Below are 144,179 nucleotides of genomic sequence, written 5' to 3' on the forward strand. Positions count from 1 at the left end.
TTTTGTTTGTTTTTTTGCTCCTTGAATTATCTGAATAATTGTTCTTAGTTTCTTTTTCAATTGGTTTGTATCACATACAGAAGGGAGCTCAAATGACTCTCTGAGCTGATAGACAAAGGCCAAGTGGCTTTTTTGTTTTATATTTGCGTAGTAGGACAGGAGGCCTCTAAGGAGAACTCGCTTCATGTGAATGAATAAGAACAACCAGAATATAACTTATTTAAAATGCCATAAGAACAACGATGCCTCAGCTAATAAATCTTCTAAACATTAAATCTCTTCCTAAGATTCAGTACTGTTGATCATGCAAGTACTTTATATATCATGTTGAGTAGAATTACAATGAATCATGTAGCTTAATGGCAATATCCCTGCTAAATTATGCAGATGATAATAATAAGAATAATAAAATTAGTAGTAACTATAGAAATGATTACAGCTGAAATTTACTGAGTACTATGTCTATTCCTCATTTTATCCTCACAAAATTGCTGCAAGATAGAAAAAATCATTCTCCCTATTTGGCAGATAGAGGATCAGAGAGGCCAAGTAATTTGCCCAAGGTTGCACAGATAGTAAATTATATAGCCCTGATTAGAACCTAGAGCCATCCGGCTCCAAAGCTTTGTTTTCATAAGCATGTTTTTTCTAGCTTTGTGTACTCAGATAACTTTTTAAATAAGACTTTTCTTCTCTACTTGTATGACCAACACTTTCATCTGCCCAAGTCATCTCTTATCAATCCATTGCAGCCTTTTCTTGCTAAGTCTCAGCTTCCAGCCACACACAGACACTGGAAACTTACTTGAGCTAAAACTCATTAACTTGCCTCTTATAAATATGCTAATTGTAAAGTTTTCTTTCCTTATGATAATGTGTCATTGAGCCTTTCCTTCTTTTTATTTTTTTTTTGAGACCAAGTTTCACTCTTGTTGCCCAGGCTGGAGTGCAGTGGCATGATCTTGGCTCACTGCAACCTCAGCCTCCCAGTTTCCAGCAATTCTCCTGCCTCAGCCTCCCAAGTAGCTGGGATTACAGGCACCAGCCAACACGCCTGACTAATTTTGTATTTTTAGTAGAGGCCAGCATGTTCCCCATGTTGGTAAGGCTGGTCTCAAACTCCCGAGCTCAGATGATCCACCCGCTTGGGCCTCCCAAAGTGCTGGGATTATAGGTGTGAGCCACTGCACCCGGCCTACCTTTAATTCTATTTTATTTGGCTGTAATAGATTAGGAAGGAGAATTCATCTTTCTCTGAGTCTTGAATGTCCTCATTCACGAAGCATACGTGTGTGTTGCTATCATGAAAGGATCAGGCAGCAAAAGGGAGCCACTGGCCAGGATTTACTAGAACCCAGAAGTTACTTAGGCTGGAAGAGCTACCTAGCACAATGATTCAGGAAGTTTCTCTTCTCTTTTGTGTCTGGCTTCCGTTGCTCAGCACTCCACTTTTGAGATTCATCTATGTTGTTTTGTGTGGCTGTGTCGTTTCTACATAGTATTCCATTGTATGAACATTGCACAGTCTATTCATCTACTCTATTACTGGGGGACATTTGGATGTTTTCAGTTAGGGTCAGTATGAATAATGCTGTTTAAAACATTCTAGTGTATGCCTTTCAGGAAATATAGGCATACATTTGTTTAGGTGTCACAACTGGTAGGGCAGACGATCTGCATATAATCAGCTCTTGGCAGTAGACAGTGCCAAAGAGCTTTCAAACATGATTATACAATTTACCTTCCCACCAGCAAAGAGTGTAGGAAAACTCCAATCACTTCACATTTGTGACAACACTTGGTGTTGTCAGTGGTTTTGATTTTAGCCATCCTGGGGGTTTTGGGGTCGTATTGTGGTCATGTGATAACCAATGAGATTGTGTACCTTTTCCTATGTTTCAGTTTCATGTAGATATTTTGTGTGTGTGAAGGGTCTTTTTAAGTATCTTGCCCATTTTTCTATTTGATCATCTGACTTTCCCTTTATTTGTAAAAAAGCGTTGATTTTAAGTGATAAATCAGTGCATTGATACATGATATATATAGGAAATGTTTCATGCTTTTTCTTTCTTTTCCTGTCCAGATTCTTATCTTTTTTTTTTTTATTTCACAGCACTCGAGTATTAGTTAAGAAACAATCTAGTCTGCTATAATAAGAAACTCACAATGCAATGACTTAAATAAGGAAGAAATTCATGTCATTCTCATGTAACAATCTAAGGAGCCCTGGATATCAAGAAGCTCAGCTACGCTGGGACTGAGGCTCCTTCCTTCTTAATATCTGAAATTCTGAAGGCAATACTCTTGTCCTAAAGGTAGGTCATCACCATTTCTGCATTCAGACTCGGGGGTAAGGGGAAAGAAGGGAGGGGCATGCTTTTTTTGTTCATGGATGTGACTTGAAAGTTGTACACTTCTGCTCACTTGCCAGTAGCTAAATCCTAGTCTTACTGCTGAGCCTCTATTAGTGAGGTTCAGGGAAACAGCAAGGGGAGCAAGGACTGGGTTGAAGAGGGAGGCTGGGAAATATGCTGTTAATTTGGTGCCCATTTTACTTAGCTAAGTCTTCTGTTACAGTGGAAGAAGGGAAGAAAAAATTGCCGATGGATTACACTCCACATCCCAATTGTCAGATTTCTACACCCTGAATTTATTTCCCCCCACCACTTATTTATTTATTTGTTTTGAGATGAGGGTCTCACTCTGTCACCCAGGCTGGTGTGCAGTGACTGTAGCTTCAAACTCCTGGGCTTAAGCAACCCTCCCACCTCAGTCTTCCAAGTAGCTGGGATTACAGGCATGCACAGCCACGCCTGACTAAACTCTGAATTTAGAGATTAGAAAGATTTCTCAAGTAGGTACCTCCCATGTATTTCTGTTAGATTACAAAACCGGTGTCTGAAAAATATTTGAAACCCCTTCTACGTAGCAATCTCCAACAGGGATGGCATTTCAAAAGTTTCTTTTTCTCTAATGAATTAAGAAGTTGCAGAAGATTTTCACATGAAAACAAAGGCAGGCATAGTTAAATTGCCAATGAGGGTCATCTTATTTATACACCAGTGACAAGGTTTAGGGATATTGTGTTATTTTTTTTAGAGCTTCTGTAACAAATATCACATACTATGTGGCCTAGACCACAGAAATTTATATTCTCACAATTCTGGAGGTGTCAGGAAGGTTGGTTTCTTCAGAGGTCTCTCTCCCTGATTTCTAAGTGGTTGCTTTCCCCCTGTAAACTTCACATGGTCTTCCCTCTGTGTGTGTCTGTGTCATAATCTCCTGTTCTTATAAGGACACAAGACATATTGGATTGTGGCCCACTCTAGTGACCTCCTTTTAACTTAACTAACACTTTAATGACCCTATCTTCAAATACAGTCACATTATGTGGTACTGGGGATTAGGATTTCAGCATATGAATTTAGGGCAAGGGAGGAGGACATAATTCAGACGTAGAAGGCAGATTAGTTGACTGTACTGGTGTAAGTTTCTACACGAATGAGCCTTGAATGAAGAAAAAGGAAGTTTGGTGAGAAATTTCAGCATAGCAGTTTTCACCTGGGACATTTATTCTTGACAACTTTGAGGGTTTCCCACAGTTGTGAAGGTTTTTCCTTTCCTTGGGAAGTTGAGGTGTGACTGTAAGGGATTATTCTACCTTCCCCCACTCCCACCTATTCATGAAGGGTGTTTCTATGTATGGTACTGCATGTTCCACTCTCCAAGCACAACACGTTCTTGTGGGGAAGTACACCGCCAATGCCAAGGTCAATACCAGGAAGATGCATGCCCGTTGCTGCAGGCCCGTGAGTGAGAGCAGAGTTTTTTTTTTTCTTTCTTTCTTTGAGATGCCAGTCAGCTGGCTCCGTGTTGGTTGTCAGCTTGAAGCTGCTGGCGGGGTTTCCTACGGCTAGACAAAGAAGATCCTGGGCTTGGAATTAGGGCTTTTTATGCTGTGAATATAGAAACCAGGATAGGAACTCTGGAGTGAGGAGTGTCCTATGAGGGCACGTTGAGGCACTGGGACCAGCACAGGGAAACAGCAAGAGAGCAGGCAATGGGATGAGGAGAAGCTGCAGTACTGGGGAGGGAGGGCTGGGATGGAGGGACGGGCTCATGGAAACAGGACAGGCTGTGGCCCTCCCTGGCCTTTGTCATTTGGACTCACCTCTCCAACCGTCACTGACAAATTGATAAGGAGGGTATTTGGTTAGTGGAGGGGATATAAGAACCGGGAAAGAAAGAAGGAAAGAGAATTATGGGGTCTGCAGCAGCTGGCGGAAAAGGAGCTGCTATTGTAGCAGGGAAAACTGTTGAGTTTCTGTGGCCATGTGGCGGGGGCTGCGACCCCAGCTATACCTGAGTGGATGTTTTAGTCCCACCTTGGCCATAGTACACTCACAGAATCTCTTAATTGTTTGTACTTTTGTGTTTTGTTTCGTTTTTCACCAGGAACCATGGTAATATGGCTATTTTTTTCTCCAATTGAAAAATAAATACCTGAATCATAAATAACAGGTGAATTAGTTGAATTACGTTGAAATTTATTTAGAAATTATGAGATAAGAAGCTGTTTCTGGAAATTCTACATCTTATGTTTAAATCTGGAAAAGTACATACTTTCATTTGGTATAAAAATAAAAAGTTACAAAATTGGATGATAAGTTTCCCTGTGAATATTTGGTGCATACTGGATGTTACAAAAAAAGACCATGAAATCACAGAGATATAAAAGTCTTTGAGTTCCTTCTGTGCACACACCTTTCTTTGAATCTGCATCTCTCTGTACACTTATTGCATATGTTGTCAAAACAGGTCCTGTGCACCTGGACCACACCCCTACTAGAGCCATCACCTGTGTTTGATAATGACATAGTTCTAGAAAAATAACTAAGCCATGGCCATATTTCTCTCTTGCTTCCTCATTTCCACTGTGTGTCAATATCTCTGCACTGAACACTTACTGGGAGAAAAACATCATGCTAGCTACTGTGAGGTTTTACTTGGTCTGAAGAAATGCTCTTTTGCCCTTCAGCAATTTAGGAACTAAGTGGGGTGACAGTCATCCTAACTCCCAGCCCATATGTCAGGAGAGAGGACTGTCATATGGCTATATAATGATGATCACTCTGAAGAGGTTCTCTCCTTGGTAATCACAGAGCGCTGTGACTTGTTCAGACTCTACATATATTAGATTTGCTGTCTGGAAGATCTGTGCCATCTGGGACCTAGTGGACACAGGCCAAGAGGACCACCCGTAGTTCAGCTCCTGTGGTTTTTCAGGCAGCTGGACAGCAATGCGGCACGGGCTTCAGGAGTCCATTGTAACAAGGGTCTTAATGCAGATGAAGTTTGAGATGGGAGAAGACTCTATTTAATTAGAAAAGACACAGAGGGAAGGTGAGATGAAGCAGGTGGAACAGGAGGCACAATAGGAGTGGGTGGGGAAGAAGCACCCTTTTATAAACTAGCCTTTATTTGTGCATATTTACAATGTGGAGTCATGAGAAAAAGAAAGTGAGTGATGGTGAGTCTGTTTCTTGCTCATATGTTTTGGAACTCATTCATTCTGGAAATACTCATGGAGTGCTTGATGTGTATCAGTCAGGGACTGACATCCTGGGAAGACAACAATTAAGAAAACAAATTTCCAGCTTTTGTGCAGTTTATACGCTAATGGAGAGAGCTATAATGCAAGAAAAATACATGGGTATGGCATATATTATCTTAGAAGGTGATGTGCTATGGGAAAAGAATAAAGTAAGTTTAAGAGGATGGAGGGTTATGAGGAAGTGCGACATTTGGAATGGACATTTGAGCAGAGGCTTGAAAGAAACAAGCGCCATAGGCCGTGGGTATCACGAGGCAGAAGAAACAGGAAGTGCAAAGGCTCTGAGGCCGCAGAAGGAGGGCAGTGAGAGAGGAGGCCAGCAGGCCTGGAGCACAGGTCAGGCTGTCTCGAACTCCTGAGCTCAGATGATCCGCCCGCCTGGGCCTCCCAAAGTGCTGGGATTATAGGAGACTGGAGACGCAGAGGAGAGAAGGGCAGAGAGGAAATGGAAGCCAGACCGTGTTGGGCCTTTGGGGCCCTAGTGAGAGCTTTGGCTTTTACTCTTAGTTAAGAGAGCAGGTGGGGCATGGTGGCTCACTCCTGTAATCCCAGCACTTTGGGAGGCTGAAGCAGGTATATCGCCTGAGGTCAGGAGTTCAAGACCAGCCTGGCCAACGTGGTGAAACCCTGTCTCTACTGAAAATACAAAAATTAGCCAGGCATGGTGGCAGGCGCCTGTAATCCCAGCTACTCGGGAGGCTGAGGCAGGAGAATCACTTGAACCTGGGAAGCGGAGATTGCAGTGAGCCGAGATTGTGCCATTGCACTCCAGCCTGGGTGACAAGAGTGGGACTTCATCTCAAAAAAGAAAAAAAAAAAAAAAGGCAGCCACTGGGGTATTATGCAAGGTGGAATACGCTCAGGTATTTCAATATTTCACGAGCTTGTGTTTCAGACCTGACGTTGTACTGAATACTGAGGATATAGTGGTGACTGTGGAAGCAGTCTTTGCCCTCAAGGAATTTATTTTACTGGAGGATTTACTTTACTGGACCACCTAAGGAAGGGATGTCTCAGATTGGGAGCAGGCATAGCAGAGAAAGGACATGATTGGCCATCAGGTCTAAGACGTGAGCAGTACTTGGTCAAATGCTTTGACTGGTACCAGGAAGGCAACCCAAGACTCATCCTCAGTGACCCACCCCAACTCTACAGCCTCACCTCTGCAAAACACCATTCCCCAGGGTGGATTTCCCACTCTCGGAAGTCTGAAGTGTGGACAGGTGCATTTGATGTGCCTATCTCCTGAAATAAAATGAAATGCTTGGCCGGGTGCTGTGGCTGATGCCTGTAATCACAGCACTTTGGGAGGCCGAGGTAGGCAGATCACCTGAGGTCAGGAGTTTGAGACCAGCCTGGCCAACATGATGAAACCCCGTCTCTACTAAAAATACAAAAATTAGCTGGGCGTAGTGGCAGGCGCCTGTAATCCCAGCTACTCGGGAGGCTGAGACAGGAGAATCGCTTGAACCTGGGAAGTGGAGTTTGCAGTGAGCCGAGATTGTGTCATTGCACTCTAGCTTGGACAAAAAGAGAGAGACTCAGTCTCAAAAAATTAAAATAATAATAATTAAAAAAAAAAACACCTAATGCTTTTGGAGGAGGGGAGTGTGGCCTCAGGCTTATCAGGCACCACACCACGGGAAAGGAGTCCGAAGCCTCTCCTGCCAGTATGTTTTGAAGTGGAAAAGGCAGGAGCTCCTGAAATGACTAAATGTTTGAGGTGGGAATAGGGGGAGGGAAAAGGTGGAGGAAGTGCCTGAGAATCGTAGGGTTGGTGACACCAAAGGTAAACCCAGCCTGAGGGACAGCGCGGCAGGACATGGACTATGTGAACAAGTGGAGCTCATCCAGTTAAACAGATGTAAAGGAGGTCAGCCAGGTAGTGACAAAAAGCTATGGACATAATTGGCAGAGAAATGAGGGAATCTAGGCAATATGTCAAAGTGAAAGCATTACTGATTGGTAATAAACTGAATTAAAAATGTGAAGACAGGGTCTCTTATTTTTTTATAGTGTTTTCTTCTCTTTTTTTTTTTTTTCTTTTTCTTTTTGAGATGGAGTCTCACTCTGTCACCCAGGCTGGAGTGCAGTGGCACGATCTCGGCTCACTGCAACCTCTGCCTCTCTGGTTCAAGCTATTCTCCTGCCTCAGCCTCCCAAGTAGCTAGGACTATAGGCGCCTGCCACCTTGCCCGGCTAATTTTTGTATTTTTAGTAGAGACGGGGTTTCACCATATTGGCCAGGCTGGTCTCGAACTCCTGACATTGTGATCTGCCCTCCTCAGCCTCCCAAAGTGCTGGGATTATAGGCGTGAGCCACCACACCCAGCCTGTTAATAGTGTTTTCTGAGTATCTGAATAACTGAACACATCAGCAAGTTTATTTCTTCAGGGATGCTCCAAAGTCTCAGTTTTTCTTTAGGTTTTATTTTTTTTTTCTTTTTTCCATTTCTTCTTCTCTTCTTTTTTTTTTTTTCTCTTGAGGCAAGGTTTTGCTCTGTCACCCAGGCTGATGTGCAGTGCCATGATCACGGCCCACTACAACCCCAAACTCGTGGACTCAGTTGATCCTCCTTCCTCAGCCTCCTGAGTAGCTGGGACTACAGGGCACATCATCACCACTCAGCTAATTATTTAACTTTTTGTAGAGACAGGATTTTGCTATGTTGCCAGGCTGGTCTCAAACTCCTGGCTTCAAGTCACCCTTGATCCTCTTGCCTCAGCCTCCCAAAGTGCTAGGATTACAGATGTGAGCCACCTTGCCAAGCCTCCTGTAGGTTTTGATTCTCTTTGGAATGTTCTTTTAGGAAGAATCCATTATCTTAAGTCAGTATTAGGTTCTTGAACATTTGACTAGTTTTTGTGTCCCCTCCCCTTCAAAAAAAGAGCAAAGGAAATTGCATCTTATTTCTGCTTTTTTAAGGGAGAAAATATCTAAATATTTTATGTTTTATACCAGGGATTTGCAAACATTTTCTGTAAACATCTCTAAAATAAACATTTTAGGCTATGCAGGCCATACATTCCCTGCTGCATCCGCTCAGGTCTGCTGCTATAGCGTGAAAACAGCCATAGGCAGTGTGTAAAGGAATGAATGTGTCTGTGTTCCAGTAAAACTTTATTTGTAAAAACAGGCAGTGGGCCAGATTTCGCCCTTGAGCTGGAGTTGGCCAATTTCACTATTACATTATCATCTTCAAAATATGCCTTCGTTGAAGATTATTTTACTTGTGACTATTTTTTTGTTGAGTTGATGTAATTCATTATCATTCCTATTATATATCATGTTTTACACCAAAATCTTGTGGTTTTAACAGCAGTGGTTTTAAAAGGTTAAAACTTTCCACATTTTTACTTTTTTTTCCCCAAATTTCAGTCTTTTGTGGACATTTAGAACGGATCCAAACAGTATTAAAGTTTTTAATTGTCCGCTTTCTTTTCACTGGAGGAAATAACATTTATAATTTCTTGTGTCATTTTAATTCTACACCAGCTATGTCATCAGTAGTTTTCTATTGCAAATGTAATAAAAAGTAAAAATTAATTTTTTATCCTTTGACTCAAAGTGTCCCAATGCCTCAATATGGTGCTAAAGTAAAACTGTAAAGTTAATGGAATATTATAATCTGCAAGATGCTCTTTTGTGGAAGAAGGAAAATTGGCTCATATTCCACGGTATGAAAGGTTTATAGCAACAGGACCAACTAAATCAGCAATTAACAGTAAAAACACCAGATAAAAATGGATCGATCCCATCTTCTTTTACTGAGAGAACAGAAATCCCTATTAGAATACTCAAAGGTTCTTTTCTGTCTCATTTTTAATGCTTAGGCAAACAGATACCCTGGCTTCCAAATCTTGCATTAGGAAAAAAAAAGTAGCAGTATTAAAAAAGAGCAACATTTACTCTTTGCCTGTACAGGAGTGATTAAAATGTTGATGGCGTACTGGCATTCTCGAGCTTTGTGACAGCTGCCATTGCTGTGGCACCTAGCCGTAGAGCCAGGGCAGGCTTTATTAGTAAACTGCTCGCTGGGCCACAGACACTCTGCCTCCAATTCGCACTAGCATCTGTTGCTGTATTTTAAATCTTCATCCCACAAACTTTGACGAAGGCAAAGATTCCATACCATATGCATTTGCTCCTTCAATAGAGCAGGTCGGTTTTCCAGGACCACAACCTACGCTTTTATTTCTGGAAATTAACGCTGCATTTCGCCCCTGATTTTGTTAGTAGCAAAAAGATTTTCACTTTTTTTATACAATCTACGTTTAGAAAATGGAAATTATGTTGAGTTAGATTTTCTTTTCTGGCAGGAGGGAGAATGAAGGCTCTAACAAGCCTCACCAAATAAGACAGGCAGCGTGCATCTTTTAGGCATTTTCAAACTTGTTCCAATTTGTGGGGACGGCGACCACCACGTCATTCTCTGATGGCAACAGCTTCAAATGTGGCCGTACCAATGCTACCAAGACATCCATTTAAAAAGAAAAGCATGTAAAATCCAGATTTGAAATTCAATAAGGAATCCAAAGAAAAGTCTAGCTTTCAGGCCATCTCCTAGCTAAATGAATAAATGAATAGGCAAACTATTGCATAAAAAAAAAATCTAGAGGGTAACTAAAGGAAGCCTTGCTCACTACTGTCTGAAAATAGCCTCGTCTGGAAAGGTATGCTTTTAGACTAAGAAAGCAGAAAAAACTAATTAGACAAGAAGCAACCGTGAACAAACATGTTAGCAGAATCAATAACTGGAACTGATCAGCTATTTCTTTAATTGTGCCAGCTGGACGTCCGTGATGTGCTTAGCAGAGCATAATTACCAGCTTCCATCCCATAGCAAATATCTTTTCTTCTTTCTTCCTTTTACATAAATAGCTGGGCATATGCCATTTAATAATAATGGTAATAATAATAATAATATTTTTTAAAATGTAGAAAGTAGTGGAAAATGAGATATCTCATGTAAGATGATATTTTATGAATAACTATAAGGAGGCCAAGTAAGTATGCCAATTGTGCTAATAAGAATGTGAGCTATCAAGGAAATGTAACTAATTTCTTAATTTAAAGGCCATTATGTGCTCTGTGTGCAAAGCTGCATTATTAAAAGTAGGGGCCATTTGTTTTGCTGTTTTAGTATGGATTGTGTAGCTTGTTCCCATTTGTACAGCTATGATTGATCTGGGCCCAAAGCACTTTGCCTACTGCAACTTGAAGGACCACGCAACACAGTTGTCTGGTACCATTAGGAGGAATTAAGATGGACTTTTTGAGTTGTGTAAGTAAAAGGAATAGAGAAGAGAAAGGTTTCACTAGTTAATTCAAAGGAAAAAAAATTCCTAACCCAATTGATTTGTATACTTTTTTTCCCCCAAGTGACAGCAAAACAAAGGTTTGTAAGCATGTAATAGACTGGAAAGACCAGTGTTTAAAAGGCCAAGTTTAGCTGTGTGTAATCAAAGAAAGCTTATCATTTCTGACATATTGCTGTGGGAAACTGGCCTCTTTAGGGCAGTTGTCACCTGGAAAAGTGACATGTTAAAGGAAATATGTACATAGGGAGTGAAGGGCAAACCAGAGAATACTGGAAGATTCTGATAAAATTGAGGATTTACTAATGCTCATTCAAAACTTACCTAAGATGTTTTTTCCAGAAGGAAAATATTTCTTCAATTTGTTTGGTATGACAAACATTATTATTATGGGGAAGCAGTCATAATAATAAATGTTTTGACACATTTGCTCCTAGATATAGAAAAAACATATGGAAGATGGAGTAAAATAAATTTTCAAGTGACAATGGTCTGCTTTTATTTTTCTGAGTTCATTGTTCCACATTAAATTAGAAAGATGATTGTTTTATTCAGTAGGCATAATTCATCGCAGCTGAAAAGACTGTAACTACATTGAGGTTGTTGATGCCTGGGTTCTACCAGCCCTGGAGAACAGTTTCTGTTTCTTCTGTGATGTTCAGAAAAGACAGTCCCTGCACTAATTCTCTTCATTACCAGCAACTCAGTTCCACTTTATCGAATTTGGTTTGGTTTAGTGCAATTCACCCAACCTTTATTGTGCAATTACAAAGCACCAGTCTACTGTAAGGCACCAGTCCTTAGAGAAGCCCATCACCTTCCAGTCCCAGAGGGAACTGTATATTTCCTTTTATTCAGGCTGTCTGAAGGCAGTCAAACCAAGCTACTTGGCAGTGCAGTGACTCATGCCTGTAATCCGAAAACACTGGGCGGCCAACGCAGGTGCATCATCTGAGGTCAGGAGTTCAAGACCAGTCTGGCCAACATGGCAAAACCCCATCTCTACTAAAAATACAAAACATTAGCTGGGCATGGTGGTACACCCCTGTAGTCCCAGCTACTCAGAAGGCTGAGGCAGAAGAATCTCTTGAACACACGAGGCGGAGGTCGCAGTAAGCCAAGATCGTGCCACTGCACTCCAGCCTGGGCAACAGAGCAAGACTGTCACAAAACAAAACAAAACACAAGGAAGAAGTAAATTGCTGCCTGTAAGAGATTTCTACCTTTAAGTTGCCAGATAGTTCTGTTTGAATGAGGATGGAAGGAGAGCCTGTTTCTCCCATCTGTAATTTGCTTTCTGACTTTGGCTAGGTTATTTGACCTCTCTGGAGCCTTACGAGTTTCATCTATAAAATGGGGAATGCAATATTTATTTGCCTCTTTTGTAGGGGGGATATTAAAAAATTACAGAATAATACTAAAAATAAGACACCTAAGTTCTCAATATCCAGAATTTACAGAAGTTTATATTTTATAATATTTGTTTCTAATAGTGTTTGTTAACACGTTTTTCAAACCTAATGAATGAGTCGTGTGTGTAAACAACAGCTATAAAATGGGAGAACAGCTATTGTTGGCATATTAGGTGCTTTCCGGTTGAAAGTAAGAAATATCTCAGGTTATCAGTTGCTGATACTTTATCCTAAAACACAGGAAGTGAGAAGTTTAGCCACCACACAACCCCTCTGGGTCCCCAGGCTCAGGTCTCTTCATGGAGAAATGGCCTTTGTAATCAAATCATGCGGATGTTGCATAGTTAATTTCATTAGTCTATAGGGTGAAGCACAGAAAGAAGTATGAGGTCCAGAGGAGCATATAAATGTTTGCTGTACAGCACAGAATTTTAGAAAAGAAACGCCTGCCTGTATCCAATCTTTTGCAGGGCAAGGGGAGTATTAACTGAAGTTCAGATTTAATCTTCTCAGTGATGATGTATTATTTAATACTTTAATAACCCATGCCCTCCTTTCCTGATTTTATTCTTGTCCCCATAACACTTACCACTTTTTAGCTTTTTACTGTGTATTTTTTTAAATCTCTGTTTGCCTATAGAATATTAGCTTGCATTGGCCATTACCTATTCCTATAAATTAGCTGGAGTGTGAGGACGAAGGACAAGCTGATTCTAATAATAACAACGCCCCTTCACAAAATCAGGACTGGCCAATATCACCAGCACATGGCACCTAGACTAGGTAGAACACGATTTTCCCCTTTTCTTCCTTTATACAGTACCTTTTAAAAGTAAAATTTAATTTATTAGCAAAATGATTAATTGTAAATCATTTTTCCCCATTGTTTTGTGGTAAAATACACACAACGTAAAACTTACCATCTTCACTGTATGGTTCAGTGGTATTAAGTACATTAGTATTGTTGTACACCCATCACTACCATCCATCTCTAGAACGCTTTTCATCTTGCAAAAGTAAAACTCTGTACCCATTAAACAATAACTCCCCATTCCCTCCTCCCACCAGCACCTAGCAAACACCACTTTACTTTCTCTCTATAATTTGTGCTACTCTAAGTACTTCATATAAATGGAATCATACAGTATTTGTGTTTTTGTGACTAGCTTATTTCATTTAACAAAATGACTTTAAGGTTCATCTATGTTGTGGCATGTGTCAGGATTTCCTCCCTATTCTCTAGCTTGTTTGTCTCAGCTCCAATCTTTGTTATTTCCTTCCTTCTGCTAGCTTTGTGCTTATTCTTATTTTTGGAGTTCCTTAAGTTGTAAAGTTAGGTTTTTAATTGGAGATATATCCCGGTTTTTAATATATGCATTTGTAGCTACAAATTTCTCCCTTAGTACTAATTTCACTACATCCCATACGTTTTGGTATATTGTGTTTGTTTCCATTCATCTCTAAGTATTTTCTAATTTCCTGTGATTTCTTCTTTGGTCATTGGTTATTTACAAGTTGTTTAATATCCATAAATTTGTGAATTTTCCATTTTGATTTCCAATTTTATCCTGTTGTGGTCAGAGAAGATATTTTGTATTATACCTATTTTTTTAAGTTGATTGAGGCTTAACATACGGTCTATCCTGGAAAATGTCCCAAGTATTCTTGAGATGAATGTGTATGCTATTGTTATTGGGTAGAGTTCTATTAGGTTTAATTTGTTTATTGTGTTGTTTCAGTCATCATCCACTTCATAACTTATCTTCTGTCTGTTTGTTTTATTAATTATTGTTATTATTATTTTTGAGACAGAGTTTTGGTCTGTCATCCAGGCTGGTGTGCAGTGGTGTGATCTCAGCTCACTGCAACCTTCACCTCCTGGGTTAAGGCAATTTCCCTGCCTCAGCCCCCCAAATAGCTAGGACTACAGGTGCCTGCCACCATGCTCGGCTAATTTTTATCTTTCTAACAGAGACGAGATTTCACCATATTGGCCAGGCTGGTCTCAAACTCCTAACCTCAGGTGATCTGACCACCTTGGCCTCCCAAAGTGCTGGGTTTACAGGCGTGAACCACTGTGCCTGGCTGGTTGTTCTATTTATTATTAAGAAAGGTATTGAGATCTCCAATCATTATTGTAGAACTTTCAATTTCTCTCTTCAGTTCTGTCAATTTTTGTTTCATATATTTTGATAGTTTGTTATTAAATGTGTAATGTTTATAACTATTATGTTTTCTTGCTGTATTAAATTCTTTATTAATATTTAATGTCCTTTTAATTCAAACTATATATTGTCTGATATTAGTATAATCAACCTACTCTCTTTTAGTAACTGTTTGCATGGAACTCTTTTTTTCATCCTTTCACTTTCTTTTTTTTAAAAAAAATTGTTATATTTTTAAGTTGAATAAAATGATGTCTGATATACATATACATAGTGAAATGGTTACTATAGTCATGCAAATTAACATGTCCATCATCTCACATAGTTACACATTTTGTGTGTGTGTGGTAAGAGTACCTAAAATTTAGTCTTTTAGCAAAACTCCCAAGTACAATAAAATACTATTAAGTATACTCCTAATGTTACACATTAGATCTCTAAATTTGTTCATTCTACATATTTGATAATTTGTATCCTTTGACCTACATCTCTCCATTCTTCCCACAATTCCCACACCTCACCTGGGGTAACCACTGTTTTATTCTCTATCTCTGTGTATTTGACGCTTTTTTTTCTTTTGGATTCCTTATATAAGCAAGATCATGCAGAAGTTTTCTTTCTGTGTCTGGCTTATTTCACTTAACATAATGTCCTCCAGATTCATCCATGTTGTGACAAACAAGAGCTCCCTCTTTTTATAAAGCTGAATAATATATAAATTGTGTATATATATATATGTATATACACACATATACACATATGCTATAGTTTCTTTATCCATTTATTTGTCAACTGACATTTTGGGGCTTCGGTTGTTTCCATATCTTGGTCAGTTTGAATAATGCTGCAATCAACATGGTAGTTCAGATACATTTATGAGGTGGTGATTTTATTTCCTTTGTATATAATATATTCAGAAGAGGAATTACCAGGTCATATGGTAGTTCTATTTTGAATTTCCTTACATTCTTTCATTTTCAGTCCGTTTGTGTCTTTAGATCTAAAGCAAGTCTCTTGTAGAAAGCATACATCTGGATCATGTTTTTGTTTTCCATATGCCTGAGAAATTTTGCCTCTCACTTCCTGCATTACTGTTTGCTTTTGTGTTTAGTTAATTTTTAAATAGTGAAACATTTTAATTATCTTCATATTTCCTTTTGTGTATATTCTATACCTGTTTTCTTTGTGGTTACCATGGGGATTACCTTTAACATCCTAGAATTATGGCACTCTAAGTTGAATTTTTACCATATTAACTTTAATAACACACAAAACTGCTCCTTTACAGCCCCATCCACATCCCTTTTAGTTGTTGATGTCACAAAATTATATCGTTATACATTAAAGTTTATATACATTAATGTAAACATCCACATTTAGGTTAAAGTATAGTGTAAATAAATATGATGCATGCATAAAATTAAGATACATTAATATATCACATTAAAGATATTTAAGTTTATGTCCAACAACATAAACTAACAATTTTTCTTTTTGAGACCCTTATCCAGGCTGGAGTACCGTGGCATGATCATGGCTCACTGCAGCCTCAACCTCCTGGGCTCAAGCAATCCTCTCACCTCAGCCTCCAAAGCAGTTGGGACTACAGGTGCACACTACTACACCTGGCTAACTTTAAAAAAAAAATTATGTAGCGATGAGGGGGTTCTCACTATGTAGCCCACACTGGCCTCTAACTCCTGGCATCAAGTAATCCTCCCACCTTGGCCTCCCAAAGTGCTGAAATTACAGGCATGAGCTAACATACCCAGGCAACTAATAATTTGTTAACTCATTAGTCACTTACATAGAAAACAAAATGTAGAATTACAAACCTGAATTACAATAATGCTAACTTATATAATTGCTTTCCAGATTTTGCCTTTGGCTGGAATTGACCCAAATTAACTGCAATTTACCTTCTAAGCCTTTCCCAGTATTGCTGTCTGAGTAGAGAAAAGGATTTCTGGTGCTCTCTACTCTGTTATATTCCCAGAATTCTCTGGGTTCTTATATTTAAAAAGAACATTATTAATTACAGAGAAACTGAAGTTCTCCTTAACCACCATCCATGATTCCTTTTCTCTCCCTGCAATAGTGGATGTTCTCCCAGCCTATCCTTTGTATTTTTCCATACAAATATATGGAATCATGAACAGCATGTAGTATTGCTTTTTGTGGTTAAAGTACACACAGTGCTGGCTGTGGTGGCTCATGCCTATAATCCCAGTACTTTGGGAGGCAGAGGCAGGTGGATCACCTGAGGTCAGGAGTTCAAGACCAGCCTGGCCAACATGACGAAACCCCTTCTCTACTAAAAATACAAAAACTTAGCCAAGTGTGGTGGCATCTGCCTGTAGTCAGTCCCAGCTACTCAGGAGGCTGAGGCAGGAGAATCGCTTGAAACAGGGAGGTGGATGTTGCAGTGAGCCAAAATCGTGCCACTGCACTCCAGCCTGGGCAACACAGTGAGATCTCCTGGAAAAAAAAAATAAAACACACACACACACACACTCACACTCACACACACACAAACACTTTAGCTATTAACACAGCCATATTTTGCAACTTTTTCACTTAACAATTTATGTTTCTGTTGTACTTTATACATGTTATACATGACATATATGCATAAAGTAATATATGCATACTTTATTCCTTTTAGCATTTAATTTTGTGCATGCATCACATTTATTTACACTATATATTAACCTAAATTTGAATATTTATACGGTTTTTAATTTTTCACCCTTGAAAACAATTCTCCCTATAAAAATACTCAAGTCATCTTACCTGTATAAGAGTTTTTCTAAGAATGACATATCTAGAAGATTTGCTGGACTGGATTGAAGAACTTATTGCTGTTTGTGATCTTGTATTCAAGTTAACTGTTCTCTTGGTATTTGTTTAATACCCTGCACATATCTTTGATTTAAACCCTTAGTACGTGTGGCTCAGTCACTTCTTGGCTGAGGTGAGAACATGCCTGTGGAAGACAAGTCTGTGGCTTGGTGAGCCTGTGTGACCAGCTATCTCTGATCTGTGCAGGGTATTAATGTATCAGAACTGAGTGCTCTGGGAATTCTCTAGAGGCTGGCAAGGGCTCCTGAACCAGTTGTAGTTCCTGTCTTGTCAGTCCAAACCATAAGACCCAGCTTTTTTTCTTACCTGTGTTTTCCTGCCAGAACACCCTGGGCTGTTACTTGCCTTGAGTTGGAAACAGTTTGCATTTACACCTGTAAATTTATTCATCCTTCTAATTTATGTAAGGTTTTTTTTGGTATGCAATTCTTGATTCTTTAAGAGGTGACAACAAATTTTGGTTTTCTACTGTTACGTGAGAACATTAGGCCCAAGCAACAAGTCATTGCCTAAGAAAACATAAAGAGCTACTGCTGTTAAAAAAAAAAAAAAAAAGGTGCTGGGTTGGAGGATACTGCATTTTTTTTTATTATTATTGGAGACAGAGTCTTGTTCTGTTGCCCAGGCTGGAGTGCAGTGCTGTGATCTCAGCTCACTGCAACCTCTGCCACCTGGGTTGAAACGATTCTTCTGCCTCAGTCCCCCAAGTAGCTGGGATTACAGGCACGCACCACCATGCCCAGCTAATTTTTGTATTTTTGGTAGAGATGGGGTTTAACCATGTTGGCCAGGCTGGTCTTGAACTCCTTACCTCAGGTGATCCTCCTGCCTCAGCCTCCCAAAGTACTGGGATTACAGGCGTGAGCCACCATGCGTGGCCACATATTCAATTTAACAAGATTTGCCAAATTTCTCTTCAAAGTGGCTGTACTAATTTACATTTCTAGAGCAGCTTGTGAATATTTCTTTTTCCCCACATTCCTACTATAACTTAAAATGTCATACTTCTTTATTTTTACTAACTTGACAAATAAAAAAAATTTTATTACTTATTCAATTTAAATTTTCTTAATTGTATTTGTCTAACTAAGCCAATAGGATTCTCTCTCAGAACCTTGAATTTTGAGTGGAGTTTTAAAAGCGCAAGGGAAAACAAAAGTTCCTCTAAGAACAGCACCTTGATAAGACTGTGGCATTGCCGACAAGAGCAGAGGCTTTGAGGGCAGCATTGCCACGCAGAACTGCCTACATAATGGAAATGGTCTCTATCTGTGCTTTCCACTATGGTAAAGCACAAGCCACACATGGCCATTGAACACTTGAACAGCGACCAATGTACCAATGTGACTGAGGAACTAAATGTTTCTATTTAATTTAATTTTAATTAATGTAAATGTAAACTTAAATAGTCACATGCAGCTCATGGCTACCATATTAGATAGCACAGCTCTAGGCTAGCCATTCAAATCCCAGCTCTGCTATTTGATATTTGACCCGGGGCAAGTTACTTAATCTCTCCATTCCTCTGTTCCATTTTCCGTAAACTAGTTGTTTTTTTTTTTTGTTTCTGTTTTTTTTCTCAAAATAATTTATGAGTTCAGATGAAATAGAGTGCTAGAGTGGTACCTGGCATATAGTAAATACTGTACAAATGTTTGTTCTTGTTCCCTAGTGGGAGTGAACATTTTTATGTTTATTTGGCTTTTAGATTTCTTCTGTGATTCCTTGCATGTAACCTTTGCCCATTTCACTATCTGGTCATTTGTCTTTATCTGTGATTCAGTCCAAATAAAATTAATTTTAAGGAACTATCTGATAAAGACTTTAAAGTATATTTAAGATACTCAAAGAGAGAAAAAATGACGTCCACTAAAAGTTCAGAATAAAGACATTTTAAATTAAAAATTTCTAGTATGCCTCTAATAAAAGTTCGGAAAGAAGAAAATGTACAAATATAAGAAATAAGAATTTTCCAGAATTTTAAAAAGAAACAAATCTCAGCACAAAAGTATACTTTGAATATTTAAGTAGGAAAAATAAAGATAAAGCCACATCTACAAACATGGTAGTAAAACTGAAGAACAAGGAACAAAACCCCAATCTACAAATCTCCTATTGGTTTTTGCTTCCTACATCTTGCACTGGCTTTATTTTTTTCCTCGAAGAATTGACTTAATAATCTATAGGTGGTAAACTCTCTTAGCCTTTGTATATTAAAAATTCTTACTCCTTTTCTCTCTACTTTTCTTTCTCTTTCTCCCTTGAATTACAGTCTAGCAGGATATTAAACTCTAAGTTGGTCATTTTTTTACCATCAGCACTCTACAGGTATGATTCATTGTCTCCTGGCCTCTATTACGGCTCATGAGAAGTCCTTTGCCGATATAATTGCCATTCATTTAAGGTAAAGTACACAACAGTTATAATTAATTTAAAATGTTATTTTAAATGTCTCATTCACAATGGTAACAAAAACTACAAGCTACAAACCACAAAACACAAAGATGTATAAGACCTTTGTAGAGAAAATTATAAAACATTTACAGAAGACCCGTATAACCTCACAGATGGTCCGTGTTCATGGATATGTAGAACCATACATGTCTTTGGATGTGTATGATAATAATATACATTCTTTGTAAATTCCATTCAATTCTAATACATATTCCAACATTTTTAACCGATATGGCAACCTCATCTTAGGTTTTTAACAGAACGTGGCAGGCTCATCTTAGGTTTATCATGAAATCACCAAAGGCCGAAAATAAGACAATTCTGAAGAAAATTAGTAAGGGAGTGAGAGCTTGTTCTATGTGGTAAAACATATATGGCAAAGCATATAATATAAGTGAGTGTGGTATCAGTAAAGGTATAGACTGAGAAACTCAGAACAGAATAGGAGACTTATGTTAATTTTATTGTCTGCTTTTCTTAGCTTTAGTTTTTTTCTTGTTTGAAAGTTTGCTTTGCACATTCATTTTGAGAGATGTTTCTGATCATGTTTTGTTTTTCTCTTTCTTTGTCTCTAGCAGCTTTGGAATTTTGAGTTTCCCCCACCAAGGCCTTTTGCTTCCAATTTAGAACCAGGTCCTAAAATGCAACTTTAGAATACCTGTTCTGCAGCAATATCGAGAATATCACAGATCCAGGGCAGTGAGCTGCTTGATTCCTGGTCATAAGAACGTCAGGGCATAGCTTCTTTGAAAGCCCCAATTCCACAATTCAGTTGGGCAGCCTTTTCCCTCATTCTTTCTTTACAAGCAAGCAAGCTTTACTCAGCTCCCATCTTCAGGCACTCCATTTTGAAATTTTGAAATTTAGGTCTCATTTTCCTTCAGAAATTGGACTCTCAGCCATCACTATTGGTTTTCAGCAACAGAGTACAGCCGACCAGAGGTTTCAGCTCTATTCTGTTTCTCCAGCCCTCTGTCTGCTTTTCATCAGTCTTTTCAAAAGTGTTTGGAGCAGGGGGTTGGGGAGTATTACAGATCATAAATTTACAGAGCCATCTTGAGTCTATGTCCCTTGGGTTACAATGAATTACATTTGAAATTTATTTCCAATGAAATGAGAGAGCACGAAGTTATGTCTGTGTTATAAAAAATATCTAATTTGAGTAGGAATAAAATAAATGCCTAAGTGGTAGGCCGGGCACAGGGGCTCATGCCTGTAATCCCAGCTATTTCAGAGGCCGAGGTGGGCAGATCACTTGGGCCAGGAGTTCGGGGCCAGCCTGGCCAACATGGCAAAACCCTGTATCTACTAAAAATATTTAAAAAATTAGCTGGGTGTGGTGGCATGCGCCTGTAATCCCAGCTATTCGGGAGGCTGAGGCACGAGAATCATTTGAACCCCAGAGGCAGAGGTTGCAGTGAGCTGAGATGGCACCACAGCACTCCAGCCTGGTGACTGGAGGGTGACTCTGTTTCAAAAAATAAAAATTAAAATAAAATAAAATTAAATCCCTAAGTGGCAATCTAAGGTGCATTCTAAGCAAATTCAACAAATTCTGCTTTTGGCATCTTTGCGTATGAAAATATTCAATGAAAATAAAGGGTACATGCTCATGAAACCATGAAATATGAAGCACGTGCCCACCTCCAGCTACTGCCTGGCCCCTGCCTGACAATATTGAAAACAGGTAGCCCTTCCTGACCTATGGAAGTGGATTTCTGACTGCTCTGTAAGTTCTATAGAGGCCAGATCAAGGAGCCTTAATTTGCTTTATGTTTTGGGGCTTTCTCTAACATTTAATTGTAGAGAAATTCCACCGCTATAAATGTATTTGAACATTCATGATCTATCATAAAATCAATCTATAAGTTGTCAACTATCGTAAAACCTTAATAGTCTCCAGGATTATATCCTGAGACCTTCACAATTCCCCGAAGTAGCATTTGCAAATAACCACTACACAGTTAGTTTTCTTAGTTTTCTCATCTGGGAAGTGGACATAATAATGTTTGTATCATAGGGTGCTGGGGGTGTTACATGAGACCGGATGTTGAATAAAGAGACCAATGAAGCTGCATCAAGAGGAAAGTTGGATGATGAGCACGTCTTTCTCTAGTTAACTGACTTTCACTCATGTATCAGCCTTGGAACACATGGGACTCTACTTCATGCTATGGGAAAATAAATTATGAACTGTGGAATACGGTTCATCAATAGATAATCAGAACCACAAATGCCCACTTAAATATAGCAGGGCGTCCTAAAGTTAGAGGTCCCAAAGCCCTCAAAATACCTTGGCCTGTGGTCTGTTCACCTTTCCAGGGGATGCCTGTGATGCTGCACCAGCAAATTGCCCCAGGCAAAACACATCTCAAGAAGACACTTTTATTTTTAGTAAATAAAATATTCAGAGTCGAGCTCCAAGAACGATAAGGATCAATGTAGAAGTCAGTACCTAGGTACTTACCACAGTGTTGAGCTTGTGCCCTCCCCACAAAATTTAGAGAGTAAGTAGATTTATAGCATACATCTGAAATGCTATTTAACAAAGCGAGCATCCTCAGTACAAGTCAGGGGGACTGGATAAATGCTATAGCAATTTCATGTTAGAAGAGCTCATGGTGCTATCTCAGGGTGAGCCAAGGTTGCTTCATGGGGGCCATGAGACTTCAGTATTTCCCTTTCGTCGCAAGGCATGCTGGTGGAGATGACACACGGGCAGAAAAGCTTAGTGGTTAAGAGTCTGAGCCCTGATTCAGGCCTCTGGAATGCAAATCCCCATTCTGACTTTTCCTATTTCTCTGATCTTGGGCAAATTACTTAACCCTCTGTGTCTTGGTTTTCTCATCTGTAAAATGGATTTTAGTAATAACACCTGCCCACATAGAACTATTGTGAAAATTAAATATGTTAAGGTTTGTCAAGTGCTCAGAGCAGTGCCTGGCATCTAGTAAGCACTGTGCTAGTGTTTGTTAAATAAAACAAAGATCTGAGACCAAATGAACCTGTTTTTTTGGAACTCTATGCAAAGCTCGGAGTGTTTTGAGGGTAAAGGAAGCTTTTTCAAGTCTCCAAAACAGATGGGCTTAATTTTTTCTCCTGCTAAGATTGTTGGACTATTTCTAGACTTATATAAAAACGGTGAACTACAGAATGGTCTTGAAAGTCATATTGCTTGCCCAGTGGTTTTTTGCAAGTTAAATTCTTCTAGATGGAACAGAAAGCAAGTTTCAATTAAATGCACTATTCTAAATAGCTCAGCTCCTCTCTGTGTCTGGTCCTGTGTGGTATGAGCTAAGAATGCTGGCCTTTGAGAATAATTGTTCCTTCTGAAGAGATGAATTAGATCTTCCAGAGTCCTAGGGTATTGCTGGATATGTTACCTTTTCCAATTAGGAGCTCTAAAAGAAGTTGAGTTTTTTTTATTCTGTGATTTAAAATGTTCTGCTCTCTTGTACCGAACGTAATTTGGCATAAGTAGAATTAGACGAGCTACTTTGTCTGCCTAAGTTGTTACCACCTAAGCGCTGATTTGAAATAGCAGCTAAAGAGAAATAGAATATAAATCTGCCATGTATGTGTGAGTAACGAAGTTCAGAGGTAGAGCAACTTAAGTTGTGTAATTGTCAGCTAAGACAACAAAGCTATTCTAAGGGTTTCCTTCTAGCGCCAAATTACAGTCTGTCCAAACAGAGAAAATTAAGTCAGACTGCTTATAAATTAAACCTCTTCCACTAGCAAGATTGTTCTGCCCTAAAAGAAGTGTTGCTTTCAGGCAATATATAGCTTCAATAACATGACATCTGGATCTGCCACAGAACTTACAAAGCCATTCCAAAAGGTCTTCCTCTTCTCCCTTCTTGGCTCCTACCTTCCTTAGAGAAAACAAAATTGGCACCAGCAGGTTGTTTGGAATTAGAATTGGTAGCAGACCTATCTGGGTATCAGATGTTTGGCATGTTCATCGTTTTAAAGCAGTGTTTACGAAGTTGGTCTTCCATATTTGTTGGAGGCACATTCATGGCATGGTATTAGGAGCACCATCCAAAGGTTACCAAGCTCCAAGTGTCTTCTCCTCTGCTCTACTTCCAGGTTTGAAGTGCTCTCGCTGGAGCCTTGTTCTTGTGGGTTAGGTTAGGAACAGGGTCCGAAAACTTTTTCTGTAAGGGACCAGGTAGTAAATATTGCAGGCCATACAGTCCCTGTTGTAACTATAGAACGCTGCAGGGTAGCAGGTGGAAGCAGTCACACAATATGTAAAAGATGGCCATGGCTGTGGCCCAATAAAACTTTATTTACAGAAAGAAGCAGCCAGCTATATTTGGCCTGTGGGAGTAGTTTGAAGGCAGAAAAAGCAAAACAACAATAAAATGGTTATTTACGTAAAAAAGAACATCAGAAAAGTCTAAGTTTTCTTTTCTTTTTGAAAACCTGAAAGCTAAGAAGACTTTCAGGTGGGAGAAAAGGAGCACATGTTCAGATATGTAGAAGTTCAGAAAATACATCACCAAAAACACTCGTAAGCCCTAAGGAATTACTTCAGACTAACAAAAATTAAGTCAGATCAAGAACTCAAGATAGAGAAAGACAATATAAGAAACAATGGTGAATAATGACTTACAAAATGTTGAGTGACATTTAAATGGTTAGTGATAAATTATAATATGTGCTATAATATGTGGAAAAATGTGTGTTAATACATTTGTTAAAAGCAAATTTTTGTAAAGAATAGCTATGCTTTAAGAAAAAAGTTAGAGAAAGCCCTGGATTAAAAGCAACTACAATTAGAAGAGTTTTATGCTGGCAGAAGATTAGCAAAATATAACGCTGAAGGCTGGATATCATTAGATATCATAGAAATCTACATACAGAAATAAAGTCAAGTTTATATGGAGACCTACATGATAAGGGTGGCACTGGAAGCCAATGGAAAATTGATGGATTATTCATTATAACATCAGAACAACTAACTAGCTCTCTGAGAGAAACTAATAAAAAACTACTATATCATAATATATACAACAATAACTTGCAGAAAGATTGAATATCCATGTAAATTTAAAATAACAGAGGAATATACAAGCAAGTATTTGTTACACTTTGAGGTAGAGGGGGCCCTTACTTAGCCAGACAAGAAACTTATTATTTTTTCATTAAAAAAATTGATAGGCTTGTCGGCCAGGCACGGTGGCTCACACCTGTAATCCCAGCACTTTGGGAGGCCGAGGTGGATGGATCACAAGGTCAGGAGATCGAGACCATCCTAGCTAACACGGTGAAACCCTGTCTCTACTAAAAATATAAAAATTAGCCAGGCATGGTGGTGGGCACCTGTAGTCCAGGCTACTCGGGAGGCTGAGGCAGGAGAATGGCGTGAACCCGGGAGGCAGAGTGCAGTGAGCCGAGACCATGCCACTGCATTCCGGCCTGGGTGACAGAGCAAGACTCCGTCTCAAAAAAAAAAAAAAAAAAAAAAATTATAGACTTGAATCCATAACAATAAAGGTAATGTATAAATAAAGCATAATAAGAGAGAATGTAATAAAATATTCAGAAGACAGCCCCAGTTGACTTCACAATGCCAAAAAAAAAAAAAGAATAAAAAACCTTTTGTTTTGTACAAGTCTTAGGATGTCTATCTATGTCTTTAGCGCAATTTAATCCCCACATACAACTTGAACTCTGATATGTGGAAGTAATTGTATACAAAAACAAACAAGTAAACAAAAAATGCAAAACCAAACGACAGCACATAATACAAATGCAGTTTCCTTTTCTTCTTAACTGAGCATAAACAGGGTTTTTATAGGGTCTTACAAAATCAATGAAAGCAATAATCTAAACTCCTAGAACTGTATATATAGATAACCTCCCCCTACACACTCCCATGTACATACTCATACACACTCTTCCATCCATAAATTAAGAATATAGAAACAAATCAAGAGTCATCTGAAAAGACTGAAAGTCAAAATAAAAAGACCAATCTGAGAAGTAAGATGGTTTACTTTTGTATGAAAATAATCTGTAAAAACACAAAAGACTGTATTTATAAATTACTAAATGTATATTATCAATATAATTTTTAGGATAATGAGTAATAAAGGGGGAAAGAAGTGAAGTCAGAGAAGCCTGGGTTTCCGTAAAAGTAAGATTATTGAATTTTAAAATGAAGTGGAGATAGTGAATAGCCAATTGGGTAGTGCAGAAAACCAATTCGGGTATTTGAAAATCAAATTAAGAAATTCTTTTATTCTGAAACAAGGAGTCACTCAGAAAATATAGCACCTGCATACTTTTCTAATTAAATTATATGATAATAACTACTTAATTGACTTAGCTACTAAAGCTAAGTCAATAAAAATAATACACTAAAAATAAGGAAGATATCTAAAATGATGTAAAAATCAGTAAATCATAACTGTATATAAATAGCATTTGGAAATGTCGTTATAAAACTTAATGAAATGTTAAAATTCTTGCAATTTTGCATTTTCTTGGAATCCTTTAGCAAGGAAGAATAGAGCATGTCTATCCATAATGATCTGTATTTAAACAGTTTATTTCTATGAAATATGGCAGTTTCAGGGGTAGCAGAACTAATTTTTTGTTTAAATTTATTAGCCCATATGAAGGGCACCAAAAGATGCTACCTTTTATTTGTTAGAAAAATGTAGATTTTTTTTCTTTTACTTTAAAGGTAACTAGCAAAAAATTGGAATGTATTATTTCCAAATCAGAGATTGTATTACTTCAAAATAAAACCTGATCGATAAAACAAATAAGCGTAAGGGGAAAATAATAACCAAGGAAGCAGGGAAAACAGCAAAAAAGCAGGCGGGAAATTGACAATGAATATTTGGTTATCAAAATTAATGTGAATACACAAAGTTTTTCTATTAAAACAAACCAAAGATTTCAGGTTGGTTTAAGATAACACATCTAAAATAAAATAAATTAATTATAAGAGTTAAAATAAAATAGGCCAGGTGGCTCACACCCGTAATCCTAGCACTTTGGGAGGCGGAGGCGGGTGGATCACTTGGGGCCAGGAGTTCAAGACCAGCCTGGCCAACCTGGTGAAACCTCATCTCTACTAAAAATACAAAAATTAGCCAGGTGTGGTGGCGCATGCCTGTAATCCCAGCTACTCAAGAGGTTGAGGCACAAGAATCGCTTGAACCGGGGAGGCGGAGCTTGCAGTGAACTGAGATTGCACCACTGCACTCCAGCCTGGGAGACAGAGTGAGACTCTGTCTCAAATAAAATAAAATAAAAACAAATAAATAAAACAGGTGGGCAAATACATGTTAGGGTAGAAAGAAACCAAAAAGAATTTGTCTGTGAAGTTTCTCTTTATCATTTAAAAGAATCTATAGCCCTAAATCAAAAGCAACCTGGTATCCAGCTACAGGAGACTGGCCATTTTATGGCACATTCACAAGGCAGAATGTTAAGAGTTAGTGTTGAAGATTCAGTATTAAGGGAATAAAGTGGATTATAAAACAATGTTATACTGAATAGATCATATAGCACAATGTGAATGACATTCTGAAAATATAGATCCTCCTTAGATCTTATACTTCAAGAATCTTGAAGTAGTTTGAAGTATATCTTTGCTTTGTAAATTGCCTGGTAGGAATGAAAACAGAGGATTGAAGGTGTTTGAACAGGAGCACGAGGTAAATATATAATGGCTGAGTATAAAGAAGGACAACAGCCTTGGAGGTGGCTTGTGATAACTCTACCCAAAAGTGATATGGAATGTTCCATGTAGGTTCTATATTGTAGAAGATAGCAAACAAACCCAACCCAATCTCTTCTTAGGGAAGTAAAAATGCTAAAAACACACGATGAACTAGGGTTAGATGTACAAAGAGAGGATTTCAATCTGCTTCTGCATTTGGCCTAATGAAATCCCTGTCTTTGAAGCGTTTGGTTCTGGAGTGACTATACAGCTAATAGAACAGCTTCCCTTATTTTTCCATGTTCCTATGCACTCCTGATATAAATCCTCATTATCGATAGTAGTCTGTGATGTTTCTTCTTTGAGACCTTATAGAACTTGATATATATGTATGTATAACTCTGAGTGGTGGAATTTCACATGTTTTTTATTCCATTCTTGTTACTTATCTGTATTGTTTAATTTTTCTGTAATGAATATGCACTATTTATGCAATAGAAGAATAATAAATGGTACTTTAAAGTTAAATTTAATTTAAAGGCAAATTAATTTTATAGATGAACAACAATGCTTTCTAAGCAATGGGGTAGTGTGTATATACTAGAAATTTTCACATTATTCAAATTCTTTTTTTTTTTTTTTCCCAAGAGGGAGTCTTGCTCTGTTGCCCAGGTCAGAGTGCAATGGTGCGATCTCAGCTCACTGCAACCTCCGCTTCCTGGGCTCAAGCAATTCTCCTGCCTCAGCCTCTCGAGTAGCTGGGATTACAGGCACCTGCCACCACGCTGGGCTAATTGTGTTTTTGTTTGTTTGGTTCTTTTTTTTTTTATTTTTTTATTTTTAGTAGAGACGGGGTTTCACCATATTGGCCAGGCTGGTCTCAAACTCCTGACCTCGTGATCCGCCTACCTCGGCCTCCCAAAGTGCTGGTAGAACAGGCACGAGCCACCACGCCCAGCCACATTATTCATATTATTTGACCTAGTCATTGTACTTCTGGGAATCTACCTTAAAAATTATCTTTGATACAGAAAAAGCTTTATGTACAGAGATATTAATCAAAGCATCACTTATGATAATTCAGAATTGGAGGCAATAGTCACTAAAGAAAGTTTGGAAATGCCATTTAATGGAACATTAAGGAGTAAAAGATAATGTATACCCAGGATTTGTAATAACATGGAAAATTGCTGATGAGTGAGTAAAAACATCACAACTAGGGAAAAGTTGCTTTTTATAATGAAAAATTATATAAGTTATATAAACTACGTATTTAAGAAGGTAAAAATACAAGCAAGTGGAAACAAAGCTTTTCCTCCCCCCTCTTGATGAGATTTGATTATAAATGTTCTTTTCTGTGGGGAAATGAGATCAACCTTGGGTTACTTAATAACAGACCCAGACCTTGTTCAAGTGTTTGTACAGGGACTCAGAGCCTCTTGGCAAACACCAATCCTGCAATGCCCAGTTCAGCCACTTTTGACTGGTGGGTGCTATTATACCTGTTTGTGCCCAGTACTCTCTGGGAATGGAAAAGAGAGGATGATGGGTAGAAAGAAAGTAAAGCCTCCTAGAGACAAAAAGCACACTGTCATCCCTTTGTCTCACTTAGGGTAAGAGCAGGTTGTACCAAGCCATAGTGGGGTTGGAAAGACAAAGCTTTGACACCTCTCCTTGGCTCTGAGTTTGTCCCAATGCACCACCTTGCTCCAAGGGCCAAGAATGCCACCTGAAGAGAAGGTACGGCTCATGTGGGGTGAAGAAAGGAGTGGCAGCTTATTTAACTGGTTTTCTCTGCCATGTGTTCCCCAGGTATACTTGTATTCCTGTGTCCAGTTCAGCTCATAAATATTTATTAAACAACAGTTCATTTAGTCAGTCACTTATTCAGCTATATTTATTATCAGCTATGTGGCATGCACTGTGTCAGGCTGATTGCCCCTATTCTCAGTGTGGTGGGAAGTCGGACTTAAAATCTCACACAGTACTTGAACACTGACAAGACATTCGATAATTTTAAAATACTCATTAGCTTTTGGAAGTGTGATCATGTGAAAATATTTTGGGGACTTTTTTTTAAAGAAATAGTCCTTATTGTTTAGAGATACAGACTAAAGTATTTAAGGGTAAAATATAATATTGGGGAGCAAGTGAGGTAGTATAAAGATACAAAGATAAAATATCCATATGTTGTTGATTATTAAAACAACAAGAAGAAATGGGACTTTGTTATAGTCTCTGTACTTTGTGCATGTTTGGAAATTTCTGTAATAAATAATTTATTTTGTGAACACCCAACAACTAGATACTGTTGAATAAAAATAATTGCCCAGAAACATGAAACACTATGAACTGAGATGAGTATTTTGAAGGAAGACACTCATAGGAATGTAGAACTAGGAAAATGAATAGCAGGGGACTTGACCTGGATTGAGATATCATGGAGGCTGCACCTAGCAGCTTTTGGACTGACATGAAGAGCAAGAGATGTTAATCCAGTGAAATGATGGAGGGCCTGAAGCATTCTAAGCAGTGGGACCTGCCTGTGTCCAGACCCTTAGGTGGGGAACTTGCATGGGGTCTTCTAGAATGAAATGGAAGGATGGCTAGAATATAAACAATGGCTCACATCTAGTGAGATTAGCTGTAGAGGTCAGACACAGTCAGACCTTTAAGAGGGGCTTTAGACCATCCTTAAAGTTTGATTTCTTGCCCCAAGTACAATAAGAAGTGGTTATGGGTTGGTGGTGACATGATAATAGTTACACTTTGCAAAGATTACCGTGGCTACAATGAAGTAGACAAATGGAGATGGTGGGTTGGGTGGGGGAATGGAATTTGGAAGGCCTGGTAAGAGGCTATTGTAATATTGCAGGTAGGAGATCATGAGCCTCGGTGGCTTGAGTGGACATGGAAAGAGGTGGGTGGCTTTGACAAGCATTTAGAGGGTAACAGCCACATGAGTGAAGAGTTAGATATGGGAGACTAGAGAGAGAGGGCTTAAAGGATGCCTGGCCTAGCTTTTTATACTACAAAGATGAAAAACAAAAGACCGCATTTCAGTAAATGTTATGGTCAAGGAGATAAGCAGTTTCCACCTAATATGATGAATACTAAGGTAGAAGTAAGCCCAGAGCTCCTACTGAAGCACGAAACATGTGAGTGAACTTATATCAGCCTGGGGGTCAGGAATTGCTTCCTAGGAAATGCACAGTTAAGCCAAATCTACACTATGTGAATTAGAATTAGCAGGAAAAAGGGAGTAAAAAAGCAAGGGCAACAGTATGAGCAAACTAGTGGAAGATATAAAAGAGCATGAAGCATGAAAACCAGAGTGAGAGAAGCTGTGTGCATAAGGAATGCAATTTGAGGAGGCACACATTCTCAGGTGTGCTCTGTATAAACTAAAGAGTGAATACCGCTTTAAATTTTGCACCCTACACACCTTGCTTGCTTTGCTCTAATCCCCGCCCTGATGAAGTGACTACTTACTGGTGCATGGGTTTGAAGCAGAGTTTAGTAGGAGATGAGGTAGCAAGGGTGAGATAATGGAAGGTCTTGCTTTGTGTACTAAGAAGATTGGACTTTTATTCTACAGAAATAGGAAAACATCAAAGGGCATCATGCACGAAGAATTAAGGGTCAGTTTTATATTTTGGATAAATCTTTGTGATGTAGAATGAACAGAGAGAGAAAGAGAAGACCTAGAGAAGACCCAGAGATCTGTTAAGATCCTATTGCCTTATATTGCAGGGAGGAAATGGTGATGACTTGGGTAGGATGACAGTATGACAGAGAAGGAGATATATATAGATATAGATATAGATATAGATATTCAAGATATATATAGGAAAATTTGGTAAAAGATGAGTCAAAGATAACTCATATTTTTCTCAGTTGGGTAACTGAGCCCATGATGCCGTTTATTGATATTTCCTATATGCATACGTGTGTACCCAGAAAAAGAAACACACACGCACGTGTTCATTTGCTTAAAAAGCCACTGTGCTATTTGCAATACTCGGCCACCATATTTTCTATTTATACTGTTCTGCCTTGAAATAAACACACACAACAAACAAAAAGCAAAAACTCAACGCATTTTCTAGTTGCTACACCATAGCTTTGTTCTTGAAATATTGCATAGAATTAAACATTCATGTGACCAGGAATATTTTTTAAGAATTTAAAATTTAAAATCAGTAGATGTTGGGGGGTGGTGTAATGACTGGCTGTATAAAAGAATCTTTTCTCTTTTTAACATGAATGACAGACTCGTGACTGTAAGCTCTGTTAGATCAAATGGCATGTCCATTTTATTTATGATCATACCTCCAGCAGATAACACAGTTCCGGGTATGGAGTAGGTACTCATGTTTTTATGAAATAAAATAATAATATTTTAGGTTGGGAAGATCTTTCTATGAAACAAGCTGGCCCCAAATTCAATAGCTTAACAATCATTTATTCTTGCTCATGTTCCTGTAGGTCAGCGGAGTCAGCTGATTAAGGCTCCAAAGCTGGGGTTGGCTCCAGGCCATGGCCAGCATTCAGGTGATTGTTGTAAACGTATTTCAGTCCTCTGTATTATATTTGCTAATATCCCATTGGCCAAAGTAAGCCCTATGTTAGAGGCTAAAGACAAGGGGCAAGAGGAAACATTTGACAGTAGCGGAAAGAGCTACTAGGTCACATGGCAAAGGATGTGATTGCAGAGAATAGTGAAGAGCTAGGGACAATTATTTAATATACTACTGTCCACACTCTTAGGAACAATTATTCAACTCCCTCCTACATGAAAAATAAACTTACCCCCATCCTAAGATCTCCAAAGTCTTATCTAATCATGGTATCAAATTCGAAGCCCAGGATCTCAATGTCTAAAGCAGTCTAGATTTGGTTTATCTTTTTAAAAAAATGTTTTTAATTTAATTAATTAATTTTTATTGATGCAGACTATAATAAATGTACATAGTTTTGGAGGTGCATGAGATAATTTAATACATTCACATAATTTGTAAAGATCAGATAATTTCTTGGGATATTCCAGTTCTTAGGATATCTATCACCTTAAATGTTTATCTTTTCTTTCTGTAATAACCATCGAAATTTTTCTATTCTAGCTATTTTGAAATACACATTATTATAAACAGTAGTCACCCTGCTAATCTATCTAGCACTAGGTCTTATTTTTTTCTACCAAACCATATATTTGTGCCCATTAATCAACTTCTCTTCATCCCCTTCTACCGCCTATCCTTCCCAGCCTCTTGTAACCACCAGTCTACTCATTCTTCATTAGATCCATTTTTTAGTTCCCACTTGTGAGTGAGAACGTGTGATATTGTCTTTCTGTGCTGGGCTTATTGCACTTAACATAATGATCTCCAGGTCCATCCGTGTTCCTACAAATGACAGGATTTCATTCATTTTTATGGTTGAATAATATTCCATTGTGTATATATACCACATTTTATTTATCCATTTGTCCATTGATGGGCATTCAGGTGGATTCCATGTCTTGGCTTTTGTGAAGAGTGCTGCAATAAAAATGGAAGTGGAGGTGCCTTTTCAATCTATTGATTTGCTTTCTTTTGTGTATATACCCAGTAGTGGAACTGGTGGATCATATGGTAGTTCTAGTTTTTGTTTTTTGAAGAACCTCCATACTGTTCTCCATAGTGGTTCTACTAACTTAGATTTCCAGGAGCAGTGTAACAGGGTTCCCCTTTCTCCATATCCTCATCAGCATTTGTTATTGCCTGCTTTTTCTGTAAAAAAACCATTTTAACTGGGGTGAGAAAAAATATGCTACAATAGTAACCAAATCAGCATGATACTGACATTAAAAAAGACACATAGACCAATGAAACAATAGAAAACCCAGATGTAAACCTAGATTTGGGTTCTCTCAATCTAGAGATGTATTTTTTTCACTTTCAAAAAGACTAACTTTTTTTGAGATATTTTGATGTATTTCATTACTTATGTATTTATTTACTTAATTTTGAGGTTATGATGGTTAATCTTATTTGTCAGTCTCACTGGGCTACAGAATGCCCACATCTTTTTTCAAACCTTATTTTGGGTGTTTCTTTGAGGGTACTTCATTCTATTTCTCTGGAGAACTCTGACTAATACAGAGATATTTTGTGATACAGTTGTAAGTATTAGTACAGGTAGATCCCATGCACCTTGTCTTAGTCTATTTGTGCTGATGTCACAAAATTCCACAGACTAAGTAAGTCATAAACAGTAGAAATTTATTTCTCATGGTCATGGAGACTGGGAAGTCCTAGATCAAGGCACTGTCTGATAATGGTCCTGGTCTTTGCTTCCAAGATGGTGCCAGTTGCTGCATCCTCCAGGGGGGATGAATGCTGTCTCCTCACGTCATGGGAGGAATGGAAGGGCATGAAAGACTCTCTTCAACCTCAAGCTCTGTTAGAGGAGTGCTAATCATATTCACAAGAAGGAGCCCTCATGACTTACTCACCCCCCCAAGACCACGTGTCTTAATACTGTTGCATCAGGGATTAAGTTTCAAAATAACTTTTGGAGGAGATACCACCATAGCATATCTCTATTCCATTTCCTGTAGTGGTAAGGTCTTAAAAGCCTTACCCAACCCATACATCATCCCAACCAGGATATTGACGTTAACACAATCCACTGATCTCATTCAGATTTTCCCCATTTGTCTCGCACTCACTTATGTGTGTATTTGCACATGTTTAGTTCTATGCAACGTACAAGTTTGAGTCTCTGCCACCACAGTCAAGATACAGAAGAGTTTCATTATCAGAAAGATCAGAGATGTACTTTTGAATGGATGAATAGTGCTTAAAAGAGAAATGAGTTTTGTGGTTAGCTACTTAAGTCTCAACCCCCCGCTCCATCCATCCTACCTTTAATATTGTGGAATTTATCACTGAGAACTTCCTTTCTTCTCAAATCAGGAAATGTGTAATGTGAGGTTAACCTCAATGTGACGTACCAAGGGCATGTGAAATCACAAGGAGAAAGTGCAGTATTTACTGAGTGAGCAGCTATTCCAGTCAATGGTAAGTGATTTTTTTTTTTTTTTTTTTTTTTTTTTTTGACGGAATCCGGCTCTGTCACCCAGGCTGGAATGCAGTGGCGCAATCTCGGCTCACTACAACCTCCGCCTCCCGAGTTCAAGTGATTAGTAGCTGGGACTACAGGCATCTGCCACCATGCCCGGCTAATTTTTTTGTACTTTTAGTAGAGATGGGGATTCACCATGTTGGCCAGGATGGTCTGTATCTCTTGACCTCGTGATCCACCCGCCTTGGCCTCCCAAAGTGCTGGCATTACAGGCGTGAGCCACCGCGCCCTGCTGTTAAGTGATTTTAAATTTTACTTTTACATGAGAACGGCATGGGTAGGTCAGGCGCAGTGACTCATGCCTGTAATCCCAGCACTTTGAAAGACCAAGGCAGGAGGATGGGTTAAGCCCAGGAGTTTGAGACAAGCATGGCAACATAATGAGACCCCATCTCTACCAAAAATTAAAATAAAAATTAGCCAGGCACAGTGGCTCTCACCTGTAGTCCCAGTTACTCTGGAGACTGAGGTGGAAGGATCACTTGAGCCCAGGAGGTTGGAGGCTGCAGTGAGCCAAGACTGCACCACTGCACCCCAGCCTGGGTGACAGAGTGAGACCCTGTCTCAAGAATAACAAACAGATAAACAAAAAATCCAGCATGAGTGTATTATGGAGTAGAATGCAACATTTCTTTTTATCGAAAACAAGACTTCAAAGATAGGCCCTGCACATTGCAGTCATTTGCGGCCACACTTGCAGATCCTTCAAATTACGGAATCATCTTTACTGTCCTAAGAGGTACTTTGATAAAAACTTTGAGAAACACTTCTAGTTAGCTTTTCATCTGCTATTTTCCACCTCCTTATTCAAGGTATGCCTTAAGGCCAGGGACTTGGCAGTTGCCACTTTGTTATTCCTGGCAGCAGCCAGCACAAGGCACACCACGGGAGAAGCATTCAACTGATGTTGCTTGAATGGCTTTGTGCCTTGCCTATTAGGGATATAGATGATCCTCTATCGAGATCCCTGATAAGAGGGTAGAGAAACCTCAGATTCAGTCTAGACTTTGATCTACATTGTCATGTGGCCTTGTGCAAACTACTGAATGTCTCTGAGTTTCCTTGTCTGCAAAATCCAGAATACCCATTACATGAGGTTATTTTAAGACTTAAAGAAAATACTGTGCCAAGTATTCATCACAATGATACAAAGTAGGTACTCAAGAAATGAGAGCTGTTATGACAGTGATATGGTTTGGGTCTATGTCTCTACCCAAATCTCATGTCAAATTGTAATCCCCATGTTGGATGTGGGGCCTGGTGGGAGATGATTAGATCATGGGGGTGGATTTCCCCTTTGATGATGTTCTCGCAATACTGTGAGAGTGAGTTAGTTATTGTGAGATCTGATTGCTAACAAGTGTGTGGCGCCTCCCCACCCTCTCTTCCTTCTGCTCTAGCCATGTGAAGGCTCCTGCTCCCACTTTGCCTTCTGCTATGAGTAAAAGTTTCCTGAGGCATCCTTAGAAGCTAAGCAGATGCCAGCATTGTGATTCCTGTACAGCCTGCAGAATCATGAGCCAATTAAACATATTTTCTTTATAAATTGCCTATTCTCAGGTATTTCTTTCTAGCAGTGTAAGAATCAACTAATACATACACTGATGATGATGCTGGGATGTTGATGATATTAGCTTAATCTTAATAACTAACATAAATCATGAAAGAACTGTAAAATTGATTAACATATAAATGAGGAAAGACATTTTCAAAAATAAATTTTTTCTTGCTCAACATCAAATATCAATTTTACTCCAGCTAGTAAAGAAGATAAAACTGAAGTCTATTCTAAGTCTACTAAGACATCGTAACATAAACAAACAAAATCATCAGTATTCTCTTCCCTGGACCTAAGCATTACATGAAAATCCCAAGTCTTACTCATATTTTCTAAGTTAATGAGGAATCAGATATAATCGATGATGTTATAGAGAAAACACTAAAAATAAAACAAATATATCTTGGAGAAAGGGTTTAAACATAGCTTTGAGAAATAAAAGCCTCTAGCATCATTTTTCTCTGTCAATTTTGGTAAAAGCATTTTTGGAAGACGCTTTTTACAAGGCTTATCATTATAGAAGAGTGATAATATGAAAAGACGTTCTCTCAGACCTAGAGCATCTAATGAAAATGTATAATCTTCCATTCTCAGTTTGGCAAGGAGGTCTGGGTGCCACAACCTAAAAAGGGATTTTTTTTTTTTTTTTTGCCACTTCCTGTATTTATTCAGCCTGACAACATCACATTTTCCATAGCCTGTGATTGGGTGCCACACTGTCCATATTATCACACCTAGGTCAGTCTTTAATCAGAAGTCTTCATTTTCAAAGTGTCTCATGTCTATGAATCCACTGTCACATTAGTGGTGGCTGGATGGTGACTTCAAGGATATCTTTAGGTCTCATAAGTCCTGATAATTTAGAGGCATTTTCCTGAAATCATGAGTACATGCTTGCATATCCATCCAGGCAGGACCTGCTCCTAGAAGTGACTATCTGCTCCGAAGAAATCCAGAACTCTCTGGGGTGAGAGCACGGGGTGTTCCTAATGAAACAAATTCACAGGCCTCAATGAATGTCAGGCATGGCCTTTAAGGGGGCCTGGGTGTCCGTTAATGGCACTTATTTTCTCCACCTGAATTCTGAACCATGCAAGAGGTTTATCGTATGCCTTAGTTGTGGAGAAACAATGGCCTTCCTAATGCTGGGCCACCAAATTATAGACTTATCTGGTCACTCTCAGGAAAGATGAGGTCTCTTTGTGTCTCCCTGGAGCCTGAACTGTAAGGCACGTGGTATGGAGTAATAGAGCAGAAGCCTGTGGGATGCTCAAGACTACAAAGAAAGGGATGAGGCTGGTCTTCATGTTCCCAGGTTCTCATCCAGGTCTCACCAATCTGAGGAATCACCTCTCTCCTGTGTGAAGCTGCAGAAAGAGGCCCTGGGTGTTAAGATGATGGGGCTATCTCCAGAGGAAAGAAAACCTAGGAAATGAGGGGCATGTGTTCCCTCTAATAGCTTATGGCAGGGTTCATCAAGCTCAGCACTATTGACAATTTGGACCAGATAGTTCTTTGCTGTGGGGGCCATCCTGAGCATTATACCACATGTAGTAGCCTCCTTAGCCTCTCCCCACTAGACATTAATAGCACACGCCCCCGAGTCATGACAACTGAAAATGTTTCCAGACATTGCCAAATGTCCCTCTGTGGGTGGGGGTAAAATTTTCCTTGGTTGAAAACCACTGGCCTAGACTCCAGTCTTCTTTGCTGTAAACTGGTTCATTCAGAACACTTCCGTTGAGCGCTTACTACGTGCCAGGCTGGTGGGGAAATGTATTAGTTCATTCTCATGCTGCTAGTAAAGACATACCAGAGACTGGGTAATTGATAAAGGAAAGAGCTTTAATGGACTCACAGTTCCACATGGCTGGGGAGGCCTCGCAATCATGATGGAAGATGAAGAAAGAGAAAAAGAATGTCTTACATGGCGGCAGGCGAGTGAACTTGTGTAGGGGAACTTCCCTTTATAAAATTGTCAGATCTTGTGAGACTTATTCACTATCATGAGAACAGCATGGGAATGACCCGTCCCCATGATTCAATTACCTACTGCTGGGTCCCTCCCATGACACATGGGAATTATGGGAGCTACAATTCAAGATGAGATTTGGGTGGGGACACAGCCAAATCATATCAGGAAATGTAAAAAAGATCTAGTTTTGGCCTTAAATAGCTTGCATCTAGTGGACTCACAGAGATGTGTCAAAGGAGATACTTGGTGCTACACGTGAACCCTAATGGTTCCCCAGCAGTGGCCTTGAATCACAAAAATCCTGTTTGACCATATGGAGATAGATCTGTTGTTCCTTCCATGACAAACTGCCTCTTAGGGAAACAGACATTTTTCTACAGATCTTTCAATTTCTGTTTGGAGAACGACTACTGTATCCAGGCTTGACGTTCAGAATGTATGCCTGCAGCCCATGAAATTTGTTTTCTCTCTAATGGGGCTTTTCCACCCGGTGTCTCCATGGCACCCGTGAGATCAAAGTCATTTATTTCACAACAAATATTAAGGCCCAAACAGCTTAAACTTGACAGAAGGCAGAATCTCTAGGGAAAATGCAGAGTTTAAACAAAAATAACTCACTAAGGCCCTTATCCAGTACTTCTGAAATTTATATACCAAATATATTGAGCCATTCACTGATATGATTATTATACTTTGGATATATGTCAAATAGTCATTTTTAAAGAAGTAACCTTCTATTTTCACTATCTAAATTTTACGGCAGACTGTGGTGGCCTAAATGTAACGCCCTCACAGGGAAAAGTTTTCTATGGAAACTTTTCCACGAAGGTGTCAGATATCTGGGGTACAAATGATAGTGAAATTTGGGATTGACTTTTTAAAAAATTATTTTAGCAGAATAGAAAGGAAAATAATGTATTTTTATAATAGTAGATCTCACATTTTCTAGGGCATAGGCCATTTTCATAAAGGATGGACTTTGAGCTTTCCCACTTTTCAAAACATAGAAACAGCACCAAGACAAATGGGAATACAGCTCTTCTTTTTAATAGGATGGTGAATTAGAGAGGGGAGAAGAATCAGAAACTCAACAGGGGTCCGTATACCTGAGTTCTAGACCCAGGTCTACTTTGTCTGTGAGATGATCTTTTACGTCATTTTCCTTTTATTACATTAAGGTTAAGAAATGAGATTCATTCCCTGAGTTTTCTGATATTAAAATAAAGGGTAAGGTAAATGATATTATTACTAATATTGAACAACTTTATTTATTTAACATTTGTTGATAGCTTACTCTGCACTAAGTTCCATTCCAGGCACTGGGGCTGTGATATGATTTGGCTCACCTTGAATTGTAAAAATCCCCATGTGTCAAGGGTGGGGCCAGGTGGAGATAATTGAATCATGAGGTCAGTTTTCCTCATACTGTTCTTGAGGTAGTGAATAGGTCTTATGAGATCTGATGGTTTTATAAAGGGGAGTTCCCCTACACAAGCTCTCTTGCTTGCCACCATAGAAGATGTGCCTTTGCAGCCAGGCGCGGTGGCTCATGCCTGTAATCCCAGCACTTTGGGAGGCCGAGATGGGCAGATCACGAGGTCAGGAGATCAAGAGCATCCTGGCTAACACGGTGAAACCCCGTCTCTACTAAAAATACAAAAAATTAGCCGGGCGTGGTGGCGGGTGCCTATAGTCCCAGCTACTGGGAAGGCTGAGGCAGGAGAATGGTGTGAACCTGGGAGGCGGAGCTTGCAGTAAGCTGAGATCACGCCTCTGCACTCCAGCCTGGGGGACAGAGTGAGACTCCGTCTCAAAAAAAAAAAAAAAAAAAAAAAGATGTGCCTTTGCTCCCCCTTCACCTTCCCCACCATGATTATGAGGCCTCCCCAACCATGTGAAACTGTGAGTCCATTAAACCTCTTTTTCTTTATAAATCACCCAGTCTCAGGTATGTCTTTATTAGCAGGGTGAGAACAGACTAATACAGGCCACCACTAAAGGGGATTGCTAATTTAGACAAGAAAAATACATATTCTCATGACAAATATCAAAGTTTAAAAGACTTCATAATTGTGTCAGCATTATGTGTTAAGAATCTCATATTTAAAGGAAAGTTTAGAAACCTATCCACAACCTTTAGGCATCTTGAAAAATGGAAATAGATCTCCTCCCCACCCTTAAAAGCAGAGCCACTAGAATGAGGGAGAATGAAGTCTGGACAGGTAAAGGGATGGAGCATGTACTGGACTAGGATGCCCCAGCATTCACTTCCTCATCTTCGCGCCCTCTTCTCCCAATGCTTATTCTGTGCCTCTGGGGAATACTGACATTTACTCCACCAAAGGTACAGAAGCGTGCACACACACATACCCACACACACACACAAAAGCACATACACGCTCAACATACATATACACACATGGGCCTGAGCTCCTCAAAATGGCTAGCTAAATTCATGCAGCACACTAAAGAGAGCTAAATCCATGCAACACTAAAGAGAGAGCATCACTTTTCTGAATTCAAAAGACTGGATTGCACTGAATATAATGGGTAAACAACTGAAATTTCAAACTCCAACAGCCTTAATAGACAGAGAAAGCATGGTGCACTTACTATAAAAAATAGTAACAATTATTCCCAGTCAATGATAGTGAATCTTTCCAGGATATTTTGGTTGATATTTTGGCTGATTGGACAATCCTGGAATTTAAAATGTCATTCAGTATTGAGCACAACATTTTCGGGTAATGACGGAAGCTGATCTTCACTGTTTAAAGACAGGAGATTGGTGGTTAAGACTGCAGAAAAATTATTAGGGCTGTAGTTTCACTTGTGATATAAATGAATCTCCTTTGAATGTTGAGATCCTTGAAAGTCCTCTTAAGTGGCGTTTATTAATGTGCTTTATCATGTCCAGGAAATAGTAGTAGTCAGTGTGGGTGTTTCTTTTCAGGGGAATGAGAGTGTAAGAGGGGGAAAAAAGAGTTGCTCTTTCATGAATGTCTAAGAAGGGATTCTGAGAAATGCCACAATACTGGACTAACCCATTTATTTTGTAATAAAGACTAGGTATAACTCATCTTTTGGAGTTTTGTTTAATTTCGAACCCCTAACTCTATTGTTAATCCCTGTCAGTTTCCCCTGTAATTACAATCTGTTAACATTTCAAACAGACAGGAGGTTGTAAACTTTGAAATTCCGTCGGTAGGTAGAGTTGATATTATTCAGACAGGATGAATTCCACCAAGGGGGAGAAATGTGGAGGAGAGGAAACAGATGAGATACTGGGAGTGAGAATGTAATGGGAATAAATCCACAGGCCCCGAATGGCACACCTGGAACATCCCTGCTACTGCTCCAGCTTGTTCCCAGGCGATCCTCAGCACAGCCTTAGAACCTTTGGAAACCCAGGCAGCCATGACCACTTAATTATCCTGGGCACTAGAGATGAAACCTATTTCTTATTTTTGGACAGGATTTGTGAGATAAAAAGACAAGGAATCATGGTCAACTGAATCAAAAAAATATCTCTGGATACTCACCAGGGTAGAAGGCCTAAAGAGCCTGACCTGAAAAACACCTTAGACATAAATTTTACAAATGAGGAAGCTGAGTTTCAGAAGGCTGTTCCTTGACAAACACCAAAATAATTGATGACAACCACAAATAGCATGTTTCAATGGCATCACCATGTATGCTGTCCCACCCATCAATCAGAAGCATGCATCTGCATTTTAATATATGCCTATAATTGCTTATTATTCAAGTTTTCTATTCAAAAAGCACTCTTGGTCATATATATTGTGAGTAATTGAGTCTCTACTATATATTGGTAAATGATTTGCATAATCTGGACCCCACAGTCCTAGCATGACATTTCCCTCTTTTCCTATTACTAGCCATTCACAGCATCCAAAGACAACAGAGGTGCTGGATCACTGCCAGGCCCCAGGCATTGAAGCCTTGCTTGCTGCAATTCTCTTTGGCTAAGTTAGGCACATACTAAAATGGATACAAGGATCCCATAGCAATTGCCTTGTGAGACACTTAAAGGCAACTGATCACAAGGTGGACAAGGGAAAGCTTTCAAGAACCCTGAAATTGAATTTGGAGTCACTAATACAGCTGGAGAATGATAGCGTGGAATGTCTCAAGGTCGCTTGCAACAGAGAAAGGGGGCCTTATTTCAAAGAAATTGCCCTGTCTGCCAAGATAAAAATGAGACACACACAGCAAAGAGAAAAGAGCAGCTGCTACAGAGCATTACCAAGGGAGAGACTGCAAAACAAATCATCAGTGGGAAAGAGAATGAGGAACACCACGAATTTCTTCCATCACTGGACAAGAAGCGCTCTCTCCTCTAATTCATAGGATAAAAAGAAAGCTGGCTCCAAATGGCCATTTAAGCCCAGGAGGGCCCTTTGCAAGAATGGGAAAGAGAGAAGATAACATGATTTTCTCCACTGTGTCAAGATGCAATGGCTACATATACCTCCTGCAGCTGAATTATAAAGGCTGGAGCGTGCTTGCGACCATTTGGACCACATGGTTCCCGCTGTCAGAAGGTACCCCCCAGAGACATCATTTTCCACTGCCTATGGATCAGATGTCCAACAGATTCCAGGAGGCACAATGTTAATAGACTGAAATTGTCTTTGCTTCTGGAGGCAAAAGTGAAGATAGGCAGGGCAAAGATTTTCTCTTGTGCTTTCTTCTAGAACTTTTATAGTTTCAGGTTTCACATTGTGTATGATCCCGAGTTAATTTTTTTATGTGATGCAAGATATGGATCAAGATTTGGATTTGAATATGGATAACCAATTGTTCCAGCACCATTTGCTGAAAAGACTATCTTTTCTTCACTAAATTGCTTTTTTAACTTTGAAAAGAATCAATTAACCCATATATGTGTGTATCTATTTCTGGACTTTCTATTCTGCTTCATTGATTTATATTGTCTATTCTTTTGCCATTACCTCATGGGCTTGATTACTGTAGCTTCATAGGAACTCTTGAAATTAGGTAGTGTGATTCCTCCAACTTTGTTCTTTTCCAAAATTATGCTGGCTATTACAGTTCCTTTGTCTTACCATATATATTTCAGAATCAGCTTGCTGATTTTTACACACACACACACACACACACACACACGCAAACCTGCTAGATTTTTCACTAGAACTGTACTGAATTCATACATCTATATTATTATTATTTTTTTTAAGATAAATTGCTTCATAAATTTATTCTGATGCTTCTGGTTCAAACTCAGGGATACAGGGGTTTCTACTTTAACCTCTTCTCTGTTAAACTTGTGTCTCTTTCCTTCCACACCTAATATCCTAGTTCTCTAGGACACTGAAGGTGATAGAATTGGAACATTTCATAATTGTTCATCTAGTTTATCCCATATTACAAACATAGTCTCTGAATAATACTCATTATAACAATATAATTACTAATATTAATTAAAAACTTTTTTTTGCATATGCCTCTTTATTTTTCCCCCATTTTTATAATTGTACTATATCTACATTTTCTGAACATACAGTCATCCCATTACTATAAAAAATCTGCCTTGATATTTTTTCTAAAAGACACAGTCCTCTATTTATTTAACTTAGTTATTCTCTGCCTCCTTCAAAAATGATTTTAAACTCCCTTAAAAAGAGGAAAATACAGTTGGGTAAAAAGGAGGATGCAAATATGTTAACCATAATTTAAATATGTGTTATGATTAAGTGCAATATTTGGCTCAATGCATCCTAACAGCCAAATTAAAGGTAAAAATGTGACAAGTTACATAAAGTGGTATTTTTCAAATACAATTGTTATTTTTTTAAGATTAAAGGCAGAATTTTTTTTTTACATTACATTACTAGGAGACAAAAATTGAGATGTGTAATAACATCCTCAATAAGAGTTTCACAGAAATGTAAAAAAAAAAATTGACGTGAAAAAAGTTCAACATAATATTAAAGTGCAAATCAGTAAAACCGAGAGATCTTTCAGAGAAAGACCTTTATCTTAAACTGTTTTTTAATACTTTTAATGTACATCATGTAGCTGTTTGTCTCTTTTTATTACAGTATATATTATTACAGAAATATTTTAAATATTTATATTTAAATATATTTATACATACATATGGTACATATGTATATATTTTTGCTTTTCTAATTTAGAAAGAATTTCCCACTATCAACATTATCACTAAGAACTTTAGCTGACTCTTTGAGCCAAGAAAACACTTTGAAAATTCTACTCAGCCACACCTTAGAAACTGCCCAAGGTGCTTCACCACCAAGCTTAGGCTATGTTAAAGCAAACGTGGCATCAGCTTCAAGGGCAAGGCAGGGGAAGAAGACATTAGTTGCAGATATAATAATATGGGAAAAGGGGGTCAAAGAATGGACATTTGACTAATGGGGTGAACAGCAGGAGAAGAGTGTTAGTGACTATGAGACAGTGGATGTGGAAAGAAAGATCACAGTACCATTGACTGTCCATTGTAAAAGTCCAGCAAGACCTAAAGGAAATGAGCATGTCCTAGAGAAGTCTGAATTTGTTAACAGGAGACTAGCTTAATGGACAGTGAATAATAGGATTACTGGAAAAGGTAATCTGGATAGGAATAAGATATAGATAAATCAAAGATTGAAGTTTCCTGAATTCTCCCACACAGAGTTATACACAAATTCTAATACCACAGTATTTTCCACCTTGAATCATGCTTCATGAGTCTGCTTTATGAAAGGGCATTTCATTTACTTGAAGGTGACAGCTTGCCCATTTTCAGGTGACTACATCCTTATCACCACTTGAGAGCCAGTGGGCTCCTCTCAGAAAATCGGGCTTACACAGACAAGATAATCCACAGTTTTACGCCAAATTTCTCTATCTATCTCTTGCTACTCTGTGAGGGCATTCTGACCTCTTAATTCCTTGAGGGCCATAATTGACCAGAAACACTCTTGACTGCATCAGGAATTGAGTGGGAACTCTTGATAGGTCTTTGGTCAATCACTTAAGAAAATCCATTTCATTTAAGTCATTCCTGGAAATTTTTTCTATTACTTAATTATGTTGTGCACCCTTTTGCTTCCCTCTCATGATAAAAGGACACACAGGTTAATGTGAAAGAAGCATATGCAGTTACTAAAGAAATGAAGTTTTTCCACTGATAGGTATATGGGTTAGATTGAATATTAACACTGATTCCTCATGCTCTTTCCTTATGACGCCTAAGTAATAAGTTATTTGCTTTCATAAATTTTTGAAATTGTATGTGATTAGTAATAAAAGGTCTTCATCAGAAAATAATATCCTTACCAACAGGAAACAGGGGTTTCAGTTGAAAAGCATGGAACATATATTTTCTTGATAAAGCTGATATGGTTTGGCTGTCCCCACCCAAATCTCATCTTGAACTATAGCTCCAACAATTCCCACGTGTGGTGAGAGGTAATTGAATCATGGGGGCAGGTCTTTCTCATGCTGTTCTCGTGATAGTGAATAAGTCTCATGAGATCTGATGGTTTTATAAGGGGGAGTTTCCCTGCACAAATTTTCTCTTGTCTGCCACCATGTAAGACCTGCCTTTCACCTTCCACTATTATTATGAGCCTCCCCAGCCATGTGAAACTGTGAGTCCATTAAACTTCTTTTTCTTTATAAATTACCTAGTTTTAGGTATGTCTTTATCAGCAGTGTGAAATAAAGCATAGAAAGTCTATTATATTGGAAAGAACACTGGGGCTCAGGCATTAGCTCAACCCTTAAGTCCATACCTTATGATCACATAATATTGGATAAGTCACTCAATATCTCTGAGCCTTGTTTAACATAGAAATAATAATAATGACCTCATCGGATTAGTCGCGGTCAGATTAAATAACATGTGAAAAAGTTCTTGGTAAATGCTAATGTATTCTGTAACTGTAGTCTATCAGTGTGTGTGGCTTTTTATAAAAGTCTAGGTCTGCTTTGTGATCCCAGAAATCCCCTTCATCCTATTCTGGTGTGGGGCCTGCATTCATGCTGCCTTATCTCCACAAACAGCTGGAATGAATCATTAGGGGTTGTCATTCTTCTCACCTGGGAAGAGTGGCTTGTGTCTGATCCCCCAATAAGCCATCAAGGGAGGAGGAGTCAGGAAGCCAGATGGAGAGTGAGTGACATTGGACCCACAGTCAGCACATCACATACCCCATCCCAGGCCATGATAGCTTCTAACTATGAAGAATGACAGCAAGCCAATGAGTCCTTTCATCTTCAGGGCAAGACGTTGGTTGCTTTAAGATGACGAATGTTATTTATTTGGTTGAGAGCAGAAATGATCATACACATTAATATAATTTCATCAGTTTCTGAAAGAGACCCCTGCATCCACACCCTTCCCTCCCACCACTTAAACCCGCTGGTTATGTACCAAACGTGACATTAAATAATACGTTTTTCTTTTTGCTGACAAACAAAATCAGATGCTAATCAATAGGAATTCAGTTGGCAGAGATGTCTTGCTCATCAGTGAAATTACATCTGGGTCTTGTTGGCTTGATGGTAGGAAATCCTTTTGATGAGAAACTGAAATGAAAAAAAATGCTCTCTCTTATCATAAGAAACTATAAACAACCACAACACTCAACAATCAATCAAGCAAACAAACAGAAAACCCCTCAGTTGTTGGGGTGTTGGAAACTAATTTTATCACACTGTTGCCCCTCTCCCCCAATTTAATACAAGCTATTGAGAAACAATTATACGATTTGCTTACTCAAAATTTAAATATGCTTTCTAGACGATTACTCTAAAAAAACAGCGGGAGCTCAAAGAAGGATGTCCTATTGTTTTGGGGCCACCTTGACAAGGCTGTGCCCATCAAAACTGACCCTTTCACTCATATTCAATGAGGCTACTAACCTAGCTCCATAGCTATTGTTTACCCTTTCAAGGAAACATATGAAACATTAGCATTTCCTAATAATAAGTCTCCCCAGGTGTTCTTGTTTAGGTAGAACACCTTCATCCATCAGTGAAGGTCCATTGCCAACCTGTAGATCTAGGATAGTGTTGATGCTTTTGTTATTAATCAAGCTCTTAGTACATCAAAAGAAAGTGGCTCATTCCCTTTTTTTCTCCCCACCAAATATTGTGAAGACAATAGAATAAGGGGGAAAACACTCACCAAAAACATAAGCACAGTGTATAATTTGGAATGGCCGTTAACCAGAATATAATAATTCTGTCAGAGATATTTCTCACATCACTGAAGAGTGTTTTGAATTGGTGAAACCTTTAAACTAGAATATTGAATATCATAGTCTCTCCTTCCTTCCTTCCTTCGTTCCTTCCTTCCTTCCTTCATTCCTCCCTCCCTCCCTCTTCTTTCTTTTCTTTACTCTTCTTTCTTTCTTTTCTTTCTTTCTTTTTTCTTTCTTTCTTTTCTTTCTTTCTTCTTTCTTTTCTTCTTTCTTTCTTTTTTCTTTGTTTCTTCTTTCTCTTTCTTCTTTCTTTCTTTCTCTTTCTTTTCTTTCTTCCTTTCTTTCCCTCTTCCCACCACCCTGCTCCTCTTCTTTTTAGCTATAGGGCCTCCAAATGCTTTCACATATATTAGTTTACTTACACATATATTAGTTTACTTTATCTTCATAGAAATCCTAAAAACTAGTTAGGACCACTAGAATGATGTTTGGGTATTAAAAATAAGATTAGCAACTTTTTTAAGGTCAATCAAATGAGAGATTATACATCGGAGATTCAAATCCAGGTTTCCTAACACCTGAGGTAGGGCTTTTTTCAATATTTCTAACTACTCTATTCATATTCAATTTGGGTACTGAATGCCTGGTGGTCAATCCACATTTTAAGGTTGCATTCACTAGAATCAGATGTAAGTATAAAGTCCAAGTAAGCAAAAAAGCATATTGAAAATAATTTCAAAATTTCTGGGAGAACTGCTAAAAATATCAATAAGAATAAGCATTTTCTAGCTTAATCCTTTACATAAATAGATGCTACTGCTGACAGTGTTTTTTCCAGAGCTGGACTTCCCACTGTCAGCAAGAGGCATGCTGAGATATTTACGGTGATCATGTTTTACATCACTCCATCTCTATCCTCCCAGGCTTTCTCAGCATTCTCTGAGCAGGGTGGGATAAAAGGCTGGTATCATGTAGCGATGACCTCAAAAGCCCCACACTGGGCACTGTCAATATGGCATGTTCTCCCCAGCTTCCCGTTCTTTGAATCCCTTCCCTGACAACCAGATGGATTGTTATGTATTTGTTTGCATAATGTGGCCCCCAATACTAACCTGGCAGTCTCATTTCTGATAGACAAGGATGTGGGACTCACATTAAGGCTGAGTTTCCAGCTGCACTCACTCTGTGCATACTCAGTGTTGATTATCTACTTGCCTGGAATAAAACAGGAGGGGCCACCACCATGGCTCATCCAAATGCTCCAGTAATTTAGATTCACTATGATACCACGTGGTTGGGTCCATGCAGATTGGGGTGGAGTAACAATACTTCCAAGAACCTCAACTGTAAACATACAAAAACCAAATCTTAGGAAGAAGTAGTGAAAAGTAAAGGAAAGCAAATGGGTCTATCAGAATGAGCAGAGATAATGGTTTAGCACAGGGTTAGGAAATCAGAGAAAGTAGAGTCCTATAATATCTGACATTCCCTCTTGGATCCTTTCCTTCCCTTTTGTTCTTTCCTGCACTTGCTTTGTTCAGTTCCTCTGCAGAAACATTTACCTCTTCAGTCTTGCAGAAGCCTTCCCTTAGTAACAATGGTACTGAAATTCATCTTCAATTGTAAGCCAAACCAGGAGCCAGAGGCTCCCTTTCTGAACTCCAGACTGATGCAGAGACAAATTTATCTTTTTGCTTTATATTGAGCACAAGCTCTGCTCACCAAATCCTGATGGCTCCTTCTGTGCCTCCAGAGCCCAAGTTCATGCTTCTTTTGGAGCATTCATTTACTTTGAACATATCTTACAGGAACTTGCTTTCATAACTGTTTGCATCCTTAGTTCAAAAATGTCTGTGAGGCAGGGACAGTGTCCTCTTAGAAAATTGTGACCAGTATATCAGGACAGTGACGTGGACACAATATATCTCTGAAACATCTAATAGAGGATTTTGCCCCCATGGCTTAAGGCAAGGGTGGGCATTTGACCATCTCTAGAAATATTTTTGATTGTCAAAACTTGGCAGGAGGCTGTTACTAGATAGAGGCCAGGGATGGGGCTAAACGTCCTACAGCGCCCAGGATATCACTCTACTACAAAGAAGTTTCCAACCCAAAATGTCAATAGCGCTGAGGGCAAAAAACCCTGTTAACAGAACAAACTACCATCCCCAGGTAAATCTACACGTGTCTCCCCAAATAGGCAATTTTTCTGAGATGAATCTGACTAACGTGTCTGTCCAGGACAGTGTCTCAGCTTAAACAATGTTTGCAGCATAGAAAGCCTTCTCTTCTCAACATTAGCTCATTTATAACCCTTTGTGAAGCTTATTAAATAGACTTTATTATCCCCATTATACAATTAAGGAAATTGAGACTGAGGAAAGTGATCTGTGAAGGTTTCATACCTATGAAGGTGGCAGCAGACCTTGAATTTGAGACTTCTGGCTCCATGATCAAGAAAAAAAAAAATCAGTCAAGACATGAAGGCATACAAATCCACAGCATGTTGAGAGATGAGCCAGGAGTGACATGCCACTGAATCCTAGGGTGCAAAACAGAAAGAGAAAGTGGCTTGGGGTCAGATGGTTAGGCCTCCAAATGCCTTTTTAGGCAATTTGAACTTAGAAGTGGAGGGCTGAGGGTAGATCGCAGAATAGATGATTAGACATTTTCTTTGGAAGGAAGGGTGATTTGGCAGTGGATAGGCTGCTTGGAGAAGGAAAGATCATCCAGGAGGTGGCTGCAGTTCTTCAAGTCCCACTTCTAACCACTAAAGTAGGGTGACAGATAGAGGAACACATCAATCCCTAGAGCAGCCAAACATACTAGAAGCTGCATAGTTTGCTCCAGATAATGTCAAAGTTTTGGGAAAAGTAAGTAACTACTCTCTGGAGGTCGCCGTATACACTCTGTGTCTGTGCTGCCATACACTGAACTAAAGACACAAATCCTTAAATTTTACATTTCAGATCGATAGCCTAGATGTATATAATCTGTAGGCCTATAGTTTAGATCTATGCTTTCCTGACACATGATGAATAAACAACTAGTTTCCAGGACTCCAAAGCAACATTCCAAGACTTCTTTCTCCCCTTAAAATACTTGTACTTTAATGGCCTTTATTAACCAAGTAACCCATCTCTATCTTTTAGGATATGAGGATTTAGTAAACATATAGATGAGGAATGTGGTGAAGTTTCTTCTAAAAAATATGAGCCTGATTTGAGCTTTGAGATTTAAAAAAATCTCTAAGCAGCTAGAGGGAATGTAGAATTTCAGGGAGTGTATACATGTTCTCAAAAGAATAATATGCAAACAGCCTAGAAGCCTCCCACCAGTTACACCTGGAGTGAAGCTTATTCTTCTGTGAATGCAATTTCTTCTTAACCTCCCACAGATGAAACAGAATCCAGCATCACTTGTGATCTATTTCTAATGTAACTAGTGGTGGCAGCTTGTTTTGCATTTTTTTAACCTTCTTTTTAAACATCAGACTAATCCATCATGAACAGTGACTGCTTTCATTGTATAGGCCTTTGAATTTCAGAATGCCTAATTTGTTTATTTAAATGAAAAAGGGTTTCTAAAAGAAAGTGGAAAAGCTAAGGAGAGGTTTGCGTTCTTGCTTGCAGGCAAATATTAATTTTGCCTCTAGGGTCACCATTTTTTGGGAGCTATCAGACACAAATATTGTGTAAAAGCCTCATTACAGGGAGTTTCTCGTTTGAGATGGCCAAAAGAGTTGCCTCCAGGCCACAGCCACTCTGACCTCACAGGCTTTTGGCCATCTTCACAGCACAGCCGATTTAATGATTTTATGAGGAGTCTTCCCCACCCAATCCTCTTAATAATTGGGCAAGTATTTACCCCATGCATTGGTGTTTTGGTTCAGTGATATCTAGGGGAGAATTGGAAACAACCTTGGATAAAAGAGATGATATTTCTCAAGGCGTATGATTTTCCCTTTGGATATGAGTTATAGAAGATCTCAACTCTATTGTTCTTACCCTTCAGTGTTGGCCTAGAAGGGAGAAAATTTCCCTAAGCAAGATATACCTTTTTGGATGTGTCAGAATATACTAGAACACTGGACAGCAGAATTTCTGTCCACAAAGTCTTCTTTCCAAGACAGTTTTCTTTCTGTTTCAATGCAAACCTTCAGAAAGTTTTCTATCAGGGTATATCTAACAATGAGGATCATCAATTGCATTAGTTCAAATCATGGACATGAGGATTGTGTGTTAAGCAAAAAGAATTTACTGAGTTTCTACTATATGTTGTTTCCTAGGAAGGTTATAATTGAAGAGTGACATACAATTATACTTATTTGAGGAAGTTAAAATCTATTTGGATGGCAATCCTAATTTACCCAAAGAAACGGCAGAGAGAGAAACAATAGCTTCTGATCACAGGAGAAGGGTCATTTGAAATAGACCTTCAGTGTGCCCTTAGAATTTATAGAAGAAGATAAATGAGAGTTGGTATGCTCAGAGGATACTTCCTTGAAGAGGTAACCTTTGAACTGGATTTTAAATCTTAGATAGCATTTAAATACATCAAGATGAAGGAAACAAAATTTCAAATCTGGAGAGCAACATAAATAAAAATTTGGGGCCAGGTGCAGTGGCTCACACCTGTAACCCCAGCACTTTGGGAGGCCGAGGCAGGTGGATCATGAAGTCAGGAGTTTGAGACCAGCCTGGCCAATATGGTGAAACCCAGTCTCTACTAAAAATACAAAAATTAGCCAGGTACAGTGGAGCGTGCCTGTAATCCCAGCTACTCGGGAGGTTGAGGCAGAAGAATCACTTGAACCCAGGAGGCAGAGGTTGCAGTGAGCCAAGATTTTCCAGCACACTCCAGCCTGCATGACAGAGTGAGACTCCACCTCAAAATACAAATAAATACATAAACAAATAAAATAAAATAAAAATAAAAATTTGGCAGGACACAGTAGGACTGAGGACAGAAAATTGGTTATGTAGATAGGCAGACTTTCAGACAAAAACTAGGTGTTATATGCAGAGGAGTAAACAATAAAATATGAGAAGTATCATGGTAGCAGATTGAAGGTCTTTGAAAACTTAACAGAAGAATTTGAACTTGATGGCACATGCAATAGTCATTGCAGGTTCTAGAAACAGAGGCCCATGTTGAAATCAGTATTGCAGTGCAAAAGGTTTGATGACCAATGAGGGATGGAGGAGAGGGCATCACTGAAGGTGATTCCAAGGCTGAAGGCAAGACTGTTATCACCTACAGAAAGAAGCCTTCCACAGGTTTAGGAAGGAGCACCTGTTTTTTTCCCCAGGAGAAGAGATTCCATTAGGATTTCCCTAAAGAGAATCTGTAATGAAAAAAGAAACAAAACAAAAGCAAAAACTAGCTATCATTTTCTCGAAGTGAGTGGAAAATTAAATGGTATTTCTGAGAATAAACCCTTTCAAATATGAAAAGTTATTCCTATGATGAAGTACTTGATTTAGTCAACTTTTTATTCATTATGCCGGTGTCAGTATATATAGAGAGAGAATAAAATCAATAGAGAGGAAAAACCTAGAGCTTCTTTGTTGCTTTGTGTTCTCATAATACAAGCTCCTATCTCTCCACCTTGGTCTATGCTAATGTAGCCTTCTTTTATCCAGGTCTACCTCTTATACTGTCATCATTCCTGACCACTAATATGAAACCTTCTTCCACATAGTGTACTGAGAATCAAACAGATTTTCTCTTTTTCAGTCATAACTCTCAGCTCTCCACTTTTCTACCAAGAACTCTTCCCCTCTATACTCAATCCCATCAGGACAAACCAGTTAAGTAGAAATGAAGCTGACATATAATCAGAGTCTTGCTGTGCTTTATCCCAATTCTTTTAGCTCTAAACCAAGGAAGCCATCTTGATGAGACAAAAGGAGTGAGAACACAGTGCTTAGAACCCATGCTACTGTGGCTTCTCATGCAATGTAAAGCAGTGGGGAAATACTTTGGAAATAAACATAGCTTTATACCTACAACAGGCCATATTTAAGTATTTACATGCTTCTACTTATTATTTTTAGTGTGATGCTGAAATTGCATGTCTATCATGTTGTTTAAACGATCTCATAGAAAGCCTTTTAAAGGAATATCTTGATTGCAGTGAGCTCTAATTTTTGTCTTTCAAATCAAATGAATGACTTTTCCAAATAGGAGAAGAAGAAGAGCAGGAGTGAATAGTATAAAGCAAGAGACTTGGGTTTGGCACAGAAATTAATCATAAGAGAAGCTGGAAAGTACTTAAGATAATTCTGAGTTGCACTGATGATGCTCTCACCAGCATCTCTGGCCTGAACAATGGTCTCTGCTCTGATTTAGTCAAAGAGAAAACTGTCCCTCGATTTGTTGACAAAATCTAGCCTATAGACATGGTTTGTTTCTTTCCTGTGCAAGTGTCATTAAGCTCAAATGGACCTAATCTTCAACTGCTGAATGCCAAGGTGCCAGCCATAGTAGAGAAGTTCAGAATATGAACTTTGGAGCGAGTTGGGAAGATAACTGATGTTTAAATTCTACCTCTGCCATTTACCAGGTTTGAGACCTTAATAAAGTCATTTAATATTCTGAATCTTGATTTTTCTGTAAAGTCAAAATAATAATTATTAATTGGTTGTTGTGATAATTAAATAAGAATGTATTGACAGGGCTTAGCAAGCAGCTGATAAAATATTTAGCACCTAATAAATATTTAGCACTGAATAAAATATTATTTGCTATGACCTCTCTATGAGCCTGAGGGACACCTTTATAATGATGAAGTACAAGCATCTTAAGTTTGTTCTGTAGAAAAAAGAACTTGTAATAGTTTCAAACAAAGCTTTCCTTATCAGTGTCCTTCTCTTGATTAAAAATGTCATTACCCTCTGAACAACTCAGGCTGGAAACTACTGGACTTTTTATTATTATGAGGATTATTTTTCAAATCCCTTAACTCCCTCATCCCCTAACCTAGCGAATCTTCCATCACTGCTAGTTTTTTTTCTTGAAAACAATGGTTTTCCAACTTTTTGTGGTTTATAGACTAATTTTAGAATATTGTGAAGCCAGGAAATAGTCTCCATAGAATAATGCACTCAGGTGTACAAAATTTTATAGACTATTTTTAGGCTAAACGGACCCTCCAAAGCCCACATAAGTACCTCCTAGGTGTCTAGGGCGGAAATTTTGAGAACCCCAGCTCTAAAATAGTTCTTCAAACTAGATGAGCCTTTTCATGTCTTTGACATCTACTCTAGTTCCAAATCCTTTTCATCTCTTGCCTAAATTCAACTTGGTCTCTTTGATTCCAGCAAGCTCTTTCTCCTACCGAGAATCCACCCTTTTCCCAATGTCTTTTTCACCTAAAGTAATATTTTCTTCCTCAAATTCTTTGGAAATTTGTTGTTGATTAACACTGGTCCTCAAATGCTACCTTATATCATGAGATAGAGAGATTTTGAATGTAGACAAGAGATGGGTTCCAGAGACCTAGATACTTTTTAAAGACTTTGGAGATGATTCTGACCCTAGTAGGCCCAGACCACACTTTGAGAAACATTATCTCAAGATGATCTCTTCAAGCTAACTTTCTCGGTCATCATTTTGTTCAACTTAGCCTCTGTCCTTTCATAAACTGGGTATGTTTTGAACTTTGTTTTTATTTGCCCTTCAATTTAGAAAACTCTCTTCACTCTCACAATTTGGTTGAAAAACTTTCTTTTCTTACATTGAAAAAGAAATTTAGAGACAGGGTCTCACTGTATCACCGAGGCTGGAGTGCAGTGGCACCATCATAGCTCACTGCAGCCTCAAACTCCTGGGCTCAAGCCATCCTCTTGCTTCAGCCTCCTGGGTCACTGAGATTACAGATGTGAGCCATTGTGCCTGACCTCAAAACTACTTATTCTTTATCACTCAGTACAACCACTGACTCTTCTATGGATTCTTCCTTCACCCGCTGCCCTAATAAGAAGGCAATATACCTTCTTCTAATGTCCTACCATTGCCCTCTGCAAGCACTGCCATTATAGCACATAGGAGACTTTCCCTTGAATTACTTTTGCTTGTGTGCATGTCTGGCACCTCCACTAGATTGTACAGTCCTTGAAGGTAGATCAGATTCTACTTACTCCATATGTTGTAGATATTCCTAAAATGTTTGCTGAATTATAAAATTTGCTATCATTCACATATGTGCCACATTTTAAAATTATTTTGTCTGTCCTCAGAACAGCAGAACTCAAAGTTATGGTACGGAGGAGACTCGTTTGTTACAATGCAGGGCCATGCTATTGTGCTGGGGCCAGCTTGTACTGGCTCGGAAGAACTGTCTGTGTGCATTTCTTCCCAATTCTGAATTCAATGATGTCTTTTTGGTAAGCTTGAAATCAGTCATAGTGATAATATTTACCCCACAGAAATCAGCAAATGCTATAAATCAGGGTTTTTTCTTTTAAAGAATTTTTTCTTTTTTTGAGAATGATTTACCAGCACAGCACTGCCAGTAACCAAAATAGTCATATAATTTCTGAGTGCCTTCATAGAATCCAATCTAATAAGAAAAACTCATTTAGCAATCTTGAAAGCCACCGTTTGCAAGTAAAAGAGCTACATATAAATCAAAGCCCTGGAACTTCACTGCTCAGAATGACATAGAGTAGAATATACCAAGGCACCAAGATGTAGGATTTTCCTTGATCTTCCATTTGTAAACCACGAAACATTAAGCAAATTGCTTGAATCTCTTGTAGGCTTTAGTGTTATCACCTTCACACTGAAAACATTAATGCCTTCCCCTATTTCAAAAACCTAATTTAAGAGTAAATGAGGGAAGCCATGTGTGCAGAAGCATTTTAAAAATTGCTATCAAAATGTGTTCTTTCTGCCTCTGAGCTTCTAGATTCAGTTTTACAAAGGAGATTCCAGTCAATAAGAGAGTGACAGTTCTTTATCCTCACTAATCAATCTAAATCTATGAACAGTTAGTGCATGCTTTAAATGCTGTATGTATCATCCATTTCCTTCCTCAAAAGGCAAACCTGCAGAAACATCAACCAGACTAGGCATTTTGCCTCTTCTCCTAGAAATTTTCCCTTTATTTGCACGGAATTCCCTTTTCCTTAAAATGGTAAACACTAGAACAATCTGATCTTTATCACAGATTTTAGTGAAATAGAGACATACCATTTAACTATCCTCCCTGCTCTCCATAATATAAAAATAAATGGCATTGATTAGTGATTGACTTCAAAGTGAATAATTGAGCTTTAATGAGTTTATAAAAGGGATTGAAATCAAGGCAATAAATTAAAAGCAAAATAAAAGAGTAAACAAGAAAGGATGTTTTACAACTTGGTTGCATTACAGTCTATGCTAACCAGATTAAAAAGTAATTGCCATGTCAAGAAAAATTATAGTGGCCTCTGCAAAATGGAAGAGCAGTAGGCTCTCTTTGTGTGTGGGTGTAAAATGAAGAAAATAGAAAGTAAATAATTACAGAGAGGGAGGGAGAGGGCAAAATTTTTTCCTGGCAGTCATTACGCTTTTAATATCAGAGATTTCTTCATAGAAATAGACATTATCATCAACACATGCTAATGAGCTGCCTGATTTAAACTAAAATCTTTAATGTCCTCCATTATCTTTGTATAAAGTGAAGTTTCCTGCTTTGTAAAGATATAAAGATATCTAATATCTTTTGTATAACATATCAGGAGTATATTTATGACTGCATGGTTTAATCATTTTAAATGTCCCTAAATTAATGACATTAAAAAGACATAATATTCTCAATATTTTAGGGGGCCTTTTAAAAATAGGCTTTAAAAAAATAAAAAATTGATGACATTTAGACAAATGATCTAAAATAAGAAGCATTTGTGATTGGAGAACCAAAAGCCACCATAAAATAGGGAGATTACGTAAAATAAATTGGATGTAGCTATCATCTCTATGAGCCCTGATAATATGTCACAGGGCACTTATGGAATTGAATGCAGCCCTCACAGACCCACAGCTCATTATCACTGAGAATTCACGGGCAGCTGGTGAGAAGCCTAAATAGTGGTAAAGGGCAGATGTAGCAGCAATTTTTAAAATAACTATCTCTAGAATCTTCACAGCCTGAGAATCCGCTCTAAGAAAACAACCAAAAAGATGCAAGCATCAAAATGCAAGATGGTATCTGTTGATAAATCTAATAAGCAAGATAATTGTGACTTAACATGTATACAGGGAACTGTGGTGGGTACAGCGTTGATGGCAGTGAATTGGAATTAACCAAATGTTCCCACAGACACATCTATCTATAGGGACTTCCAAGTTAGACTGGGAGCACTTGTATAGAATGCCTGGGAGAGTCGAGGTAGCCAAATGAGGAACCTGTTTTGAGATAATAGGAATGTTTTCCAGGAGTGTTAAGACCAGCCCTTCAGTAATTGGAGTATCTTGACCTCTGTATTAGTCCATTTTCATGCTGCTGATAAAGACATACCCGAGACTGGGCAATTTACAAAAGAAAGAGGTTTAACGGACTTATAGTTCTGCGTGTCTGGAGAGGCCTCACAATCATGGCAGAAGGCAAGGAGGAGCAAGTCATGTCTTACATGGATGGCAGCAGGCAAAGAGAGAGCTTGTGCAGGGAAACTCGCCTTTATCAAACCATTAGATCTTGTGAGGCTTATTCACTATCAAAAGAAAAGCACAGGAAACACCTGCCCCCATGATTCAATTACCTCCCACTGGGTCCCTCCCACAACATGTGGGAATTCAAGATGAGATTTGGGCAGGGACACAGCCAAACCATATCAACCTGTAACAAAGGCTTAGGTATCACAAATAAAGAGGAGAACAGAGCTGTTTATACTTTCATCACACCCTAAGTGAGGACTAACACTGACTTTTATTGTGCATTTACTTTAAGAATCTGTAGTCCTGGCTAGATTGAGGTCAAAAAAATAAATAAGTAGATGTTCAGATAAATACACAATTGTATGTGAAAGATTATTTGAAAGATAATCACCCCCTTAAAGAGTCATCATTCACTTAATACTATTGACAGTTAATATCCTTTGTACAAATTCTTTTTTGAGTTGGTCTGAGATGGAGATCATATGTTGATTAAACTCAGAAATTCAACTGTTACTCTAAGCTGTGTGATAGAGATTGAGTAAAAAAAGTTTCTCTCCTTTATTTTCTAGTTTTCCTATTAAAAGAAAATCCTTAAATGCATTTAAGATGTTCCTCTGTTTACAGGACATAAACTCGTTCATAGCAGTGCTTTAAAAAAAAATCCATGACCAGTGCTCAATGGTGCCCAGGCTGGAGTGCAGTGGCGTGATCTCCGCCCGCTACAACCACCTCCCAGCCGCCTGCCTTGGCCTCCCAAAGTGCGAGATTGCAGCCTCTGCCCGGCTGCCACCCCGTCTGGGAAGTGAGGAGCGTCTCCGCCTGGCCGCCCATCGTCTGGGATGTGAGGAGCCCCTCTGCCTGGCTGCCCAGTCTGGAAAGTGAGGAGCGTCTCTGCCCGGCCGCCATCCCATCTAGGAAACGAGGAGCGCCTCTTCCTGGCCGCCATCACATCTGGGAAGTGAGGAGCGTCTCTGCCCCGCCGCCCATCGTCTGAGATGTGGGGAGCACCTCTGCCCTGCCGCCCCGTCCGGGATGTGAGGAGCGTCTCTGCCCGGCCGCCCCGTCTGAGAAGTGAGGAGACCCTCTGCCTGGCAACCGCCCCGTCCGAGAAGTGAGGGGCCCCTCCGCCCAGCAGCCACCCCGTCTGGGAGGTGAGGAGCGTCTCTGCCCGGCAGCCACCTCGTCCGGGGGGGAGGTGGGGGGGTCAGCCCCCCGCCGGGCCAGCCGCTCCATCCGGGAGGGAGGTGGGGGGGTCAGACCCCCGCCCGGCCAGCCGCCCCGTCCAGGAGGGAGGTGGGGGGGTCAGCCCCCCACCCGGCCAGCCGCCCTGTCCGGGAGGTGAGGGGCGCCTCTGCCCGGCCGCCCCTACTGGGAAGTGAGGAGCCCCTCAGCCCGGCCAGCCACCCCGTCCGGGAGGGAGGTGGGGGGGTCAGCCCCCCGCCCGGCCAGCCGCCCTGTCCGGGAGGTGAGGGGCGCCTCTGCCCGGCCACCCCTACTGGGAAGTGAGGAGCCCCTCAGCCCGGCCAGCTGCTCCGTCCGGGAGGGAGGTGGGGGGGGTCAGTCCCCCGACCGGCCAGCCGCCCCGTCCGGGAGGGAGGTGGGGGGGTCAGCCCCCCGCCCGGCCAGCGGCCCCATCCGGGAGGGAGGTGGGGGGGTCAGCCCCCCGCCCGGCCAGCCGCCCCGTCCGGGAGGGAGGTGGGGGGGTTAGCCCCCCGCCCGGCCAGCCGCCCCGTCCGGGAGGTGAGGGGCGCCTCTGCCCGGCCGCCCCTACTGGGAAGTGAGGAGCCCCTCTGCCCGGCCAGCCGCCCCATCCGGGAGGGAGGTGGGGGGTCAGCCCCCCGCCCGGCCAGCCGCCCGGTCCGGGAGGGAGGTGGGGGGGTCCGCCCGCCGCTGGCCAGCCGCCCCGCCCGGGAGGGAGGTGGGGGTTCAGCCCCCACCTGGCCAGCCGCCCTATCCGGGAGGTGAGGGGCGCCTCTGCCCGGCCACCCCTGCTGGGAAGTGAGGAGCCCCTCTGCCCGGCCACCACCCCGTCTGGGAGGTGTACCCAACAGCTCATTGAGAACGGGCCATGATGACAATGGCGGTTTTGTGGAATGGAAAGGGGGGAAAGGTGGGGAAAAGATTGAGAAATCGGATGGTTGCTGTGTCTGTGTAGAGAGAGGTAGACATGGGAGACTTTTCATTTTGTTCTGTACTAAGAAAAAATTCTTCTGCCTTGGGATCCTGTTGATCTGTGACCCTGCCCCCAACCCTGTGCTCTCTGAAACATGTGCTGTATCCACTCAGGGTTGAATGGATTAAGGGCGGTGCAAGATGTGCTTTGTTAAACAGATGCTTGAAGGCAGCATGCTCGTTAAGAGCCATCACCACTCCCTAATCTCAAGTACCCAGGGACACAAACACTGCGGAAGGCCGCAGGGTCCTCTGCCTAGGAAAACCAGAGAACTTTGTTCACTTGTTTATCTGCTGACCTTCCCTCCACTATTGTCCTGTAACCCTGCCAAATCCCCCTCTGCGAGAAACACCCAAGAATGATCAATAAAAAAGAAAAAAGAAAAAGAAAAAGAAAAAAGAAAAAAATAAAATAAAATAAAATAATAAAATAAAATTTTGCCAACACACACACAAAAAAAAAAAAAAAAAAAAAAAATCCATGACCACAAAAAAAGAAGCACAGTTCAAACTGATTTAAAAACTTGGAAAGAATTTTATCTCAAGTGGAAGAATTGTTTTTTCATTTCCATAATGTTCTTGGTTTTAGTTGGATTATTTCAAGGAAGTTTGCTCAGGCAAGTTAGGTAAGTTGCGTGGAGCTATCACAGGCTACAAAAATATAAAAACATACAGACTTCTCAATTTCACAAATATTACAAAACAAAACATTGATCAGAAAAACCTGAAAATTTAATTTAAAATGGGATGTGATACCACCAGGCAGAAAAAAAATTACAAATGGTCTTTAGACATACTAAGATGCCCAAATTAATTAACAATAAAATAAAAGCAAAATAAAAATGCACTAGATAGCATTTTTTCACATATCATGAAAATGAAAATCCAAACAGTTAATAGCATACTTAGTTGGAAAGTTGTGGGGAAACAGGAATACAGAGATATTTGACAATATCTTTTTAAAAATGGAAAGTGCATATACCTTATAGAGTGGATACTATAGCTAATGCTTAGACATGAGCAATAGAGATTTTCAAAGTAATTCATTGCATCATGGTTGTAAGGGCCAAAACACTGAAACAATGTTAATGTCTACAAAGAGAGTACTGATAAAATAAATTATGGCAGGCTAGGCACAGTAGCTCACACCTTCAATCCCAGCACTTTGGGAGGCCAACGCAAGAGGATCACTTGAGCATAGGAGTTCAAGATCAGCCTGGGTAACATAGTTAGACCCCGTCTCTACAAAAAATAAAAAATAAAAGTCATCTGGGCATGAGGGCACACGCCTGTAGTCCCAACTACTTAGGATGCTGAGGTGGGAGGATAGCTTGAGACTGGGAGGTCAAGGCTACAGTGATCTGTGATTGCACCACTGTACTCCACTTTGGGTGATAGAGTTAAACCTTGTCTCAAAAAAAAAATATGGCAGATCTGTATGATGACTACTATATAGCTGTGGAAAAGAGTGAAAAGAGTCAAAGAATATAATTGCTCTCCAAGATAAAGCAAAAAAACAAGGTGCAGAACAGTTGTGTAGTAAGATATATTTTGTGTACCAAAAAAACCAAGAATAAAACTGTATTTATATTTGCTTGAATATACCCAGAAACTCTGAAAAACTGCACAAACATTAATAGCAGTAATTGGCTGGGTGCAGTGGCTCACTCCTACAGTCCCAGCATTTTGGGAGGCCAAGGCGTGTGGATGGCATGAGATAAGGAATTCAAGACCAGCCTGGCCAACATGATGAAACCCAGTCTCTACTAAAAACACAGAAATTAGCTGGGCATGGTGATGTGTGCCTGTATTCCCAGTTACTCGGGAGGTTGAGGCAAGAGAATAACTTGAACCCAGGAGGGCGAGGTTGCAGTGAACTGAGATGGCCCCACTGCACTCCAGCTTGGGTGACAAAGTGAGACTCTGTCTCAAAATAATAATAATAATAATAATAATAATAATAATAATAGTAATTATCAGGACAGGCAGAAGATACAGGGTAGGTGAGCATACTTGACAGTTCTAGAAGCATATTTTAAATGACAGCCATAAATCGCTTTGCTATTTTTCTATGATAATTGAAAGACAGTGACTCTAGGGAGTTTTGAATGAATATTGACTTCTTAATTCTAAAGCTCTTGGGATTTGGCACATAGCTAAATTCAAACTTTAATTTGTTTCAAAGTATTTTTATGTCGACTTTCTATTACAGATTCTAAGATGCTCTAAAGAGCTAAATTTCAGACCTTTATTAGTCTTTCATGAAGTAAATGGGATGTTCTTTATAGACCCATTTACTATAGTATTATATATGATAGATACACGCCATTTTTGTAAGGGTGTGAAGAAGAGGCCATATTGAATTCCTGCAAATATAGAGTGTCTGCATCAGTTTGGGACTTTCTCCTGAGTCACATTTCCATTAGATGTCACCTATATGTTACACATATCCTTACACTACAAAATAATCACCTTTTCAACTTCTGATAAAGCTTGATCTATCTCATGATGATCGTGTCTCAGTTTAAATTAGTTCCTACAATATATCTCCTCATAGCGCTACTTTCCTAACACTTGCACTTTTAAAGTTATTTCTATAATGATTTGCTTAATGCAAATCTCTGACACCCAAATGTAAATACAATGGGGGCAGAGAATGTGTCTGTTTTTGTCTGTGCTGTGCTCTCTAGGCCTAACACAGTGTAAGTCAATCAATATGTGTAAAATTAGTGATATTCTGTTCTAAATAAGCCCCATTTTAATTTTATTCTTAATTTTAAATAAATCTATTACTTTAATCATTAGCTAGTACATAGTGCAGAGAGGACAGTAAAACACAGAACAAGCTTCTGTTTCAGACATACGTGAGTTAGTCTTATTAGCATTGACACGATCTAGTGTGTGCCCTTAGACAATGTCTTGGTTCATTCAAGCAGCCATAACAACAACAACAACAATAACAAACAAACAACAACAACAACAAAAACCCATAGACTAAGTGGTATATTAACAACAGAAATCTATTTCTCACAGTTCTGGAGGCTGGGAAGTCCAAAATCAAGGCACCAGATGATTTGATTTCTGGCAAGGACCTGTTTTCTGATTCACAAACAGCACCTTCTCACTATGTTGTCACAGAATGAAAGGGTTTAGCTAACTCTCTAGGGGCTCTCTACGTCATCACTGTGTAGGAGGGTCTAGCTAACTCTGTGGGGACTCTTTTATAAGGGTGCTAATACAAATCATGGAGGCCTCACCCTCATGACTTATTCATCTCTCAGAGGTCCCACCTTTTAACACCATCATCTTGGAGTTAGGATTTCGACATATGAATTCTGGGGAGATACAAACATTCAAGCCATAGCAAACACTTTATCTGACTTTTCTAATCCTTGGCTGTTTTATCTATAAAATAGAAGAAAATATATTGTTTCTAATCCATAGGGTTATATTTTGTGGATTAAGTGAAATCAAGAATGCAAAGCACTTAACACAATATCTGGCTCAGGACAAGAACTCAGTAACAGCCAATTAGGCTTATTGTCATTGCCCCTGGGCTGCAGAGTTAGGCAGTTAGCTATGCCAACTTAGTAGCTATATCCTCTCTCCCAAACGTTGTCACTAAGTTCATGCTATTTATGACACAGCAAAATGACAAGTTCCTTTTGCCTTTGACCCCTCACCCAAATTATTAAAACCAAGAGTATTGAGTCTGTATGTACAAAGGGTTGACTGCCACTCTCCTAGCTTCACAGGGTTACCTAGTACTTGATTGGTGATTGTATGTTAAGATCTATGATTCCAAATAAATATTTTGAGCATCTGGATGAGAATTTTTTGTTGGGGGCAGGGGGAATCATTTCTCTACAAGGGATAGATTGCATGTATTTCCTTTAATAAAGTTTAATTCTAGTATTTCAGAAATAAATATTTGATATAATTCTCTACTAAAGTAAATAAAAATTGACTTATTTTACTATTAATATTTGCATTGGCTTTTTACAGAAAATCATAAGAAATGTCTCAATAGAACCCAGTCATATGTTTTTGTGAGTCTGTGACTTTTGCACACATTTTCTTTTTATGATTTTTCAGAAAATCATAGAAAAGTGTCAATAAACACAGTCCTATGTTTTTGTGAGTCTGTGAGTTTTCTTTTGCACACATTCTTGCTTACAAAGCAAGACCTAACCATAGCTGCTAATGCATTAAAGTTTAAAGTAGCGGTTAAAATCAGAGACTGTGGATTCAGACTATTTAATCCCAGCTCTGCTACTCCCCACTTTCTAGCTGCATGGCCTTGAGCAAGTGTTTTTTAAAACCTCTCTGTGCCTCAGTTCCTTTACCTGTAAAGTTGAGCTAATAGGGAGCTCATCAGATTGTTGATGAAATGATGCAAAGCATTTAGAAGGTGCTTGATGTAGAAATGCTATATGCAGGCTCCTACTATTTCATATGAGGAAAGTATTATTATCCTTCTTTCTCTAGACCAGATAATGAAGCTAGGTTTACACATACCACAATTGCAATCAAGACCTAAACCCAGTTCTTTCAACTTCAAAGCTCACATTTTTTTTTTTTTTTTTTTTTTTGGTTATCAATTGTTCCTCAGTTTAGGGCCTGCATTCTCAATAGGGCAAAAATTGAGGTTTTGGTAGAACCAAAAATTCTCATTTATTATTACAATGGTTTGTGGTCTTCCAGCGTGTCATTGTACCTAAACAAATATACAGCATATATGTGGTATTAAAATGTCATGGACATGCGGTGATTAGGGGAAAAACATCTAAAAAGTCTGTTGAAGGGGATAGTCATGAAAACAGGTTGAGAAACGCTGCTCTAAGTATAGAATGAGGTCATCTGTATCAGAGTCTTCTCCCATGCCAACTGAAAACACAAATTTAAGTCCCACTCCCCTCACCTCTGTTAGAATTTCTAGGGCTGGGGCCTGGGAGCCTGCATGAACACCAAACTCCTCAGATGACCCTTACTTAGGTTTAACTTTGAGATCCCCTGGTCTGTTGGTGAGCTTCTGAACTCCATCAGCTCCCAACGACACACAGAACTGGGCTGTCCTTCTCACTGCCCCTGTTAGTTGCTCTTGCTCTTCCTCCAGCTGATGTCAGAATGAGGGCCACACACATGGGAACATGATGAAACGACCATGGACTTTAACATTACCATTCAGTAAATGTGGAGGATTTCATCATCTTCAAAACGGTAAAAGATGAGATACTGAGGAATGTGTAGCACCCCTGGAATAGCAGAGGAGAGAGGTAAACAATAATAATTGCTACTCTCATCTCCCCATTTGTTCTGCACCCAGCTCGAGCTAATTTTTTTTTTTTAAGACAGAGTCTCGCTCTGTTGCCCAGGCTGGAGTGTGGTGAGCGATCTCAGCTCACGGCAACCTCCACCTCCCAAGTAGTATCTGGGATTACAGTCGTGTGCCATTGTGCCCGGCAAATGTTTGTATTTTTTTCATAGAGACAGGGTTTTGCCATGTTGCTCGTGGATCTCCAACTTCTGACCTCAAGTGATCTGCTTGTCTCGGCCTCCCAAAGTGCTGGGATTACAGGCGTGAGCCACTGCGCTCAGCCCTAAAACTGTTCTTATATCCACATTTCAAACTGTTTATTTGAAACTGTTTACGAAAGTTAAGTTCCGTAAGAAAGAATATGGCCTATTTAAAAGAGGAGCATGCATGTTGCAGTGCCAGGGAGTAAAACCTGGAGGAAACCAGCAAGCAATGACAAGGAACTGGCTGTTTTCTCCCAGGGACAAGGTGATTTGGTGCAACTAGCCCAAGCTTGGGACCTGGGAGACTGGGTCTAAGTCATGGCTGTGCCATAACTAGCTGGGGCTAGTTATGCTGGACCTCAGCTTCCTTATCTGTGAAGGGAAGGAATTGCACTAGAGAGTTTCTAAAGTCCCAAATCGATCTAAATTCTGTGTCCTTTCAAATTAATCATTAAAGGCTATGAGGCAAGTAAATTTCTGATGGAGAAAGGAAGATCAGAGCAATTAATCAAAGAGGGAGAAGTTATTCCTTTTAGCAAGCTACCAAATTATTTTGACTATTTTTCTTCTTTTGAGTTTTCCCAGATTCAGAGAACGGATGAATAGAGGATTGCAGAGGCCACTGGGGCAATGGAAAGAAAAAGCTATCCCTCTTAATCACCAAAAGCCAGGCGGGGCCCCAAGTGGGTAGCAAGGAGGCGGGACACAGTGTTGGCCAGAGAGCTCGAAGGGGTCCAGATCCAATCATATTTCACGACTGTGCATGTGCTGTAAAGGTTTGAGTTTAGTTTTTCTCCATCCACTCTTGCTGAAGGGTTCAGAATGTTTATCTAGTGACTAAACCCATTCTCAGCATCCCTGAGGCAATTGCCTATGCTTAAAATTTATATATATATATGCATTTTCAGGCCTATGTATTAGGAAAATCTTTGCTTCCCCTAGAGACCAGATGTATTTTTCCCCTTATATACAATGCAAAATTATATAACTGATTATTTTTTCTTCTAGGCCTTATCCACCAGGAAGATAGGAGCCATTATTACATCTGATATGGTTTGGCTGTGTCCCCACCCAAATCTCATCTTGAACTGTAGCTCCCATAATGCCCATATGTCATGGGAGGGACCTGGTGAAAGATAATTGAATCATGACAGCAGTTACCTCCAAGCTGTTCTCATGATAGTGAGTGAGTTCTTATGAGATCTAATGGCTTTATAAGGAGCTTTCCCCTACCTCTTCACTTTACACTTCTCCTTGCTGCTGCCATGTGCAGAAGGATGTGTTTGCTTTCCCTTCCATCATGATTGTAAGTTTCCTGAGGTCTCCCCAGCCATGCTGAACTGTGAATCAATTAAATCTCTTTCCTTTATAAATTACCCAGTCTCAGGTATGTCTTTATTAACAGCATGAGGATAGACTAATACAATTCCTAACTTCAATAATGTAGGACCCTAGGCCCTGCACATCTGCATTCTGATTCTACCCTCACAGTCCTCCCACCCTCCCCCGCCCCACCCTTCTTCTGTGGCTCTGTCCTGAGTCACACAGCACAGCCATCCTTCTATTTGCCAGCTGTAAAGAGCACATAAAAGCTATTCACCTGTAACCACTTCCAGGTATTTGTTTGTCCTCTTGATTTTTCACATAACCCATTTTCCATAGCTGCATCTTCCTGCCACTTATAGCCACAATTGTCTACCCAATTCCGTTTCTTGCCCTTCTCTTTGGTTTTAGTGATCCTTAGTTTTCTCAGTGAAGGTTCACCACCCTCACTGGCCAGGTGGCAGTCAGCCCATGACCCCTTCCCAAAAGAGGTAGATGTGAAAATGTTTTAACTATGTTGTCCCCAATAATGATTTTTATCTGCCTGAGCTTTCCCATTTTATAATAACTATTCTTATGTGCCACCAAAAATTTTTGGTGAAATAAGATGAAAATTAAATAAACAGGATTTTAAAATATATGTTAATTTTTTCATGAAGGAAAAGTTTAAATATATATAAAAGTAAAATCCTCATGCACCTAAATCCAGATTCAACAATTAGGAACTCACAGCCTATTTGTTTTACCTATACCCCGACCACTAAATGGCATTTCCCTACTCCATGTTATTTTTAAGTAAATCCCATTTATCATACAACTGAATTTGTAAATATTTCAGTACATACCTCTTTAGAAAAACTCTCTAAAAACAATTTCATACACAGGCAGTTGTAGAAAAACTCTCTAAAAACAATTTCTTACACAGGCAGCCAAAAATTACTGGTTTGAAGGAAAATTATATTTGAAGTTTTGGTTCAAGACTAACTAGTAATCCCAGAAGCATGAACAAGAACACTGATCTCTTCCAGAGAAAAAGAAAGTTTCAGGGTGAATTCCTTGCTCACAAAACTGGAAAATAATGGGATTATACTAAGCAGTGATTAATAACATTTGATTTTGTAACAAAGTAGAGAAAATGTATCTTACTCATCAGCATTGAAATTTTTCCTCAAGGCACAATGAGACACCATGACACACCCACTAGAATGATTAACATTAAAGAAATTGACAATGCCAAGTGCTGACAAGGATATGTAACAATTAGAAATCCCTTAGATTTCTGATATGGATGTAAAATGGTACAAACTACTTTGCAAATCTATTTGGCAGTTGCTTATAAAGTTAAACATGGATCTACACTTCAAGATAAGCTTTTCCTCTCTAACCCAAACTTACAAACAACTTAAATGCCCATCAACTAGAAACTATCCATTCCTGGAATGTTACTCAGTAATTAAAGATCAGGAGCAAACCTCTGAGACATGTTGAGTAACCATGTGATTCTTACACCTAAATTTGCAAAATCATCAACTATATGCTGAAGATATATGCAATCTACAGATGGTAAAATATCCCTCAATAAAAAATTATCTTCAAGAGAAAACTGGCTTTTCTGGAGAGACGCCCTGATGAAGTCTTAATGTAGAAAGTGAAGCCTTGCCCTTTGCTCTCAGTCCACTCCCTGCCCCATGTGAGACATTGGTGCCAGTGTGCCAAGGCTTAAGAAAGGAGAGCAAAATTGCTCCACTTAAAAATTGAGAATCCTTGGGGGAGGCGGGGAGAGAGGGAAACAGAAGAGAAAAGAAGAGATGGAGCAAGAAGAGGGGGAGGGTTCATGGGCTGAAAATATCCCTTCCCAATACCTCTTAGAATGTTTAGTAAAATTAGATAAACAGAAAAAATATTGCTGTGGTTCTGTTACTGTTGGTGTAGAAACCATAGATGAGGCTAGGTTTCACTTAGAGGAAAATATAATGAGGAAGAAAAACAGCTCAAGAGGAAAGCGGAATCCTAGGGGCAGAGCAGAGCATGTGCAGAATTAATGCACGATTTTTTTTGTTTGTTTTTTGAAACAAGGTCTTGCTCTATCGCCCAGGCTGGAGTGCAGTGGCATGATCGTGGCTTACTACAGCCTCAACCTCTCAGCTTCAAGCAACTCTCCTGCCTCAGCCTCCTACATAGTTGGGACAACAGGCGCACATCACCATGTCTGGCTAATTTTTGTACTTTTTGTGAAGATGGGGTTTTGCCATGGTGCCCAGGCTGTTCTCAAACTTCTGACCTAAAGTGATTTGCCCGCCTCAGCCTCCCAAAGTGCTGGGACCACAGGTATGAGTCACCATGCCCAGCCTAGTGTGGGGTTTTGGACTTTTATGGGCAGTGCAATTGCTGGGTCTAAGCAATTTGAAGTGGAACTCGAATAGCATGGAGGTTTCCCAGAAGGGACATGGGTTAATGTAGAATGACTAATTGCACCTCATGTTTCTCATTCCTTTGAATCACACTTTTCTGTGGTCTTAAACTAAGATCTTCAAGGGTTTTGCTCAATTATTTTAATAAAGAGGTTTTTTTTTGTGGGAGCGAAGAATCATGATTGATGAGGATTGTGCATACATTGTATTCTCTAAATTAATTCTCTGTTATAGCATCAAATATCTTAACCAAAGCTGAACTTCTCATAAGCAGGAAGCTTACACTAATTAAAAACTAAGTGCCTAGAAAAACTGGGCATTTTCTATTAGCAACATAAATCAAAATCAATAAAGTAATACTATATAAACTGTGAAACACCCCATCTTTAGACTCTATGACCCGAATAAGCTTGAATGAAGAGGTAGATATTCAATAGAGTAAGTACCTAAGCAATAGTGAGGGAAGGGGCCTCCACAATTCATGGGGCCAAACCAATGTGGCTTTAACATGGGTCTTAACTTCATGTGAAGAGGATAGAATTTGAATTCCTTGTGATGTCTTTAAAATCACCTCCCTTTTATTTCTCCTGATCTCCTTTTATTTCTGGTTTCTTATAGTCTGATCTCATGAGACTGCCTGGCTTGGTTCTGAATCTCCCACTTGAAGGCATTTGCACTCGTTTAATTAATTGACCCAGTGAGTGCTGCTCAAAAAACGAGCGACTCTCTCTTTCCTGTTAGATAATTGCATGGTGCCACAATGACACTGCGGAGTTCATCATTTGCAAGATTATATATTAAGGGATGGAAACTCACAGTGAATGGTAACATATACTCTTATAACCCACTTATCTTTATATCACTCAATCACTGGAAAACACAAAGAACTGCAAAAAAGAAAAAAAAAGTCTTTTCATGACCGTTGTTGCCATTCTCTGACCCGTTGGTTAGTTCCTCCTATAAAGGAGTCATTTATGGCGGTGAGTCCAGGAACTGACTGGAGTTTTATGTCTGAGAGAGCCTCCTAAGCCTTTCATACTTGGATTTAGCATTACTAAAGGGCATATTAACATCAGTAAATCTTGGCCCCAGTGACTTCATGGCATCTCAATAAAACAGTGTAAAGGACTTTTTCAGAATGCAAGTAAAAACTTATCAGAAGCCATTAAAAGGAAATTCCACAGCCACCACATTTTTATTATGTCTTAAGCTTTTTTCTTGGCATGTTAACCATGAACTCATTGAATGCATTTCAAATATTAGACAATTCTGTTCACACCAAAGAATCTATTTTTACATAAAACTTAGATTGAAATCATCTTATGTTTAATAGAAACAGACGTGTATTTAAAACGAGAAGTGGTGGGAGCAGAAAACCTATAAAAATGGATTTTATTTTTATAGGACGTAGAAGTAGTAGAAAGTCATTTTTGAAGAAATTGCCTAATTGATGGGATTCTGGGTGATTTTATTCACTTCTTTACACTTATCTGAATTGTCCAATTTTCCTTCAATGAATATTTTACTTTCATAATAAGAAACATGTCTAATAGTGGACAAATCATTAAAGTTTGTTTAATGAGCACAGAGTTGAAGCAATGGAGGTTTACTGTATCAGTCAGATCTCTTGTCCTCTGGTTAGGGGGAAGCCTAATACAAAACTTTTTTTTTTTTTTGAGACAGAGTCTCACTCTGTCGCCCAGGCTGGAGTGGAGTGGCGCGATCTTGGCTCACTGCAACCTCTGCCTCCCAGGTTCAAGGTTCAAGTGATTCTCCTTCTTCAGCATCCCGAGTAATACAAAACATTTCTAAAATACTCAGATACCGGTCAGCTATGCAATCTCTTTAAGCCTCAGTTGTCTCATATGTAAAATGAGGAAAGTGAGAGTACCCACCTGATAGGTTTGTAAGGATTAAGTGATGCTGTATGAAAAGTATTTAGTACATGGCCTGGCAGGTAATCAACATCCACTATAGCTCAGTTATTATTAGTCATTCCACCAAATAGGCTAAGCTAAAGTCTGTTTACTCTTCCCGCTTTTGGCTGAGAAAACTTTCTATCTTAGAGTCAGTTGAGAAATAGCTAATCTCCTTGCTACTTTTCTTAGGTCACAATATCCTTTGCTTACAGTTGTATAAATCTGCTCTATATAAATACACACACACACACACATACACATATGCACACATACCAGATACTTCTGAATAGAAGCTCAGTGATTTCATGGTGGAAGTCCAAGCCTGGAAGGGGACTGTTGGAGGGATGAAACACAAGTGACTAACCAACAACCACCAAGGGAGGCTGGCTAAGCCATGTATGAACGGCAGCTGCCTCTGCACTGGGGATGGTCCTGAGGTCACTGCAAGTCAGCAGGACAGGCAATAAGGAGGAAAAGCCGATTTGAGGTGGATGAGAATTAGGACAAACCAGGACCCTCATCTGTAACCTCAGTGATGTGCATGACCTACAGAAGAGGCTGGAGCCCTTCACCGGGGAGCTGCACACACATCTGGCCCCAAACTCGAAGAAGCTGCATAACTAGGGAGACAGGGCAGCTGCAAGCTCAGCTGCTGGCCTCAGCCGGCAAGCAGGACCACAGAGCAGCCACGTAGGCAAGCTCTCCAACAGCACCTGACACCTACGTCCACCTTCAGAGAGTGACAGCTGCCGCCTTATTTCCATCTTCCGAATTTTAGGCACATTTCTCTAATGGCCTGCCCTAACCCAGAACCATCCCGGAAAGGGAGATCTTGGATACGTGCCTCCCTTCTTGGATATGTGGTTCTAGATTTTAGCTAAGCTGACACTGTACAAAACCACTTGAGGTGGCCTTCTATTTAGGTCCAGGTCCTTGTGGGCACTGTGCTCATTCTGATCCAAGCTCAGCTGATTTCCAAACCTTTTGGCTCTGAATTTAATGGGAAGATAGAAGAGTGGCTTTTCTTCTTTTCAGGGGAATAACTTCAGACATACTGCAATCTACCTGAAATTTATCAGGTCTATCTGAAGTCTCTTAAAGTCTCAGCAGAGAAGTTAAATGTATAGAGGGCCTACTGAAGGGCAGCCAATTTTACTCGTTCTCCTATATCAGTGCTTCTCAAACAGAATCACTTGGAAATGATTACTGTCCTCCCCTGCCCCCTCAGCAGAGTTTCCGAGCTCTAGATCTGGAGCAAGGACCAATAATCTGCATTCCTAACAAGTCTTATGTGATACAGATGCTGATAGAAGAGCTACTGCTCTGAATAATAGTTAAGAACCATGTCAGAATCACCTGGGGAACTTTCTAAAATTCAGGGAATGGTGCCCATGGCACATCATGGACTCAGTATCTTCATTTGGGGTGGAAGATGAATATTTTCTTTTTGAAAAAGTGTTACAAGTGATCGTGATTTGCACATCAATCTAAAACCTACAGTTTTATAAATTTCACGTACCTTATTTCCAGCATGTTAATAGATGTTATTGAAAAAAAGTGGTAGGGGCTGGAGTTGGGGGGCTTCTGTGATCAAATATGGTGTGAAAAACAGAATTCAATAATGTTAAGCTGGTTTCTATGCAGGACATATCTGTAAGTGATAGCAGATGCTGGTGTCAAGTATTGGACATGATGAATTAACCTAAACAGCAACCCTATAAAGAAAATACTATTATTATTCTTCTTCTCGTTTTGCAGATGAGGACACTGAGATATGGAGAGGTTAGTAACATGTCCCAGATGTAAGTGCAACTAAGGCCTAACAACAAGAGCCAAGTGATATGGTTTGGCTGTGTCTCCACCTGAATTTCATCTTGAATTGCAGCTCCCATAATGCCCACGTGTTGGGGGAAGGACCCGGTGGGAGGTAATTGAATCACAGGGCAGTTACCGCCATGCTGTTCTTGTGATAGTGAGTTCTCACGAGATCTGATGGTTTTATAAGGGGTTCCCCCACTTTTGCTAATTCTTCTCCTTCCTGCTGCCGTTTGAAGAAGCACATGTTTGCTTCCCTTTCCGCTGTGATTGTATGTTTTCTGAGGTCTGGCCATGCTGAACTGTAAGTCAATTAAACCTCTTTCCTTTATAAATTACCCAGTCTTGGGTATGTCTTTATTAGCAGCATGAGTACTAACTAATACACCAAGATAAAGCCCAGACACTTGGGCTCCAGAGTCTGAGCTCTTGACCACAATGCTGTAGTAATTTACCCAAGTTCTTAGCAACATAATGGGTACACAGGACATCTCCAAGAATAATATGCAGCCTTTCCCAAACTTATTTGCTTATAGACAGCCATTAAGTTATAGTATGAACTGCAATGAAAACGTAACCCCATGGAAATAATTATTGTGCTTTTTGTAAGAACATGTGATGTTTTACATCTCACAGTGTCTTGATTGTATGGCTCCCATTTGGTATCAGAAATAAATGTGAGTTTTTAATACTGAGCAACTAACTTTTTTTTTTTTAACCTCAGGGACACCATGAGTCATGTAATTAATCCTGTTTTACTCCTGGAGTTTGCTGCTGGCAAACAAGCATGTTGTTATTGGCAACAATTAGTACTAAAAAACCTTTTCATATTAAAGACCAAAATTTTCTAGTAAATGATCACAGTGACTGGGTAGGAGGTGAGGGTGGGGATAGAGAAGGTTGATAGAAATTTTATCTCAAAAGCAAAGTTTAAAAGAAGTTTATTTATTTATTTATTTATTTTTTTTTTTTTTTTTTTTTTTTTGAGACGGAGTCTCGCTCTGTCGCCCAGGCTGGAGTGCAGTGGCGCGATCTCGGCTCACTGCAAGCTCCGCCTCCTGGGTTCACGCCATTCTCCTGCCTCAGCCTCCCGAGTAGCTGGGACTACAGGCGCCCGCCACAACGCCCGGCTAATTTTTAGTATTTTTAGTAGAGACGGGGTTTCACCGTGTTAGCCAGGATGGTCTCGATCTCCTGACCTCGTGATCCACCCGCCTCGGCCTCCCAAAGTGCTGGGATTACAGGCGTGAGCCACCGCGCCCGGCCAAGAAGTTTATTTTCTTTTATAACATACGTAGAAGCTATGCACTGACTTATCAAACAAAACTCAAATTATGTTGATTATTTGAGTTTTTTTCCCCGATAAAATTGTATGATAGCTTAGTAAAACATCTTTCACATTTGACTTTCATAGTAAGATATAGAAGGTCATTTCTGCAGAAATACTCAAGAGCTTCATTGATTTTCCCAAGGGCCTTTCTGATCCTTTGATATTCAAATCCTTTGCTTTTGAAGCACACACCAGTGACGTTCTCCTCATCCATTTTCCCTTATTTAGTTGTTAACCACCCTAACTCTGCTAGATCCTCATTTGCCACTGGCTTGTAATTCAAGCAGTTATCCAATCTGACTTTCATCTCCTTCACGAAGCCTTGCATCTTTTTCAGGGTTAGCAATTTCACCATGCAATGTACTATGTTTGCATTGTACGATTGCAATGACCAGGAAGAGATTGATAGAGGACTCAACTGGTGAAGACAGATGTTAGAGTTAAGCAAGGAGACCATTTTCAAAGTTGACATTCATTAGCAAAAATTTCGTGATGACTTTGCTTTCTTACACAACCCTTGCAACTTCTCAGGCTCTGTTAATGAATTCAGATTATAACAACACTCTCTATGTAAAATTTCATGCTATGCATGTTTGTGAATGGACTTCATCCATGTCTTTATTTATGACCCTACTCATATTCCCTTTGTTTTGTCTTTTCAATTCATTCTAATTTATGTCATTTTGCTTTTCTTTCTTTCTTTTCTTTTCTTTCTTTCTTTTTCTTTCTTTCTTTCTTTTCTTTCTTTCTTTCTTTCTTTCTTTCTTTCTTTCTTTCTTTCTTTCTTTCCTTTTTGCATTTCTGTAAGCAAAAGCTTGGCACTGTTTGGAATGCATAAAAGTAGAATAAAAGGACTAAATACATAAATATTAATTATATTCTATAATCTTTCTTGACACTGCTGTTTAGTGCCACAGTGTCCGAGGATTTTGACTGACAGCCTTCACATTGCACTGCTTTTGAACCATGACATATGAATCAGGCACTATTCAAGTTTTATGTCTCCAGTTAAGCCTCATGACACTTAGTTTGAAAGCATTTCTGAACTCCTATTTTTCAACTTCTGTTTTCCAAATATTTACATGGATCTTTATATTATTTAAATGCAAGATAGGTCCAGCTGTCAGCAATTGGGACATCCATATCGAGAGGAAATGAAGTATAAAATGATTTTCTCTAGCTCTTTGTCCAAAAGGCAAGTGAGAAACATTTTCACAAATATATGTAATCCTCACAGCTAATTATGATTTTTCTCATTTCAATTTTAATTATTTTTTTTAATCCACACTTTCTTTTATCCCTCATGGCAGTTTCATTGTCATTAAAAGTACTGCTCTATTGTGTACATCCTCTATTCATATTCATGAGGTCAAGACCATTCAACCATGGTAATTGAGCGGTCTGATTGGCTGAATGTCCCACAGTGGTTTAAAGTGATACTGATGAACAAAAGGCACCAAAGCCTCTGCCATGATAGGAAGGATAATTATGTAGGATCTTAAATGGGGGCTCTAATCATTTGACAATGCCCATTGGACTTGCATAATATTAATACATTATCTATCATCTCACTATGATTAAGTAGTATTTAATTATTCTTTTTTATGGGGATTATCCCCACTAAGTATGTCTCATATCTACCAGCTTAGCACACCTGCTTTTCTGGATTTTCTAGGAAGGAATTTATTTTTGTGTAGTATGAAAGTCAGACATGAACATATGTAAAATTATAATCACCAAATTGGTAAGACATTTTCAAGAATATCCTGGAATATCATGATAGTGCTAAATTGGATATAGATTGTTTTGCTCCAGGATGGGTAAAGTAGGGCTACCTTTTGTCTTGTGATTCCTTTCTTTGAGTTCCAAGGAAGTTTCTTGCTTGCACTTCTTCCACTGCTCTGGAGCTATGTGACCTCTGGCATGACATTTATGCTCTCTGGGTTTCTGATTCCTAATCTATAAAATGAGGGATGTTAAGGAAAATGGCTTGGAAGCCATCATTCAGCTTGAGAATTCTGTAATCTCATATAAATGTCTATTTTGCTTCATTAGTGGGATTTTTGTCCTGCATGACAGTTTATACAGTGGTCTTTAAAGTCAAGTCTAAACACCGTAGAAGGTGTACAAAGCCATTTCCTATAGTGTAGAGAGAACTCACTGGAACTTTGTTTATATTTATTTTAAAGTATCTTTAAAGACTTCCTATTATATATTTGTGTTTCATATACACTATGATTTATGAGTATTTAATATATGCTAGGCACTATTCTAAGTGCTTTAAAGTTAGTAATATTATTTAATCTTTACTGCAACTCTATGAAGTAGATACGCTTACCATACTCGTTTTTACTGCTGAGAAAACTTGAGATGTCAAAGTTATGGAAATTGCCCAAAATAACACAAAGTTGAAAATGTTTTAATGGAGACAACCCAGGTATGAGTTCCACCTCTTAACTACTCACTATGCAATGCTTGTACAGTTATAGAATCCAAAATAAATAAGCACAAAATAAATAGATAATGACAATATAGGATGTGTATTAGACATACTCGAAAGTGACCCCCCATTCCCATGATCCCTGCCTCCTGATATTCATAGGTTTGTGCCATCATCTCTGCTTGAGTATGAACAGGACTTCTGAATTCTTTTTAATGAATAGAATATGGTCAAGGTGACAGATTATCACTCTCATGATTACCTTTGCTAACAGATTTTCTCTGACAGAGTCTTACCTCTGATGGCTTTGAAGAAGCAATCTGTGAACTGCCTATGGAGAAGTCCACATGGCAAAGAGCTGTGGGCAGCACCTGGGAGCTACCTGACACAGCTGTTGGCTGGCAGTCACTCTCAGCTCCCAGGTGCTCTACCTACCCTATGGCTGGGCTGGTCATTAGGGAAAAGGTTCAGGCATTGATTTATTTAAAAATGTATTTATTTATTTATTGAGACAAGGTCTGACTCTATTGTCCAGGCTGGAACACAGTAGCACGATCTTGGCTCACTGCAACCTCTGCCTCCCAGATTCAAGCCATCGTCCCACCTCAGCCTCCTGAGTGTCTGGGACTTCAGGTGTGTACCACCATGCCTAGCTAATTTTTGTATTTTTTGTAGAGATGGGGTTTCAGCATGTTGCCCAGGCTGGTCTCGAACTCCTGGGCTCAAGGGATCTGCCTGCCTTGGGCTCGCAAAGTGCTGGAATTACACATGTGAGCCACTGCAACTGGCTTAAAAATATAATTAGAGAAGAATTAATTAATAAATGGTGCTAACCCAATTTATCATTTATATAGAAAAAAATGAATCGAAACCCTATCAAACACTGTAAAACAAATTCCAGATATTTGTAAGACAGGAAAAATATATTGCGTTACACACCATGTTTTTATAATTTGTAACTTCAAGGAGGCAGAAGTAAAGGAGGTGAGGTAAAGGAGATTGCCTCTGTATGTCTTTGTATAGCATGAAATAACTCATGAAAATAACTCATGGTGGATATAAGTCTATTGCAAATTTTGGTTTGAAATACATTTAATAAAAAATTAAAACTAAAAAATAGAACAAGGTTTATTTTACTTTCTGTGTGTAAATAGTTGCTGAAAAGATATATACATGTTTCTATTCTTATTCTGTGTGAACAGTCTTTTATAAAAACATTTATATTAGGCTTAGAGGTACATGAGCAGGTTTGTTATATAGGTAAATTGCAAGTCAGGAAGGTTTGGTGTAACAGATTATTTCATCACCTAGGTAATATGCGTAGTATCTGATAATATTTACTTCATTCAAATTTTCAAATTACGAAAACAGTGGTTGGTCATTGTAACAAGTGAATCTACGTAAAGGTGTTCTCTCCCTTTTTCATTTTTAGTCTGCTTGCTGTCCAACTTTTCCATTCCATTATCATTGCAAACTCTTTGGTGGATATTTTTCCAACTTCCTCTATATCTGTGCAAACACAGACTATAGTGGGAGAAAAGGCATTTTGAAAACAAAGTCTAGGCATTCAGTGTGCTCACAACTGAGGGGTGTCATTACTTCTCTGGCCCTTTTAGTGGACAGAGCTAGGACCTATCAGTTATAAATCATGGATTCATACTATGCCTTCACATCGTGCATTATAGGGCTCTTAACTTCTTGATTTTACATTTTATCTCCTCCCACAGTTAGGATGCCAATTTCTAACATTAATATATTTACTCATTTGTTGTGCAAAACATGCAAAATTATTTTATAGTGACTGCGCTACACCAATACCACTATAAAAAACAAATCTTCTAACTAAAGTTCAAGGTTTCTTTACAGTACCTTTTGACCATGGACTCTAACCCATTAATGATATACAGTTAGATTACTGTGTACAAAAAGTATTCAAATTAATTACTTTATTTGTTTAATTATGTTATCAATTTGATATACAGTTAGGTTCATTTGTTTCTGTATGTAAATATTAGAGTTGACTCATCTTTTTCTATGTACTATGGTTTTTGAACATGTAAAACATTTGCATATTTCAAAGGTCAAAACTACATAAAATCATATACTCAAGATGTCTCCCTCTAATCTCTATACTCTACCTTCCTCTGATGACTCACCTCCTTAATTAAACAATTTTTAATTAGAATCTAAATTATCCTCCCCATGTTCTTCCTTGCAAAAATAAGTGCCTACATGCACACATACACATTTATTTACATATTTTAGTTTTTATTTTCTCTTCTTTCTGTCATAAAACATAGCATATACTTGTTTTTGCACTCTATTCTTTTATTTAACAACCTATTCTGAAAATCGTTCCATATGAATTCATAATGACTTTGTCTGTGTTCTTTTCAGGGCTCAGACTACCATGTGGATACACCACAGATAATAAACATTCTTTTGTATGAATAGTTCAATTCACAATAAGTAAAGAGAAATATTAAAGTACCAGAAAGGAGGAGAAAAAGGAACACCAGGATGGTTAGCAAGTGTGGATCCACTACAGCTGCATTGGGAACAGGCATGCTAGTGGGAATCACGGGATTGTGGCCTGGGCCATAAATTTTTATTTCCACAGTTCTCAGGTCTGTTTGAGGCAGAGAGTTAGAACTGAAATACCCCCATGTAAAGCCAAGATCCTAAAAGAACTGTATCATTCCTGAAAGGATAAACGAAAAAAAAAAAAGCTTCCCAATGGCTTAGGTAGACAACAAGCAAATTTGTTTATGTTTGCCCAGATATTATACACCCTCATGGTCTGGGAAGCCTTAAATTAAAGATTTAATTTAAATATTGTTTCTAAAACAATGATCCAGAATGAAGCAATATAAAACTCATTTCAAGATATAATCCCACAACCAGGTCACAAAGACTGTCTCTGGGGGATGAGGAAGGGCTCTGCTATACTAAAAATAATTACAAAACCAATTCAACAAATAGCAGAACTAGAATTTCATAAACCCAAGCTAATAGAACAATAATCAGAAAGGAGTATCAATAAGTATGTTCAAAATAATTAAAGCCATTAAAGAATAATTACACATCTAAAAATGGGTGGAACACCATTAACAAAGAAACAGTAGAAAGGGAAGCAAATGGTATTTCTTGAAATTAAAAAAAGTTTTTAAAATTAGAAACTTAGTAAATAGCTTAAACGCAAGGTTAAATACAACCAGTGAAAGTCTGGTAAATGAGAAAATAAGTTTGACAATTACACATAATGAAGTTTATAGAGATAAAGGAATGAAAATTATAAAGACATTAAGACATATGTGGGACCTAATAAAAAAAAGTTCAGTATCCACTAATAGAATTTCTCAAAGAAGAGAGTAGAGAGAATAAAAAAAGTAATTTTCAAAGATAAGAATAAAATATTTCCAGAATTGACCAAAGAAATGAATTCTCAGATTACAAAAGCATGACAATTTACTTGACAAATAAATAGTAACCCATACCCAGACTTCACAGCAAAATTCCAAAATAACAAAGGTAACGTTAATCTTTAAAGTAATCTCAAAGAAGATAACTTGCCTTCCAATGAACAAGCTCATTGAAGCCAAGTTCAAATGAAAATGGCTTTAAAGAAAAAGTTGTATCATTTTAAAAAGCATTATCGAAAAATATAGAGGAGCAAAACACAATGCTAAAAAAATTTTCATAAGAAGATTTCCAACTTATAGATACTAACAACACAGATGGAAAAGCTATGGCAAAAACTAGGAAAACTACAAGGAGAAATTGATAGATCCACACTTACAGTGGGAGATTTTAACATACTTCTTTTAGTAATTGATGAACCTAACCCATACATTGGTGTCATTTAATAACATAATTAATAAGTCTGTGAATAGACATTTATAAATACTGCACCTAACAGAGAATACATATTTTTAAGCATACTTAAAACATATCTAAAAATGTAATACATATTACACCACAAAGGAAATCTCAAAAATATTGAGGAATTACCGCCTACACACCGTGTTCTCAATAAAATAAAGTCAAAGCAAATAACTAAGAAACAGAACCCAATAGGAGTTCTGTTTAAATAGGAGTTAACCAGAACAAAGAAGATGAGGTGAGGTTAGGGGGTCAAGGAGACACTATCCTAGACCTAGAGAGGAGCATTAGTGGGTCTCCTTAAAGTGGGTGGGGGGCTTGTACATTTCACTGAAAGGGCAACGTGGCTGGAGTTCCCTAGTGAAGGAAGTTATGAAGTGGAGGAAGACAGAGTGATACAAAGCCGAAAACATAAGCAGAAGGTAGACTAGGTAGCTGTTTCTGAATTATGATTTTTTGTTTGTTATATTTTATTTTGTTTTTGTTTTTTTTATCGACCAAGATTTTGTTTTTTGTCTGAAAACAATGAGAAATCATTGAAAGGTTTAAGAAAAGAAGCAGACATGTCTAGACGTGGAAGAGGAAAACTTGCCCCTGAGTGCTGCCTATAGACTGGATCGAATCAGACAAGAGTGGAAGTCAGAGACGAGTTAGGGAGCAAATTTGTAATTCAGGGGTGACGTGATGGGACTTTGGACAGGACGGGAGCAGGAAGTGGGTGGAGATGATCATGAATGGACTAATGTGAGAAATGTTTAGCAGGTAAAAGTTACAGGATTCAGTAATGACTTAGCTGTGGGAGTAGAGAAAGAGGGGGAGAATGGGCTAATTTGCTGAAATTAATAGATGATAACACCAGTAGGAAGAGAATCGGGCATCACGGTTCACAAACAGGGCTGAATTCTTTCTTTCCTCTGGGTCCCGTTGTTTGGAATGCTGAACTTCTTGCTTAAACAACAACAACAACAACAGACTGCATATATCCTGCAAGACCCAGAGGATGTCTATTTTTTTCTATTCTTGGTAATTTATATTCATACAGCACTCTCTGCCCTTTACAATTTCACTTAATTATTATAAGAATAGACCCAGGTGGGCCTGAAGGCCTACTAGTGGGGCAGGATGCCCAGCAATGTGAACCTGGGAAATTGAATTTTGATTCACCTTCAACACTCAGGAATATACCAAAAGTACCAGGGATGTTTCCAGTTAGAGTCTAGCGAGAAGACATACATATACCCAGAGATTCTAGGAACACTGAGAAAGGGCTGAAGACTACAAAAATCCCATTAAAATGGCAAAGAGCTGCTCAAAAAACCTATAAGTTTCTTTCCCCAAGAGGCAGTAACAGCAGCTTCTGGCTGCCTTCAATTGGAAGCTGCCCTATCTCCGACTCCATGTAGCAGCCATCTGTGCATACTGAATTAATTTGTTTACCCATATTAAAGGGGCTCATATCCTTTCCGTGTCTTTTGACATTTTAGAGCTTCAGCTGGTGTTACACACACACACACACACACACACACACACACCCCTGAGGGATTTATTCATATGAAATCAAAACTTTGGAACTGCCTGCATCTTGAAACTATTTGGATCACTTTCTATTTACCTGATTAATAATTCTTTTTGTCCTTACATATCTATTCACTTTGATAGTCTATCATTTTTGTTTATCATAGCTACCTTTATGTTGTTGTATTTTTGTGATAACAGGAGTGATTCACAAGTTGTAACATCATCCCCAGTCTCAAGTCTCTGCCAGTGATTTCCCATCATACTTAGAATGATAATGATGGGCTATGAGATCCCACATAATCTGATCCTTGGCTTCTTCTACACCCCCTTCCCTTCTCCTCTTTCTATACTCTAGCCACATCGCCTTTCTTCATAGAATACAACAAACTCATACACACCTCAGGGCCTTTGCAAATTCTGTCCCCTTTATTTGAAAACTCTCCCTCCAGATATTGATATGACTTATCCTTTATAGTAGACATCACAATGTTCACTAATATCTGCTTCTCTTTTACTTGCGGGTACACAGAGGATTACATTGATGATAGGCTGATGCCATGTGAAGAGAAGGGCATGTCACTTCCAAGTGAAAGGTTTAGCTGTGCTTAGTTGTGCTGTCTGACTCTCCAGCCTTCTCCTCCCTTGTTGTATCAGAAAGATCACGAGTTCCAGATGGCTGCCGCAAGATGGCAGAGCCAAAGTAGGCAGAGGTTACTGCATGAAGGCTGCAGAGCCCTCATCATCAGCCTAAGCTGGACATTGATGTGGACAAGAAACAAATTATCTTTGTTGTTTTAAGCCACTGAGGTTTTGTGGTTGTTGATTACCCCAGCATAGCCAAGACTCTCCTGATGTAACACCTCATTTAGTCTCGGCTCAAACATCACCTCACCAAAAATGTCTTTCCTGACCACCCTATCCAAAATAGCAGCCCTCTCCCTGTCACTCTTCATGCCCCAATTTGGCTTTATTTTGTTTCATTTGATCTATTTTCCTCATAGAACTTAGAATGGAAGCTCTGTGAAAGTAGAATCTTTGATTTGTCCATTAACATACTAGTTAGCATCAAGAATAGTCCTTGGATATAGTAAATAATCAATAGCTATTAGTTGAAAAAATGAATATTCATCAAAAACTGAACTATAGATATATCAGTATAATTAAGAAGGTAAAGTTCCATGTAATTTCTTCTTCCAGAAATAATTACTAATGTTTACGTTAAAAAATTGTATTCTGTTGATATACTAGCTCATGTGTAAATACATTACTTTTTTTCTAAAATGGAATATACTCTCCTAAATGAATTATTCTGCAACTTGTTATTTGCAGAATAATTGTAACAATTATTCTTGCAGAACTTGTAACAATTACTCATGGATGGTTTTCATGTCAGTGTTTAAAGAATTCTCCCTCTTTTTAAACTGATTAGTATTTGCCTTCTTAATAATTGAAAGTATAAGTTTCCCAAGGTTTCTGAAATTTAGTATACATTGATTGCATCTAGTACTTATTGCATGCTTGCCATTCTAGGGTCTGGAGACTTGCCAATAAGCAAGAAGACAAGGTTCCTATACTTAATGAGTTTATGTTCAAGTTCTGATATATTATAAACCAAAATATTTTATATGGTGATAAGTATAGCAAAGAAAATAAAAATAAACATGGTAATGTGATGGAGAGTGGCTGGGGCTGGAAGTGATCAGAGCAGACTTCTCTTGGAGGGACTTTTGACATCATCTCAAAGATGAACAGGAAACAGATCTACATATATTCGGGAAAGCAGAGTTCTAGAGAGAAAGTGCTCATGGGCAACCTCGCCATAGCTGATGAGTAGAAAGGCCAGTGCAGCCAAAGTGTGATTTTGAAGAGAAGTGTGATATAGAATGCTATAAACAAAGAAGACTCTGATAATGTGAAATGGTAGGTGCTCAAAAAATGTAACTAATTAATTCCTTGTTTTACTGCAACAAGCAGAATTTCAGTGGTAAAATCTCAATAAATACAATGTGAAAAATTTATCATCTTAGTCTCTGCTTATAGCATTTCATAGGACATACTAAATCCATAGACTGGGAAGAATCCTAGTATGTTTCAGCTCTATTATAAGGCACCATTAGGATGGCCATAAAATGTTTAGCCCTTAAAAATACTTCCTATCGCTCAGCAATATATCTGAGATAACTTTAAATGTTAATGAAATGTTTCCTAAGTCCATTGTTTTTAAGGGTGTTTATAGTTCAAGAAACTTCTCAAATGCCATCTCATAAAAAAGATCTAACTTTAAGATTAACTTAGAAAAAAACATGTCACAGAAGATCTGGTATATTACTTAAATTCTATCATTATTTTCTTCTGAGAAGGAAGCAGGATTGATTCTGTAGTGGCCTCAAGTAAGTTCTTAAAAGACCTGTTTCTTTCCAAATGAAAATATATCAGTGGAAATAAAATTCTTTATAGCCTGTAATTCAGAAGTGAACTTTTATGAAACACTTTGGCATTATGGATATGTGTCCAATGGAATGACATACAACTTAAAGACCTAGATTGTTTAGTTCTTGGGGACTCATTAAGATAAATTTTGGGGCAGTAGAAACCATATTTCTTGACACATCCTGTTTACTCAATTTGAGACAGGTGAAGGGAATTAGAGCACTGTGTTCTTACAGGCACAATTTCTGTTTCTGTTAATTATTTTTTTAATGCGCTCTTTAATTCCCAGTGGTGACAACCTTCTGAAATCTAAAGAAACACCTAGGGAAGAAGTTGCAGAAGTTGAGCCCAGGACATTAAAGCAAAGGGGTGTAGTAGCTATGGGGCGGTAAAATACACATACCTTAAATTTCTAAGAATCTTTCATTCATCGATGAGAAGTTCATGTAGATTTGAGGAGTTTCATGTGGATTTGCCCTGTTTAATTAACTTTCTTTGGTACGCTTTACATGTTTCACACTGGGAGATATGTGTGAGTCGAATCAGAGCAGCATGACAGTATTTTTGTCAGTGCTGGAAAAGCAAATTGCTCCTTTCAATTACCCAATTCCTTTCTCACTGAAGCAATACACAATCGAGTTATAAATGTCATTCCTCTTTCCCCAAAGGATATTCTGGCCAAGAACTTCTATGTCTTCTTTTGGTTTGGTTTGGTTTGGTTTTGCTACTACCACTGAAGTAATGAAGGCAACATTCATTGTCCCTTGTCATTTAATGGACATAATAATTTCCAGCCAGCACAGGTTGTGATGCTGAAACCAAGAAAAAAGCCTTTTCAGTCATAGCCCCTGCATTTCAATCCAAGCCCCTGCTGTAGAACACTGGAGAACAAGGTGTGAGTCAGTTTAAGAACACAGTTCTGCATTCACGGCATTGTGGTTTACAGCTCCCAAATGACCTCTATCTATCTTCCTTAGCTGTAGAGGTGTATAATTGAACCTAAAGAGAGTCTTGAGTAACGAGGTTGACAGTGGCAGCTCCATTGCTGTGGCTTAATAGTGTAACTGCCGCATACTTTTTTATCCCCTAAAATGTAACAAAATAGTCTAGTAGGCCCAATTCTTCAGGGTGACACTAGCTGAGAGTCTATATTTCAAAATAGAAATAGGTTTTTATAAGCAAAAAACTATAAATCTCTCTCTACAAGACAGTTCCCAAAGTATAATTACATAAGCCATTCTCTGCTGGAGCAGAAACTAATATGAATACATGCAATAACCTGTACTTCTTTTTGTTGGGAAATTATTTTTAAACTTTATTTTTCTTATGCAAGGAGCAGCTGCTTTTTCGGGCTGTGAAGGGGCTAGGGAGTGACAATATTCTCACATTGTGCTCTGCTGGGAGCTATAGCCAGAGGACTCACATTATTGCCAGTTTTTTTATTTTTTATTTTTATTTTTTGGTTTGGTTTGGTTAGTGAAACTTGTGAAAATGTTGTTTTTAGAAAATTTATTTTTCCAAGGAGCAGTTCACTTACAAATAATTTTTTTTCTTTTAAGAATATATAGTTTATGTGCATTTATCAGGCCTTGACTGCATGCATATTGCTATGTGAGGACATTAGTAGAATATAAAAACTGAACAAAGATATAACCACCTGCTCATGGAACTCTCTGGCATTATAGTATTAGCTGTCCATTAAGAATAAGCCTATTAAAGACAGTCACTTAATATGAGTAGTTTGATTCCATGGAGGGTTTCAGGGGCTCTGAATCTCCATTTTCCCCACAAACTAGACCCTAAAAATCAAAACCAAATATCCTGACTGCTGACTGTGCTTGAAATTCCATCACTGAACATTCAATCCTATTGTACAAGATACTCCTTGTTAAAAGCTAAATCTCACTACGTGAAGAAACGTATTAAATAATAGTAATAACAATAACTAATGCTTAATGGGAGCTTACAACACTCAGAAGAGTTCTAAGCACTCTATATTATTTAACTCATTTCATTCTCGAAACGACATATTAGTTGTCCTCAGTTTACAAATGCAAAAACTGAAGCAAGGACAGAGGCTCCGATTCACGTACGTCGGAGCCAAGACGGTCTGATTTTGAGGCCCTTAGTCTCAACCATTCTTTTAGTATGGATGAGTTGATCAAATCCATTAGGGGAAACAGAGGAGGAGGGCTGGAAAGGTTGAGAGAGAGTAAGTTTGCAGGATCAGGATCTTCTTTTCAGAACTCACATCTCAGCCTGGGACCAGCAGTGGGGGTTGTCTGTTTTGCAGATCTGGTGATATCACTGAATTCTCTTGAAAACCAATGTATCACTTACACCATGAGTGAGTCACAGAGGGTCATCGAGGTCAAACCTATTTTCATAATAATATATGCTATCTGCCATTTTCACTTTTTTGACATTTGCAATGATGATACAAAAGCAAACTCTGGGTAAAATGGCTGGCGACTCAGGATGAATTAAAGCAATGGCACCAAATGTTAAATTCTTCTCTGCCATACACTTGCAGTAAAAATGTGCCAGTTTTACTTAGGAATAACCTTGATGAAGTGGTAAAAATTTAAAATTATTAATTTTATTAAATATTAACCCTATGCACATGTGCTTTTTAATGTTCTGTGTAATGAAATAGGAAGCATGCATAAAATACTTCTTCTGAGCACCAAAGAGTGATGGTTGCCTCAAGGAAAAGCACTCTTGAGATTGAGTTACTAGTTGAACTAGCCGCACTTTTTGTGGAATATCATTTTTTTATAGACAAACTTGGGTTTTGGGTAAATATGTTATCTAAAATGAGCCTTCCATTCCAAGGAAAACAACTGACAAGATTTGGTGCTAATGATAAAACTTGAGCTTCTAACCAAAAATTAGAATATTGGAAAACTTGGCCACCATGAGCTTCAAAGCTTCCTAAAACTTTAAGACTTTCCTGATGGGGTTAGTGATGCTATTGATAAATGTGACTTTAAAAATATTATATAATCAAACATGTCAACAATTAAAAGATCTGCACAACTCAGTGAACCAATATTTTCCAAGTGTAACATCAATGTATGATGTTACAAAATCATGCATGAGTAGAAGATCCATTGAATGTGCTAGGTAGGTAAATCAATGGATTTCAGTGTAAAAAGAGTATGAAAAGTTAATTGACATAATTTCAGATTCTACATTGCAACTAACCTTTAGAAAACTACCACCTGTTTAGTTTGTCTAATGTATCAAGAAAGAAACCCAAAATTATATGAAAAAGATATTAAAATATTTCTCTCATTTCCAACTACACAGTAGCATGAAGCTAAATTTTCTTCATATACTTCTACCAAAATTACATATTACAACATATCACAGAAGCAGATATAAGAATTTAGCTATCTTCTATTGAGCCAGTATTAAATAATTTTTTTAAATGCAAAAAGTGTTCCTTTTTAGTTTGGGGAGAAAAACACAGTCTTTTTAATCTATATATAAATGCTTATGCTAACATGGAATGTGTTTATTATTGTTATTTTAAATGGATTAATAAGCAATTTTTGAAGGTTTTCTATTGAAATTTTGAACACAGTGACTATCAATAGATGTGACCTACATAAAAGTTCCTTGAAGTCTTTAATGTTTTTCAAAAATGTAAAGGATTCTGGTCTATGGACTGCACTTTGAGAACCACTGTATATCCTTTAGGGTAGACAAGGCATCTGACAATACAATGTCCTATGGAGAGTGGTTTAATGAATAGAATAAGTTACGCTGTGAGGAGTTTTCACCAACTGTGAGCATTAGAGGAAATAGTCCTCCACATAAGACTAACTTCACTTCTGAAATCAGTTGCAAGCTTAGGGGTCCCCAGAACCACTCTTAGATAATTCACTAGAAACATCCAAAGAACTTACTGTAAACAGTTACAGTTTATTACAGGGAAAAAATACAGATCAAAATCAAGGACAGAGTCCAGGTGGAATCCAACTGTTCAGTTTACAGTCATCCTCTCTCCATGGAGTCATGGACAGTGTTAACTCTTTAACTCCTTCTGGCCACAATGTGTGACACACACAGAGTATTGCAAGTGAAGCTGACCAAAGCCTCAGTGTCCAGAGATTTTATACAGCCTACATGGCTGACCTGTAGTCTCCAGACTTTCCAGAGGTCAGGCTGATACTTCTAGACTCCAGTTCATTCAAAGGAAAAACTGAAATGACTACTTCCACCAAAAGCCCCCATTGTAAATCACACTGTTAGACTATGTGGTGACTGAAGTCGTCAAAGACATGCCTATCAGGTGTAATGTTTCAAGGATTCAGACATTACCTTCCAGTAGTTGAAGGCAAAGACCAGACCTCACTTTGGGTAAGGCTAGTTCTTTATTACACATTCTCTTAATGAGAACACTTGATGTGAGCACTATCGGGGCTGGATCAGCACCTCAACAATATCCTCAAAGACTCAGGCCCTAACCTTATACTCGGCCATCTCCATAGTGTTGGCGTTTTCTTCACTGTGTTGGCCTTTCCTCATTGTTTTTATGTGAATGCTAAATAGCAACCCACTTCCAGGGATTTTATCCTCTCGCAGGATTCAAGGGGAAGAAGCAAGGTGCATGGGAGAGTGGAGGGAGAGAAAAATGTTTCTGGAAGCCTCCCAAGTAACTTACCCTACATCCTTGGTCAGAATGATGTCACAGGACCACACTCCAGCTTCAGAATGTAGCTAGGAAAGTGAACTTCTGATGTCTACTTTCCCAGGGAAGCAGAAGGGTAATGATTGGCTTAGCACAATTATGATTCACTGCGGCTCACAGGAATACCAGTAGTTAAAAGGGGAGGAGGATGACTATTGGGTAAAAGAACCCTTCTCAAACGTTAATGTGCACACAAATCCCTTAGGGCCTGTGTTAAAAATGCAGCTTCTGATTAGGTAGTTTGGGGATAGGGCCTGTGTCTGCATTTCTTAAAAACTCTTCTGTGATTCTGATGCTGGTCTATGGATTGCATTTTGAGTGACAGGGAGTTAGGAAACAGTGTCACAGTGAACTGGGTACAGAGACAAATAGTGTGTATCCCATAAGACCAAATTTGCTCTCAGTACAACTGCTATGTGAAGTAAGCATGCCACAGGATTACAGATGGTAGAATTTCAGATCAGACAATGTTAATTGTTACAGATGGAATTTATTGAGAGGTTATTATATACCAAGAACTTTACTTCATTTAACTTTCACGACAACTTTATAAAGTAGGTATTGTTTTCATCTCTATATGAGGAAACAAAGACTGGAAAAGGATAAGTAAATAGTCCTTATTCAGTAGTATTTGTTGGCAAAGCTTGAAAGCAAACCTGTTGGCCCCTAGAGCCTAAACTCTAAGACACTAGAATATCGACAAATGCCCTTATTACACAGAATGAACTTACTTGAGATTTCACAGATGATGCCAAATCAGGAAGTTCCTTGGCCAGTCCCCAATCCCCACTGTACTCCCCTGTTCCTCCCTGTAACGAATGAGGTGTATAATGGGCAGTTGTCTCTCCCTCCTTCCCTCTCTGATACGCTGCCTCCAATTCATTAGCCTAATTCCTGCTACTACACACAAAAGGATTCTAGTGGATTTTTCTTCTCTTTGAAGTGAAACATTTCTTTTCTAAATTGAGTGTCCTGTTATTTTCTAAATATGATATGACTTCTTTCTAAACCTTCCCATTATGTTTCTGATCCTGGTGGAAACGGATTTTTTTTTAATTGCATTCTAGAATACTGAACATGAATAAATACACATATAATAGACTTTGGAGTTTTAAGTTGATTTGTTTGTATTTGTTCCCTTTTGTTTCTTCATTTATTTGTTCATTTTTGAAACAAAGACAAACTGAGCAACCTCTGAGTGTCAAGCATTGTTCTAGTTATTGACAATATGGACACAGACTTAAAACTTTTTTTTTAAATAAAAATATTTTGTTGGAAAATGTGCTACTGTTCCTGGGATGCTTCCCAGGCCATTTAGACACAACCACATCTTTCATAGCCTTCCACTAAGGAATAACCTATATGTTTATACCAATTATAGGTCAACAATCTTTTCCCAGACGCCAATCCCAGCAAATATGAGACTAAATGAGCAATGAAGAGAAGAGGTAGTGATCTTACTCAAGGACACAACTGTTGAAGCTGTTCATTGCAGAGTTTTTCTCTCAGAGCAAGATATATCAAAAATGACTAGTAGCTTGTATATCTAACAATAGAGAAATGCTTAGGTAAATTATGGTACATCACTTTGATCAACTTGTATATCACAGAGCTATTAGAAATAATAATTGTACATTTTGACAATATGAAAATTATTTAAAACATGATATGAATATGACAAGTAGTTAAGATGTATTAATCCTGGGTAGTAAGTGTTATATTATTTCCAATACTGCTAAATGTTTAATGTAGTTCAGAATTTTAAAAAGAAAAAGAAAAAAGCATAGCTAATGAGTTGAAAGGCAAATGCAGTCTTCTCCAGTTCTACTGTCTAGAGAATTCATCTGACAACTCCCATGCCCACTGTGACTGCCTTAATTCAGACCTTCCTATTTCTTGCCTAAATTTCTGCAGCAGTCCTTTTATTCAGTCATGTGTTCAACAAAAATTGGTCAGGCTCTGGAGACATAGAAACGAAAGACTTGTACCTGTCCTCAAATTGCTTAGTCTACATTTGAGACATTGCTTCTTAATTAGTCTCCCAGCCTCTGGCCTCTGCACTGCCTCCAGGAGTGTTTTCTCTAAAATATGACTTTGATGATGTTTAAAATCATTCAGAAGTTATCTGTTGCCTCTGATGATGTCCAAAGTCAGTGTAGTGTATAACATCCTTTTCGTGGGATGCCTATTGGCTTTTCTAGTTGCTTCTGTTGCCATTGTTTTTTATCCCAACTGCCTTTTCTAAACCTTGTGCCATTCAATAAATGTACACCATCACCTTCTTGTCACTGATGGTGTTTGCCCTGTTGTTTTTTCCACTTGGCAGCCTTTGCAGTCCTTACTAACCTGGCCAACTATAGCTCAATTTCAGGATTCACCTTGGGTTGGATTCTCTGGGAAGACTCCCTTCCATGCTGGGTCAGGTGCCTCCCCTAGAAATTCTCCTCATTAGTAAGCCAGTACTTACCAATGTTACAGTGCTTATCACTCTGTACTGCCCCATCTACTAGTCAATGATCTTTGGGACAAAGACAGTATCCTTTATTTCAGACAGTGTAGTGACTAATGCACAAGGATTTTGGAGTCAGCCCAGGTTTGTATCCCAGCCACACCCTTTTGTTATTTAATTTATTATTAGCTCATTGAGCTACTGTGTGCAATTAAATGAGGTAATTCAGGCTTTGCATATGGTGATCTTGCAACACATTTAAGCTGTTCTTATTTCTATTGATTTTCAATCTCTTCATCCCCACAGTGTTCAGTGAGCATTTGACAAATGAAAATAGAGATGAAAGAAATAGTGGCTTCTAAATTTAGGAATGATTGCTTTTCATCTAGACATTTCAGCTAGTGCCTCTGTACTCTGAAAAATACCTGGAAAGGACACACCAGAAAGAAGAAGCCACTGAACAGGAAAAGGCCATGAGAGATGAGAAGATGATCAAGGGAAGAGGATATAGGATGAAGATACACAAGTTCGGGTGGGGAGGAGATGAAGAAAAAGAAGAGGATAATTGGAAGGTAAATTAGACTCTTGTAACTTGCTAATTATAGTGCGGCCATTTCCTATTTGCAGTAGAAATGTGTAGAACTACCTCTCAGGAGGTTCCCTTTCTTCTTCTAGGAAATATCTTTCTCTACCCCTGACCAAATTGACTGGTTTGAGTTTGTTGCCTGATGTAAGCAGCATCAATGGGCCCAAGGCTGTGGTGCATAAAGCCCACAAACTATGTGGATCACGGTATTCATCCAGATTGGAGAAGAATAAGGCTGCCATTTTAGGCCAAAAGGGAGGAGAATAAGGTGACTATGATGTTCAAGGAACTATTTCTTATTGTTTCTGAGGCTCAGATGACTCCATGATCTCTGTTATTTGGGCAGTCCATGAAATAATCTAGTGTCCTTTCATTGATTTCCTTTTGCTTATACTAATTTAAGTTGGGTTTCTATTATGTGCATTCAAAAGTCTAACTAAACTTTATCTACGTGGCTCCATTTCCCACTGTATGCCTCTATGCACCTTCTGTTCTACTCACTCTGAACTATTTAACTGATATGGTTTGGCTGTGTCCCCACCCAAATCTCATCTTGAATTGTAGCTTCCATAATCCCCAGTTGTTGTAGGGGGGGAATGTTCATAATCATTATCTCCAAAGACAGAAACCACAACAAAACATAATGATATATTTGACTGCATAAAATGTTAAATTTAAATATCAAAAAGCCCATCAATGAATAAATAAGGAATATTTAAAGTTTTGCACATAATAACACATTTAGAGAAATAACATATTTTATTTTCAATTGCATATATATAATGTGTTATTTTATTATTATTATTATTTTTGAGATGGAATCTCACTCTGTCGCCCAGGCTGGAATGCAGTGGAGCGATCTCGTCTCACTGCAACCTCTGCCTCCCAGGTTCAAGTGATTCTCCTTCCTCAGCCTCCTGATTAGCTAGGATTACAGGTGCCCGCCACCATGCCTGGCTAATTTTTTGGTGGTTTTTTAGTAGAGATGGGGTTTCACCATATTGGCCAGGCTGGTTTCGAACTCCTGACCTCAAGTGATCTGCCCGCCTTGGCCTCCCAAAGTGCTAGGATTAAAGGTGTGAGCCACCCACGTGGCTAATATGTTATTTTAATTGCATAAATGTAATATATTTTAGTAGTCTTTTTAGTATTAAAATGACTAATTATGCAAGTTGATAATAGAAAGATGAATATCTGAATAGAGAAATAGGCAAATAACACAAGTAAAAATTTTTTAAATTAAATATAAAAATAACAAACATTTGTAAATTTTTCAATTGTACTAGAAATGGAGGAACAACTACTTAACTGTTTAGTCCCTGGTTTGCCTACCCACTCACACATCTCAGCATATCCACAACATGTTGTGTATTTCTCTATTGCTTCTCTCATTCATCTCTGTATTGTGGTTATTTTACCACCTGTCTCTCTCACTAGACTTTAATTCCTTTTGGAAAACCCAATGTTCTGTTTCTCTTTCATGCATTAACTCACAGCATTTAGTTGGGCTCAATGAAGGTTTATGGAATGAATGATTTAGGTGAGAGAGTGTCTTAAAATGGGCATGCTCCACTAAATAATTTGTCATTGTCTCTCTAAAGCTGCAAGGTAAATGTCTTTACTTCCTGTGATATTTGTTCCTGTAATTGAAAAATCTCTATTCTCCGTATTAATGCCTTATTTTTCTGATTTGTCTTCACTCTTATACAGTTTTGGGCAAATTTTCTTCATTATAAAAATATTTTATCTCAGAACCAAATGCTCCATTTACTAAAATGACACTTTATCTGGTTATTGTGATTTTTCCCCATCTCCTCTTTCTTTTGTTATTATCGGAACTTCCATTTACACCATGCAAGGTGAATTTTTTTAAAGAAGTGATCCATCCTGCAGAGTGTATTAATTTCAGCATAAATGTATGTAAAGTCAACATGTCAGCTATTTTGATTTGCATTAAACTCTATTCTTACTTTGTATTTTATGCCGCAAAAGCTGAGGATGGGGGCGGGGGTGTTGAGTGAAAAGGATAGACCAGCACAGTATTCATATCTTAGCTTGATAGAGCAGTTTACAATAAATAAATATATAATAATCTCACTATAATAAAGTTTCACTAAAGTGCAATCATAAATCTTAGGTCAAGGGTATCAAAAACATAATTCAGAAAGGCTTTTGGGGACTTTGAGAGTGGAAGGCACTTAGATATCAGTCAGAACTGAGTTCCAATCTCAGTTACCTCACTTACTAGTTGCATGGCCTCCTACAACTCAAAATAAATTTTTATAAATAAATTCAGTCCTGAAGCAAGATCTTAAAGGATATTTTAGGTAGCACCTGCATAAAAATGCAAATCAGTCTCAATCAGTCAAATAACCAGAAAGCTTTCATTGAAGCTTTGCTTTATGCTGAGCAAGGTGTAGTGCATCCAAAAACACACGCACAAAAAACAACAACAAAAGCGTCAATGCAATGGCTTTAAAAAAACAATCCAGGTCCTCTTGTTTGCTCTGAGTTCTCTGTGTCAAGACTTGCTCTGTCATCCCTCATTTACCTCATGGCATATATGACTGTTGTTGATCCTTTTTAGAAACCTTCCAAAAACAAAAGCAGAAATATAAAAACAGTAGCAATCAAGTATATTTTATATGATATAATGTTAGCATTTTAAGTTAGTGGGAAAAGCTATATTTTTAATGTTAACTTTTTCTTTTTTTCCTTTTTCCTTTATTTTTTTAGATAGAGTATTTTTCGGTAGCCAGGCTGGAGTACAGTGGCACGATCTCGGCTCACTGCAACCTCCGCCTCCTGGGTTTAAGCGATTCCCCTGCCTCAGCCTCCCAAGTACCTGGGACTACAGGTGCATGCCACCACACCCAGCTAATTTTTTGTATTTTAGTAGAGATGGGATTTCACCATGTTAGCCAGGATGGTCTCGATCTCCTGACCTCGTGATCCACCCACCTTGGCCTTTAAAAGTGCTGGGATTACAGGCATGAGCCACTGTGCCTGGCCCTTTAATGTTAAATTTTTTAGGTAAATCATCAGCTATTTGGAGAAAAATAATTAAGTTTAATCTTGACCTTATGCCATATTGTAACATAAATTCCAGGTGTAGAACAAATGTAGAAAATTAAACCACAAAGGACTATTAAAGTGTAGGTGAATTTTTATACTTTTGGGGAGAGGAAAATCTTCATAAGCATTATCTCCAAAGACAGAAATCACAAAACATGGTGATATCTTTGACTACATAAAATGTTAAATTTAAATATCAAAAAGCCCATTAATGAATAAATAAGGAAAATTTAAGGTTTGCATATGATAATGTATTTAGAGATATATTTTATCTTCAATTGCATATGTATTATAAATTATTATAATGGCATAATTATAATATATTTTAGAAGTCTTTTTTAATATTAAAATGACTAACTACAAGTTAATACTAGAAACATGAAGACCTAAACAGAAAAATGGGGAAATAACACAAATAAAAAATTTATAAAATTAAATATACAAATTGTCAATAAACTTTTGAAAATTTTAAAAAGTTCACTAGAAATGGAGGAACAAAAGTGAAAAATTAAGACAACACAAAAATTATCTAATAATTATAAAAGATAACTACATATTAAATTGCTAGAAGTTAGAAAACAATAGTATCAAATGGAGACAGCATAATCATAATAATATCAAATAAAGACAGTTTTACACAATGATGGGAGGTAGTTATAACTTTTCTGGAGGGCAATTAGGCACTAAAAGCCTTAAAAGTGTGCATAGCTTTGACGTAGGAATCTCACTTCTAGGAGTTAATGTTAAAGGAATAATTGAACAAGTATACAACAAGTTAGTCTTCATTATTTTTAAATGATAGAAAATTAGGAACAATCTAAATGACCAACCACAAGAGATGAGAGATACTAGCACCTCTGTATAATGAAATGCTGTTCAATCATTTAAAAGTTTCACAGAGGTGTATTTATTAACATGGAAATATATTGAAGATACAAAAATGGTTAATTATAAAAAAGCTGTGAAATATGAAATTAAAAAATAAAATGCCTAGATAGAATGATGTTAGAACATTGGCCGGTAGTTCTCTGGATGGTATGATAATGGGCAATTTCTACTTAAAGCCAAACCTTTTTTTTTTTTTTTTTTTTTGGTTTTCCAAGTTTTTCTATGTTAGGTATTCATTCAGCCACCTCTTGCAACCCATCTCAAATTCTTTAACTTAAGCCCCTCCTGTGGCACTCGGCTTCCGGCACGGAGACCCCACCACACCTTGCTCCCTCTCCATAGATTTTCTGCTCTTTGACTGCAGGCTATTTACAGCATTCACACCCCACAAGGCAATCTTTAACCCACAGGGATAGTCATCAGATAAATACTCTATTGTAATGTAAAATGCATTTTTAGGCCCCTCAACAGGTCCCAGCAATTTATCCTTGGTTGTCCACAGCAGTGACCAGATCATTGTTGTGCCCAGAATACCAGCGCCCATAACAAAGTTTTGCAATGGTCTTTCTCCTGTTTCACTCTTCCCAGTCTCTCCCTCCTCCTCCCAAATACACTTTCTACATGCACATAAACCTTATCTCAGGCTTTTCTTTGAGGGCACCCAGGCTAAGACATGCATATATTAATTTCATCATAATGAAATTCAAGAATACTCAAAGCATTTGATATAATTTTAATGCAAATAAAGGCTCAGAGTTCTAAAGCACGTGAATAACAAAACAGATTTTTTTTTAATTCAGTAGTACTTCTGGAACCACAGCAGAACTCTGCTGCCCATTAGGCAAGCTTAATACTACAATACTACACAGTACATTGCCCTTAACTGTTTTCAGGCTATTACTTAGATTTTATAGGAAATAGATCTGCACCGCAGCTAGAAATGGTAAGAAATGGTTGAGCAAAGGACAGCTGTTTCCGGTTCCACTGGAGGAATCCCACTGCATGGATGATGGCAAAGATCCTAACATTGTTTACTACTAGAAGCAGCAGTCCCAAGATGTCAACCCTCTGCATGGTTTGCAGTTGCCAGGGTCACCAAGAAAGACACCATCCACACAGGCACTGAATGGACCAACACTTTATGCATGTAGAGCAGAGACAAAGCAAGATCAGCGTCAACAATGAATGTTGGTGCCCACAGCCAGCAGGACTTGCCCTGCATCAGGGAGATGGTCTGCTCACACTCATAAGCCACTCTCTCCCCTCAAGGACCAGATATAGCGGTGGGATTGGCCAGGTGCCATGTGATGCACACGCTGAAGCAAAGAAGCACACTTCAAGTCTGAAATAGGGAAAAAGACTCTCAAGGGTTCCAGTAAAGAACCTTTATAGCACAGGCTATAAAGATTCTTTATTTCTCTGTAATGAAATGTTCTAGGACCATGGCACATTGCCACTAAGCAGGAGTCAAAAGACTACACACAGGAGACTGCCTTTCCCAACAGGGATTCAGTGGTTTAAGACATGACATTCATAGGAAGCAATCCCACAGCAGCTATAAGAATAAAAGTGGATTCTAGGCTCTATATTCTGTCTAGGTGAAACTTTTAGTATGGGTCAGAGGAGTTATTATTATTATTATTATTATTGTTATTTTTACAGGACCACCTACCTTTATGGAATTAGAAAGGTCTTTTATTTTTCTAATTACTTCCCACTTCCTGGCAAGCCTTGATAACCTAATTCAATGGTGCTCAGAAGAGCCACAGAAATCTACCATTAAAATTGATGGATGGTAGTCGTTTCTCACATTGCAGGGAAAATTAAGTTTATAGATATCATCTTTTTCATTTTAAGTATTTCTTCTATAACTTTGGCCTAAACCTTTGGCATCCAGTCTCCATGGTCTCTGTTAGAAAGCAGTCTACAATGATATCTAATTTAGTACAGTGACATATTTATTTTGCAATATAAATTTGATTACCTCATAGTGTTTTTCAAAAATACCATTCCTTTGGGTGGCTGTGCCACCTGAATTGTTTGAAACATTATCCTAGTGGAGCATAGTTTAGCTGTTGTACCTTATTAGCTGCCTAAATAGTTGTGTGAGTACTTCACAGGAATTGCCCCAATGTTAAATGAGAATCAAAGAGGTGGAAAACTAGAATCTGGCCAAGATTTCCTTGAACATCGTCTGACTTTGAATCTATTCTGTTTCCTCTGATTGCCTCTCGCAGGAGCCCTTGAGGAAGCTTTAGAGAGCAACTGGCATTCTTCTCCTTCCAATGCAGCCCTTTGAACCTCCCACAGCTGATACAGTTGCAATGGTCTTATTCATTACCAAGTAATCATTAGAAGTGATAATGTCACAATACAGTGCTAATTGAAAGGTTAATTCAGCCACAGAAATTTGCCTTAATTGATGAACTGATACCTCATGGGTGAGAAGCTGGGTGTGTTGTAAAGCATCAAACCATGCAGGCACAATGCATTACAGGACCCAAAAAATCCAAAGGAATTTTCAAGACAGAAACACCCCAGCTGAATGGGCTGCATGGAGTAGGGATTCTACAAGACAGCAAGATCACCATTGGTGTGTCTAGGGGGTTATTGAAACAAACAAGGGCAAAAAATACTGTATGCCCTCTCCATGACTTGAGTTCTTGCAATGTCCTGCAAACTTTTCAGTATAGCTGGAGCCCTTTCTTCAAGTCAAATCCCAGAGGAAGATCCAACCACAGCTGTCCTATTTGAAATGAGACGGTGAAGGTCTGTAGCCCCCCCTAATCTCCCTACCAATTTCCTCCCCACCCAGCCCTTCCAGGAGCTGATATGGGAGTATTTAAGCAGATTTCAGAGTGGAGTCTTCAGCTGAAGAAATGTGATAAATTCCTAGAATATACACCAGTCCTTCATGTCAGAGCAGCCTCTGGCATGAAGATTACACTAAGATTTGCTAAACTTGGCTCATCTATCTTCTTGGTTTTCACTCCCTCTCAACCCTGGAAATTATTTACCTTCCCAGAGTTTAGACTAATCCCTAGTTTTCTTCTTTTCATTGCCACCCTGCTTATTCACCTGTCAGATGGCAACTATATTTCTTTTCACTCTGGAGAGTCTACTTGCTTTGAACTGATTTGGTAGATTATAGGGTCTGAGTACCTTAACTTTTGGGAATTCCACAGACTCCTTTGAACCATTAGAGAATCTGATTATAGCTTTTCAATTGTGTCTGTTTCTCCTATATTTTTTATTTATTTATTTTTGAAACGGAGTTTTGCTATTGTCGCCCAGGTTAGAATGCAATGGCACCATCTCAGCTCAGTGTAACCTCTGCCTCCGAGGTTCAAGCGATTCTCCTGCCTCAGTCTCCTGAGTAGCTGGGATTACAGGTGCCCACTACCATGCCTGGTTAATTTTTGTATTTTTAGTAGAGATGGGGTTTCACCATGTTGGCCAGTCTGGTCTCAAACTCCTGACCTCAGGTGATCCACCCGCCTTGGCCTCCCAAAGTACCGGGGTTACAGATGTGAGCCACCATGACTGGCCATGTTTTTCCCATTTCTTTAAATTGGAACCTATCACTGTATGAAGAGAAGGGGAGGAACATGAGTTTGCAGCATGACTTTCCCAACATCCCTCTCCAAGGATGAGCCCGGGTTGTCCCTATAAAATCCAGAACCCAAGGTGTAAAGGAGTAATCTCCCCCACTTTTTTGATGATGTTGGGGGAACTGGAAGGTAAAGCCTGGAAAATTATGTCAAGTTAGAATCCTAGTTATCAATCTTGATGCCTCCTTACCTCTTACATCCCACATGCAAGCCCTCACCAGGTGATGTCAATTCTGCCTATTCAATCTCTCCAATCCCCTCCACTTTGCTATTCCCAGTGTCACTGCAGGAAAGTCATACCTTACTTCAAGATCAGGCTGTAAACAGTTGAGGCTAGGTGAAAGTCATGTATTGTTACAATTATCCGGAATGCCTCGGGAAGGTGCCCCAGTGCAGGCAGACTTACTACTTCTCAGTAAATCCAACACAGTTTTCTCTCTGGGGTTGGAACAAATTGCTGTTTCTTCAACTGAGCACTAGTTGAAGACATTAATATGTATTTAGGGACCATATTGGATGAAAATATATACATATTTAAACCCTGTTATGACATTTAGCATGGTGAGATATCTATACGGTGTGATGCACAGAAATTGAAGAAACAAGAGTTTCGTATCTCACATTTTGGGCTTTCTCTGGAGCATACACTCCTTTCACCCAGTGAGGAAGTGTTGGCATTATCTAAAGTGTTATTTCTCTATGTCTGTTTTCTTTCTCCAATTCTCTCCCCTCTTTTTGTTGTTTAGAATGTATAATTGAATGCCAGTAATATGATGGGACTCTATTCTGTTTATTTTTAGGTACCAACATCTCTTGTCTGAATTACAATGAAGGTTCTCTAAAAAGACTCTTATCCCCCAATACTAATCTTCTTCAATCCATTCACCATCTGAACGCAGGATGATAGCTCAAAAACAAATTTGATCATGCCTCTCCCTCCCTTTTCTTTTTAAAATCTTTCAACCGCTTCTCATTGTGACAAGTCCAAAGCCTTTGGCATGACATAGGAGCCCTTCGTAATCGTCTCCCCGTTCTTTGCAAGTCTCTGCTCTCACCACACTTACACCCATCCCACTGCCATTTCCAGTGAAATCAAACTGCTTGCACTCTCTAAAAGGGCAATACTTCCCATATCTCAAGGCCTTTGCACACATCCTCCATCATCATCCTTGTGTGACTAACTTCTCCTTGTCCTTAAGATTTCAATTTAAACATTAAGTCCTCTGGGACCTTCTTTGCATATCTGTAGCACTACCACTTCTCCTGCTGGCTAAACCTTTGCATTTCTATAACTGTAGAGTATTCAAGTCCCCAGTGAAGTCTTGAGCAATCACTCCATATTCTTAACACTCTAAGGAAAGTGAGAGACTTAGAAACAATTTTGTTTCATAAGCCATGTTATTGATTTCTTTTCCTGTAACACCAGCTCATTTACAATGCAACAGCAATAATAATTATTATAATTACAACAATTTAAGAAGAAGAACTAACACATTTGCAGTGTATATGCCAGGTATTCTTCCAAGATGTATAATTTATATATGATAAATATATTCATGTTTACTTACTTATACACACATATATTTGCTCTTTTTATCTACAGAATTGCTATTACACTCATATCACAGGTGAAGAACCTGAGTCGTAGAGAGACACTAACTAACTTGCAAGGTGGACACAGAGAATACACACATACAGCTTTTCAGTAAGTTCAATCCAGCCAATCTTTCCTTCAGTATAGGAACAAACTGGAAAAATCAGGATCCAAGCCCAGGAAGTCTGATCTAAGAACCTGCCTAGCCAGTGTGTCCTCAGCTTCTCTCATGTGTCTGGACTAACTTCTAGTATAGACTTTAGTTTGCCATTCTTTCCAGTTGACAGTTACTTACTTTTCATGCTAGCTGCTCAATGGGTGTTCATGCTGCATTGAACAGAAAAAAGTATTCCTCAAGAAAAGCCCACCCTTAGAAGGCTTACTATGCATGCATGAATAAATTTTTCCATATGCCCTCCCCATCACTGTTGTTTGCCATAACCAGAAGTCCTCTTACCTCAACAATATCTTTTTTTAGACAAATGGTTGAATTCCACTCACAGAACCACACTAAACATTTCCCTGGACTGCCCTGATCCAAGCATTATGCTATTTGTATTCATTAAAACTGATTAAAGTTTTCTTTATATTTGTCACCAGTTTGACTTTCATAGCTGAGGCTTACTCTGCTATCAGCAGGATTCCTGGTCTCCCTTGGATGTTTTCAAAGTGAAAGTCCAAGAACACAAATGAATTCTGGCAGCCACAAGTCCCAATTTAGTGTATGAGTTCCAGTGAGATGAGAGGAGCTGTATTTTAGGATAAAACAATTAAATAACTCTGAATTAAACCTATGGTGTACTCATCACATTCTTTTCTTAGATTCATGTGCAATGATAATGTACTTGACATGATTCAATTATATCTTAAATTCCTGATAGCTAAAGCTAATCAAATAATAAAAGTATAATATACCAGTCATATTTACAAGAGTTGTACAGAGCCATTGACCCTGCAAAGGGCATCTTACCTCTAATTGTGCATTATGGACAGTGTGGCCCCTATAAGCCATAAAAAATAATCATTAAAATGCTAAAATAAGATTATGAGTTCAACCAAAGGTAGGAGCTCTACATTAAGTTTTATTAATATTGAAAGAGGACGAGAAGCTCAAATGAGGACAAACTATAGCATCTTTTTCTAGTCTGCTATGTGGCTCCAAACCCAGGTCCCTTACTGTGACCACCAAATGCTTATAATCCCTTGCACACCTAGACAATCTCATTAGAGAAATAGACACTATAGATCCCTCTGGGGATTTTTCTGTTGAAGTAAGTAGAAGAGTTTAGCTTAAGGAGAATACTATATTCAATTTCACACCTCTGCAACCTGCTCACATTGATTGGCAACAATGCGGGTCATCTGGAGTTTGAGATGTGTCTCCTATTTGCAAGGACACACAGCTTCTGCAAGGATGTGTTGCTGGCTATTGCTTTTCAGCACTGCACCACCAAACATGCCACAAGGAAAAGTGAAATCTGGCAGGAAACTCTCACCTTCTGGAGTCTGTCTAATGTTCTGCTTGGATTTGTGTATAAAGACACAGGCACTGTATTGCTTTTCTCAGAAGTGCTGTCTGCCTTTGACTTGTACTTCTTCGTTAGAATGAACTTTCCTTTTCTCCCTGTTATTCTTCTTATGACCTTAGATTCAAGGAGAATAAAGGAATATAATTTGGAACAATAAATCCTTCTCATCTTTCACGTTTGGTTGAAAAGCTCACCTCGCTATTCCCTAAACACCTGGCTATTATAAACTCTTATTGACCTGCTATTGTCTGTACCCTGTTAGATCCTTATTCACTTTTATGTGTTTGTATCTTATCTTTCCAACTAGACCATGAGCTCCTTGAAGGCAAAGACTGCCTCACACTGTTATGCACCTCCACAGTCCCTAATCTCAGCACCTTACACATAATAGGCAGCTGGTATTTACCCTTTGATGGCTTAATTTATCAGGAGGAGACACTGCTGATTACAAATATAAGCTCCAAATGAGAGCCACTGTGTCTTAGATCGTGCTTGTCACACTTGAATGTGCATATCACTTATCTGGGGATTCTGGCAAAATGCGGCTTCTGCTTGCTAAAACTGCAGTGGTGCCTGGATTCTGCATGCCCAAATCCCAGGCGGTGCCAATGATTCTGGTTTAGGGACCCCATTTTAAGAATCAAGACCTTAGACATGAAGAAAATTAGACGTGAATAAATCATTTAGAAGTCATTTCTTTGCTTTTTACATTTTGCAGAGCCATACCTAGATCACACTTCTGGTTGATGTGAATCTAACCAGTTTAGAGACTTTCAGAAATATTCAATAACCAATTAAGGGTCTTCTACACAATAATAATAGCTAGTGTGGCAGGGTAATTCACTGAGGTGCTAATTTGCATGTATTCCCTCTTATTTCTCATGCATTTGTTCTGAGCAAGTAGTCAAGCCCATTCAAATGCTTTGCATCAGAAACTTCGAGACACGGGGTGGGAGGGCAAGAGCTGCTGGAAGACTCCCTTCTTGTCTCTTTTGAAATTTGAGTGATTGAAAAGATAAGATTAGGCATTCTTTAGGAAAGGGAGGAGAGAAAAAAAGATACATAGGAAAAAAAAATTGTCCCCAGGGCTGAGAAAAAGAGGAAAATCAGTGTATCTCCTAAATTTAAGCACCAGGCAGTCTGGGCACCAGGTATTAAGCTCTCATTCTGTCAATGTGCCTGTGCCATGGATGGTATGGAAGCCACAGATTTCTGGGAACATTTGAGCTCAGCAAATGGGTATAGTAATAGGAAGCAAGGTGGACTGATATATGGAAGTTTTTCCAATGCTTTAGCACTGCATGGCTACCCTCCTCCCACCACAACCACGCAAACACCCAATTAATTAATTTAAAATTTAGAAATGGAAAAAAGACGGAAGGGGAATCATGATAATGTTTAGGAAGAAATGTCAACCTAGCAAGCAAGGTTTGGAACTGGGTTTAATCTGATTTTAAAGAAGTAAATCAAGGTGCTATTTCTTGTTTAACCAAGCGTGTGAAGTATGATTCATACTTGATGAAACATCTATTGAGTGACGATTTAAAGATGAAATCAAATCATGTCATCCTCATCCTCCCCCCACCCACACACATACACCTTTCCCAACTCAAAACTTTCTAATGGCTTCCAAATCCTCTTAGAATAAAATGCAAATTCCTTTCCACGAGCTACAACACTCTGTACTCTACATTTCACCACCCAGGATGGAAGCCGCTGACCACATGTGGCAACTAAGCACATGAAATGTGGCTGGTCTGAATTGAGATATGCTGTAAGTGGAAAATGTATACCAAGTTTCAAAGATTTAGTGTCCCCCACCTCAGTGCCCCCCCAAAAAGAATATACATGTCAGGTAACATTTTTATAGTGATTATGTGCTGAAATGATCTTTTGAATATATTGAGTTAAATTAAGCTCATTGCTTATTTCTTTTTTTCTTTTAATGTAGCCACTAGAAAATTTAACATCACATGTATAGCTTGCATTTTACTTCTATCCAGCAGTACTGTTCCCCAGAACTGCCCTAACCAGACCTCACCTCACACCTCTCCCTTCTCACTCAGTGTCCCAACCTCACAGCACTCAGGTCCTCCAGGCAACAGAGTTCATGTTGACTTGAGAAGGCATGGTGCATCCATAGTTGTCTCTCTCTGGAAGCTCTTCCCATTAGATAACTGCTTGGCTTCCTCCCTCATTTCATTCAGCTAAAACTACACTCAAATATCACCTTGCCAGAGAGGCATTCCCTCACCACCCTATCTAAGCCCACTCCCCTTCTTCTTTCTTCCCTTGACCTGCTTTACGTTGTTCACGTGGCATCAGATTACCCATTTGTTCATTGCCTGTCCAGCCCCACTTGGTCTCAAGTGGCACATCTGTTTCCTTCACTGACACGCCCTCAATAACTAGGAAAGTATCTGGCATATAGTAGGTACATGATAAATATTTACTGAGTGATTGGATTAGTTATTTAAAGTGACACTGGCATTAAACCAGTGATTTTGCGGAGAGCTTTGAATTTTTTTTATATTTAATTCTCAGTTTGTCCTTAAGTAAATTTTTATAGTCTGTCCATAAGTAAAACTTAATTCTATACTACAAGAGAAAATAAAAATTTAGAAAAGTTAATAAAAATAACATAGTATGTCCCAAACCCTTTAGATAGATGTGTTTACTTGATCCTAAGTGGTGAGCACTGTTATTGTCCTTTTTTTTTTTACAGGAGAGGAAACTGAGGCACAGGTAGTCAAGTAACTTGCCTAAGGTCATATAGTCAGTTAGTGGTAGAGCTGGAAGATGGAGCTAGGAGAGTCTGACCCCAAAAATCAAGTTTTCTTGTTTCTGGGCCAGGTCCACACATTAGTGAGTGCAAAGAAGGTTTGGACCAGGTTTGACTTTTGTGACTCTTCTCAACTCTCCCAATAATGCATTTACCAAGTCTTCTATTCTCAATCAGAAAGGATCACCTCCTGGCACTTCTGATAATACTTACCTCCCTCCTGTACTCTATTTCCACCATACAAATTCACTTTCTAAAGAAACTGAAGACCCTGTTAGGCTCTTCAAAATATGCTTGGTTTCCAGTACTTCCTCTTCCTCTTCAAAGAGCACCACTAATGCGCTCAGTTCTCCAGAACTAAAGTGTCACTGGCATTTCTGTCTTGTTCCTCTCACTTGCTGCTCCTACCCAGACAATTCTCTCTCCCCAGTGTTTTGCTTTTCTTCTTTTCTTTCAAGTACTATTGCTGGCGACCTGGTTCAAGACTTTATCAATGCAGGCCTGGACTGTGGGAATAAAGTGTTAATAGTTTTGCTTGTTGTCATTGTCTATTCTTCCAACTCATGCTGATGAATGATGGCAATTTATTTTTAATATAAAATTTCAATCCATTACTGTCTTTCTTGAAAGTTTGGAACCTGCTCCCCATTGCCTGAAGGATATAGTTCTTTGAAGTTCTTTCAGTGTCATTCAATGCCATCCCCAATTAGGGCTAACCTATTTTTCAAGCCTTATCTCCCACCACCACATCTGACCTTCTGCTGCAATCAGGTTGTTTTACTGGTTGTCAGAAAAACATCCTTTGTATGTTCCCACCTTTGCACTATTACACTTTGCATCCTCAGCTGGATGTCCCTTTTACATCTCTTACTACATCCTAACTCATATCAAATTCTTCTGTAAAGCCTTTTCTGGGCATCATATTCTGAAATGTTATTGTTCCCCAAGACTCCTATATCAAGTAATGTTTGTGTAATTAACTCATGAAATAGCTCCTTATATTACACTGAGATTCCTTGCAATATAGTATTAATTCCTGCTCAATTGCCAAATATCTTCTCTGGTGCTACACATCTACTAAAGGCTCCAATAAAAAATAATTTAGAAATTATGTATGTTAATAGAGATAATCTAATACTAGAAGAATTTTGGAATCAAAGACTGCATTTTAAGTCAGAGAAATGAGCTACAAAATTTGGTAGACTTCCCATAGACTATTCTTCAACCAGCAGTCTTTTATGCAAATGAAACGACTGAAAGCTGAATCTTACAACATTTTATTTACTTGCAGAAGCAGAGGATAATTTAGAAATCAATGTAGCCAACTGCCTAATTTCACAGGAGAAAATAAGTAAAGCTCAGACTACAAAAAGCCATTGGCAAATTCTGAATTTGTATGAAGATCTGAATTTAAGAGTATCCCATATTCTACCTTAAGCCTCTAATCTGGAGGGAAGAAATACTACTGCATCTAACTGATATTTGATGAGTAATCTTAATTTAACTTTAATATTTTTATATACGTATTCTGTTTTAAACTTTTGAATGTAATCCTACAGCATTAATCATTTGCAGTCAGTTTGCAGTTTACAATGAATTTACACATACATTATCTAATGTGATGCTCACAACTACCCTGGGATGTTGGTGTCAACAAGTCTCAAGGCAAAAGTGAGACAGGCTGGGGGAACGTAGACACATCAGATGTAGCTGTCTAGGAATTCCTTGTCTTGACAAATTTGTCTCCTTACAATCCCTTGATCAATAAATAAATCAAGTGTCTATTTTTCTGGAGATACATAAATATCTTCCCTCAGGGGTTGGAAAGAAAATAGCCATGCCTCGTGACAATTTATGCATGTGAAATGTCAAATCATGGTACTAAGGGCAGGAGAAGAGAGAGAGGAGAGTGAGTGCTGGGACTCACTGTAAGCTTCTTAGCAGAGAGGAGAGTTGAACAGGACTGTGGAGTCCCAGCAGGATTTACATAACAATGATGCCAAAATCACACATGTGCATTCATTCTTATTTTTACATACAACCTACACTTTTATAAAGTACGAATATGCATCATCCCACTTAATCTTTTCGAGTTCCTTAACCTTTTAAATGGACAGTTGTCTTGTGGTTTAGAGAACCAGTGTAATCTTTGAGTAAGTATTACCCATTCCCTGGAAATTTTTCTTGGATGCTAGCTCCCTCTATTAAGGTGAAAATTAAATTCTTGAGAAGTAGGGCGTGGGTTGGGGGAGGCAAAAAAAGGGATTCCATTGTGCAATGTAGTTCAGAGTCCCTTGTCTCTACTTTGTCATTCTAATGAGGCAACTGGCTTCTACAGGCAGTAGGTTTAAGCGATGTGGAGTTGAATTGTGCTAATTGTATATTAAACCAGTGTTAAACTACCAAAGTGCTGAGTCAACAATCAGAAATAGGTTCCTCCATTTTTTATCAACATGAAACTTCTCTTGTCACTGGATAGAAATATCAGTATAAGGTGGCATTCCATGGGTCAATTCCATGACTTGGGTGTTTGTAAAAACTTCAAAAAGTTTATTGCAGAAGTAAGTATCCCTTCTCAAGCTGGAGGAGCTTCAGACTAGTCTGAAAATAGTTATATCCCATTTTTCACATTTGCTAGCTACAGGTTTTAGAACCTCACAATGTCAATGGAGTGTTAAAGAAAAAAAGTAGCAAGCTCTTTTTATTATATCTTAATTTTCCATGCTGAGCTTTTCGTAGAAATTCTATATTATCTTTGACGGTTATACTTCAATCTGACCCACAGGCTCTATGCGCTTTCCTCCCCCACATTTCTGGAGCTGCTCCTGTTGACACAGCTATTAAATGACTAACTGGAACCAGTTAGTCATAAAAACTAGGGCTGGTTTCTATGGTTGCAGAATGAAAGATACGTTTTCTATTGTATTTTCAAGCACAATGTGGACAGCCAAGACTATTGGGGAAATGCTAAATCTAGATATAGAGCCAGAAATTGAGAATCAGTTAGGAATCAGAACCAGAAACCTAGACCTGAATAGACATGAGAACGTGGCGTGGATGTTTTGGAACTAACGGTTAGCACAGGGTCCAGCATGGAGAATAAGCTCAGGTACTTGCACTGGTGATGGACACATTAGCCAGGTTTGCAAGTGAGGCCTTGAATGCAAAATAAACATATCTCTGTCAGTTGATCCTTGGAAAATTCTCATGAAAAAGTTGGTTCGTGGTCACAGGAGGAATGAGTGGAAAACAGAGGACAGATAATGAGCGAGATTACATCACTCACTCAATTTGTGCACGAGAAGAGCATTCTTTACCCTCACTGTAAAGTGGTTTCACTTCCAGCCTAAATTCCACTACATAGGTGTAGATTAATAGTGGTGACCCATCATGTTCAGAGAAACATCAGCTGTCTGGCCAATCTTTGGTCACTCCATGTCAGGATGTCCCAACCAGTTAGTGATATTTCCAGAATGCGGTGCCAATGGGAACTTTAAGGATCATACCACTCAGCATGTAGGAACGGTAATTTACCAAACAGGATATCAGTGCTTTGTAAGAGCTAGTGGAACTTCCCAAGTGCCTCACCTAGTTACACTGAAGTGATAGAGTGTCCTGTCCTTCCTTATAACTGATATGTTTAGATTATGATGTGCCCAGGACATCAAAACCCTACCGCCATCACCCCAATCATAGTTCGACTTCATTATTAGCATGGCTTTAAGACAAATGGAAGGAGATGGAATTCTTAAGAAACATTGTTGGACATGTTTAGGATTACTGTAAAATAACAGATTTATATAATCTCAACAGTGTTAGGATTTTTATTACAAAATAAGAGCAAATCATTTGGAAACAATACTATATAAATTTAGAGAATTTTTTTATTATTCCATTTCTCATGCCTCAAATGCACGAAAAATACCCTTTAAGGTCAAACTATTGATTTAAGTTATAATTTAGTTCTAAAACCTCAGGGAGTTGTTTTTCGAGCAAGAAAAATCACAGTGTTTCTCATTTCCCTTCTTGGTACACGAGCCAAATGAACTGAACACGCACTGTGCGCAAAGACTTGTGCTCAGAAGGCCCTTTCCCTTGCCTGGAAGCAAAGAAATAACCATAAACAAGAAAAGTATGACATTCATGGTAAGAAGCAGTACACAGGGCATGACTAAACCATGGTAGTTTCAGGGGATGGAGGCATAGGAAGATAGTGATGGAATGTCTATGCCATGTTGCTGCCATCTATGTGGCACTTAAAACTGATATATACACACTCTGCTTTGGACCACAGAAATGTCAGAGATAAAAAGGTCACAAGCTGTCCCTAACTAGGAACAGCTGACCACAGATATGTCTGTTTCTCAGAATGTTGGTGCCCTCCACCAAAGCCTCTTTGTGTTTGTATTTTATGTCTGTCCTCCTGAAGGACCCACGCACTTATTCTGTTCTCAAAGTGCCTGCTGATTCTGTTCTTCACCCCTGCAATAGCCTGGGTGGCTACTGTCATACTTGGACTTCGTAAGAAAAGGAACTGTTATTTGCTGAGGGCCATCTAGGGAGACTATAGTGCACAGATTAGAGTAAATGGGTTAAAATCAAATGTTTATAGTCAAACTGATTTACTGAAAATCCCTGTTCCTCCATTTCTAACCTAGGGGACTTTGGGCAAGTTGCTTAATGCCTGTGTGTCTCTGCATTCCCATATGTAAAATGAAAACACGAATAGCATCTACCTCACAGGATCACTGTGAATATTGAATGAGGGGCTGCATTTATCAGGCTTAGTCTGGAATACATTGGATGATCATTCAACAATAGCTATTATTCATTTTCTCTTTGTGAAAAAATGTGCTTGGAAGCCCCAGTCTTCAACCTAGAAATTAACTCATAGAAAATAGACCATTTGCTGCTCCCATTAACTCATCATTTACATTAGGTATTTCTCCTAATGCTATCCCTCCCCCATCCCCCCCACTCCACGATAGGCCCCGGTGTGTGATGTTCCCCACCCTGTGTTCAAGTGTTCTTATTGTTCAATTCCCATGGCACTGCACACGTATGCATATGTAACAAATCTGCATGTTGTGCACATGTACCGTAGAACTTACAGTATAATTTAAAAAAGAAAATAGACCATTTTTGGTTGAAGAACAGAAAACCCTGAAAGCTGTATCTGAGAAACTGCATATACAAACAGACAATGGCCAGGTAACATATAAAAATAAAACTCTGACCTACAACCAGCAGCGATACAGCCCAGGAAGGCAACCTATCTACAGAAATGAATCCAAGAAAACAAACTACTATCTGCATCAACCAGCCCAGGAAACCGAACAATAACCCCTGTAGCAATCAGCTCCAAACAGCCAAAACTTAAATAATAATTGACAGCTTCTTTAATTTTTGCCCCAGCTTCCAATTTAGGACCAACTGGAAAAAATTGAATCCGTATTCCCACCCAATCACATAAGATGCCCCACTTCTAGTTAGACCATCTACTGCTTCCCCATGCCAACAACCTCCAATCAGGGCACACCTGAAGCCCTTCCTTTTCTCCACTGCAATGCTTTCTCATTCTTCTGCCTGCCTGTGAGTCTCTACCAAATGCAAGTCTTGATGGTTTTCTCTTTGTGACAGCAAGCTCTGAATGATAGTCTTTGCTTGTTCTCATTTGGGCAGGCTTCATTTATTTCCACACACCTCTCAAACCACAAAGCTAGGCTGTTACAGTAATGGGAGCAAGGACTCAATCTGCTCTTGGCTAACCATTATAACACCAGCACCTAACACAATGTCTGGTTCATAGAGACAGAATGAATAAATAAAAATTTCCCTTTTCTGTCAGACTAGCTTTAGCACACTAGTGAAGGAAATGGAAACTGTGACAAAAGAGAGATTTTTCTTGAGAGAAGAGGTCAGGTAGGTAAGAGATCTTGGGTAAGGTGCAGCTCTTCCACTGTTTGTGCAATCTTGCTTGGATCACCGTTCTGGAAGCCATGCAGGCCTCTTCTCCACAATATTCACAATATTAGGACAACAGTAATGCGCACTTACAAGGTGTTTTTGAGGATTTAATAGGATCCTGTGAGTGAAAATAGGGAATGAAGGAGAACTATTTTCTTTGTATGTCGTACTGCCCTGTTTATATTCTTTACTACTATACACAACTTTTAAAATATGGAACATTAAAAAAAAAAAACAAGAAAAAACTTTGTTACAGTGTTATACACACACTGAATATTACATTTTAAAATAAATATGAAATAATTATACTTTTTCACATTTTTAAAATATTCTGTTGGACATATTTTATTGTTTCAACAATAAACGACAGTAAAATTACCGAAATGGACTTTTGACACATAAAGGGTAGAATCCTCTAAGTTGGATTTTAACATGATTTTTAACTTAGTACACACATATGTTGAACTTTTATTTGCAAGGTGTTACATTAGGTATGCGGAAGTTTATAAAGGTGTGCAAGAGACTGTCCCCTGCCTTCAGAGACTGGTCCATAGAGGGAAATTTTAAAAATCCTTCTCAACTAAAATTTAATATTGAATAAGGAAAATGATAACTGATGTGTCCATGGATGCAAAGGGAAGAAAGGATGCTTCTTATTGAACTAAGTAAGAAAGACAACATGCAGGAGGGACATTTGCCTTTGTGTGAGAAGCTGCTTGAGGATTTTAATAAAAATAAGAGAAAGATATTCTAGGCAGAGGGCAGGAGCAAGGGGTCAGAAAGAAATGTGCCACAAATTTTTCTGCTATATACCCAAATACCACTGTAAATTTCTCCTTCAGAGTATTCATTACAACTGTAATTAATTAATCAGTTAAACAACTTTTTAAAAATATCTCCCATGTGAACTCTTGAGTTAGTTGTGACTTTTTTTTAGTTTTATTTTAATTGACACATACTAATTGGTTAATCATAAAATAAGGATATTCAGCATATCCATCACCTCAAATATTTATAATTTCTTTCTGGTGAGAACATTCCAAATCCTCTCTTCTAGCTATTTTGAAATATGCAATATAATACCATTAACTATAGTCACCCAGCTGTGTAATAGAACATCAAAAGTGTTTCCTCCCTTTCACCTAACTGTAACTTTGTACCTGTTGACCAGTCTTGTCCCATCCCCTCTCCCTGCTCTCTTCTGATAATCACTATCTTACTCTTTACTTCTAAGAGATAAACTTTTTCTTTTTTAGAGCTGGTGTCTCACCCTGTTGCCCAGGTTGGAGTGCAGTGGAGAGATCATAACTCACTGCAGCCTCAAACTCCTGGGCTCAAGCAATCCTCCCACCTCAGCCTGCCAAGTAGCTGAGACTATAGGCATATGCCAGTATACCCAGATAATTTTAAGAGTTTTTTTGTAGAGACAGGGTCTTGTTATGTTGCTAGTCTGGTCACAAACTCTTGGCCTCAAATAACTCTCCCTCCTTGGCCTGCCAAAGTAATAGAATTACAGATATGAGCCACAGCACCCAGCCAGGATCTCACTCACATGGAGAATAATTTTAGATTCCATGTATGAGTGTGATCATGTGGTATTTGTTTTTCTGTGTGTCACTTATTTTATACTAATAACCTACAGGTCCATCCATGTTGCAAATAACAATATATCATCTCTTTTTATGGCAGAATGATATGCCATTGTGTATACAACCACATATTTTAACCACATATTGATGGGCACAAGTTGATTCCATACCTTGGCTATTGTGAATAGCCCTGCAATAAACGTGGGAGTGAAGATATCCCTTTAATACACTCATTATTTCCCTTGGGTAAATACCCAGTAGTGACATTTTTCATAATGGTTGTACTACTTTACATTCCCTCCAGTAGTATATGAGCATTCCCGTTTCTCTGCATTCTTACAAGCAATTGTTATTTTTGTGTCTTTTTTACAATAGCCATCTACTGGGATAAGATGATATTTCATTGTGGTTTTGATTTGCATTTCCCTGATGATTAGTGATGTTGACTATTTTTTCATATACCTATTGGCCATTTGTATGCTTTCCTTTGAGAAATGTCTATTCAGATCCTTTGGCCAATTATAATTGGATTATTATTATTATTATTTTGCTGTTGAGATGTTCGAGTTTTTGTATAGACAGAATATTCATCCTTTGTCAGATTAATATTTTGCAATTATTTTCCTCATTCTACAGGTTGTTTTTCACTCGTTGATTGTTTCCTTTGCTGTCCAGAAGCTTTTTAGTTTGATATAGCCCTATTTGCCTGTTTTTGTTTATGTTACCTGTGCTTTTGAAGTCCTAGCCATAAAATCTTTTCCTAGACCAATGTCATAAAGCATTTCCCCTGTTTTCTTTTAGTAGTTTTGTAGTTTTAGTTCTTACATTTAAGTATTTAATCCATATTAAGTTGGTTTCTGTAAATGGTGAGAGTTAGAGACATAGTTCCATTCTTCTGCATATAGATATCTAGTCTTCCTAGAACCACTTGTTGAAGGGACTATCCTTCTCCCAATGAAAAGGGGCTTTTGTCAAAAATCTGAAGCCATAAATATGTGGTTTTATTTCTTGATTTTCTATTTGGTTTTATTGGTCTATGTGTCTGTTTTTATGCCAGTAGCATGTTGTTTTGATTACTATAGCTTTGTAGTATATTTTGAAATCTGGTAATGTAATGCCTCCAGGTTTGTTGTTTTTACTCAGGATTGCTTTTAGGTCTTTATGGTTTCATACGAATTTTAGGAAATTCACATGAACAATAATAGAAGATTTAGAAATTTTCTATTTCTGTGAAGAATGTCATTGGTGTTTTGACAGGGACTGCATTGACTCTGTAGATTGCTTTGGGTAGTATGATCATTTTGAGAATATTATTTTTTTCCAATTCGAGAGCATGAGATGTCTTTTCATTTGTTTGTGCAATCTTCAGTTTCTTTTATTAATGTTTTGTAGTTTTCATTATCAAGGTCTTTCATCTTTTTTATTAAATTCATTCCTAGGTATTTCTTTGTAACTATTATAAATGGAATTGCTATCTTGATTTCTTTTTCAGCTAGTTCATTACTGGTATATAAAATTGTTACTGATTTTTGTTGTTGATGTTGTATCCTGCAACTTTATTGGATTCAGTTATCAATTATAAGGTTTTTTTTGGTGGAATATTTAACTTTTTCTATATATAAGATTACATGATCTTAAATAAAGAAAAGACTATAGATGTAGTCTGCAAAGAGGCATAATTTGACTTTCTCTTTTCCAATTTGGATGTTTTTTATTTCTTTTTCTTGCCTAACTTTTTCTGGCTAAAACTGCCTGTACTGTGTTGAATAAAAGTAGTGAAAGTGGGCATGTCTATCTCGTTCCAATTCTTAAAGGAAAGGGCTCCCCCTCCCTGCAATTCAATATAATGCTATCTCTGGGTTTGTTATGCATGGCCTTTTTTGTTGCTGTATATTCATTTGATGCATAATGATATGGTTTGGCTGCTTTCCCACCCAAATTTCATTGAGAATTGTAGTTTCCATAATTTCCACGTGTTGTGGGAGGGACCTGGTGGGAGATACTTCAATCACGGGGGTGGTTTTCCCCATACTGTTCTCATAGTAGTAAATAAGTCCCACAAGATCTGATGGTTTTATAAGGGGAGACCCGTTTCACTTGGTTCTCATTTTCTTTTTGCCTGCCTCCGTGTAAGATGTTCCTTTGCTCTTCCTTCATCTTCTGCCATGATTGTGAATACTCTCCAACCATGTGGAACTGCTAGTCAATTAAACCTCTTTTCTTTATAAATTACCCAGTCTTGGGTACATCTTTGTTAGTAACATGAGAACAGACTAATACAGTAAATTGGTACCCATAGAGTGTGGCACTGCTGTAAAGATATCCCAAAATTGGAAGTGACTTTGAAACTGGGTATCAGGCAGAGGTTGAAACAGTTTGAAAAGCTCAGAAGAAGACTGAAAAATGTGAGACAGGTTGGAACTTCCTAGAGACTTGTTGAATGGCTTTGACCAAAATGCTGATAAAGATATGGACAATAAAATCCCAGCTGAGGTGGTCTCAGATGGAGATGAAGAACTTGTTTGGAACTGGTGTAAGGTGACTCTTGCTATGTTTTAGCAAAAAGATTGGTGGCATTTTGCCTCTGCCTTAGAGATTTGTGGAAATTTGAAATTGAGGGAGATGATTTAGGATATCTGGCAGAAGAAATTTCTAAGCAGCATAGCATTCAAGAGGTGACTTAGGTGCTGTTAAAAACATTCAGTTTTAAAAGAGAAGAAGAGCATAAAAGTTCAGAAAATTTCCAGCCTGATGATGTGATAGAAAAGAAAAACCCATTTTCCGAGAAGAAATTCAAGCTGGCTGCAGAAATTTGCATAAGTAATGAGGATCCACACGTTAATTGCCAAGACAATGGGGAAAATGACTTCAGGGCATGCCAGAGAACTTTGCAGCAGCTCCTCCCACCACAGGACTGGAGGCCTAGGAGGAAAAAATGGTTTCATGGGCCAGGCCCAGGGCCCCCCTGGTATGTGCAGCCTAGGAACTTGGTGTCCTGCATCCCAGCTGCTCTAGCCATGGCTAAAAAGGGCCAAAGTATACCTCAGGCTGTGGCTTCAGAGGATGCAAGCCCCAAGCCTTGGCAGCTTCCATGTGGTTTTGAGCCTGCAGGTGCACAGAAGTCAAGAATTGAAGTTTGAGAAGCTTCACCTAGATTTCAGAGAATGTATGGAAGTGCCTGCATGTCCAGACAGCAGTTTGCTGCAGGGGCAAGGCTCTTATCCTCTGCTAGGGCAGTGTGGAAGGGAAATGTGGGGTTGAAGCCCCCACATACAGTCCCCACTGGGGCACTGCCTAGTGGAGCCGTGAGAAGACGGCCACCATCCTCCAGACCCCAGCATGGTAGATCCACCGACAGCTTGCACTGTGTGCCTGGAAAAGCCACAGACACTCAACACCAGTCAGTGAAAGCAGTCGGGAGGGAGGCTGTACCTTACAAAGTGACAGAGGTGGAGCTCCCCAAGACCATGGGAACCCACCTCTTGCATCAGCAAACCTTGGATATGAGACATGGAGTCATTTCCCTCAGAAATAAAGAAGAAATAGTCTTTCCCAGACAAGCAAAAATTCATCACCAGTAGACAGACCTTACAAAAAATGCTAAAGAGAGTGTTTCACCTGTAAGTGAAAGGATGACAAATACTACCATGAAAACATATGAAAGTATAATTCTCGCTGGTAGAGGTAAATTACTATCAAATTTCAAATACTCCATTACTGCAATGGTGGCATATAACCTTTCAAATCTCAGTATGAAGATTGTAAGTCAAAATGGTCAAAGATAACTATAACAATAATAAGTTTCTAAGGGACACACAATATAAAAAGATGTACATTAAGGTAATAAAATTATAAACGGGGAGGGCAAAAATTTTTGATCATGTATGTGTGATCAAAGTTAGATTGTTATTAGCTTAAAACAGTCTAACTATAAGTTCTTTTTTTAATGTAAGCTCCATAATAATCACATGGAAAAAAATTGTAGCAGATACACACATGAGAAAGAGAAAGGAATAAAAACTTATCACTGCAGAAAACTGACAATCCTCAAAGGTAAACAATAAGAGAGGAAGAAAGGTAAAGGGTTTTATATATATATATATAATATATATAAAATATATATTATTATAGAATAATATATATATAAATAATATAATTATATATTATTTTTATATAATAAAATTATATAATAAATTATATAATAAATTTATTTATTATATAAATTTTTATTTATTTATTTATAATTTATTTATATATTTATTATTTTAATAATAATATAATTTATTTATTTTAATAATAATTTTATAATAAATATAATTTATTTATATATAAATAAATATATAAATAAATTAATATTATTAATATAATTAATTTATTAATAGAATATAATTAATATAATTAATTTTTAATTATAATTATATATTTAATTAATTAAATATTTAATTAATTTAATTATTTTAAATAAATTTAAAACAATGTATTATTTTAATATTATATAGTATATATTAATATATTTATTAATAATTAATAATTAAATTAAGCTAATTATTTAAATTATTGATTAATTAAAATAATTGCTATAATTAATTTATTAATAAATTAATTGTATGAAATATTAATTTTTTATATATTTATATATAAATATATAAATTTATTTATATATTTATATATAAATATATAAATTTATTTATATATTTGTAATAAATAAATACAATTTATTTATTTTTATAATAATTTTATAATAATGAATATAATTTATATATTTATTATTAATTATAATAAATATTTATTATATAATAAATTTTATAATAAAATATTATATAATAATATATATAAAAATAAAATTATGTATATATAAATAAAATTATATATATATATATATAAAACCCAGAAAACAACGAAATGGGAGGAGTAAGTCCTTACCTACCAAAAATAACCTTAAATATAACTTGCTTAAATTTTCCAATTAAAAGATAGAGAGGGGCTGAGAAGATTAAAAAAAAAAAAAGACCTAAGTATAGGCTTCCTACAAGAAACTCAATTCACCTGTAAAGACACACATAGACTGAAAACGAAGGAAGGGAAAATGATATTCCATGCAAATGGAAACCAAAAGAGAGCAAGAGTAGTTATACTTATGTCAGATAAAATAGACTTTAAGTAAAAAATGTAAGAAGAGACAAAGAAAATCACTATATGATGATTAGAGGTAAATTCAGAAAGATTAGCAATTGTAAACATATATGCATCCAACACCAAACAACAAGGTACTAATAGATAAAGTAAATGTAATTAAAACTAATGAGAGTGATAGACTGCAATAAAATAATAGGAGGGATTATCAGCTGAGGACAGATCATCAAGGGTGCTTTCAAGGTTATTCGATGGAGTATGACCCAAGGTCACTCCAGCTTCTGAATGAAAGAATATGATGTGCTTATACTTAGAATTATTCTTCCCTATGATGACTGCAGATGACTAAGTGCTGACTTTCTTATTCTTCAGGATGAGTTCTTTTTCACATTCTTAGGATGAGTTCATATATGTATATATATACATGTATGTATAAACAAACTTCAATAGGGATGAGTTCCCCATGTGTCTCCCAGGAATTCTCGGACACATCAGAATCCCAACAAGGATTACAACTTAGATCCAAACTGGCTTGCACAATACACAGGTCCTCCATGTCCCATGGATAAGGCTAATTAGAGAAAGTGAAGACCTAGACTGGTTGGGAATACAAGAAGAGACAAGGCTAGATAACAGCGACAGAATAAGTAGGATATTGAGAGGTTAGTAGAAAGCATATGTTAATGGTCAGAAGCATAAAAATGCTGAATGGCCAGAGTTTAGTGTCTGGAAAGGGATCAAGCATTGAGATGAAAGCCCCAATGTTCTTGCTGGAATGTTAGAGTGGTAGATGGTTCACATGGTGGATGCTGGCGGATAGTACAGACCACTGAATTTTACTTTCCTGGAGTAAAATTCTTATGGCTTGGCTGAGTTACATCACCTCCATTTCCAATTCAGTAAGTGGTAGCTTTTATTACTGAAAGTGCTCTATCTTGCAATGTTTAAGAGGTAAAACAGTATACATAATGCAAATAGATGGGTATAATTAATCTCATATGGTGTATGAAGAGAAAAAGATGCCAACACAAATCACTGCCCAGAAGTCTTGATGTTTCACTGCCCTTGGAATCAGTGACACAGATTTAGTTATAGGTGAAGCTGCATTATAATGAGATCCTTCTGGTGGATTTGTAACTAAGTCCTCTTGGATGAGGTCCATTCAGACCACATGATACTGAATTCCGCCATTTCACATGATAAGTAATCATCTGTGAATATAGTATATTTTAATGGTGTCTGTCAGTTTTTAAAATGTCAATTTAAATGGATAAATATATAGTTATGCATTTGACTCTATTTTTCCAGTATATGCCAAAAATTTGACATATTAAAACTTTAAACAGCACTAGTATTCTTCCAATTTTTAGAGTAAAGTTTATGTAGTTGAGATAAGCTATTGACTATAGGTTAATGCTAAAATGTGTTTAGTTATTCAGGTTGTAGTAATAATAAAAAGCATAATAATAGCTTACATTGTCGAGTGCTTACAATATGCAAGAAATGTAAGGCAGCTTTCTAAATGCTCTATGTGCAGTACCTTTACTCCATCCTTTTAAAAACATGAGGTAGGTACTGTTTCTTCTTTCATTTTAAGAAAAGAAACTACATCTTCATTCTCCCAAGAATGTACAATTATAGAGTGTTGGAATAGGAATTGGAGTCCAAACCTATTAAATTCTAAATCCATGTTCTTGACCGCTACTGAATACTGCTACTTTTTCTTAACAACAAAATCAGAATAAATATATCTAATATATTTATTAGCATTATGTCCTGACACTGAGTAAAGGAAACAGAGAAATTAAAAATCTGCTAGGTTTATGTATGACAAACCCACAGTCAGCATAATACTGAATGGGGAAAAGTTGAAAGCATTCCCCCTGAGAACTGGAACAAGACAAGGATGCCCACTTTATCCATTTCTATTCAACGTAGTGTCAGAAGTCCTAGCCAAAATAATCAGGCAAGAGAGAAGGAAATAAATGACATTTAAAGTGGAAAAGAGGAAGTTTTCCAATGATATGATCATATACCTAGAAAACCCTAAAGACGCCTCCAAAACACTCCTAGAATTGATAAACAAAATCCACAAAGTCTCAGGTTTTAAAATCAATATACACAAATTAGTAGCAATGCTATACACCAACAATGATCAAGCTGAGAATGAAACTGAGGACTTAATCTCATTTACAATAACTGCAAAAACTTAAAATACCTAGGAATATACTTAACCAAGGAGGTGAAAGATCTCTGTAAGTAGAACTACAAAACACTGCTGAAGGAAATCACAAATGACACAAACAAATGGAAATACATCCCATGCTCACGAATTCAAAGAATCAATATTGTGAAAATGACTATAATGCTCAAAGCAATCTATAGAGACAGTGTAATTCCTATCAAAATGCCAGCATCGTTTTTCACAGAATTAGGAAAACAAATTTTAAAATTCATATGGAACCAAAAAAGATCCTGTATAGCAAAGCAATCCTAAGCAAACAAAACAAAACTGTAGGCATCACATTACTGGACTTCAAATTATACTACAAGGCTACAGTTACCAAAACAGCATGGTACTGATATAAAAGTAGACATATAGACTAATGGAACAGAATAGAGACCCTATAAATAAAGCCAAATACTTACAACCAACTAATCTTTGACAAAGCATACAAAATATAAATTGGGGAAAGTATACCTTATTTAATAAATGGTGCTGGGAAAAGTAGATAACCACATGCAGAAGAATGATATTGGATGCCTATCTCTCACCTTATACAAAAATCAACTCAAAATGGATCAAAGACTTAAATCTAAAACCTGAAACCATAACAATTCTAGAAGATAACCTAGGAAAACTGCTTCTTGACATTGTCCTAGGCAAAGAATTTATGACTAAAATCCCAAAAGCAAATGCAACTATAATAAAAATAAATAGGGTCTAATTAATTAAAAAGCACAAGAATTAATCATCAGAGTAAACAGACAACCCACAGAATGAGAAAAAATATTTGCAAACTATGAATCTGACAAAAGACTAATAGCCACAATCTACAAGAAACTCAAACAAATCAATAAGAGAAAACAAATGTCCTATCAAAAAATGGGCAAAAGACAGGAATAGACATTTTTCAAAAGAAAATATACAAATGAACAACAAATATATTTTAAAAAACACTCAACATCACTAATCATCAGGGAAATGCAAATTAAAACCACAATGAGATACCAACTTACTCTTGCAAAAATAGCTGCTATTAAAAAGAAACAATAGATGCTGGCATAGTTGTGGTGAGAAGGGAATGTTTATACACTGCTGGTGGGAATGTAAATTAGTGCAACCTCTATGGAAAACAGTATGGAGATTTGTTGAAGAACTAGTTCTGCCATTCAATCTAACAATTCCACTACTGGATATCTACCTAAAGGAAAAAAAGGTATTATATCAAAAAGACACCTGCACACCTATGCTTACTACAGCACAATTCACAATTGCAAAGATATGGAATCAACCTAAGTGCCCATCAACCAATGAATGGATAAAGAAAATTTGGTATATATACACTAGAGAATACCACTCAGCCACAACAAAGAATGAAATAATGTCTTTTGTCAGGGCGTGGTGGCTCACACCTGTAATCACAGGACTTAGGCAGGCAGAGGCAGGTGGATCACCTGAGGTCAGGGGTTCGAGACCAGCCTGGTCAACATGGTGAGACCTCATCTCTACTAAAAATATAAAAAGTTAGCCAGGCGTGGTGGCAGGCACCTATAATCCCAGCTACTTGGGAGGCTGTGGCAGGAGAATCACTTGAACCCAGAAGGTGGAGTTTGCAGTGAGCCGAGATAGCACCATTGCACTCCAACCTGGGTAACAATAGCGAAACCCTGTCTCAAAATAATAACAATAATAATAATAATAATAATAATAATAATAATGTGTTTTTAGCAAGTTGGATAGAGCTGGAGGCCATTATTCTAAGTGAAGTAACTCAGGAATGGAAAACCAAATACTGTATGTTCTTACTTATAAGTGGGAGCTAAGCTATGGGTACACAAAGGCATACAGAATGATATAATGAACTTTGGAGACCCAACTGTGGGGGATGGGAAGGGAGTGAGGGGTACAAACCTACCTACTGGGTACAATGTACACCACTCGGGTAACAGGTGCACTGAAATATCAGACTTCACTATACCACTATTCAATTCATCCATGTAACCAAACACCACGTATACCTCTAAAGATATTGAAACAAAAAAAAAATTTTAAAAATTAAAAATCTGCTAGGTTTAATCAAGAAGTATTTCTTGAATATCTAGAATGTGTTCAGCAAAGATGAAAAGCAGAAGGGATATTATCTCTGCTTTATAATTTATAATCTGTAATTGGAAAAAAAAAAAGAACCCACACAAAATAATAGCAAGCAGAAGAAGAATAAATAGAATTAATGGGGAAAGAAAAAGTAATAGAATTAACGGGGAAAGAAAAAGTATGTGGACAGACCTTTAATACCTGAGATGATGGGATCATTGGGGAATGAAGTGACCAGCAGATTTAGAACAAATGAGACTTGATAAGTCAGAAGGAAAAGGTAACATCTTTGTTACATCCTGTTTGTCTTAAAAGAAGGGTATTATACATTTACACACATACGTGAACCACACTTTCTTAAAACATGGAATAAACATATACATATACACCTGAAGTATATATGTAGGTTCCAATGATTAATTATAAAGCAAATACAATATAACTCCCTCTCAGGTTAAGAAATTGAAAATAACTGATTTCCAAAATCTCCCCATGTATCCTTCCCAATCCAAACTCCCTTGAAGCACATTTGATGAACTTGTATGACACAAAGAAAGAACTGTAAATAGAGCCCAACAATTGTATTCCTGGCAGCTTGTTGTTCTGAGTTAAAAATGGCATAGACAGAGTAAAATTTTAGTCATGTCCTGAGAAGCAGAAACCCTCACCAATAATTAAGCCAGTCTCTGCTTAACCAAACCTGTGTGTGTCTCACAGTGAGTAACTGATCAACAAGAAGTTTCTCAAGTGACTTTCCAGATGTTGCTGATTGAGACATCCTTCAGCTACCATGACAAATAGGGCAGAATTAAGTGAATGGCAGGCATGCGACACGAAGGTAGCCAGGCCTATCTTGACGGGACTCTACCATTCAGCAGCAGGCCCTTGATGCTGAATAATCTGGATAAACACAACTGAACAAAGGTTAAACCTACTCTTGTTTGAATTAACTCTAATCCTGCTCATCAGCCTTAAGGAATGGAGCAGTCATATTTTTTGGAACACACAGTAACAAGAAAAGCCTAATTAGAGAGCAAAGGGTAGATGTTTAGCAGCTCTAATAAATGTGATGTGCTGAATGCATTATCTATTTGGCAGAAAACAAATTATGGTGTAATCTGCAGCATTCAGGCAGTCTAATTTATGGCATCTCATTTAAGGAAATTCTTTAACCCAGCATTTTGAGATCATAAAGCACATTTTAACAAATGCTAGCATGATTTTCTGGAATTCAGAGAGACCTTTAAGAGATGGGAATTTTCTGGAATATACCAGGACCATTTGAATGTTTTTTTTTAAATAAATTAGTTCATAAATACTATCCTAGCAGCTTGATATTACCAAATGATGGGAAACATTTTTTTAAATTTTTTTTCTGAAATAAATGGAAAATTTTTCACTGCACAATTGTTTTGTAGGACTCACTCAATATTTGATCATTGTTGCTTGTAACCTTTCAATTGCCTTTGGTTGTGCTTAGAAACCCAGTTTCCAGCCTTCCTACTCCACGCCTCCCCCAGCTCTCCTAGCCAACTAAGCTTCAGCCATGGTGGCCCACTTTCTGCTACTCTATAAGGCTACTTCTGGCCTCAGGATCTTAGCACTGGCTCCTTGCCTCTGCCTGAAAAGCTCTTCTGCAGATTCTTGTGTGGCTGGTATCTTCTTATGATTTTGTTACAGTGCCTCTTCTACAGAGATATCTTCTCAGATCACTTTCTATTCAAGGTTCTCCAAACACTCTCCTGTTACTCTGATTTTCTTCACAGTACCTACAACTACCTGAAGTTAACTCAGTTGTTTATTTACTGCCTGTCTCACCTATTAGAATATACATTCCGCTGAGCAGTGACTTCATCTTGTTCAATCACCTTTGATCTTCACTGCCAAGAATAAAACTGAAGGTATGGTAGGTGCCCACCATATTAATGCCAATATGAATAAATGAGTGAATATAATGGAGAGAAACTAAGGTAAATCTCAGTGCCAGAATTCCTACCAGTCTGGAAAATTTAATATCACAAGCTGTATTTTAAATGTTCTTCATTAACCTAGAAAAAAAATACTTAATAGCACCAATATCAGAAGTACTTTGTGTTTGTGTGTATAACTGTAACAACCTTCCTATGATTGGCTAAAAAATATATTGCATATACAAAATGTCTTTTTCTTGCCAGTGGGAAAACTAATGTTCAGAATGGCTCATCTACTTATTCAAGTTAGAAAGTATCAGAGAAAAAATCAAAGTTAATATTCAATGATTTGATTTATAAACTGTGAATTGATCTTCCCACAATTTTCTTCTGGCTGGAAATATACAAAATAGGTGATAAATGAAGAACTAGTCACACAATATGTCAATGGCTTTGTAATAAGAATAATTGGTAAATTTGCCTTGAATTATTCATTTTATTCTTACCTTTTTCTTTCTTATAAGCAAAGTGAACATTCTTTTTCCTTTTATTATAATATATGCAAATTTTAAAAATGAGTTCTATTTTAACAATTTTTTGTCAATCTACATTATCAAAATGACGTTCCATGCCTGAAAGGTAATCACCTGTCTACATTGAACTATAGTTACTGTGCAGTTCATTATTTACACAAATGCTATAAATCGAGGTATTGCACTAATAGTGGGCTTGATATGCAGATATCACTTGTCTAAGTCATGTGAAATATAGTATTTCTCATTATTATATTATGCCATCCTAGTGGTCTTGAGGAGAGTCAAATGAAGACCTATTTCTCAAACGACTAAAACCAACTCAAGGTGCCTATTCCAAATGGTAGGTTGTTACTTTCCCTCAGATTTCTCACAATGTTGCAGTTATGGAGGTGCTGAGAAGGAAGCACTCTACCAATAATCCCAAGAAGGCTCTGGAATATTTATCCCAAATTATGGCCAACCCAATAAACTAAAATAAGAATGGACATTTTCATTGCTTTCACAAGAGTCAAATAAAAATCATTGCTTAAAAGTTTTAATACTTTTGGAAGACCAATAATACACACTGGATCCATTTGTGTGTGTGTGTGTGTGTGTGTGTGTGTGTGTGTTTTGTTTTGTTTTGTTCGGTTTGGTTTGGTTTGAGACAGGGTCTTGTTCTATCACCCAAGCTGAAGTGCAGTGGCACGATCACGACTCACTGCAGACTTGACTTCCCGGGCTCAATAAATACAGCCACCTCAGCATCCTGAGTAGCTGGGATCACAGGCATTTACCACCTCACCTGACTAATTTTCATAATTTTTTTTAAGAGATGGTCTCACTCTGTTGCCCAGTCTGGTCTCAAACTCATGGGTTTCAGTGAATCTGCCTGCCTTGCCTCCCAAAGTGCTGGAATTACAGGCATGAGCCACAGCTCATGGCCTGGATCCATTTTTAAAATCTGCCCTTTTTGCCTCCCTGGTTGAACTTAATGCTGGAAAATGCTTTTCCACTATGGATACTCCTTTGCCTATATGCTTCTAGTTCTAGTCAAAGTCCGTATCCCATCTTGCCTTAAGGGGAACATGTTTTTGGAGGAAGTCAAGGTTTTAATCATTTTAACATACCTCATTGTGTGATGCTATGGCTACAGGCAAGTGATTTGACTTTTAGCTGCGTGGAGCTTCTAACAAGTTAGCACAAGCATTTATCAACTGAGCAATTTGTTATCATTTTTAGGAGTAATAATTTAAGCAAATCAATTATGCACTTGTAGATATAGCTATTGGCTTTGTCTACATCAGTGATTCTTAGATTCTACCGCCTATCTCCTGAAACAGTGTATCAGACACTTAGGTTTCATGAAGCTACTCTTGGTTCAAAAATGTATTGTAAACAAAGTAGAAAGAATAATCCAAGGCAAAACTATAGAGACAGTAAAAACATCAGTGGTTGCCGGGGGCTAGTGTGGAGGGAGGGATAAATAGACAGAGCAGAGAGCATTTGTAGGGCAGTGAAACTACGCTATTCGATACTATAATGATAGATACATGTCATTATGCATTTGCCCAAATTCATATAATCTAAAACACCAAGAGTACACCTTAATGTAAACTATGGACTTTGGGTGGTAATAATGCATGAAGGTAGGTTCAGCAATTGTAACACAGGTACTACTCTTTTTTTTTTTTTCTTTTTTTTGAGACGGAGTCTCACTCTGTTGCCCAGGCTGGAGTGCAGTGGCGCATCTCTGCTCACTGCAAGCTCCGCCTCCTGGGTTCACACCATTCTCCTGCCTCAGCCTCCCAGATAGCTGGGACTACAGGCGCCCATCACCAAGCCCACCTAATTTTTTGTAATTTTTTTTGTTTTTTTAGTTAAGATGGGGTTTCACCATGTTAGCCAGGATGGTCTCGATCTCGTGACCTCGTGATCCGCCCACCTCGGCCTCCCAAAGTGCTGAGATTACAGGCGTGAGCCACTGCACCCGGCCACAAATGTACTACTCTTATATGTGATGTTGATAATGCATGTATGGGACACAGAGTATATAGGAAAGCTCTGTACCTTCTGCTCAACATTGCTGTGAACCTAAAACTGCTCTAAAAATAAATTCTATGAAAAAGGATAATCTTGTCACTAAAGGAAAATTGTTAACATTTATGTGTATCTCCATGAATCCAAACATCCATGCAAAATAAAGTTATATTACCAAGTAAAGTTGTAGGATACAACATCAAATATTCTTCCCTAACTTTATTATCCATAAATGCATGGCATTCTTGTCAGTATATACCAAAACTTATTTAAGCATTCTGTTGTTTTTGGAAATATAGATTATACCCAAGTTTTCTGTTTATTCATTTGTATTTTGCTTCCGTAAACAAAGCTGCAAAAATATTCTGACAGCTATATCTTTCAGTATGTTCACAATTAGTTTACTTGCATTGTTTAGAAATAAGATTTGGCATATATAATCAAATAATTCATTTAATCTAAAGGTAAAGTTAGAGGTGTTATCATATTGTGACTATGATCTCTTCAGAGCACAGAACTTCTGGCTAATAATAACAGTAACAGTAGCAGCAATTATTATTGTTGTTGTTTTTATTTTTATTTATTGGGTATTTAGGTATCAAGCACTATGCAAAGCACTTTACAAACAAAGCCTCGTTTAATATTTATAAAGCTTTCATGAAGAAAGTATTATTATCCCATCAATTATTTATGAAAAAAATAGCAAAAATTGAATGCATCACAGTCTTTAGGTAAACTGTTTTAGTATCAAAATATTGTTATATCTATTGAGTTGTTGGTATTGTCTACATTGTACATAGCTATTTATGTAAACTTTTATTTTATTCCTTTTTTTAGGTTTTTTTAAATTTTTTTATTTTTTTATTTTATTATTATTATACTTTAAGTTTTAGGGTACATGTGCACAATGTGCAGGTTAGTTACATATGTATACATGTGCCATGCTGGTGTGCTGCACCCATTAACTCGTCATTTAGCATTAGGTATATCTCCTAATGCTATCCCTCCCCCCTCCCCCCACCCCACAACAGTCCCCAGAGTGTGATGTTCCCCTTCCTGTGTCCATGTGTTCTCATTGTTCAATTCCCACCTATGAGTGAGAACATGCGGTGTTTGGTTTTTTTGTCCTTGTGATAGTTTACTGAGAATGATGATTTCCAATTTCATCCATGAGTTTTAATCATGAAAAATTTCAAACATATATTGGCCTAAATTTCTCACCTGCATCCATACCTTTGGCCACAGAACTTTGTTGCACTCTAACCTTCTGCCATGTGACTTGTTGAGGTCAATAGAATGAAGCTACTTTGAAGCCAAGGCCTGCAGAGGCTTTATGTATTTCACTTGTCTTCTTGCACCTGTCACAGAAGTAAACATGTGCCTGTCTGGGCCATTGAAGAATGAGAGGTTTGTGAAGCAAAGCTGAGATGCTTCAGTCTTCCAACCACGGACATCGTCAGGCAGCTGACAGCCAGCTAACCCCAGACATGAGAATGAGCCCAGCCAAGATCAGCAGCACCACCGAAGCCACTAACAGTCAACCACAGAGGTGTGAGTAATAAATACTCATTGTGGCATGCCACTGAAGCTTTGTGAGTGTTTGTTATGAAGCACTATCCTAATAGCTAGTTGATACACATAAAAGAATAGAGATAATATTGTACCACACTCTCATGCATCTATTATCCACTTTCAACATCATTCAACACGTGGCTCATCTTGTTTCCTATATACTCACTACTTCCATCCGTATTATGTTGAATCAAATCCGACACTCTGGATTTTGTTTTTCACAGACCTGTGGTGTCATTTGCCGTGTTCTTCTGCCCTTTAATTTCCCATAAACTTGTGGTTTGATCTAAAGACTCAGATAAGCTCAGGTTTCATTTTTAGGCAGCGAGACTTCAGAGCGAGTTATAAATTCATTTTGTATCACCTGGGGAGCTTGCCATGTCTAGTTAGTATCTTTCTCTCTTTGTGATGTTAATATTAAACAGGCATTCAGGCATTGCAAATTTGATTCATCTATTAGAGACTTCTCACAGTGTTTCATCTAACAGTTTTAGCAGATTATAAGGGTTTTCACCTAGATTGGTTATTTTATTCTGGGCTGCCAAATAGTGATATTTTAATTCTATAATTCCTTATGCATTTATTCCTTGGAATTTATCTGTAAAGAGGGACTTTCTCTTCATGATTATTTGGCTATCTTAATGTACAGATGGCTCAGAAGTAATTTCCCCCCTTTATTGATTAGTTTTCAGAAGAGTAAATTGGCTTCTAAAAATCCTCCAGATATGACTAATGAGTTTGAGTATTTTTGAGAATCATTAATGAACTCAATGATGTCAGCTTAGTTTGTGTGTTTAAGCCCATTGTAGTAATTACACAAGCATTTTTCAAAAGAAAAAGTTATAAACATCATGTTTTGCTTCTTTTATATCACTACTATATATAGTACATTTTTATTTCAACTGAGCCTATCTTTAATATTGTAATCAGGTGTACTTATTCTATTCTCCTGACTGTTTTTAGCTATAAAATATATTTATTCCATTTATAATTAAAATTATTTTGCTATCAGTCAGTCTTCTGGATATTCATTGTGAGTAAAAATGTCCTCTTGGGGATATTTTTAAAAAATGGTCTATTCATGGAATTTGTTAATTGACTTAATATATTTATTAAGCTCTATGTAATTCAGACATCAATGCCATGGCATTATCTCACACACACACACACACACACACACACACACACACACACACACACACAAATTTCTCCTATTTAGAAACCTATTTGGACGTTATTATTTCAAAGAAAGTTCTAGGAGAGGATTAGAAAATATCATGTGTGTGTGTGCAAGATTCCAGCGACTAGAGCTGCTTGACTTGCAAAAGAGCTTTAGACACTTACGAAATATACGAGCTCAAGGTCAAAGAACTCTGAAATTTCCTGGGTGTGGTTCTTGCCAATGTGACGAAAGTTGATTTACTGCTACTAGGAAAGTCCTGGCAAAATGGAGTGTATAAGGAACTTTCTGTACCGTTTATTTACTTATCAGGAAAAACATATGGTAAACAGAAATTGGCTCTTCAAAATGCAACTGACCACCCTCCTCTACCCCAATTCTACCCTGTTAGTATTTTCTGCCCCTATACAGGATACTCTTCTCATGCATCTAGCTTCATTTCTAATTATTTACATTTCTTATTTCATAGGAACATTTGGCTAATAAGATTATACCAGATCATCCACCAATGTGCCATCCTAACTATGTAAATGACAGAGATCTGAAGATCATTTTGTTTTCTATATGACAAAGTGAAAGTTATTTACCTCTAGACTAAACATGCACTGGAATTGATATCATTAAATTTTGCCTTATAGTATGATAGGGAGACATTTCCATAAGCAATGTGTATCTATTGTAGAAAGATTGGAAAATTCTGAAGAGCACACAGAATAAAATAGAAATCATGTGTAATCACACAATTCCAATATTGCTACTCTTATCATGTTGGGTTTTTGTTCTGCATCTTTTTGTAATATGATACCAGTTTTCGATGATCCACTGTGTTAGTTTGTTCTTGCACTGCTATAAAGAAAGACCCAAGACTGCGTAATTGATAAAGAAAAAAGGTTTAATTGGGTCATGATTCTGCAGGCTGTACAGGAAACATAGTGGCTTCTGCTTCTGGGGTGGCTTCAGGAAACCTACGATCACGGCGGAAGACGAAGGGGGAGTGAACACCTCGTATGGTTGGAACAGGAGCAAGAGAGAGAGGGGAGACCTGCTGCACACTTTTAAACAACCAGATCTTGTGAAAACTCTTACCAAGGGGATGGTGCTAAACCATTCATGAGAAACTGCACCCATCATCCAAGCATCTACCACCAGGCTCTGGAGATTACAACATTGGAGATTACAATTTAACATGAGATTTGGGCAGGGACACAGATCCAAACTCTATCATCCGCCTTAATTAATTTCTGACTAGGTGAGAAAAAGACACATTTTGAAACTTTGATAGTACCCTCTGGTACTTTCTCCTTTAAAAGCAAAAAAAAAAAAAAAAAAAAAAAAAAAAAAGGTCCAACATGAAACTAAAATGTTTCTGCACATGAAAGGAAACAACAAAATGAAAAGACAACCTACAGATTGGGGAAAAAAAGTGTAAAGCATCTATTGAATAAGAGGTGGATATCCAAAATTTATAAAGAACTCATACAACTCAATAGCAAGAAAACATATAACGTAATTTTAAAAATGGGCAAAAGACCTGAATAGACATTTCTCTAAGAAAGATGTAAAGATGGCCAACAGGTATATAAAAGGATGCTCAACACCATTATAAGGGAAATGCAAATCAAAACCAGTATAAGAGGCTGGGCCTGGTGGCTCACGCCTGTAATCCCAGCACTTTGGGAGGCTGAGGCAGGCTGATTACTTGAGGTCAGGAGTTCAAGACCAGCCTGGCCAACATGATGAAACCCTGTCTCTACTAAATACACAAAAATTAGCCAGGCATTGTGGTAGGTGCCTGTAATCCCAGCTACTGGGGAGGTTGAGGCAGGAGAATCGCTTGAACCCAGGAAGCGGAGGTTGCAGTGATCCGAAATCGTGCCATTGCACTCCAGCCTGGGCAACAAGAGTGAAACTCCATCTCAAAAAAATAAAAAAAAGAAAACCACTATAAGATATCACTTTGTACCCATTAGGATAGCCATTATCAAAAAGACAAGAGGTAAGTGTTAGTAAGTGTGTGGAGAAAAGAGAACTCTTGCACACTGTTAGTGGGAGTATATATTGGTGCAGTCATTATGGAAAACTATATGTGGGTTCCTAAACAAATTAAAAATAGAATTACCATACGATCCAGCTACTCTGCTTAAGGGTATATACCCAAAGGGAATAAAATCACCACCTTGAAAAAAAATCTGCACTCCCAAGTTCATTGTAGCATTATTCACAATAGCCAAGATATAGAAACAACTAAAGTGTCTGTCGACAGATGAATGAATAAAGAAGCTGTGGTGTGTATATATACAATGGAGTATCATTCAGCCTTAATAAAGCAGACCCTGAAGTTACCACAAAATGGATGAAGCTGGAGGACATTATGCTAAGTGAAATAAGCTGGACACAGTAAGAAAAATATTACAGAATCTCACTTTTATGTGGAATCTAAAAAAAAAAAGAGTCAAAGATACAAAGATAAAAAATAAAACAGTGGTTACCAAGGGCTGAGTGGTGGGGAGAAATTGGGAGATGCAGGTCAAAAGCTACAAAGTAGCAGATATGCAGGTGAACAAATTTGAAGACCAAATGTTCAGCATGAGGACTATAGCTAATAATAGTGTATTGTATTCAGGATTTTTGTTAAATGAATAGATTATAGCTGTTCTTGCCACAGGTAAGAAAAATGGCAAAAATTACGTGAGATAATGGATATGTTTGTTTCACTATAGTAACAATTTTACTATATATGTGTCTCATAACATTATGTTGTATACCTTACATACCCACAACAAAAATTATTTTATTAATAATTGCAAGGCTATGAAACAAACCCAAAGAGTTTTCTGAATTGATAAAGAGGGTTGATCTAGGAATATATGTGAGAAGTACAGGAAGTGAAGTTTTGGTTCAACTTAAATGAAATTGATTTTCTAATATTTTAAGATCACAAATAATAATAGTATGCTGAAACCAGCTTGTACTTCTTCATGAGAGAGGACTGTTAAATTTTAAGAAATCTAGCAAACAGACTGACATCAGGTTGGTAGACTGAAATTGACCATAGTGGGAGAATTTACATCATGGAAATTAGCAAATGCTACAAACCAAGGCTTCCCACCCCACTCACATGCAGCACACTACAGCCACAGGGTATAGAAATGTAATGTACATGACTGAACAGACCAGGTATCTAAAGTTAGGGAGTGGTCTAGACTATGACAAACTCAAGAGCCCTGTGTAAGGAAATCTCCTCAGTTCTAGACAGTTTGATATGGGAAAGGTGATTCAGCGTTTTCATTCTCTGTTTTATGAAATAAACCGAGAAATCTAGATATTTAAATGTGAAATTCTTTGAATTTTAAAATACCATTAAAGAAGTGGGGAAAAGGTGCTCTTCGGCTGAATACAAGCTATGGGCCAACCGTTTTCAACTTCTGTTTAAAAAATGTTAGTTCCTTTTTCTCACTATGTCAAGCAGAGGGTAAGTGTTGTGGAGAATGGCAAAAGAGAATTCTTGCTTTGATAATTCTTAATGGAGGAAGTGTAAGGCCCTTCCAATGCAAAAACCTTCATGACTTTAGGAGGCTTTTCTTCTCCAAATGCCTTTTATTATTTGGGGGCATCACTCATGTACAGTCACGTGATATCTCTGTGGTCACGTTGAACTCCGCTTTATCTCTTGCACCAAGGGATACTGAAATCTGTGTTCTAGAAAGTTTGGAGACTAATGATTTCATAGCATCTTAGAATATTAGGGCTGGTGGATGATTGATAAATCAACCAGCCTAGGGGTTTTTAACCCAGAATCCATTACTGAGCCTGGATGGTGGTTACAAACCCACTGAAAGTGTTCCATAGATTTCATCCATTATTCAAGTGTTCATGATCCAAAACTGGGTAAGAACCACCAATACATTAAGTTTCTTCAGTTATTCAACAGAGGTGGATAGAGTACTGGCTCCGTGCCAAATTACATGGGTAAACACTGGAGAGCAAGCAAAATAGACACCTGAGTCTCTCTCCTCAAGGTGCATAAAATCTTGAAGAGGAGGCACACAATTAAACAAGCAACTATCATAAAGCACAGTTATCCTGTGACCAAAGAAGCACAAAGGATTGGGAAACTCATAAACGAGTATCTATCTTAGCCTAAGATGGATGGGTCAGGTGTTTTTAGGAAGAAGTATTGAAAGAAGTGACATTTAAATTAAAATCTGGAGGTAGAGTAGTAACTGGCCATTTGAAAAGATGGTTATCCCTCCAAATAGTTCAGAACCAGACTATAAACAGCAATTTCATTTAACATAGAAAGAAACTGAGACCTAAAAACCTGGAAAATCTTCCTCAAGTGACTTGAATACAGCATATACTGAAGAAAAGTTTGACGTATGAATATGAATGAGTAAACAAACAATAAAAACAAAGACTCCTCTGTTGCAGAACACTGAGAAAGCTCGTTTACCTCTCCTCTGGGATTTATCCACCCATGTTGGAAACTGAGAATGCAATATCCCAACATCATGAGGAGAATCAATTAATCAACCCAGTGAGGCTAGTTTTTCCATAGATTGTGGCTTTGGCTGACTTGGCCTTATTCTTTGCCTGTTGGAATTTTTCCTGCCTCTACATGCAGCTCTGCTTCTTAACCCATCATAAGTTTGAGCAGGAAGAATAAAAGAATGAAACTTAGTGGACCCCACTTCTAAGATGCCAAATACACTTTCCTTTCTTTGTAGGATTGGATATAGGAAAACATTATTTGTATACCCCTAAATTTTAAAGAACTTCTTGGGTGAGAAGCCTTGCTCATGCCTTATATTTTCAGATCAGATCTTTTCAGACTTTCTTTTAAAAAATGCAGTCATTAAAATATTCACTTTTGGTCCCTTTTTTCTTCCTTATGACACCTGCTACATGATTATAAAACCCCACACCTCTGAGGAATTCACTTTTAAGGAAATAAGTATTAATAAAAATTGTAACTGTATGTCAGAGAAAACATTTTCTGTCATCTCTGAGACATTTGGGTACCAAGGATCCCAAGATTCTAAAGAAAAGTTATAAATATCTACCTGTAAGACTTGCTAAAAGTTGGCCAAAACCTTAATTGGGACTCTTATGTTACTTATCCTAACTACAACACTTTGAGAGCAAAAGAGGGCACTATTAGTAATTACACAGGGTCAAGAGGTATAAACCAGAATACATGATAACTTTAAGGCAATATTTCTCTCCAGCCCAAACAAAAGATAAAGAATGATTTTTAGCCCCTGTCAAGGTAAATGAAGGGGGATCCAAGAGTAATTAGGTTATTTTTTCCTTACCACCTGGGTGACTGTTGAAATAAAGTAATTCACAGGTTATAGTTGAATGGTGGCCTCCAAAAATAATATCTATGTCCTAACTCCCAAAACTGTTGAATGTGACCTTATTTGGAAAAAGGATCTTCACAGATGTAATTAGGAATCTTAAGGAGTGATCATCCTGGATTACTCAAATTGGCCCTAAATCCAATGACAAGTGTCCTCATAAGAGACAAAAGAAGAGAAGGTAAAGACACAGAAGAAAAGTCCACATGAAGATAGAGGCAAAGATTGAGGACCAAGGAGTGTCTGGAGCTACCAGAAGCTGGAAGAAAAAAGGAAGGATTCTCCCCTCAAGACATTGGATGGGACATTGTCTCACTGACAGTTGATTTTAAACTTCTGCCTCCAGAACTGTAAAAGGATGATGTTCTGCCATTTTAAGCTACCAAGTTTGGCATAACTTGTTACAGCAGCCCTGGAAAATTAATATAAAAACCCATAAAAAAATGGAGCACAAGAGAATTTTGGGGAAGATTATTATTTTGAGTTTAAAGTTATAGAGCCTCATGTCTGACCCCTGCAATGTCAAGGAGAGGAGAGAAGGCCACGGGCAGAGCAAGTTGCACTTCCGCAGAGAGCAGAGCAAAGATTCATGTTTTCTTTGGACTAAGTAAACATCTCTGTGATTTGTAATGGAAAGACCATTCCCAAGAGGTCTGCTTTCAGAGATAAAGCAACCCCAGCGATGGACTGCTAGGGCCAGAGCTGAGGAAGTGTATTAGTTATCTACTGCTATATGACAAATAATCCCCAAATTTATCAGCATTAAACAACACATATTTAATGTATCACACCGTTTCTAAGGATCAGCAATCTGGGAGCAGCTCAGCTGGTGATTCTAGCTCAGAGTCTCTTATGAGATTGCACACAAGCTGTCATGTGGGCTACCATCACCTGAAGGCTTGACTGGGGCTGTAGGATCCATATGCAAGTTCACTCACATGGCTGTTAGAAGGTGGCTTCTGTAGTCTTCATAGGGTTGCTTGCAACATAGTTGCTGGGTTTTTCAGGAGCAAGCAATGTGGTAGAGAGGGGTGGGGAGAGGCCAAGAGGGAAGCTACAGTATGTTTTTTTTTATTATTTGTGTATTTATTTTACAGAGATTGGGTCTCACTATGTTGTTCAGGCTGGTCTTGAACTGCTGGCCTCAAGCAATTCTCCTGCCTCAGCCTCCCAAAGTGTTGGGATTAGAGGTGTGAGTCACCATGCCCAGCTGCTACAGAATGTTTTATAACCTAACCTTGGAAGGATATACCATAATTTCTCCTGTATTAAATATCAAGGGTGGTATAATGTGGGACTACACAAGAATGAATAGCACGAGAGAGGTAATTATTGGGATCCATCTGGTGGCTTCCACAGGCAGAGTTGTAAAGCGAAAGTGTATAGTAGCCATCAGGGATTTGTGTCATCAGGAGGTAACCTGTGATTATAGTAGTCATGGAGTGGCCTTCCAGAACACCATGAAGCCATCACAAAGAGAAAGAGCCATTGGATGCCTCATATGACAAAGGGCTTCAATAACCAAGAGAGAACTACAAGAACTATAGATGACACCTTCTAAGTTCAAAGAACTTTACCCCCTTCTCCTTTATTTTCTTTCCCCACAATTCTACCTTCATAACGGAGTCAGAAACAGTAGGGGTGGTTGGAGAGAAAGCAAATCAAAGAAAAGAGAAAAAAGATGGATAATGATACTTGCTTCACAGCCTGTCAAAGGAAATTCAGAGGAAGTATGCGTTGGTAAAAAAGTAGAGCCTCTGAATTTGATGAAAATTTGAAGTTTTTATTTTGCTTACTTTTTATTATGAAAAATTTCATTCATTTGCAAGAGTAGAGAGAATAGCATAATGACCCCAGCTTCAGCAATTGTTAACATTTTGTCAACTGCTCGTTTATTCATGGCTGTGTTCCTCTTCCTCTGTTTTCATTTTTTTCTCATCTTCTATGATCTCTTAGACTTTTCTGACCAACATTGCCCAGAGAGCTTCTGTTTTTCTGAAGTTCTGGTTAAGTTTCAGTAGAGCCTAGAGCCCAGATTTCAGAGTATCAACATCCTTCTCTCTGTTCTCATCTCGAGGGCTCCAACTGATGCCAGTATTAACTAACAAAGATTTAAGAAAGAGAAAGAAAGCGGGAAACAGAAGGGACAGGACAAAAGATGGACATCAACAACTAGATTCAGAAACAGACTTCCTGGACTAGAGCAGGAGGGCTATGGATAGCTTGTGCTCAGGACTGGCCAATGTGCAGAAGCTGCTGAAAGGCCTGGGAGTGATTTCATATTCTAGGTGCCAGGAGAGATCAGGATAGGCAGTACAGTGAAAAGAATCTAAAACTAAAAGTCAAGAGTGGGTGTTCATCCCAGATCTGCTTCTAATTTTCAATGCAACCTAGGTCAAATCACATCTCTCTGGTCTCCAGGGTCTTTTGCAAAAATCAGTGGTAGGAATTGACAAGCTAATTTTAAAATTCATCTAAAACAATCTCTTTCAACTTATTATTATTATTAATATTATCACCACCCAAAAGAGCCCTTTTAATTTTTTTCTAATCATCCCCCTATAAAATATTAATACCACCAATATGTATCTGTTTATCTACTGCATTTATATCTGGTTTTTCTTATGCATAAAACAGTAAGATTTTTTTTGCTCACTAAAAACTAATTTTCACCCTCTTGGGGGTGATATCACACAAGTTGTTGAGAACGTACGGTCTAGAATTTAAAAGGTAGAAAATAATTTGAAAAAAATACAGAACAAGAAGAAATATGAAAGACCACTTTCCTAACCTAACATCAAAACATGCTAAAAATTAAATTAATAAAAAAAGTGTTGGTATAGCAATAGAAAATGAAGCAGAATAGCATCTTGAAATATATTCACATATATATAAAATATTTAGGAATTCATTTTGATTAGCTTGGCATTTCAAAATCAGTGAACAAAAAATATTTAAAAAGTGATTTTGGGGAAATAGACAACCACTTGGAAAAACTAACCGGATTCCTGCACCATCTACACAAATAAATTATAGGTAGATTAAAGAGTTAAATCTAGGCCAGGCATGGTGGCTCACACCTGTAATCCCAGCACTTTGGGAGGCCGAGGCAGATGGAGCTCCTGAGGTCAGGAGTTTGAGACCAGCCTGGACACCTGAGACCAGCCTGGCCAACATGGTGAAACCCTATTTCTACTAAAAATACAAAAATTAGCCTGGTGTGGTGATGGGCACCTGTAGTCCCAGCTACTTGGGAGGCTGAGGCAGGAGAATCACTTGAATCCAGGAGGTGGAGGTTGTGGTGAGCTGAGATCACGCCATTGCACTCCAGCCTAGGTGACACTGTGAGACTATGTCTCAAGAAAAAAAAAAAAAAAGGTGAAATCTATAAAAATTTTATAAAAGATTTGGAAAGTACCGAAAATATGTTTTATATTTTAATTTTTTCTATTATTTCATAGGGGCTTTTTTCATTTAAACTTTATCTTATCGTCTCTTTATATTGTTCTAGTATTTTTAGTTCTCTGGGGACTTTTTCTGGTGTGTTGTATGTACAGACATCCTCTTTCTCTCTCATGATGATTTCTCTCTTCTTGTGGTTTGTAATTTTTTAGTGTGAGCTCATCTTTGGTAGAATTGGGCCCTAGTTTATGAAAGCAGACCCATAGAGTGCTTTTGCATCTGTCTCATCTGAACTTCCCGGGATTCTGCATTCATACGTATATTAATTCTTGTTTGGGAATCTCATACCACATGGGGAGTGTAAATTAATATCTCATAAAGTAGCATAGCAGAGGGGTTTCAGTTTCCCCTGGCAGATCTTTTCCTCTCCACTGAAAGTCTGTAGAAGACAGTGAAGTTCTTCCACTTTCATACTGGAAGGTCTTTTAAGGATTCTAGCTCTATGTAAAGCTCTGCCTGTCTCTCATGGAAGTCCCAGGGGCACAGAACTCACATGTCTCATAAATGATCCAGCATTTGGACACCTGTCACACAGGAGGTTTCAACCACCACTTTCGTGCAGGCCACGGAGACAGCCTGATAGCCACCCTTCCAGGCAAGGGAAGTGACGTTTGCCCCTTTGACTCATCACTGCCACCACCACACCCACACCCCAAGTTTGAATTCTGTAATGAGGTCTGCAATGAGGAACAAAGAGGAGGGGAGAAAATAGGAGTTTTAAGTTGAACTATGGTGAGTTTGCTGTTGTTCAAATTACTGAGAGACCAGGCCTAGATGTCGTGAAGTGGTTTGAAATGAGGATTAGATGGAGTAATGTGGTTTGAATGTATGTGTCTTCTCTAAATTCATATGTTGAAATCTAAACTTCCACAGTGATGATATTAGGAGGTGAGGCCTTTGGGAGATGATTACGTCATGAGGTTAGAGCCCTTATGATTGTATTTAGTGCCCTCGTAAAAGAGATCCCAGAGTGCTAGCTAGCCACTTCTGCCATGTGAGGACACAGCAAAAAGATCCCATCTATGAGCCAGAAAACAGGTCCTCACCAGACACCAGATCTGCCTTGATTTTAGTCTCCCAAATGGACTGAGACCTGGGATATGGTTGGAGAAAAATAAAACACTGTCATATTTGTATCACAGGAGTCCAGAATGTTTATTAAACTAATAATATGCCTATGTAAAAAGATTGTGGAATTCTTAAATCAAATAAAGTAAGGGTCCATTTCACTGATAAGTGAAAAAAGCAAGTCATACAGCAACATGTATAGTACAATCCCATTCACATAATTTTTAAAAAATATTCTTTCTAAATACCTTTCTATCTATGTTTCTGTCAACCTGCTTATTTATCTACATAAAGCGTAGCACGTCATTTACTAGCTCTGTTAGCTTGGGTAATTTGCTTAGCCTCTCTGTGACCTAGTACACCTCTCTCCCTCAGTGGTAAAAAAGGAACAATACTCTTTTACCATTGTAAAAGAGTAAATTCCATAATGGTAAATACATTATGGAATTTTGTAAAGATTATATGAGTTGATCTAGGTCAATATTTTAGAATAGGGTCTGGTATTTGGTAAGTGCTATAAATTTTGATACTATTACTCTATTTGATGCATACCAAAAGGCCTGAAAAGATATTTACCAACCTCTTCATGACAATTACTTCAGGATCGAGGAGCACGATTGGCTAGAGAGCCAAAAGTTCAATTTTCACTTTTTTTCCATCCCCAACCACCTTTAGGATTGCTAGAATATTTATGCAGAAAATGTTTAATTTTAAAACATAAAAATAAAATAAAATGATTGTTCTAAAAAATAAGCACATATCCTTTCAATAATAATTTTTAAAATAAATCTTACAAGACTTAGTGGCTTTATTTGCCACTTCTCATCCACCTGCTAAAGCTAGCACTTGTTTTGTAATCCTATATCATCAGTTATCTTTCTACATGAAAGTTTTGGCTTTCCAAGTAGACTATCAGCTATGTCAATGCCAGCACCATCTCACACACTACTTGTAATCCCACCATGATAAATGCATCGCAAACACAATGCAATACAATGTGACTAATGTCTAGGCCAACTTATTAATCCCCTCTTAAAGCCAGAGATGCACAGTGTATCAGCCCTTTTAAAAGTCGGTTTAGACATTAAGTCCTCCAAGTTTCCATTAACCACACTTGCTCCCCTGAGTCATCAGCAGTTTCCACTACAAACAATCTAGATTTTAGGTCTCATAATAGCAATAATAGTAACAGCTAACATTTAGATATTTCCTGTATGTATCAACAACGTTCTCTTTAGCTGTTCTCAAATGTTCTGGTCTTTAGTCCCTTCTATATTCTTCCATGAGGACACTGAAGAGCTTTGGTTTATGTTGGTTATGTCTATCTGTATTTACAATATAATTAAGACTGAGAAAATGTCAAAATATTTATTAATTTATTTAAAAATAATGGTTCAGACAAATCAGATTTAAAATTTTAAATAAAATAATTATAAATGTGCTAAAATAAATGTTTTTAATGAAATTAATGTATTTTTCAAAACAAATTGTGAGAAGAGTGATTTTTTTTACATTTTTGTAAATCTCTTTAATGTCTGGCTTAATGAAAGACATCTGGATTCTCCCATCTTCTGCATTCATTCTGTTTAGATATCACATGTCAGGTGATCTCTGGAAAACTCCTCTCTACACTCATGAGATAATAAGAGGGAAAGGCATACAACATGTTAGCATTAGTATGAAGATAAAAAGGGAGTGAGAAAGGTAAGCCATTTCTTCACATTATTAGGGAAATAGTTTTGATCTTCCATAGCCCCTTTAAGGACCTTAGAATCCCAAAAGTCCCCAAACCACACTTTGAGAAGATCACAGTTTGAGAATAGCTGTTTTACTTATCCTCACAAAACACTATAAATACTATTATTCTCCTTTCAAAGATAAGGAAATTAATGTCCAGAGAGGTTAGGGAAACTTCCTAAAGTTACACAGCTAGTAAGTGGAAGAGCCAGGATTTGAACCAAAATACAGATCCTTAATCTTTATGCTATACTGCCTTTATAGCAGCCTGTACATAGCTACATAGCTCCTTGTCCTGCTATATCGACCATTTAGAGGTTAATGATTGTCCTTTTCTATCTCATCTACTTGATTATTTAATTGATGTATCATCTATCTATTTGTCCATCTACCTATCTGCGCATCGTCTATCTACTGGAGATAATAGTAGATCTATCATCTATCGCTGGAGTGATCATTTGTAATTTATCTTTGTATCACTTTTCCTGACAGTGTCTGGTGATGTAATTTGAATAAATGAACGAATAAAAGCATGGGTAGTTTTTTTTTTCCTGATGTTGATACAAGTAACATTATGAATGAAAAAATAACTTCTTCAATGATTGCTTCAATCCCTACTATAGCCCTCACTGTACGATGTATAATTTCTTGTCTTAAGGCTAGGAATAGGTAGAGATAGGGAAGCCTTTGCAATAGATTCTGTAGTAAGTGGTGCTGGAAATGCACTGAGAGAAAGCAGAGATCTAAAGCTATTTCAACACTGTGCTTATGAGTCAGAAGTACACCAGTAAATCTGAAGTTCACATCCTTAGCAAAACTTCACTTGCCTTTCCAGTATTAAGTTAACATTGGATGGCTCCAAATTATACATTGTCATAAGCTTGGAAGGTCTGTTCCCAGCCTTTCAGTTCAACCACATAGACATCCATGGGTCCTTTGTGCCTTCAGTTGTGAACATCAATAATTTAATGGACCTGGAATATGAGAAGTAGGAAAGAAAACCCTTGAGCTCATATATCCAACAATATTTCATTATGGTCAATCTCATTCAAATGCTGGTGTTAGGCAACAAACACTTGGTTTATAGTTTTATGTCGAGCTGATTGTTGAAAGTAGTACTTTGTACATCACCACAAATATGGGGGTCTGATGTGACCCACAGAATGATACGTGGGGCTTTACAGGCTGCCATTTTAATCAGAAGAACAATAGCATAACTAGACTATTGTTTCACTTTGACTTTCTAATGTAAATTTCTGAAAAAGAAACATGTAACTGGCTGTGAGTAGGTAAAACAGAAAACTAGGAGGAGGAAGAGAAGAAGGAGAAAAGGGAACATTTCTGTGCTTACCTTAAGTTAAATAAACCTTACTAAATACTTTTCCTGATTCTCAAAGCATGCCCTGCTTTCTCTGCAATCAGGGTCTTACCCTCATTGCCAGCAACTTGAGTCATTGTCTCATTTTCAATTTTGACCTGCAGGTACTCGAGAGTTGTGAAAGTTTTGTTGTTCTTAAACTCTTTCTGACCAGGAAAGAGCCAAAAGGGACCAGGGCTCAAGGTAAATAAACCTTAGGTAGACAGAGCAGTGTCAGGAAGCCTCAGAGAAAATCACACATCCAAAAAATGCCGTACCTCACTCATGACAATCTTTCCAGCCCATATACTCTTGTTCAATCCCACGACAGAATAGAAGTCATTAAGGCAAATTGCCACTCTTTTTCCAAAAGAAAATGCCTCTGTGGGTGACAATTATTAAAAAGTCAGAAAACAATAAATGCTGGTGAGGCTGTGGAGAAATAGAAACGCTTTTACACTGTTAGTAGGAATGTGAATTAGTTCAACCATTGTGGAAGACAGTGTGCCAATTCCTCAAAGATCTAGAACCAGAGATACTATTTGACTCAGCAACCCCATTACTGGGTATATACCCAAAGGAATATAAATAATTCTACTATAAAGTCACATGCACACATATGTTTATTGCAGTACTATTTACAATAGCAAAGACATGGAACCAACCCAAATGCCCATGAATAATAGACTGGGTAAAGACAATGTGGTATATGTACACCATGGAATACTATGCAGCCATAAAAAGAAATGAGATCATGTTCTTTGCAGGGACATGATGAAGCTGGAAGCCATCATCCTCAGCAAACTAACACAGGAACAGAAAACCAAACACCACATGTTCTCACTCATATGTGGGAGTCGTGGGAGTTGAACATTGAGAACACATGTACACAGAAAGGGGAAGAGCACACACTGGGGCCTGTTGAGGGGTGCATGGTGAGAGGAGGGAACTTAGAGGACAGGTCAATAGGTGCAGCAAAG

General features: G+C 38.1%; 1 long non-coding RNA gene across 1 annotated transcript; it reads left to right on the plus strand.

The window, feature by feature from the left end:
• Positions 1-2,119: 2,119 nt before the first annotated feature.
• Positions 2,120-59,164, plus strand: LOC129532034 (uncharacterized). The gene is made up of 3 exons (XR_008677626.2): positions 2,120-2,315; positions 34,473-34,577; positions 58,643-59,164. It is a non-coding gene; the product is annotated as an uncharacterized lncRNA (long non-coding RNA).
• Positions 59,165-144,179: the final 85,015 nt, after the last annotated feature.

The sequence above is a fragment of the Gorilla gorilla genome, chromosome 11 (assembly GCF_029281585.2).
Source record: "Gorilla gorilla gorilla isolate KB3781 chromosome 11, NHGRI_mGorGor1-v2.1_pri, whole genome shotgun sequence".
In the NCBI taxonomy this organism is placed as follows: Eukaryota; Metazoa; Chordata; class Mammalia; order Primates; family Hominidae; genus Gorilla; species Gorilla gorilla.